The following is a 139,455-nucleotide window of genomic DNA, read 5'->3' on the forward strand; positions in this document are numbered from 1 at the left end:
TTTCTTTTAAAAACGGCACTACACCTGTCCATAACAAGTAAGTGGTATTGCAAATGAGCTTCATTCACTTTAGGGGAGCTGCGCTGTTATACCAGACAAAACCCATACACATACAAGCAGAAATGTTTTCCAATCTTGAACAACCCCTTTAACAATTTGTAAGTCCCATGTAACCTGCTTAAAAAAAACATAAACAAAATATATCTATGATATATCTCTTTTTCTATTAATTTTCAGGACAGATTAGATGGCACAAGTGAGAAAAAATAATGCACTATAGAAATATTTTTTATTTTATTTTTACTTATCAAAAATCTAACAAATTGTAACACCAAGGTAAAGGAACTCTTCACATCGTGACTTGTTCAGTCACACAGACATGTCTGAATAGTGTGAGATGAAGACTATAAGTAGAGATGAGCAATAAAAAATGTAGTGCAGGGTTTAGGCATAGTAGGTTATGTAGAATAGGCCCAGTCTAAACCCCCGACCCACATACAGGAGTTGCTTTGAATTTAATCAATATTAATAATCTGATCAGTGACTGATTACCACAAACTCGCTAGGAAGTTATAGGCTAGCTCTCATAAGCATTGGTCTTGCCTCTAGCTTGGTGCTTTCCTACTAGGCATTGATAACAGAAAAAGCAGCAATAGCACAGTGAAGTGGCTTAAAATCATACTCGTTCATCAGCACCCCTAATGACTAGGCACAGTGGGGCAGATTGACAACTGTTGGCACCATGACCGAAAGTTGGCCACATTCTAGTTCTGGCTGGAATGTGGATGAATAATCATATGTTAGATCACTCATATAAACCAAACGACCTTTGAACATTCTACACTACACAGACCAGGGAGATGGTTTAAAAAAATATAAATCAGCAGAGTTGGCTTGCAGAAATTGGCAAGTGATTAAGCATAATCAGCCAATCATACCATACATATTTAGTTTCAGTTGATAACAACTGAAAAAAGTAAACCTGGCAAAATCAAATTTTAAACAGACAGTAGTCTACTGTTGGCCATCGTAAACAATCCTTCATTTATCATTTTTAAGCATTGGCCAGCCACAGTGGTTAAAATCATCCAACTTGTATATTATGTGTATGAGTTTATAGGTGTTCTTTAGTTGGTTGGAAAACTGCTCCCACCCGCCCCCCCCCCCCCCCCCCCCCCAATAAATGTGTAATAATATATTTGCAGACAAACCTCAACCAAAGAATACAAACAAATAAGGTTCTTGTATTGAAAATATTGAAAATCAGAAAAAAGGCTAAAAGGAGAATAACATTAACGAGCTATGCAAAAGACCAGCTTAAGCATAAAGCATAAAATCTAATTTCACTATAAAAGAAGAAAAAATAGAAGGTACCCTAAAGGGATTGTTCCACCATAACAATGTATCCCTTAGCCACAGGATAGGTAATAAGTATCTGATTGGTGGGGGTCTGATCTCTGGGACCCCCACTGATCACAAGAATGAAGTGATGGAGTTCTGGAATGGAACGGGAGTCACACGTGTACTACTTTAGCGCTGTACTCGCTTCTTTTCAGCAGTCCCATAGAGATGAATGAAGCAGCAGCAGGCACACCTAAACACTGTTCCATTCCGGGGACTCCGGCGCCTCATTCTTGTGATTGGAGGTGGGGCGGCCCACCAGTTGGACCTCCACCAAAACCAGATACTTTTCAGCTAGTCTGTAGATAGGTGATAAGTTCTTATGGTGGGATATCCTCTCTAAATATGCACAGGAATTCGGTTTTATAGCATACAAAAAATCTACACATGACACATTAAAGTGTTTGCTATAATACAACACATATGATCATCTTAAAAAAGAAAACACTAAGTTTAATAACACTGGTCTTGAGCAACATTCTGAGCGTTCTCTACAAAACCACAGGAGAAAGAACTGGAAATAGTCGCTGATATGCACATTGTATAATGCAATAAAAAGTCATCCAAATATGTGCAGAAACATTTGGTATATAAATAGTTTCACAAGTCTTGAAGGGAAATGGCAAACCACAATTTGTCGCAGGTAACTAGGTTTCTCCTTAGGACCTATGACCTTAGGGCTACCTGCACACATTATGGATTACGCACAATTTTTCTGAAGCGTAATACAGTACCAGCAAACTGTATGAGATTACGGATGGTATCTGATGAAATAAATCATACTTACCTGCTCCTCGCCACTCCATTCCAGCACCTGGCTCCTTTTTGGTGATCTTCTAGGCCCTGACCTGTTCACTTCTGGCTGGGGTAGGATGGCATCATGTGTTGCAGTGCAGCCAATGACTGGCCTCAGTTGTGACATGACCTCAAGTGGCACGTCATGTGCTTGGGGACATTTTACTGCTGAGGCCAGTTGGTTACAGCGGTGCGTGTGACCCTGTCCTTACCCAGGCAGGGAGTGAACAGGCCAGGGACCGGAAAATCACAGAATGGAGCCAGGGTGCTGGAATGTAGTGGTGAGGAGCAGGTAAGTATGATTTTTTCCTTAGGTACCACACACTGCAGGGGCTAGTTAATACTGGAACCCCCTTTTAATTCCAATGTACATTTATTAGCAAAGAATTGGAAGAAATCCCTTTCAGTCTATAAAGTCAACACACTGCCAAGGACACAAAAAAAATGTTAAAATCCTACTTGTGTTCTAAAATTATATTTTGTGCGGTTTTCTGCCCTCCTTCTACAATGTGCAGTTAAAGTTTTCCAGCAATTACCCAGAATGGAAGCATCACTTTTGTTTGTTCTGCCAATATTACTAAAGTGACAAGCAATATTCATAAGCAGGATCCTGGTCCAAATGAATTTTTAAACAGTAATTTATATGTAACTATAAATTACTCTGTTTACATTCATGAATTATTTGTATACATTAAGTTACCTGTAAAGTGTTATATGGATATTCTGGGCTTCCTCAATGCACATTGACATCCATTGCTTTAGCTTTTAGTACAGCTCAGACCTTTTCACTATGTTTTGCAGATTGGTAAGGATCCCAGGGGTTAGACCCTCACTGATCATACACTGATGGCCTAGCATATGGATGAAAAAAAAACTGTAACATATAATCATCACACCTTGTATGCACCATAACATGTGTGAGACGCCATGTGGAATTGGAAAGAGTCTTGTAGTTTAGTTGTAGAATGCTTGATCATTGTTCATAATCAAGTCACTTTTAGTTCTTTTTTTCCCCCCAATTTATGGCAGAGGACAAATACAGCCGGCATAAGCAGTGTTAGACTGAAGTTCCTTGTGCCCACCAGAGGAAATGAGCCTAAGAACCCACCCTCATATATGCAAAGGACTGGGCAAAAAAAGTATGTTGGCCTCTTTTATGTAACAGCGAGTTTTTGATAGCGAGGCACTTCTCATAGACCTCCTTCAAGTCAAGTTATTTAATGATGTTCCAACTTCTCTTGCAGATTGTAATCCACCAGCTATGGCAATAGTTAAATTCTTTAACATGCAAATACATTAACATTGGTGTTTTCTTAGTATGGTGGTGGGTGAAGTGGACCTTTTATCCTATTGGGCCCCTGTGCAGCTCTACAGGTTGTTCATCTTGTATGTGCACCCCTGATCTCATTCAAAGGTCAGCTTCAAATAAAATTTTCTTCTGCTAGACTTTAGGTGCCTTGTTTTATTAGGGGTTCTTTATTGTGTCGGAGAACTGGTGCGCCAGTCCAACCCTGAGAATAAGACTGAATGCTACCATATTAAGGCTATTTTCACATCTGCGGCAAAGCCAGTTCTCTGGATCCGGCATTGCTGGATACTGTTGCCTGCCCGCCGGATCCCATTGACTATAATCTACCTGCTACCTGGCAAATATCCCAATTATCGGCAAGACAAAAACCACTGCATCCAGCCGATTCCTTCCATTCTCTGCCAGAACAGCCGGCCGCAGATGTGAAGGTAGCCTAAGCTGGTTAGAGGGTGTAAAAGACAAATGAAAAAAGATGACAGTGAAAGGATGAGAAAGGTCTAAATTAGACGTTTACCCACTGTCACATAAATGTAGAAGAGATGGGATGGGAAAGAGAAAGGGGGAAAGGAAGAGTAAGTGGACGGGTGTAGTGCCAATCTCTAAATGATCAGTGGTCCCGTGATGATAGTAACAGGAAATGACAAGAGGTGAAAATTACACCGTGAGTGCCCAGTCAGTTGGACAATTATATATAAACCTATAGGGGCAAATCCCCAAATTGCATGCATATACAAAAACAAGATGAGATAGATACACAGTGAAAAGGTAGTCGCTTCTGCTTAGAAGAGCATCAAGGGAATTAGAGATGGTGGTCGCTTTGTTGGTCCCTTTTTGGGATGGTGGAAGCTTAGAAAAACAAGAAGGTCTCAAAAAATAAAAAGCAATAAATAAGTGAATAAAATAAATATAAATATCAACTCACTTCACTGGGGGGTTGTCTCCAAGAAAAAGCTCTAGACACCTGGGACGTTAAACCCCCATCCCCCCCCCCCCCCGGCCAGGAGTGCATGTAGCATGGTAGAGATTCACGGCAGCACACACATCCAGGGCTTCTGGTGACACTCTTTTATTCGATAATATGTGGCTCAAAGCATTTCGAGGGCTACTTGTAGTAATACCACCTTCCTCAGGAGCAGCTAATATAAAAAAAAAAATATATTATCTGCTCCTGAGGAAGGGGGCATTACTACAAGGAGACCCCGAAATGCGTTGAGCCACATATTATCGAATAAAAGAGTGTCACCAGAAGCCCTGGTTCTGTGTGCTGCTGTGACTCTCCACCATGCTACATGCGATCCTGGCCAGGGGGATTTAACGTCCCAGGTGTCTTGAGCTTTATCCTGGAGACAAGTGAAGTGAGTTGATATTTATTTTATTTACTTATGTATTGCTTTTTATTTCTTTGAGACCGTCTTGTTTTTATAAGCTTCCGCCATCCCAAAAAGGAACCAACGAAGGAACCACCATCTCTAATTCCCTTGATGCTTCTCTAAGCAGAAGTGCCTACCTTTTCACTGTGTGTATCTATCTCATCTTGTTTTTGTATATGCGTGCAATTTGGGGATTTGTCCCTATAGGTTTATATATAATTGTCCATCTGACTGGGCACTCACGGTGTAATTTTCACCTCTTGTCATTTCCCGTTACTATCATCACGGGACCACTGATTATTTAGGGATTGGCGCTACACCCATCCTCCACTTACTCTTCCTTTCCCCCTTTCTCTTTCCCATCCCATCTCCCCTACATATATGTGACAGTGGGTAAAAGTCTAATTTAGACCTTTCTCACCCTTTCACTGTCATCTTTTTTCGCCTCTTTTACATCCTGATGATTAAGTGTTAAGTTTACGCTAACACAATTTTTTAGCTGCCTTCCCTTTTAATTGGTGACCCCCCTTTTTTTTTTTTTTTCTTGACTTTTTGGCTTTCATTTACTACCACTCCTTGATTTAGTCCATCACTGTAGGCGCCCTAGGTTGCGCAACTTCTCCAAGGTTCTTCTTAATCCCTGGAACTTTTGTGTCACCGCCTCCTCTCTTTTTTTTCTCCTATACGTTTCTAAGCTGGTTAGAGCCATCCTTCACGAAAATCTGAAACTCACTACCCATTTTAGTCTTGTTAAACTAAAGCATCAATCCTGATTTGTGAAGGGTTCACTAAAATAAGTATAAATAACGCCCTCATTGGAACTACTCTACATTAATAACATATTGTAGATATCTCCTTAGGGCAGGGTTTATACATATGTACACACAAACACAGCCACACGCCGACCTAACCCTGGTTAACATCTCATGTAGTGGCTTTACACGTGGTTTTTAGCTTTTCATTCATATTTATGTTGTACCCATACAACATGTCTAACATACTAATACACATTACTATAATACAAACACTCACTGACTTGTATGACACAGTCAGCTCAGTGCAAATCAAAGAACAAACTCTAAAAATATGTTTGCCATCAGGAAATTAGAACTGATTAATAAGAATCCATGGAATGAAAGTCCCCAGCATGTGCCAGTAAAGAATTGTTAGTGGTATGTATTTCAGAGACTGGAAATATTCCTAGTTATACAGTATATTGGTGAGCTTAAGCCCTTGTACATCGTCAAGTCAGTATTTTCTACTTCATCCATCTGGTCTTTAAGGTTGTCCTTTGCTTAGCAAACAATCGTCTCCAGCTTTGCTGGTGCAGTCATTTATTGCAGAAGACAGTAGTCTCACTTGATATCAGTCCAGTGAACTGAAGCATACAGTTCAGCAGGAGTCAGCCTTAGCATACAGTGGTTTGATTGATTGCTACTATCATTCAGTGGTTGCCTCATTCTTAGTAGATGAAGTGCTGTCCCGGACAGGAAGAAGGTCATAGTGACATGGAATGTGACTGTTCTTTGGAAGGTCATAGAGATCTTGGCCGGCTTTACAGTTGCTGTTGAATCCTCCTTGAGCAAGACTCACAGTGGGCTCTAAAAAAATAAAATATAGTGCTGTCATTAATTAACATGTCTCCAACCTGTGTTGGAATTATGTATTCCTCGTTTCTCCAAATTTCTTCAGAGGGTTTAAATTTTTTTTTTTATACTATTGTAAATACAGTAATTCCCTAGTACTTGTTTATGTAAGTATACTTTTTCTAGTATGTTAGTAACTTCCAGCATGAGAAACACAATAGGACAATGTTTTCCATCCAGTGGCTTAGGAGCCATATGTGGCTCTAAGGCTCTAACATGTGGTTTCCCAGCTGTTGGCTGCTGCAGGCACTAATGTGCGTGTGGCCTGGGCTACAGTGTGACTTTTTGTAGCACTATAAGGGCTCGTTCACACAAACGTTTTTTGCGTTCTGTATATGGACCGTTTTTTGCGTTCTGTATATGGTCCATATACGGAACCACTCATTTCAATGGTTCCGCAAAAAAAAACTGAATGTACTCCGTATGCATTCCATTTCCGTATTTCCGTTTTTCCGTTGAAAGACAGAACATGTCCTATTATTGCCTGTAAATCACGTTCCGTGGCTCAATTCAATTCATTGGGTCCGCAAAAAAAAACCAGAACAGATACGGAAATGCATCCGTATGTCTTCCGCATCCGTTACGTTTTTGCGGAACCATCTATTAAAAATGTTATGCCCAGCCCAATTTTTTTAATGTAATTACTGTATACTGTATATGCCATACGGAAAAACAGAACGGAAAAATGGAGCAGAAATGGAAACACAACGGAAACAAAAAAACGGAACAACAGATCTGTGAAAAACGGCCCGCAAAACACTGAAAAACACTGAGTGACATATGCTGTCTACCAGACTGGATACAACCTGATGTATTCAGCAGCTGTGGCTCGATAGTTAAACTCAATCTGTGGAGCCTAGCTTTTTGCCCCTTTCACATGAGCGAGTTTTCCACGCGGGTGCAATGCGTGAGGTGAACGCATTGCACCCGCACTGAATCCGGACCCATTCATTTCTATGGGGCTGTGCACATGAGCGGTGATTTTCACGCATCACTTGTGCGTTGTGTGAAAATCACAGCATGCTCTATATTGTGCGTTTTTGACGCAACGCAGGCCCCATAGAAGTGAATGAGGCTGCGTGAAAATCGCAAGCGTCCGCAAGCAAGTGCGGATGCGGTGCGATTTTCACGCATGGTTGCTAGGTGACGATCGGGATGGGGACCCGATCTTTATTATTTTCCCTTATAACATGGTTAAAAGGTAAAATAATAGCATTCTTAATACAGAATGCTAAGTAAATTAGGGATGGAGGGGTTAATTTTTTTAAATAAATAATTAAACTCACCTCATCCACTTATTCGCGCGGCCCGGCTTCTCTTCTTTCTTCTTCTTTGATAACCTGGGAGAAAAGGACCTTTGGTGACGTCACTGTGCTCATTACATGGTCCATCACATGATCCATCACCATGGTGATGGACCATGTGACGGACCATTTGATGAGCACAGTGAGGTCACCAAAGGTCCTTTTCTCCCAGGTCATCAAAGAAGAAGAAAGAAGGCAAGCCGGGCTGCGCAAACAAGTGGATGAGGTGAGTTTAATAATTTGTATTTTTTTTTAACCCCTTTATCCCTAATTTACTTAGCATTCTGTATTAAGAATGCTATTATTTTTCCTTATAACGAGGTGTCTCATTTGAATCATGGATAGGTGTGCTAGAGCCATGTGCTAGAGCCATTACTCCTCCCCAGCCTCTTCCTTGGCCCGCCGTCATCCACAGCCCTGGCCAAGATACGTGTGCGCAGTGCACCGCCGGCCTGGGCATTGCGATGCCCATTGTGGGCACGGCATCGCTACATGTAGTGCGCATGTGTCAGCAAACGGCGCAAAATCAGTGACTAGGGGGTGGACCAGAATCAAACAGGAGGACTGGAGGCCAGCACATGTGCACTACATGTAGTGATGCCGTGCCCATGGTGGGCATCACAGTGCTCATGCTCGGGCCGGGGGTGCACTGTGCACACGCGGGATCTCGGCCGGTCCTGTGGATGACACAGGGGACTTGCAGGACGGGCCAAGGAAGAGGCTGGGGAGGAGTAATGTAAAAGGAAGGCAGAGCAGCCTGGGCACCTACACACAGAACGCCGCCCTTGGGCACTTGCGAGCCCTCATTTGCATAACATCATATTTTGGTGACAGACTCCCTTTAAACTAAGTACTAAGGTAAACCATATTACTGGTAGTCAACATTTGGTTATATCTTTAATACCATTTTTTCCAATTTGTAATGCCTAGTGTGGCTTACCACGTGTCATATTTGAAACCGTCTAGTATTGGTGATGTTTTCCTATAAGTTATGCTTTATCAAATGATTTCTGCGAATTAAAGGGATTGTCCAAGTTATATTTATTGATGACCTATCCACACTTGTATAGGAGCGATCCGTCCCATTGAAATGAATAGGACGGCTTGGCTGTAATTACACCTGCTCAACGCTGCGGATGCGGCAAGCAGGTAAACAATGAAGATGAGGCAGCGCTGGCACGGCGTGTGTCTTCTCTTCAAACAGCTGATCAGTAGAGGTGCTGGATGTTGGACCCCCACCAATCTGATATTGGTAACCTATCTTGAGGATAGGTCATCAATAAATATAACTTGGACAACCCCTTTAAGTATTGAGAGGTCTAGAGGTCTGGTGTGAATGGATAAAATGAATAAAATACAATTTTCTCATCAATGGGGCAACATACTGTCATAATCAGGGTAACGTTTTTATCATCATGATCAACCCTACCAGGTTGTATCACTGGTTTAATAGCATTGATCAGGCTGATAAAGACTCTTTAAAAATTAGGTACACCAGTGTAAGTAGAGAACCCAGTGGCTTGCATCTAGTGATGTGTTTTGTGAAATAAAAGAAGATAACAAGCATTATCCCAAAAAATCCAGATAATCATACATGCAGGCGAAGGAGTGTCATCCAAAAGTGCCTTACCACTTGGCCTTGAAAAAATTGTGCTGCAATAAAAAGCAACAACAATGTAACTATCTAAAACAGGGCTGGCCAACCTGCGGCTCTCCAGCTGTTGTAAAACTACAACTCCAAGATGAAGGTTGCTGAAAACATCAGAAGTTAATAATCCCATGAATATCACTATCTCAGTGCAGCTCGTTTGTAAATTCTAGTTGTGACCACTAAGTAGAACTTATGAAACAGGTAATGAATCTGGTGTCCCATGTGATAGACTCAGACAAAAGGTCAATTCACCTGAGTGTACAAAGAAGGCAAAATTGCCACTGGCCTATTTTGTTAGGAGAGGATAAAGGATACATTACTTGTTGTATTCCCAAACGAAAAGCCATTTTTCTCCCAAAATTGGACTATTGATTGAAATCCAACAATTAATGGGAACATGACCTATTTAACTGTAGGGACAATCTATCTCTGACTCTAAAGCCTCGTTCACACGTCAGTGTTTGGTCAGTGATAGCCATCAGTGATTTTGAGCCAGATCTTCCCCTTATACCTTATGTCTGTGGAGGCTCCACTACTGGTTTTGGATCACAATCACTGATGGAAATCACCGTGTGAATGAGGCAAAAATGTGCAATCGGTTTAAATTCAGGCCCTTGGTCTGAAGATAAAATAATAACGTTCATTATATTCATATTTTTAGAAAACAAATGTCCTTATTCCTTCCATGTGAAAGCATATAGAAGTATTGGAAGGAAAATAAAAGAATGAAAGGAGCACTTACCGACTTCATACACATTCTTGGTGGCCAGGCTGATATTACTTATCTCTGCATAGGCAGAGTCTCTGCGTGCTGGTGACTTCATCTCCACATATCCACACTCGGTGTGTTTCGGAAGAAGAACTGGTGGATCCTTGATGGTTGCATAGGGGTTTTCAGTACTGCTCAGTGAACAGCTGCTAATGCTATATGCAGAACTTTTCAGGAGACCTGGAAAAAACATAAACCGTAAATAATGTGTTACACTGTAAAAGTATCTGGTTCTTTTAATGAAAGCAAATTATCCTGGAAATAGCATGTACTCATGTTTCATAAGGCTAACGTGTTATTTCAACTTACTGCCACATTTTGAAGACACATTACTATATTCCATTTAATGTAGTTTTTTGGGGTAGTTTACACAAGCAAGAATGTTAGGTTCAAATAAGTTATCGAAAATTCTGACTTTTCCTCCTAGATTAAGTAGGATTTAAAGTGGTAACCAGAGGGCAGCCATCAGCAGCAGAAAACCTTGTTTTCTATTAAAGGGGTATTCCCATCTGAGACAATGGGGGCATATCGCTAATCAAGGCTCGTCCCCTTTGCGGCCTGTTATAGGCTGTCCCCCCGTCGCCGGATGTTTTGATCTGCGCGACGGGGAGATCTTGCAGCGGCCGTGCGGGGAGCAGGAACAACGTGGGTGCTGGGGAGCAAGGTAAATACAATATGTGTGAGGGGCCCGGGCATTAGAGGGGGCATTATAAGGTTTGGATAACCCCTTTAATGTAAGTCAATGGCCCCTATAAACAGCAGTATCGATTTGTTTCTTGGTGCCCTGTAGTGTAAAGTAAAATGGCAGGGACTATTCTATTTCTGGCAAATCTGAATTTCCAGTTCTGAGGGGAGTTAAATTTTAAATATATAGTAAAGTAAATACACCATATAAAGCTATTTTTCCATTTTTATATTACAGCCTATTTGTTGAATACATAGTATTACCATGCTCAGGCATATATCCTCCTTGCTTCCAGTCTGCTGGCAGAGTTCCTGTGTAATCAATAGTGTGTGATCTCTTCCCAGGATCCAAACTCTTGAGATTTACAAAAAGCTGGCTGCTTTTTGACTGAACAAAAAAAAAAATAAAGAAAATGCAAAAACAAGGTGTTATTACAAATCAATTGCAATGTCCTAGTATTACTTCATCCACTAATATGAAAGCACAGGACCACGGGCGGTCACTCTACCAAATAGTCAATAGAATATGATGATCAATCATCAGTCAAAAAACATCAATAATTTATATTTTTGTTGAAATCTACTTAGCATTATTACTTTAGCCTGAAGTACTTGTAAAGGACTTAATTAAAAGACCAGAGAGAAATGTTAAATAATTGATTGGCGTTATTGATTTATTGATAGAAAATTCCTTTGAGGATAGTCTCATCTACCCCTATTAATATATAAATGGCCAATCATGACAGTCCTTTATAGAGTTATAGTGTTAAAGTGTTTTTTTTTTTTCTTTTAAATACGCCATGTCACTATAAAAAAAAATCTGGATTTTTTTTGTGGCATATAGTTCCAATACCGTGGAAAATAAACTGTCACTTATCAGGTAGTATAGGAGGTCCACCTCCTTTTTGGGAAGGAGCCAAGGGCTTCAAGTTACACCTCAAAAGTCAGCTGAGAATTTGAAGGCCTTTTTAGCAAAAAAGGACGGTAAATTTGGGGTGCCATATGGGTTAGGTAAGAGAAGGTGTAGCCAGGTAATCATTCAAGAGAAAAATAGTGGGGTTTATGTAGCCCCAAACACTACTGCCATAGTAAATCTAAACTACAGAAATGTTATAATTGTGACCTTTTGCTCTCAAAGCACCCTAACGGCAGATCAATAAGACAATGGACAGTCTAGAAAATGCAGTCAGGAGATGGCCACTGAGCTAGTGAGCAGAATTTCTGGAAACCCTCGAGTGGGTGATTTAATGTGCCCTTAAGACATTATTCACATGTGTATCACCCTTTATAGCATTTTTAGAATTTTCCTATGCTTTCAGGATGAAATAATTGAACACATTTGGAGAAGATAAGGTTGGAAATAGATGTAGATAGATAAAGTAATACACGGTAGAAATACAGAAATGCACACAATAGAAATAGTTTAAAAAGAAAATCTGACCTAATGGTAGTTGTAAAATAACCATGAAAATTCAAGTGATGCCTTACCTTAGAAATAGCCATTCTGTCCAAGTTGTTGAGATGAGGTCCCGTTGTGCACTGACTCAGTGTGTGGTAACTTGGGTTAGAGAAGTACTGGCTGTTAGGATTTCCACCATTATTGTGTGGGAGAGTATCTGTATAAAAGAAATATTTGTATAATTACCAATCAGAATTTTCAAACTGAAGCCAGTCTTGCTCCGATGCGCTCCCTTGCCCTGCGCTGGATAGCGCAGGGCAAGGGCTCTTTTATTTACAATAACACACTGACGGGCGGAAGCTTCTGCCCGGCAGTGTGTTCGGTGACGTCACTGGCTCAGATGGGCGTGCTTTAGCACTGCCCTACCCGTTTTACTGGCTAGGGCAGCGCTAAAGCCCACCCATCAGTGCCGGTGACGTCACCGGGCTTCCTGGCAGCCCCATGGAGAGCCCGGTTTGTCACTGGAACTCTTGAAAATGCCTTTGCCCTGCACGATTTAGCGCAGGGCAAAGGAGAGCATCGGAGCATGAACTGCCTGGGTGAAAATGGAGGTATGTCCGGGTTCAGCTCTGAACCTGGACAACCCCTTTAACTTTATGCATTGCCTCTTCTCAGTCTTGTGGTTGATCATCTGAACATATAGTCACCTTGTCTATTCACCATAATTTAATTAAATTTTCTATGTTTTACATATGTTTGTGCTGTTTTGTGGATGCAATGCTTATGTATATGGGTCATCTATGGTGGCATGCCAGAGTCTATGGAACCATAAGCACTCCGACTACTGCTGTATGGTGCCTCTGTAAAACACAGTATTTTGGAAATATTCTGAATACCAATTTTCTTTATGTGACATTCTACATGAATCCGTCAAAATGAAATCAGAGGTATTCTGAGGTATAACATGGCTTCATAGACGGCTATTGCTGGGTCAATACATGTCACAGTGCATCATTGATACTATCTTAACCCCTTTGAGCTCCCTGACGTAATAGTATGTCAACGGGGAACAAAAGGTGTATAAAGAGGGGTCATCAGCTGATCCTGCTCTATATGCAGTGGGTGCCAGCTGGCACCTGGTCACAATGGCCGGGATTGGAGATAATTCCAACCCTGGTTATTTATCCCCTTAGATGCCATGGTCGATAGTGACTATGGCATCTATAGAGTTAGATGGGGAAGGAAGCTCCCTCTGGAAGTCCCCGTGGCTAAATCATGCGGCTCTGGTCAGTTGCTATGACATCCCATTGCTGTCATGAAGGCTCCCATGGCTGTCATAGCGAGTGTGCTCGAGGCATGACCTGACAGGCAACCTGTGAAAATACAATGGACTGCAATCGTATTCTACCGATGAATCCTGTAACTGAAAAAAAATTCTGATTTGCCATTTTTGGTCACCCTGCCCCTCCCTAACTGAATAAAAAGTGATCAAAAAGCCATATGTGCCCCAAAATGAAACCAACTACAGCTCTGGAGACGTTAAAATAAAATAAAAAGTTATGGATGGTAGAATATGGCAATGCAAACGTTATAAAATAAAAAATATATAAATTTGGTATTACCGTAATCATACTGACTCACAGAATAAGCATTGTGTTATTTTTAGGTTAAATCAAAACCCCCCAAAAAGTGGCAGAAATGTTTTTTTTATTTTATTTCAACAGACAAAGAATTTTTTCTGGGTTTTCAATACAAGATATGGTGAATTAAACGGTGACCTTAAAATACAACTTATCCCGCAAAAAGAAAAAAGGCTTAATATGGCTATGTCAACCGAAAAGTACTAAAGTTATGGGTCTCGGTAGGCAACAAGGAAAAAATAAAAACGCATAAACATTGGCCCTGCGTTTAATGGGTTAATCACAAGTCAATTCAATACAACATTCAGTTAGAGGGCCAAAGAAAGTCTGTCAATGAATATTATGCAAGGCACACATAGAATGTAAGCTGTTACCTGCAATGGTATAGTCTGTGCTGAGGACTCGGACAGTGGGGCTGTAGGTTACAGATGGCATCGCTGTCTCTTTGCCCTTCTGTTTTTGTCTATAGATGATAAAGAGGGCTAGCAGGAAGAGGACAACCAGGACAAGGATAATGATGCCAGCAATGGCACCGATCTGGTAAGAATCAGCAGGGATGGCAGCACTTGTGCGGGTCAGGCTGTTCAGGTTTCCTACAATTATCATTACAGCTAGAAGGGAACAGCAGCAAGAAAGAAAATAAATTAGCACATACAGATGGGTGGGGGTGAAATATGTAAGAGAGGACATTCGTGGAGAAAATGAAGTAAATGATCATAACATCAACTCCTCTCAGTACAGATAATTACATTTCCTACATGTATTATGTCCATTGTTATTAAAGGGTGCCTCGTTTAATCCAGTAAAATACAGTTTTACAGTTACTAAAAATAATGAAATTTGAAGAGGTTCATTTCATAAATTTGAGGGCATATCGCTAGGATATGTCCCCAGTGTCTGATAGGTCTGGCTCCCACTTCTGAGACCTGCATCCATCTCTAGAAGGGAGCCTGCAAAGTGAAGGAGAGTGGACCGTACATGCGCAGCTGCCCTCCGTTCATTTCTATGGGACATCATCAGCCCCATAAAAGTGAATGGAGCGGTGGCTGCACTTGCGCGGAGCATTTCCCAATCATTTCAGTGGTACTTCCGAAAAAAGATGAGCGTGTTGCTCGGCTATTCTCCACACTCCCATAAAAATGAATGGAGGATGACCACGCACGGACAGTCCGCTCTACTTTACTTTGCAGGCTCTGTTCTAGAGATAGGTGTGGATCCCACTAATATATGCCCTTAATGTATGAGATGGGTCAAACCCCTTTAAATACAATTTTAAATTTGTCTTACTAAACTAAATAGTTTGGCTTGCATATAATGTCACATATCTGACACTGCCCAGCCATAGTATTATCTATTAGACGACTGCAGCATGGCTCCTGCATCTCCAAAGACCTCACCACATTGCAAAATCTCACCTTGGTCACACCTTGTACCTTTCCAGCCTGGACTGCAGTAACAGGTCCCAGTAATGTGGTCGCATGTGGAGTTGTTAACACAGTCACAAACCTGTCGGCATCCGTATCCGTATGAACCTACCAGGCATTCTAACAGGAAGTATAAAATGGACATGAGTATAAACAGATCGATGCAGCTTGATATTACAGATCAGCCCTAAGAATAATAGTCAAGAATACAGATATTAGGACTTACTCTGTTCGCAGTGTTTTCCCATGAATCCCGTGCGACATGTACACTGCCCAGTAATGTGGTCACAGTCTGCACCATTCTGACACTGGCACACTCGAGAACACTCCTTTCCAAAGAAACCTAGTGGGCATCCTATGGGTATGATTATAAAATCAATATTTTTTTTTTACCAAACAAATATAAGTTCAGAAGTACTATATAATTATTTGAAGAGGAGCTGTCACCTCTCCTGACATGTCTGTATTAGTAATTCTCCATGTAATAACAATTCTGGAGCATCTTTTCATATAATTCTATGTTTTGTCATTCCTCTACTGTTCCTGCTAGAAGTTTATGATGAATTGCCAGCACCCTGTAATAAAGTTCCAACTGGGTGTTACCAGTTAGGGATGTGTCCCTGCGCAGTTTGCCACTAGCAGCACCGATTGGCTAGTGTCGGACTGTGCTGGGACACACCCGGAGATTTTTTTAGCCCATGAGATGCTCCGATGCTAACATCAGGGGTTTTGACTGGGTGAAATTATGGGTATGTCAGGGTTCAGCTCTAAACCCGGACAACCCCTTCAATGGGGGCTTTAATTCTGTCATCAATCCAGAAACTGATGGGGGGAGATACCTATAGCTAGGCACAAGGATCCCCCCTAGCACGGTCTCATTTGTAATCAGGCTTTATAGATGTATGGTGTTATTTAGGGAAGGGGAAAAGAGCCTATTCTTGTGTAAGCAAATCTGGAAATTCCATGTCTAGGATAGATTTGGCCTTAATAAATTAAAACTATCTTATATATATAAAGTGGATGAATTACGAAGCCAGGGCTCTATCGGACTATGCACCATTCACTTTGGAAGTATCCATGGCAGATAATAAATATCAGTCAAGACCCCAATTTAGACTAAATCCCCATTGGATCTCCCTAATGGATAACCATAAAATTATGAAACAAGAGATTGTCCATTTTGGGGATATTAATTATTACTGGTGTGGGATGCCCTTAAGACCTTCATGAGGGGCCTATTCGTTAGTAATATTTCTAATTTGAGAAAGGGCTATGGTATGAGAGAAAGGGAACTAAAAGACTTAGGCCTCTTTTACACGGGCGTTGCGGGAAAATGTGCGGGTGCGTTGCGGGAACACGCACGATTTTACCGCACGAGTGTAAAACATTGTAATGCGTTTTGCACTCGCGGGAGAAAAATTGCGCATGTTTGGTACCCAAATGGGATCGGTGTTCTGTAGATTGTATTATTTTCCCTTATAACATGGTTATAAGGGAAAATAATAGCATTCTGAATACAGAATGCATAGTAAAATAGCGCTGGAGGGGTTAAAATTTTTTTTTTAACTCACCTTAATCCACTTGATTGCGCAGCCGGCATCTCCTTCTGTCTTCATCTTAGCTGTGTGAAGGAACAGGACTTGTGGGGACGTCACTCCGGTCATCACATGATCCATCACATGATCTTTTACCATGGTGATGGATCATGTGATGACCGGAGTGACGTCACCACAGGTCCTGTTCCTCCACACAGTTAAGATGAAGACAGAAGGAGATGCCGGCTGCGCGAACAAGTGGATTAAGGTGAGTTAAATTATTATTTATTTATTTTTTAACCCCTCCAGCGCTATTTTACTATGCATTCTGTATACAGAATGCTATTATTTTCCCTTATAACCATGTTATAAGGGATGATTTTCACGCAACGCATAAGTGATGCGTGAAAATCACCGCTCATATGAACAGCCCATAGAAATGAATGGGTCGGGATTCAGTGCGGGTGCAATGCGTTCACCTCGGAATACTCGCCCGTGTGAAAGGGGCCTTAGCTGTAGTTGCTATGAAGGAATTTCCAGGAATAAAACTGAAAAAAATAGGGATTTTATGGAGGCCTAATTTGCAAATCTGACATCTCTCTATTTATGTGGTAATAACTTTGTAATGCTTTTACTTATCCAAGCCATTCAGAGATTGTTTTCTCATGGCACATTGTACTTCATGCTAGTCATAAATTTGAGTCAATATATTTCACATTTATTTATGAAAAAAAAAAACATTTACAATAAATTTAGAAAATTTCGCAATTTTCAAAAATTCAATTTCTCTGCTTTTAAAACAGAAAGTGATACCTCATAAAATATATATTACTTAACATTCCCCATATGTCTACTTTATGTTGGCAGAATTTTGGAAATGTCATTTTATTTTTTTAGGATGTTAGAAGGCTTGGAAGTTTAGAAGAAATTCTAAAGTTTTTTAAGAAAATTGCAAAAACCCACTTTTTAAGGACCAGTTCAGGTCTGAAGTCACTTTGTGGGGCCTACATAGTGGATACCACCATAAATGACCACATTGTAGAAACTACACCCCTCAAGTTACTTAAAACTGATTTTACAAACTTTGTTAACCCTTTAGGAGTTCCCCAAGAATTAAAGGAAAATGGAGATCACATTTTAAAATTTCACTTTTTTGGCAGATTTTCCATTTTAATCCATTTTTTTCTTTAACACATCGAGGGTTAACAGCCAATATTTATTACCCAGATTCTGCGGTTTACAGAAACACCCCACATGTGGTCATAAACTGCTGTATGGTCACATGGCAGGGCGTAGAAGAAAAGGAGCGCCACATGGTTTTTAGATGCCATGTCCCATTTGAAGCTCCCTATGATGCACCCTTACAGTAGAAACTCCCAAGAAGTGACCCCATTTTGGAAACTAGAGGATAAGATACCAGTTTTATTGGTACTATTTTTGGGTACATATGATTTTTGATCATTCATTATAACACTTTATGGGGCAAGGTGACAAAAAATTGGTTGTTTTAGCACAGTTTTTATTTATTTATTTTTACAGCGTTCACCTAAGGGGTTCGGTCAAGTGCCATTTTTATAGAGCAGATCGTTACGGACGTGGCGATACCTAATATGTATACTTTTTCTTATTTATTTAAGTTTTACACATTAGTAGCATTTTTGAAACAAAAAAATTATGTTTTAATGTGTCCATGTTCTGAGAGTTATATATTTTAATTTTTTTAGCTATTTTCTTATGTAGGGCTCATTCTTTGCGGGATAAAGTGACGTTTTATTGGTACCATTTTGTGGGACATATGCCTTTTTGATCACTTAGTGTTGCACTTTTTGTGATGTAAGGTGACAAAAATTGGGGGACATTTAACTTCACTTATTAAATTTTTTTTCACTGTTGATCTCCTGTAACTGGGGCTGACATAGTAGCCCCAGTTACAGGAGAAATAAACCCCCCAGAGAGGCTGTACAGCGCAATACAGCGCTGTGCAGCCTCAGTGCAGGGCTGATCGAGGTCTCTGAAAGACCTCACAGCTCCTGCACTCTCCGGGCCCCGGCAGTCACATGACTGCCGGGCCGGAACATGAAGCACATAGCACTTCCTGCTGTATATACACAGCGCTCAGGGAGCGTTGTGTATACATCGATCTAGAAGGCAGGACGCCTGGGCACTGTCTTCTCTAAGGGTTTCCCTGCTGTCTTCTCTAAGGGTTGCCCTGCTGTCACTGACAACAGGCAACGCGATCTACAGCTGCACGATTAGCGTGCAGCTGCAGTCTCTGAATGGACGTTCAGGAACGTCCAGTCAGAGATAGATAACCACCTCCCGGACGTTTTTAGTCTATGGGCGGATGATTAAGCTTTTGTATAAGTCTCCCAAGGCTAGGTTGAATATTAATGGGGGCTTGACAGACAGCATTCTATTGAATAGAGACACCCGTCAAGGATGCCCACTTTCCTCATTATTATTCGATATATATATCAAGGCTCTTGCGGCCAGGATAAGGCAAGATTCTGGGATTGAAGGGTTTGGAATACTGGGAAGGGAGGATCGTATTTCTTTATATGCAGATGAAGTATTATTTTTTTATACAGAATACTAATACTACACTCCCAAGAATTATTCAAATAGTTAATTCCTTTGGTGAAGTATCAGGTCTGGATATTAATTGGTCAAAAACCACTATTATGCCCTTAGAAAGTCTTCAATTTTTCAATGAGGGGCTCTTGAATATTTTGAAGATTTCTGACTCATTTGAATATTTGGGTATGTTGATATCTCCTAGGATTGAAGATTATTTGCTCCTTAATCTGATTCCACTGATAACTAAAACGAGAGCCAAAAAAAGACTTCCTCTACCTAGAGCCGATAGAATATCCCTTATTAAGATGGTGATTCTACCCCTGTGTATATTCTGAGGAACTCCCCAATATGGATTGAGGATAAATTCTTTAAATTAACCAAGATAATTATTAATGATCTAATTTGAGGCAGAAAGCATGTAAGACTTAAAATGGAACATTTTTATAAACCGATAGAAAACAGAGGGTTGAACCTTCCATACTTTAAGGGTTACTTTATATCCCCACAGTTATGGTTATTTTGTCAATGGAAGGAAAGTCCATTGTGCAGGACCCTGGTGAGCAAATCTTCCTTCAATAGCATGTTTACCTTACTGGAATCCAGCAAATTATCTGTTATACAAGAGTATTATAGAGAGGCTGGGAAACTGTTAAGTAAGTTCTGGTGTACTATTAGACGCTGGTTGAGAATAAAGGGATCTTTGGGTTGTATGCCCTTTTGGCATAATCATTGCTTACAGGTTCTAGAGGAATTGGCAGGGGATCAGTACTGGCAGAAAAAATATATTTTCACAGGTAGTGAGGAATGGGGGAAATACTTTTATTTTTGGAGTTAGTGCAAAGAGAGTATTTAATTAATGTATCTTGGTTTGGGTATTTTCAGTTACGATCAGCACTGTACAGTGTCAAAGAAAAAATTGTGTTATAGGTAGATACTTCTACACCTTTAAATGAGTTAACAGGATTTGTAGGTCACAAGCTTAAGATTGCTCAATTTTTTAAATTACTAGTTAAAGCACTTTTTAATAACACATCTTCTCCTGGACAAAGGGCTTGGGGAGCTGAATGCTCAATTATGCAATTAGCTGACTGGCAGAACATATTGTCTAATTTGAGACTAGTGTCCCACAATTTTAATCACGTTGTAGTTAAATTTAATATTTTACACAGAATATATGTTACGCCACTGTGGCTTAATAAAGGTGGGATAAGAAACATATTCAATTGTGTCCATGGTGTGATTCAACAGGTGCTGATTTCCCACACATTTTTTAGTATTGCTCAGAATTAAAAGAATATTGGGGTGCAATTGATGACTTTATTACTCATAAATTGAAGGTAGTGATTCCTTATAGGGTGGAATGCTGGATATTGGGTGATCTCTCCAGAGTAAGTTGTCATAAATACAAAATGACTATTTTGATAAAGGTAATGTTTTTGGCCAGACTTTTGATTACATGGGTTTGGTACTCACCGGATGTTCCAAATGTGACCATATGGCTTAATTTAGTCAACAATATTAAAAATTATAAAAAGGTTCTCTATAAACTAAGAAATATAGAGTAAAAATGGATCAGCATATGAGGTAAGAGGACTCCTCCTCATCCAGAGTGACGCACCGCTGTGGGAGGGAGGGTAGGGAGGGTATTAAAGGGTGGCTTTAAAAAGGGATTAAAAGTAATAATGACGTAGGTCTGAATTTGTATGTAAAATTTTGTTTGATTCTTAATAAAATGTTTGTAAAATTAAAAATCACACATCACATGACCCAACCCCGATACCATCCAACCTTAGAAACAAATACACCTTTAATCCCTTAGAGAGCAGAGGCCCCCACATCGAGAGCTTCTAGATGGTTCTAGAGGATCTGAAAGCCATGTTTATCCCTGAACAAATAAAAACCTTTCCAACTACCCCCAATAACTTAAGCCCTACAGAGAGGAAAACTCTGAATAGTCTTAAAAACAAGGGATTGTCATCAAGAATGCTGACAAAGGGGAAGGGATCGTTATTATGGACTATTATATAACAGAATCGAATACAATACTATCTGACCTCGAATACTATAGGATTCTTGAAAATTACCCCACTTGGCCTTTCAGGAAATCCTTGTCAGAACTCATGGATTTTTGGGTTCAAATCTGGGGTTATAGAAAAGGAAAATAAGTTTCTCATAATACCTCACCCATCTGTGTCTCGATTTTATTTTTTACCCAAAATCCATAAATCCATTGAAAAACCCCCAGGGAGACCTATAATCTCTGGTATTGGCTCCCTCACATCTAACCTCTCCCTGCTATGTGGATAATTTTCTCCAGAAATATGTTATGCAGCTTCCCTCCTACCTGAGGGATACCGCCCTTTGTTTAAACGGAGGGAAGGTTATATATGGGTTACCTTAGACGGATTCTCCCTATACAGGAACATTAAACATGATTTAGGACTTTTAGCCGTGAAAAACTTCTTCGGATCAGACCCCACTATACCAGAGCTCCACAAATAATTCATCCTGAGAGCTATCGAGTTTATACTATATCATAACTACTTTACTTTTAATGAGGTTTTTTACATTCAAGAGAAGGGGACCATAATAGGGACTAAGTTTGCCCCCTCATATGCAAACCTCTTTATGGGGTCCTTTGAGGACCAATTTGGTATACTCTCCCATTCAAATATCAGGTTCTTTCATCATTATATTGATTGATATGATATTGACATTATCTTCATCTGAGAGGGCAGCGTAGAGAAACTTCTATTGTTCATAGAAAAACTAAACACCATTGACTGGGGACTCACTTTTAGCTTCTAATACAGTTACACAGAAGCTATCTTCTTGGATATCCATCTTATTTCATTATTGGATAAAATCACCACCAAAACCCTCTTCAAAAAAGTAGATGCCAACAGCTATTTGGACTGCACTAGTTGCCACCATCTGAAGTGGAAAAGGGAAATTCTCTTCAGTCAAATGAAAAGAATCAGGAGGAATTGTTCTGATGATCACATCATAAAACAACAACTCCAAACCCTCCAATATCGGTTCAAAGAGAAAGGCTATCCTAAAAAACGTATAAATGAGTCCATCAAGAGAAAAGAAAACCAAAAGGAAGCCTTACAACCAAAACACACATAGAAAAAAAACTACAATGGAAAGCCTCCAAAGACTCCCAATTGAACCTCATTATGAGTTACAATGCAAAACATATGGCGATCAGACAAATATTAACTAAACATTGGGGAGTACTTCAAAAAGATCCCATGCTAAAAGATATACTACCTCGTCTTCCCACCATTACTTATAGAAGAGCGCAAACCTTGAAAAATATCATTGCACCATCTTGCCCCAAAATCCAAAAGGACAAAACATAATTATACCCCTTTGTAACAACGGGCCACCCCACTACAAAAGGGGCTTTCAGATGTAAAATCAAGAGATGCAGTGTTGTGATATGATTACTCATAACAGAAAAGAAATCAACATCTCCTCTTCAAATGAAACATTCATTCTAAAACATGACATGAGCTGTGGGATGAACAATGTAATTTACCTCTTACAATGCCCATGTAATTTACAATATGTAGATAGAACCACTCAAACTCTCAGTGAGAGAATGAATAAACATCGTTCAAATATCAAGCGAAAAATACTGGCACATAGCGTCTCTTGACATTTTTCTATCATGAAAGTGACCCCTCCTTCCTCAAAGTCACTCAATCCTATCAATTACTGTGTAGAAAAGAGATGTACTGGATTTACCATCTTAACACCCTATTTCCCTTCAGACTAAACAAATCCTTGGAATATGTAAATTATTAGTCCCACAAGATATTTCATCATTAGTCCTGGATGTCGAACATGAGAAATTTGGACACACCTTCTCATTCAAAGAGTTTTCTTTATTTTCATGACTATGAAAATTGTAGATTCACACTGAAGGCATCAAAACTATGAATTAACACATGTGGAATTATATACATAACAAAAAAGTGTGAAACAACTGAAAATATGTCATATTCTAGGTTCTTCAAAGTAGCCACCTTTTGCTTTGATTACTGCTTTGCACACTCTTAGCATTCTCTTGATGAGCTTCAAGAGGTAGTCACCTGAAATGTTTTTCACTTCACAGGTGTGCCCTGTCAGGTTTAATAAGTGGGATTCCTTGCCTTATAAATGGGGTTGGGACCATCAGTTGCATTGTGGAGAAGTCAGGTGGATACACAGCTGATAGTCCTACTCAATAGACTGTTAGAATTTGTATTATGGCAAGAAAAAAGCAGCTAAGTAAAGAAAAACGAGTGGCCATCATTACTTTAAGAAATGAAGGTCAGTCCGAAAAATTGGGAAAACTTAGTGTCCCCAAGTGCAGTCACAAAAATCATCAAGCACTACAAAGAAACTGGCTCACATGCGGGCCGCCCCAGGAAAGGAAGACCAAGAGTCACCTCTGCTGCAGAGGATAAGTTCATCCGAGTCACCAGCCTCAGAAATCGCAGGTTAACAGCAGCTCAGATTAGAGACCAGGTCAATGCCACACAGAGTTCTAGCAGCAAACACATCTCTAGAACAACTGTTAAGAGGAGACTGTGTGAATCAGGCCTTCATGGTAGAATATATGCTAGGAAACCACTGCTAAGGACAGGCAACAAGCAGAAGAGACTTATTTGGGCTAAAGAACACAAGGAATGGACATTAGACCAGTGGAAATCTGTGCTTTGGTCTGATGAGTCCAAATTTGAGATCTTTGGTTCCAACCACCGTGTCTTTGTGCGACGCAGAAAAGGTGAACGGATGGACTCTACATGCCTGGTTCCCACCGTGAAGCATGGAGGAGGAGGTGTGATGGTGTGGGGGTGCTTTGCTGGTGACACTGTTGGGGATTTATTCAAAATTAAAGGCATACTGAACCAGCATGGCTACCACAGCATCTTGCAGCGGCATGCTATTCCATCTGGTTTGCATTTAGTTGGACCATCATTTATTTTTCAACAGGACAATGACCCCAAACACACCTCCAGGCTGTGTAAAGGCTATTTGACCATGAAGGAGAGTGATGGGGTGCTGTGCCAGATGACCTGGCTTCCACAGTCACCAGACCTGAACCCAATCGAGATGGTTTGGGGTGAGCTGGACCGCAGAGTGAAGGCAAAAGGGCTAACAAGTGCTAAGCATCTCTGGGAACTCCTTATAGACTGTTGGAAGACCATTTCAGGTGACTACCTCTTGAAGCTCATCAAGAGAATGCCAAGAGTGTGCAAAGAAGTAATCAAAGCAAAAGGTGGCTACTTTAAAGAACCTAGAATATGACATATTCACACTATTTCACACTTTTTTGTTATGTATATAATTCCACATGTGTTAATTCATAGTTTTGATGCCTTCAGTGTGAATCTACAATTTTCATAGTCATGAAAATAAAGACAACTCTTTGAATGAGAAGGTGTGTCCAAACTTTTGGTCTGTACTGTATATATATATATATATATATATATTTTTTTTTTTTATTCTTGGAATATAATACCTAATACTTAACATTGTACCCTCTGTTATAATCTAATGGGCTATTTCTACCAAACGATAATCTATCTATTTATTTTGTCATTTATTTATTTATTGATTACAATCAAATGGACTGTTTTAATGGGTTATCCCCATTGACTGATACTCTTATTAATTAATCTAATTAATTAATCTATTTATTTGTTCATATATATATATATATATATATATATATATATATATATATGAACAAGTTTGTCCTTAGTATCAGATTTTATGATCGTTGTTTGTGATAGTCTTTTTTGTGATGATCAATTTCTCTTTGTTCTGATGGTTTTCTTTTTATGATTGTCTTTTATGATTGCTTTTTAATTCCTTTTACTCCATAACATCCAATCATGTGAAGGTCATATATACATTAATCAATTAATAATATCATCATCGCCATTTCCATCTTTACGAGATATCCATCAAGCTCCACGTCACACTAATTTTATTCATTTTATTAATTTATGCATTTTTCCCGTCATCCATTTTTCCTATTATATAATTAATCACCCTATAGAAATGTCACCCACACATCCATCATAATAGTAAGATTTTTCCATCCCTGCTATATATATATATACTACAGAAGTGACATTTGGTATCCTATACCCTTATGCGCTTCACTTCTGCATTCCACCTTGAACCAGAAGTCTAAGCGCGCTCATGCTTTCCACTTGTGCATTCCACAGAGGCGGAAGCTGAGGCGCCCTCATGCGTTCATGTACAATCATGCAATTAAGCATGGATAATCCACAGGTGCAGATAATATTGGCACATGGATGATCGGAATCCTGTGTACTAGCATATGGGAAGTAGCAACCGAGTGAGTAAGCAGCCCACCATAAGACTGCATCCCATATTACAATAACAAAGGGACTACCGATCATACATGAACCTCACATCAGCAAGGAAAACATAATAGTATATACACTTGCAAGGATTCAGTATGGGTAATATAATAAATAGGATCACTAAGTATCACTATAAAACCCCCCCACAACTAGTATTGTGGATCTAGTGTGGATGCCAGCTGGAACCAAAACGTGAGTACGCCCTGTGATATACTACTAAGCGAAAACTGTACCTGAGGACATGGTGACCATGATTGTGAGCCCCTAGAGCGCAAACCTCGACGCGCGTTTCGTCCTGACGAAGCCGCTCAGGCGAAACGCGCGTCGAGGTTTGCGCTCTAGGGGCTCACAATCATGGTCACCATGTCCTCAGGTACAGTTTTCGCTTAGTAGTATATCACAGGGCGTACTCACGTTTTGGTTCCAGCTGGCATCCACACTAGATCCACAATACTAGTTGTGGGGGGGTTTTATAGTGATACTTAGTGATCCTATTTATTATATTACCCATACTGAATCCTTGCAAGTGTATATACTATTATGTTTTCCTTGCTGATGTGAGGTTCATGTATGATCGGTAGTCCCTTTGTTATTGTAATATGGGATGCAGTCTTATGGTGGGCTGCTTACTCACTCGGTTGCTACTTCCCATATGCTAGTACACAGGATTCCGATCATCCATGTGCCAATATTATCTGCACCTGTGGATTATCCATGCTTAATTGCATGATTGTACATGATTCCATTTTTGTGTACGTCCCTATGGCTCTCTGAATACTGTTTTCCATCCTGTCTTTTCCCGTAATTATTATTTGAGAATAAAGTGATATTTTGATATATATACCCCTTCCACTTGAATTTTTTTGCTTATAGATTGGATGATATCAAGTGATGTGTTCTGTTTAGACTAGACAGAGAGGTTTTTCTTTTGTAGGTTTAATAGTATTCTGCCCTCATGCGTTCCACTGAAGTAAAACCGGAAGTAATGTCTCTTCCGGTTTTGCTCTCACCCAGGAGGACTCTATAACCCTGCCCTGCTTTTATATTTGCTTTCTTCTTATTTATATACACTATATACACATACTTCTATGGGAAATATTGTTTCTATTATTACACATCAGAAATAATATACATGCGTTCCACCGTGGAACGCAAATCCAGAAACCAGAAGTGACTTTTTTGCCTCCCTATGGACTGAATAGGTGGGAAAATAGGTTCCCACTATATAAAAAAGCCAACACACAATATGTATTTTAAGGATTTCATGGTTTTATTATTATTTTTATATACAAATTGTGATTGCTCCTCATGAAGGGGGTATGAGGTAAAACCCCCGAAATGCGTTAAGCCTACCTGCGATATCAATAAAAGAATTTGCCAGAAGTACCACCTTGGGACTGCCGTTCTTCCTAAGATACTACAAGCGATCCAGGCGAGGGAGGCTGAGTTTGTGTCTTGAGCTTATCCCACAAACCACCTCCCTGGTGAAGTGAGTTATCTGTTCACAATTTCAGTTTTTACGACAATGATTTTACCTTCTGAATTATTCTATTTACTCTAGGTGGGAATATATATTTTATGAATATACTTATGCACATACTTTTACTTCTCTTCCCAATTTCATTTATGAATCACAGTGACCAATAGTGGGTTGGCTCCTCTTCTTGTTGCTGTTTATTCTTTTGGGTTTATTTTTATTTTACTGGGACACACCCGCCACTTGTAACACCCAGCTGGACCTTTATTGCAGACTGCTGGCAATTCATTCAGAAACTTGCAGCGGGAATAACAGAGGCATGACAAAACATGGAGTTATTTGAAAACATGCTCCAGAATTGTTTTTATATGAGGGGTGCAAGTAGTTACTAAAACTGACATGTTAGGAGTGTTGAGAGGTTTTCTTTAAAGTAGTCTTCCACTACCAATGTTCCTGACTTATAGATAACTGGGGGCCTCATTGATGATACCATTGCCAGTCACTAGAACAAGGGACCACAGTGAGAAGTACATGTGTGGGCAGCAGTCAGGCATGTACACTGCTGCTATGTATGGGAGGCACAGAATTAGTCACATTGCTGTGTCCATGCCCCCCTTTGAGTTGTATGGGGGACTAATAACAACAACAATATCTTCAGAATAGGTCATCAGTACCTGATCGGTGGGGGACCGACACCCAGGACCTCCGCTAATCAGCTGTTTTAGAAGGCACCGCCGCTCACAGTAATGCTGCGGCCTTCTCTCGGCTTTCCCTAGGCTAAGTGACACACGTTCATTGGTCACGTGGACTAGGAGCAGCTTAGCTCCATAAAAGTGAATAGGGCTGAGTGCGATACCAAGCACAGCAGCTATACAATGTACAGTGCTGTGCTTGGTGAGCTGGGAGAAAGCTGCGGTGCTCAAAGGAGCACCAATGCCTTCTCAAAGAGCTGATTGGCGGGGGTCCTGAGTGTCGGACCCCCACTGATCAGATACTGATTATACCTATCCTAAGGATAGGTCATCAGTTATCAATTCCTGGAAAACCCTTTTAACACGGTAAAATGATGTGCAAATGTGACATTTTAATGCAATTCATAGATCAGTTTGCTGGTCTATAGATCTTACTTTGCGTGCAGTACAGTCCAGTCCATCCAGGAGAACACTTGCACTCTCCATCGTATGCACTGCAGAAGGCTCCATTATGGCAGTTACAGGTGTGAATACAGTTGGGACCCCAGTGACCAGGAGGACATGCTGGAATAAAACAGAAGTTTGCCAAACTTCAATTCAACATTTTCTACATTTTCCTCAATTCTGAATCAAGTTTTTATTTTACTGAATTTGGAAATTATATAATTTTCCATATATGTCTATAAATCTGTATTGATGCAGATGCATACATTCCCAATTGTTACCTTGTGTTACTCTGGTGTCCCGTATGTACTGTTATCCCGCTTTCGGCAGGCATGGGTGTCCCTGTGTGTATTGGGACTAGTGCTCAGTTAATTTCTCTTCACGGATGCTAGAGTGAATCCTTCCCACTTGCTCTCTGTTCAGCTGCTGACAAAGGTACTGATCAGCCTTCCTATTTAGCTGGGCTGGTTGCTCCACCTCATTGCCTTAGCTTTGTGTATTCTAGTGTTTGCTACCCCTAATGAAGGTGTGCTTCTTCTGCTTGTACGCCTGTGTTTGAAACCTGCTTTTTCTTACCGTCTACCCTGACTTAGAATTTTCTTGGATACTTATAAACACTGCCTGCCCTGACCTGAGATTGCTTTCTCGTATACGCTAGTACACTGCCTGCCCCAACCTCAGCCTTTCTCTTGACTTTGTATATTGCCTGACTCCTTGGTGCCTTGTACTGCTGTCTCTAAACCATGTGGGTCAGCTGCCAACTACACTAGGGCTACTCCAAAAGGTAGCAGCCTGATCGGTTCCCTGCAGTAAAGTTCCCTGGTTGGTTGACAAAATGGGTCCACACTCACTGTCTGTTACACCTTGGGACGTGATCAAAAGAGTTTTCCTGTGACTAGCTACCAAGCCATGGGCGGTCATAAAACTGTCTGAAGTCTGAATTTGGGCTAGCATGGTAGCTATTATGTTTGTCTGATGCTGTATGAGAACACTTCTACTTGTTAATAGAGTAATTCTGATAATAAAATAATTGGTGTTTATGCTACTTCTTAGGGGGTTATCCAGGTTATTTTTTGTTCTTTGTATGTTTCTAACTAAGCAAATGTAAGGGTTTTCAATTCACACACTTCATCTCCAGTGGCCCAAATTCTCCTAATTAGCTGAGGGTCATATGACCTGTGATGTCAGCTTCTTTCCCTGCTCTGATGATGTTCAGTTCACAATCCTGAGGGAGCAGGTCTGCCTCTGTGCACGTAATGTCAATATGGGCTGTGCTGGTTGGACCAACAAGCCAAGTTCTCCTGCACTGCCGATCCGCTGGCTTAGTTTTCTGCCCTGTGTCTCCTCTCCCACTGGATTCTTAGCAAAGTTTAAAGGCTATGTACACCTTCATAAGCATTCTTTTTACAATTGCATTCTACTCATTTTAGGCTAAAAATAATTTTTACAATTTTTTAAATTAAAAATATTGAGCCGTTCTGTCAGAAAGGGTTAACTGTTTTTCTAGCTGTGTGAATGGTACTTTAACTTTTTACTAAGAGGTCATAAACACTTATTTAAGCCACATTCTTAACAGTAAGACAAGAACTGAGCAATAAGTGTTTATAAGGTCAAAGAACATAGACCAGGAGTTCGTCAGGTGAGCTGGCTGATGGAAGAGAGTAAATTTAGATCCTGCTACTAGAGCATCTCAGCTATGTACAGAAAAAAGCTCCATATTTTTAATAAAAACTAATTTTAAAAATGATTTTTTAGCTCAAAATGAGTACAATGTCATAATAATAATAATATTACAAAAAATGCACCCAAAGGTGTACATGGCCTTTAACACCTTCTACCATAAGCAGCACAGACTCAGGGTTTGAGGCTCTGCCTCAGGTATTGAGCAGCTGCAGGGCATCCTCTTTTCCAGGCACTGAAGAGACAAATGCAGTGCACAGGATCTTCCATCCCCACCATACACAACCACAGCTATTAAAACTGTTGGATAGGGTGGTCTCTGGCAACATATTCCCTTTAAAGTAATGGTTTGTATAGACCAGGGATGTTAGCTGTTGCTAAACTACAACTCCCACCATGCCCTGCTGTAGGCTGATAGCTGTAGGTTGTCCGAGCATGCTGGGAGTTGTAGTTTTGCAACAGCTGGGGGGCCGCAGGTTGGGCTTCCCTGTTATAGACCCTTCAGAAGATGTTCTGCATCCACAAGTAAGGAAATAAATATTTCTGGGCATTTTACAGACACTGATCATAGAAATATAAAATAAGACTGTACTAGACAATCCTTTATGTCCCATATTGTCATAACATCTATTAATACTGAATAAAATAGATTTTTTACTGATGTGTAATTCATCCTGTTTTATGTAATCTCTTGAGCCCAGAGATACTTTGAATGTCTGTGCAGCATTTTAGTTCATGTCCTCTTATGTGACTAAAAACCATAGCTTATATTATTAGAGACTTTTTTTTCCGCATGAATTGAATCATTTTACACGGAGTGCTTTGTCTGCACATCCCTCCTGTTAGTTCCTGCTATTAACTGGGTGTCATAACTCTTTCAGCTCATGTCGGCTTCCTTCCTTGTGGGCAGAAAGTCTTACTATTGAGTCTGCTAGAATCTTCTGCTTCTTATGTGGCCTCAACAGAAGTTTCAGATGTGTAAAATATAAAGAATTGGCTAAATTTTTGGTGTTCTACTTTCCCTTCCCTGCTAATTGATCATAATTCATTACTGTCTCCACTGATCTTTTTTTTTTTTGTTTAATGATGTTTCAGCTTGTAACTAAAGCAACATAACGCAAACATTGTGTACTGATGATCTAAACCTTCTTGGAAAAAAAAACATTTAGAAACATAAATACTGTAGAACATGTCAACACATAAAATTGCGTTGCTCCACTAAGCAAATAAACAAAATGGACTTACACTGGGAGCAATCGCTGCCAATCCACCCAGGATAACATTGGCAAGATCCATCGATGGGGTTACAAGTCCCGTTGTTGGTACATGTACAGATGCCAGCGCAGTTCTTTCCATAGCGACCGCTGGGACAAACTAATAAGGAAGAAAGTACAAGAGTAGTTGTTTAAAAGAACATATCTGACGTGGGGACATTATCTATCATGCTGGTCACTACTCGTGCCAATTCTCATATTGCATTGGTTAAAGGGGTTATCCCATGATTAACCCTTTCAGGACCAAGCCATTTTTCATCTTTCTGGCCAGGCCATTTTTAGCAAATCTGACATGTGCCATTTTTACGTGGTAATAACTTTAAAAATACTTTTACTTATCCAGGCCATTCTGAGACTGTTTTCTCATCACACACAGTGGTAAAATTGAGTCAAAATATTTCATTTTTATGTATAATTTTTTTTCTAAATTTACAAAAAAAATTGAAACATTTGCAAATTAGCTAATTTAAATTTCTCTACTTTTATGATAGATAGTAATAATAACTCCAAAAATAGCTATTACTTTACATTCGCCATATGTTTACTTCATGTTTGGATCATTTTGTGAATGCCATTTTATTTTTTGGGGACGTTAGAAGGCTTAGAAGTTTAGAAGCAAATCTTGAAATTTTTCCGAAAATTCCCAAAACCCACTTTTTAAGGACCAGTTCAGGTCTGAAGTCACTTTATGAGGCTTACATAATAGAAACCACCCAGAAATTACCCCATTTTAGAAACTATCCCCCTCAAGGTATTCAAAACTGATTTTAAAAACTTTGTTAACCCTTTAGGTGTTCCACAAGAATTAAAGGAAAATGGAAATTAAATGAAAAAATTTCCCTTTTTTGGCAGATTTTCCATTTTAATGAATTTTTTCCAGTAACAAAGCAAGGGTTAACAGCCATTGCCCTGATTCTGTAGTTTATAGATGTGGTCATAAACTGCTGTACGGGCACACAGCAGGGCGCAGTAGGAAAGGAACGCCATATGGTTTTTGGAAAGCAGATTTCACTGGGATAATTTTAAGCTGTCATGTCACATTTGAAGACCCCCTGATGCACCCCTAGAGTAGAAACTCCCAAAAAAGACCCCCTTTTGGAAACTACAGCATAAGGTGGCAGTTTTTTTGGTACTATTTTAGGGTACATATGATTTTTGGTTGCTCTATATTACACTTTTTGTGAGGCAAGGTAACAAAAAATAGCTGTTTTGGCACTGTTTTTATTTTTTGTTATTTGCAATGTTCATCTGACCAATTAGATCATGTGGTATTTTTATAGAGCAAGTTGTTACGGACATGACAATACCAAATATGACAACTTTTTTGGGTAGTTTGTTTCAGTTTTACATAATAAAGAATTTTTGAAAAAAATGATTTTTTTAGTGCCTCCGTACTCTTAAAAGGCATAGTTTTTTATTTTTGGGGCGATTCTCTTATGTAGGGGCTCATTTTTTCAGTATGAGATAGCGGTTTGATTGGCACTATTTTGGGGGGCATATGACTTTTTGATCACTTGCTATTACACTTTTTGTGATGTAAGGTGACAAAAAATGGCTTTTTTGACTCCATTTTTATTTAACATTTTTTTACGGTGTCCACCTGAGGGGTTAGGTCATGTGGTATTTTTATAGAGCAAGTTGTCCCTGATGCGGCTAGACCTAATATGTATACTTTTTTTTTTTTTTTTTTTTACATTTAACACAATAATATCATTAAAAAAAAAAAATAATTCATGTTTTATTGTCTCCATAGTCCGAGAGACATATTATTTTTTGGGCGATTTTCTTAGGTAGGTCCTCATTTTTTGTGAGATGAGGTGATGGTTAGAATGGTACTATTTTGGGGGCATACACCTTTTTGCTCGTTTAGTGTTGCACTTTTAGTGATGTAAGGTGACAAAAAAAAAGTTTTTTTTAGCACCGTTTTTATTTTTTTATTTTTTGACGATGTTCACCTGAGGGGTTAGGTCATGTGATATTTTTATAGAGACGGTCGATACGGACGCGGCAATACCTAATATGTCTACTTTTCTTTTTTTTCCCCTATTTTTTACAATTTGTTTTACTTTATTTTGGGAAAAGGACGCTTTTTTTTTACTTGAAACTTTTAATTTTTTTGTAAAACTTTAAACTTTTTGTAAAACTTTTTTTTTACTTTTTTTTCACTTTATTTTTTTGTACCACTCTGGGACTTTAACTTTTGGGGGTCTGATGTCCCCTTTACAATGCATGCTTATGTATTGTCATGCATTGGCTGTAAGTGTATTACACACTTTCATACACTTACAGCTTCCTGCCTGTGAGATCCAGGGGGTTGGATCTCACAGGCTCTCCTGGATGGCAGCCACTATGCCTAAGGAAGGCAGCGCGGTGACCCGATGGCCACCCCGCACACTTCTGAAGCCCGCAAGTGCCCCGGTCAGCGCTGACCGCTGACGTGCAAGGGTTAATGCACCGGCATCGGTGATTTCACCGATGCTGGCGCATACAGCAGGTGTCCGGCTATCAGTGACTGCCGGACCCCTGCCACTGATCGGGCACCCGCCAGATCACCATGAATTACATGTACGTCACTGGGCTTTAAGTCATGTCCATATATGATGTACATGTATGTAATCGGCATTAAGGGGTTAATGTAAGCAATAAAAATTAGACATCATACAGTACATGACAATCTCTTTCTAACAAAGCTAGCAACTCAGTGGCCCTGTCCTAGCTCAGGGGGCATGTCCTTTCTTCAGCAGCTGGATGGAACTGAGCATGTGTGTCCACCTCAGCGAGGTGGACATTGAAATAAGAAAAAGAATAAAGAGCAGATGGCGCTATACAGACAAATGTTATTGAAGAACTCAGTGGCTATACTAAATTTCTAATTATTCAAATCTCTATGCTGGTTTGAAAACTACAGAATATTTTTCATGGGACAACCCCTTTAAAATAAAAAATAACACTCAGAAAAGGTGTAAAGCCCTTACCTTCATTGCACAAAGAGCCCATGAACCCAGCTAGGCAGTCACACATGCCTGTCACATGGTGGCAGGGACCATTGCTGTGGACACATTGTGGACAAGCTTGGCTACAACGATGTCCAAAAAATCCTGGGGAACAAACTGCAGGCACATAAAGCGGGTGTATAAGTAAATACGTAAACAATCTATAATGATAGCAGCGCATACACCTCAGCGGACATGCATAGAAGACAAGGCGATACTCACTCCTTTGGCATGTGGTCCCTCTGTATCCAGGGGCACATTCACAGATCCCCTCATCCGGTGAGCAGGAGGCCCCATTCATGCAGTTACAAGACTTTGAGCAGTTTGGTCCCCATTGTCCTCCAGGACAGACACTGTCACAGTGCATACCTGGTAAAAAAGAAAATCAAGGAAAATATAAGAAGATGCGTATCCTTATCCAAGAATACACCTTTCATGATGTCAAGGTGAACCACCTTTCCTGGTTTTGAAACTTCATCCTGGCTCAAACCATGAAGTCGTACTATAAAGCATAGTTTTCTGATATTACAAAAACTGACCCTAAGGGCCAAATCTTACATTAGCTTCACCAGAAACATGGATGGTCCTATCTATCACTAGTTTCAGAGGCACCAAGACCTTGATACATGGGGGGAAGGGGGACAATGCATCATAATAAGATATCACTACTATAAATTGGATGTGATGCTTGTAAAGAATGTGGTACCATTTTTTTTTTTTGGGGGGGGGGGGGGGATTCCAAATTATGCCACTGATCATGTGACATCAATCGGAAGAGCATAAATAATAGTTTAATGAGTTAGTAAAATAAATTAGGAAATTATTTTTACATTGACTTATGAAAAGACATTAAATGCCAAAAGCAAAATTATAAAACACAAAGATCTTATTGTGATAGCGAAGTTCAGACCAACTACAATACCTTGAATTAAAATTTTAAGTCCGGACATAACCGAGGGGTTAATTTCTAATGAGCCCTGAGCAGATGACCATTAATCCTGTAGCAAATGATAGAGGCCACAAAGGAAATCACGTCATTTGACCGCTACAGAAGGCTGCACTGAGAAGCTTATTCATGTTAAAACTTTGTGTTATAAAACTGCACGGAAGAAAATCCTTGACCGAGCCACTAATCCCTGGCCAAGAACAGACCTATAACAAGAACTCCTAATTATGGCTTAGACCTGCTTTAATGGATGCTCAAGGAGGAGCATGAAGTAAAATGGGTTTTTTGAGGAGGAGTAACAAATTCTTCTGTGTGCAGATTACATGCCAAGCAAGCGTCTCAAATCGAATTGTGTCTGCTCCGCGTTAACAATCAAAGCTGCCTGACAACCGAATAGATGATTTTTCACCTTTGTATAAAAAAAAGTTGACAAATATTCACCTTCTTTAAGTTACAGAAACTTGGCAAACGTACAAAGTGTGTGACGGCTCTTGTGTCACGCATGGGAAATGACCTGTACGGTGTGAAGGAGACTGGAGGCTTTGGATGTTATCTACAATAAGTTGTAAGTGTGTCTTCTACAGCAAAACTGGTTTTCTGACAGATTTCAGTCTGTTTTGATGTCGATACGGAGATTTGTGGAGGAATGTTTTTTTTTTTTTTTTTGCCAGGGCTCTGGACAAAGAGGTCTTTGATGGTCTGCACAAGTTGCTAGGCAATTACTGAAGGCTCATGATAAAACTTCACCCAATTGTTCAGAAGTGCTCATGTCTTTATGCTTGCTGCACTATTGTAACTGTCTTGTGTAATCAACATTCCCTCTCGAGCCGCAGCTCTAATAAAGCTTGTATCCAACAGAGCGTAATGTAAACCCTCTGCCCAAGAAAGGAGATATTCCCATCTTCTACTGTATTTTACTGCCACTTATTTCTTTCTCAGGACAGAAGTCTTGGTTTTGGGATGCAGCACCAACTAACGCAATAAACCTACAAGTTGTCCACAGTTTATTAGAAAGCTCATCGATTCAAGAAGGCATGAAGTGGTCTCTTTGTACTGTGAGATTGTAAAATATGTACACTAGACATAGTAAAAATGGTAAATAAAGGAACTTTTATCGAATTTGTGATTGATCACTTTTGATGTAATAAATCTTAAATTACATAATAGGCCTCTTTCATCACATTCAGGGTGGAAATGCCCCCTTTTGCTAATAAATATGCAAAGTTGAACAGGTAGTATGGACATGACCACCTTTTTTTTTTTTATTGAATGGGTCTGAGCTTTAATACCGCACTCAACAAAAGAACACAAGAGTGTTCACAAGTACACGAGTACACAGGAGAGTGCACAAGACGAGTAGCTCCGTTTTTGAAAGAAAAGTCATAAAAATTAAGGGCTCATGCACACAACTGTATTTTCAGTCCTCATCACTCGTTTCAATGTGGCCACCACATGTCTGTCCGCATCCATATGTCTGTTCCGCAGCCCCGCAAAAAAAGATAGATCATGTCCTATTCTTGTCTGTTTTGTGGACAAAGATAGAACATTTTTGGGGGAGTTTGAAAAAAAATGTTGTTATGCACACAGCCAGAATCTGTGTTTTGCGGATCTGCGATTTGTAGACAGTAAAACGGATAAAGTCGTGTGCATGAACACTAAAGGGAAACTCACTTACTTTCACTTTATTTAACTAATGCCAATGCACTATATCTCTTTGTACCTTCATTAAAACTATACTATTGCATAGCCTCAAAGTGCCCACTGGGGAGTAAATACAGTTTCAGGAGCCAAAGTCGCCTCCTCCAAGTCCTGAAGCCCGCCTTTTGCAAAAGCCCAAGCCTGCCTCTTCACTTGTTCCGAGTGCCTTCCAGTCTGCCCCCTACTCTGCAACATCACGTCCGTCTGGTCAGTGTATCCCTCTATGAAATCTCACACAAGCACAGAAGAGGATACTGCCTGTGCAATGACTTCCCTGCAGTGGGCATCAGGCTTACTGTAGGTACAAAGCATGATTGGGCACTTGGAAGGGGCAGACTTGGGCTCCTGGAACAGTTAATCACGCTCCGCAGGGGCACTTTGAGGCTCACAAGCATACCAAAGCGGTACACGGAAATACAATGCATTGGCATTAGTTAAGTACAGTGGAAGTAGATGACAGATTCCCTTTAAAGGGGTTATCTTAGACAATGGGTGCATATCGCTAGGGTATGCCCCCATTGTCTGATAGGTGCGGGTCCCACCTCTGGGACCCGCACCTACAAAGAGAACGGAGTGAAGAAGGTTGAGGAGGGCGCACCGCGCATTCATTTCTATGGAGCCGCCGAATATTTCCATTGGCCCCATAGAAATGAATGGGAGCGGTGGCCGCGCATGCGCGGTGCGCTCCCATTCACCTCAATAGGAGAGGCGGGGAGCTGCGCCTGGTGGTGGACGGACCCCGGAAAACCCGGGGTCCTCCAGCCACAACTTTCCTCGGCTCCGTTCTCCTTGTAGGTGCAGTTCCCAGAGGTGGGACCCGCACCTATCAGACAATGGGGGCATATCCTAGCGATGGGATAACCCCTTTAATGTTAACAATCTGAATGATTTTTAATTATAATAATTAAGGTAACGTTATGATGCAACTTATGTATCATTTACTTTGTGTTCAACTAAGAAAAGTACATGTGGGGTAATGCAAACACATAATATATGCCACAATATGAACGATTATCATTTATTATGTGATAACTATATATTTTAGCTGAGCGTTCTGGTTGTAAAAACCTTGGTGCTCCTATAGCATGTCATGGAAAAACAAACTTATATATTGAATTACATTCTTTTATATTGTAAGTTCTTTTCTCCAATCTGGTTGGAAATGTTAATACTTTTGTTTTATAGCTATTATTTCATAATAATCCAAATTTTTCTGACATTACAGATAAGTAAAGATAAGGCTTTGTGCTAGCTAGACATGAGTAGAGAGATGAAGTATGACTACCTGGGCTACTTGTACGCCAAGGGTTCTTTTCCATCACTTGAAAATTGGGGAAGGGGGGGTGTTATCCAAACTAGTGTAAACGAAAACTGTTTTTCATTCTATAGTATATAGGAGAGCTGAGTGCTATCTCTGCCGCTCCCACAGAAAATGGACCTGCCGCTCCATCAGAACAGAGGAACAAGACCCCCGTTCTCCTGATCAGTGGAGGTCCCAGTGGTCGGACCCCCAGCAATCAGTTAGTTATCCCATATCCTGTTTTAAAGACCCCTTTAAAGGGTTATTTCCATGTGGACATGTATAACATATCCCTGGTTTATCAATATTGCCAGCTGGTAACAGTTTTATGTGTCTGCAAACATGTAACTTACCTGCCCAGCCTGCTAAACAGCGGCAGTACCCAGTGGCTGGGTGGCAACCATCAGCATGACTGCAGTCACAGCGTTCAGTGCAATTCATTCCATAGGTGCCGTCCTTCAAATAAATAAAACAACATCTACAGTTGTATAAATGTAAAAAAGACAATGGACTTTCCAGTGATAGTTAAAGTGTTACTTCAAGTGTTTTTACACATCTGGTTTGGAGGCTTCAAAGAGAGCAGTCAGAAAAGTCCTGCATTCAGAAGAACTCTCCCCCCCCTGAACTGGGACTCCGGAACAGTTAGTGGGGTCTGTTCAACTCCATTTGGGTCAACTATGTGCCAAATCTGGCATTTCTATTTTCTTTGTTCTGCTCCTCTAACAGAGCAAACAAAGGAAATGATGGGGGCTGGTGTGAATAAGCCCTAACAATGCTACATCAATGTGTTTCAAATGATATCCATACAACCAATGTTATCATAATGTGGCCTTTAAAATATCACAACCTTGTTTTTACTTTGCGTTTTCTCATCTGGCTGATTCTTACAAGATGTTATAAATACTCTGGGCAGCTTTTTTTGCAGTTCAGCTTTCAAGACACGTTTGATAACACAGTCTCCGAGGAACTCCTCAGTGAAGACTTACTGCAGTTATTGTGAAGGGTAGAAATCGTTATTTATTACTGGCGCCTCTTAGTACTTTGCTGCATTGGAGTATGTGGCTTAGTGACTGCTATTTTCTGCATTTTCTTGTATATTATTACAAGCTTCTATTTGCATATTAATCATATAGAGTAACTGGATATTGGCTAAGCTAATAATAAAAATAAATGTGCCTTTACCTGGCATGGAAGTTCACAGTTCACCCCCCTCCAACCAGGGGGACAGGTGCATGTTCCAGTCAATGCATTACAGGCTCCTCCATTTTGACACTGGCAGGTAACATTGCATCCTAAACCCCAGGATCCTCGAGGGCAGTTAATAGAGCAGTCCACGCCATACCAACCTGAGAAAAATAAATAATACATGTTTCAAAAGTATAGCCTAGTAATACAAAATGATATAATGTGATAAAAATGCAATAAATATACCCTGAAGAAACACACAGAATGTCTAAGGTTTACATACATTCTAAAACACACACAAAATGTAAGAAGCTTCCAACGTGCCCATATGTTCCCATAGGACATAAGCCGCTTGCAGACATGTCTGGTGGTGACTTATTCTCCTCTCCATATTGAAATAACCATACATGTACATGCTCAGCCAAGCCATACATACTTTTGAAGAAAAGTAGTCAACTTAAAGTGTAACTGTCATATTTTTTTTTACTTTTGTAATGTATAGAGGCAATGATACTGACCATTTTTGTAATATACTTTAATTACTGAAATCGTACATTTCTATTAGAAAAATAGCTGCAAAGTGGCCCATTTTGAGCCTTAGCAACGCTCCTCAGTCTTCTGTTTACACAACACAGTCAGTGTTGAGCAAGTCTCCACAGTTATGTAAACAGAAGAAAGACTAGTGTTGCTAAGGCTCAAAATGGGACACTTTAGAGCTATTTTTCTAATAGAAGTGTACAATTTCAGTAATTAAAGTATATTACAAAAATGGTCAGTATCACTTCTCCTAAACATTAAACATTTTTTAAAAAGAATAACAGTTACACTTTAAGGAGAGAAGGATCAAAATCGTAAGTAATGAGCTATCTATATCCTTGAAGGAAATTTTGGGAGAGCCTCTGAGTAGACCAATAGAGAAAATACTTTCATTTGAGAGTATCCATGGTGATGGGGAGTTCATAGGCTGGCTGTTGACATTTTTTAATCAACACCATTATTTCAGGTTGACTTGAACAGATCTCCAGGTTTAATGATTCAACATTTTGGTATTTGGTGCCCTTTACGTCGTTAACAAAACATTAAGTAATCCTACCTGCTTTACATGTGCAGGAACCATCGACTGAGGAGCACACGGCATTATTTTTACACATACAAGCAGAGGAGCAGTTACTCCCATATGTGCCGGCTGGACAAGCTATGGAGCAATCCACGCCCTAGAACAGCAACATTACATGATAAGATCATTAACACTATCATTTAACGACACATTGGGAGTTGTTAAAAGACTATTTACACAAACACAGAAATAAAAACACTTAAAGGTTAATTCAATCATGTTCCTAGTACAATCTGGTTTTGTGCAATGAGTAAAAGAAATATGGCCTTATCAGTTAAAGTGTAACGCCTGCCATACATGTGAGATTACTGTCAGCCAATTGATTGTTCAGCTGACAACATTCTCTCCTGTGCAACCTCATATCATTTGGCTGACCGCTATCTCTCCAAACTCTTTTTCAACTTTCCCATACACATCCATGTTTTATGTGTATTCAATGGTGAGAGAGTAGAAAGATACACTGACGAGCCAAAGAGTACCAATTTTTTGATCTTTTGACTTTCAGGCTATAAATCTCATCATCCACTAGCGTCAAATGTGAGTCTACCATCATTTTATAGACAATCATCTTGGCTATCTCATACAGAAATTGGACTTGCAACTATTTATCATATGATTAGTTATGCTGTTTCTTGTCATGTAAATGCATTGTTACTGTTTTGTATACTACAACTTACAATCTGTTCTAACATTCCCTAATAGCTCAGTGTGTTATTAGGTTGATTCCCAAGCGAAAGGTCACTAGTTCGGATCCAGAAGCAGCCGTGAAGAAGACTTCCCAATAAAAGAGAAACCGCATTATCCAGTTCATCAAGAGCGTTATCTCGGCCAAGAAAACTGCCAAACTGCATTATGTGAGTGCCATGACAGTTGGAAGAATATGAAATGTAGTCCATCCATGCATTCCAAAGCCAAGAGGTGGATGTCCAGGCAAAATATCGGAGTCAACAAGTCGGCTCATCACAAGGTCTATCAGTTCTGGCGCAACAAACACGGCAGTAGAGGTGGTTCGTATGCTTCCTAATAGTGAGATCACAGATGTCCATGCAAGCACTGCACGATGCGCATTACGCAAGTCTTGAATGGTGGCCCGAAAAAAGGGAAAGAAGCCTTGACTACAATATTGTCATAAGAAGCGTTAGCTCGAGTTTGCAAGAAAGTAGATTGGAAATGGGTGATTTTGAGTGATGAGATGAAAGTCAATAGAATGGGCTCTGGAAGAAACAAGGGAAAAGGATCGCGAAATTGAAGGAACTGTCAGGTTCGGTGGAGGAAGCTTGATGATATGGGGTTGTTTCACAGCCAAAGGTTTTGGATACTTGAACAGGATTGATGGTGGTGTCAATACTGATCTATATGTGAGTATCCTATTCTGTACACTTAAGTACTATGAGTATGAAAAGGAAAACATATTGTTCCAGCAGGACAACAAGCCAAAGCATTTGTCAAGATTGGTGAAGAAATGGTTCAATGTCAATGAAGTAGAGGTGCTGGCTTGGCCCCCAGAGTCCCCAGACCTCAACCCACTTATGGGTAGAGTTAAAGAGAAAGCTGTAGTCGTACCCAAGTGAGTCGACCAGTATGCACCAACATTGAGAACGTGTAGAAGAGACCTGGGAAAGGATTTGGGTCGAGACATGCTTGAATCTGAACGAGAGCATGCCCAAAAGGATTCAGGCAGTGTTGAAAGCCAAAGGTGGATTTACAAAATACTAACTAATAATGAAAATTAAAATTTAGAATTTTAGGAGCAAAACAGTAACAAGGCATGTAAATGACAACAATCTGCATAACTAATCATACGCTAAATAGTTGCAAGTGCTATATATGTATAAGATAGCCAAGATGATGGTAGTCTCACTTTCGCAGCTGTAGTGGATGGTGAGATATGGAGCCTGAAAGTCAAAAGTTCAAGAAAATTGTTACCCTTTTACTCGTTAGTGTGTATGCACAGAATGTGGTATAAGTGAATGCAATACACATGTATTACCAATATGTCATTTTCCTTATGCTTTCTGTAGCAGCTGCTGACATGTCCTACTACTAGTAGGAACTATGGATTGAGGTATGACTGATCTCTTCACTTTCTGTATTCTGCCTATACGGGCGTGCAGGTAATTCTAAGATCACTAACTCCTGGACTACAGTGCTCGTGACATAGACATTGTTGACTGATGTCTCCTAGTTATTTTCTGTGTGAGTGGGGTCTAAAATCACTCCAAGAATGAAGGGGGGGTCTCCGAGTCTCTTGTGTCACAGATGTGCACCATCACCCCATTCACTTTTATTGGACTAACCAATTCTGTACTCCAGCAGTCCTGTAGAGCTGAATAGAGCAGTGGTCATGCATGCACGCAGGAGACTCAGAGAACTCTGTACTCAAGATCGCTGGGGTTCCCAATGGTTGGCCCCTCAATGATCACACATTTGCTCCTCTGCCAAAGGATTCACAGAGGCTTCTGGATTACCAAACAGTTCCACGCTAGAGTTAAATTCAAAGCAATCAGGATATCTAGAGTATTAGATCCCAGGTTAAATGAATTTCACTGCAGTCTTAAACATTGTGTGTACCAGGGGCGTAATTACCATAGCGGCAGACCCTGCGACTGCTATGGGGCCCAGGGCAAGAGGGGGCTCAGTCTTAGTTGGGATTATATTCTGTTCTACTGAAGATGAAAACTTGTTCAGGACTTGGTCAGGAACAACTTTTAGCAAATGAGGCAGTGGAAAAATTGCCCGAAGGTCATTGAAAAGGTTTAGGCAGAAACCCTTCTGTCCTGTGTGGGGGGCCTGGTTTGATCCTTGCTATGGGGCCCTTACTTCTCTATGTACGCCACTGGTATGTACCTTGTTTCTCTATTATGAAACATCTTTTGCAATATCATATGATTCTCATTAACCACCCTATAGTCATTTCCATCCCTCAGAATTTAAGTTTTACTCTCTCAAAACATACAAGAGCAGGAAATATAGCAGCTTAAGTTCTGATTTACCGTAAAACCTGGAGCACAGATGCATTTCCCAGTGACGCTATCACAGTCTGCCCCATTTTGGCAGCTGCAGATCTGCTGACATGATTCGCCGTAGAAGCCGGGAGAACAAGTCTCATTGCAGTAGAGTCCAGACCAGCCAGGCTTACAGGAACATTCTCCAGACATAGGATGACAGCTGAAAGGACAAGGATGAAAGAGACAAGTCAACAAATGATTCGCAAGCTGAATATGACACCAAGGGCAGAATCTACCCCTGTTTTCCCCCAACATCCTTTTTTGACCAATGTTTTTAACTCAAACATTTCTGATGTAAAAAATGTTTTACCTTCACTTTATTCTGTCTTAATGTTACAGACAATTGTTTCAAGATTTAAAAAATACAATGTAAGTTATAACAACTTGGGCCCACCGGAGGATCCTCTGGTAATCTGGTGGACCAGTCTGACCTTGTGCTGTGTACACACAAAATCCTCCTTTGGTCAGTAAGTGTTTATAAGTCATCATATGGTGGCACTGTGTCTATTTCATTCCCCTTGGAGTATCTATAATTGCAACTCTGTTATCCCATTCCTATATTATTCCTGCTAGAAGTTATGAACTTAAAGGGGTTGTCCGAGTTCAGAGCTGAACCTTCTTCACTCAGGCAGCCCCTCTGAGATGAGCATTGGAGCATTTCATGCTCCGATGCTCTTCCTTGCCGTGTTGTCACGGACATTCCCGTGACAGGTGGCAGGAGATCGATGACTGGCAACACGTGGTTTGATCTGACATGTTTTTTGTTTGGATTAAATGACGTCTGTGTTGTTTCTGGTGCTTGCCACGCCTTCTTTCCCCTGGTGTGGCTAGTAGGGTCATTTAACCTTCTCTATTTATAGTTGCTTCTCCCACAATGCTGTGCAGTTTCTAGCTTCTGTTTGGACCTTGGGATAGATTGTGGTTGGATCTTGGCTGAGTTCCTGGTGCTTCCAGTAGTTAAGTCTTTCCTTTCCCTTATGTATTTTGTTTTATGTTCTGTGTGTTGCATTTCCCTATTGTTTGTATTAGGCCTGAAGGAGACTCTTGTTCGTCCTTCCTTTTGAAGGAACAGGTAGTCCCTGCCATTAGTACCAGGGTCCTATAGGGCTTGATTGGACTCTAGGTATTCCTGCGTATGAACTCACCTACCTTTGGGGTCTGTTCATACTGGTAGTTTTCACTAGGAGGTGTCCATTTTCCTTCCCTAATTCTTAAGCCCTTTTCCCTTTCCCCTCCTTCCCTTGTATGCTCGGTGTGGTGTTTCCCTCCCACACTGAAGCATGACACCTCGTGCAAGGCAAGGGCTTTTTTGTTTACATTTTAAACTGCTAGGTGGAGGCTTCCGCTTAGCAGTGTTGCCAGTAACGTCACAGGCACTAATGGGCGGGCGTTAGAGCTGCCCATGCCTGTTTTACACCAGATCTGCAGAAAAAGCCCTTGCCCTGGGTGATTCAGCGCAGGGTAAGGGAGAGCATCAAAGCATGAAATGCTCTGATGGTTATCTCAGAGGGGCTGTCTGGGTGAAGAAGGGGATATGTCCCTTTAGTCATCATTTCTGGATAGTGGATTGTGCTGTGATCTGCTGCCCAGAAACAATAAATCTGCATGAGAATGAACGATAGCAGTAGCCATTACTCGTCCCCATACAGTGGAGGTGATCGCTGCCTGTAAATGCAGCTCTTCACCTCCACTGACAAGCAGGCAATTATTGGAAAAGAGCAGTGCCTTCCTGATAATTGCCTGCTCAGTTGGTGCGTGTAAATGCACTTTTATTCTCTTAAGCTGCCTAGTGTTAGCAAGTGGCCCTTTTGTGGCAAACTGTTTTTTATGTCTAGACACTATCAGTAATATTTACGGGCATCAGTAGGTATGTCATCCAATAAAATGGCACCATATGTTAATAATTATTCCATATGCAGCGAGCACTTAATGCATACACCAGTCCCTGTGACTGTGTAATCATGGGAATTAATTTGTAGTGTCTTGTGCACGTATTATTTCATCTACCCTTGAGCACACGGCAAGGAAACAAATTGCTGCACTGACCTTTGCTTTTACAGGCTCCAGCCATACATCCATTACCTGGCTGGAAGACCATCTGTCTCTACCTGAAACAGCAGCCCCATTGAGCCTACAGTTAATGGCAGCTGCTGCTACATAACAAACTGACAAGTCAGCTGTGTAATAAGCAGCAGTACAATAGGGGGCTTGTGCCACCTTCTCTGGTGCAGTCCTCCTGCTCACTCCAGGGGCAGCTCTAAGAACCAAATCAAATGTCTTGTCAACGTAAAGATTGTTTTATGAGGATCCTCAGACTGTAAGTCTCCTCTGGGCGTCTGTGGAATTAATATGCTGAAGGGGAAGGGAAGCAATGAAAACCCAACCACATGAATGATTGCACTGGGAGCTTGCAGTTATTGCCACCCAAAATATGCCATTTCTTATGAGAAATATTGATATACTGACATACAACTATAAATCACCCTAAATCACAGGTTACAATAGTCAGTCGTACATTGTTCTTAATGAAACAGATCTTACACAATGCAGACACGAGGAGCCTGGATTTTTACAATGTGAAACTATGTGACTTCTGCAGAACTTTCAGGATTTGCAGATGCACTGAAATCTGCTTTTTTGTCATGAGATTCGTTCTTTGAAAATGAGGAAACAGCTTCTTGCACAATTTAGCGAACAGCATGGTTCCTTATTTTCTGCTAATATTAAATTGTCTGTTACAAGTGATATCGCAGTTTTGGTTCAAGGGGCACTGCAACGAGTTTCTGACATTTAAGATCCCACATACAGTCGAAGGCCTCTTTCACACGACCGAGTTTTGCGCCAGGTTGCCATGTGTGAAGCAAACGCATAGCATCCGGAAAAGTATTCCTGTCTCTATCATTCTTAAATTTCCCTTTCTATTTCTCTGGACCAGGACACTCCATGGACGTCTTAAAGGTTTTAATTCTCAAAGGGAATTTTAAGAATGATAGAGACAGGAAAACTTAGGAATTTAAAATAATGACTACATTAAGTGATGGACTGAATCTCACCCCTGGTTTTATGACCCACTATTTAGACAAAATCCCCCCCCCCTCCCCCCCATGTGCATGTTTTGCTGTAACATCCTATAAGCGTTGTGCCTGTTTCTCAGTCTTTCATTTGTAATCCTGCCTGAAGAAGGAGCCTTTGTGCTCTGAAAGCTTGCAATAAGATTTTTTTTCTGGTTAGCCTTAATACTTTTGTATTCAACATCACATCGTTTTTTCTGGCTAACATGGTACTATGCAAGTCTTGACACACACCATCTGTGTCCACGAAATGGAGGAATATCCGATAATTTTCATTCTCACATGAAACTATTCATGTGAAGATATATGAAGATGATGGAGATAATATAATCTGATATGTGAATGAGGGTGTTTATTAGATGTCATTCTATATGGCTGGTTTTAGAACTCCTCTGTGCACACGTACACATCTATATGCTGTGAAATTCCTTTAGTTTTTTTTTTGTTTGTTTTTATGACTACAGTTGTAAAACAGAAGCAGGAAACTGATACTTTGACTAGCAAATGTTAAAAACCTTTTGCTTATGGTAATTCCGGTGGAAGTGTTATAATTATAAGTCATAGTATGGGAAGTCTTTGGCTGCATGTGTGGACTTGATGGTGTGGCCTTCTATAAAGAGCAACGTCACACGTTTGACCTAAAGAAAGCAGGTGACATTACTATTTTGGACATAGGCTATTAGGAGATCTGCATATTTGATCTGAAAGTGACAATAAAGTTACACATTGTATTCTCTTTTTCTAACATAAATGTAACATTTCAGTTAAAGGGAACCTGTCATCAACTTTAAGCTGCCCATACTAACGGCAGAATAAAGTAGAGACAGATGAGTTGATTTCAGCGGTCTGTCCTTTATAAGTTGAAAGTAAGTGGTTGCCAAGAACCAACATCACAATCATTTCAGACTGGGCCTGAAAAAGAGTCACGGCCACCTCAGAAGAGTCATGGTTATTCATGAATTCCTGCTCTCCTGCCCACCTGCTGATGACTGACAGTCTTCTACCTAGTTTTTTCCCTTTTTCTTTAGGAGAAAACTGCCAATCATCAGCAGATGGGCGGGAGAGCAGGAGATTATGTATAACCAGGACTCTTCTCAGGTAGATTTGACTCTTTTCCAGGCCTGGGCTGCAGTGATTATGATGCTGGTTCTCAGCAACCACTTACTTTTAACTTATAAATGACAGACCACTAAAAATCAACTCACCTGTCTATACTTTATTCTGCCATTAGTATGGGCAGCATAAAGTTGATGACAGGTTCCCTTTAAAGGATAAGCCTCACCACTCTCTGTGTCTATGAGATGGTGAGGCCTGTGTATCAATTTTCTACGACACAAACGTAGTATAGACACTTATTGTAACATTTCATTCCCTCTATGTATGGTTGTCTATATGTTAATAGAATTTGAACTAGAAACATAGGGGGTCTAAAACGCCTGTCTTAATAAGCCCTTTAGCAGGCAGAGGATCGCCGAAGTTATGAAGAGGCGCTGGTCTCTACCTAACTTCTGCTTATCCACCACTGGTCTAAATGTAAGCCTCCTTCCTAGCTGGCTTAAATGTACCCCATTGTCTATGCCTAAAACAGGGGTAAATTTGTGACTTTTCCCCGCTCACACCACGTCTAAAAAAGTGGGTGTGACGTGGGTGGGGAAAAGTCGCAGATTGCAGCTCAAATTATCTTTGTGCTGCAATCTGTGCCATACATACGCCTGATATAGGCGTATTTCTGATAGTAAATGACCCCCATACAGCATATATACGATCAATAGGCACATTGAGCATATATTCTAGACCATGCGTATGAGTTGTAAAATTGTTTCATAATACATCAGACCAATGTTACTGTCATGCTACAAGAAAAATTGGAAGGAAAAAAAAAAAAATTTCAACCCAATTCCCTAAAAGTCAAATAGGGGGAATATCCCAACAGAAAGAGGATCTACGTGTTTTGTGATAAGTTTAGTTTAGCATGAGTAATATTCAGGCATCTTGTTTTTTTTAGATTGTGTCTGAGCCAGGTCTGCTTGAGGGTATGTGTCTAGAATGAGTAGTCAAAATCATTCATAGCCAAGATGAGCCGGCAAAGAATCAACTATTGTCTTAATGCTGATTAATCACATCACCTAAAGTCAATAGATGAAATTGCTTTCACTAATGGGGACTGTTGATTATGCTGTTTTCCTCTTCTACACACCAATACAATCCGGGAAAAGCTGACTACACTGTATATTACATAAACTAATGTGAATCCAGTTCATTATAGAAATATAAACATTTCAACTTTTCTCCAATCCTTCTCAGAATGATACACTCCTAATAAAAATAAACTGCTTTACTGGCCAACCTTACACTTATTGTGGTCACCTGAATACACCAAGTATGACAATATATTCAATACAACACACCGTATATTCTTATGGATCTAACATTACTCCTACCGATGCTGAGAGTCCTTTGAAAACAAAGAGGTTGTCCATATGATGTATATTTTTTCATTTATAAAACGGGCAGAAAGGCATAATATTATTAAAAAAGTGAGACTCACCCCACCGATCCCCAGCTGCTCTTGTTTCTTCACTTCCTGGATCCCTGCTGGTCTCTGCTTCCTGGTTCCTCTCGACACACTTAGGACATGCCCGCTCTGCCACTTAATGGCTGCAGCAGTCACCCGCCTCAGCTAGTGATTAGAGTAGTGACGTTTCCAGTGTGTTGAGAGGAAACAGAAAGCAGAGCCCAGCGGGGACCTGGTAAGGAGATTTTTGTTTTGCCAGAAAATTATCGGCTGGACTAACCATTTAAGACCTCTCTCGTCTGGACTATCATTGACATAAAAATTTGTACAGCTTAAATATTAGAAGCTAGATGGGCTTGGGATTATAAAACATGCAAAATCTTAAAGTGGTTGTCCAGGATTTTGATATTGATGGCCTATCCTCAGGGTAGGTCATTAATATCTGATTGTGGGGTGTGACTGTGGTCACCCCTGCCGATCAGCTGTTAGGAGAGGCCTGCTGTGCTCAGATGATCTCTGTTCTTGGTATGATGTGAGGAGGCTCACCGAAGTACCACCAATGAGATATTAATGACCTACTGTGGGAATAGTCCATCAATATCAAAATCCTGGAAAATCCTTTAACTTCAATGTGCAATACAATATCTTCTAATCTTTCCTATAAGTTTATTCCACCACTGGGAGTTCATACTACTCTTTTACGATGTCAGTGCCTATATTGCCTGACAGATTACATACGTATATCAGAAAACTGGCATAAGTTGATTCTCTGACGTGTCCTAGCTGGTGTACATTTCAGGTTCTGGCACACTGATCTCCCGTGATGCAGCAAAATTATTTAAAGGTGTTTACCGCTTAATAATTTTGCAGCATCTTTTGTCAGCGAACTTTATACTGATACCAGCGTATGAAATGTCAGTCCTAAGGCCCCTCAATTGAGCAGACAATTGTTGGGAAGAAAGTGTTACTTCCCAAGAATCTCCTGCTCGTCAGTGCTCTCCTTCAAATTATGTGGAGGAGCGATCGCTAATGCCATCTCTTATCCCCATACATAATCAGTGTTTGCAAGCAGCAGAGGCTATTTAGATGTCATTTAGGTGTTATTTAGGTGTCTGTTTGAATTGTTAATCGGGTATTCGGCGGCACCTTTACACCGGCAGATCATTGTTAACGAGTGCTCCTATGAACGCTCATTGGCAATAATCTGCCTGAACATCGTGCAGTCTAAAGAGCCTTTAAGTAAATTTCCCCTATTAACTTAATTATTGTATTGATAGGGCGTGAGACTTGTGACAATGCAAATTAGAACCATGAAGACCATAAAGTCCATATGTCAATGGAATGTCAGGAACCTCATGGTCCTGGCAACAGTGGGTATATCACAGTGTAACACAGATGACTGTATAGGTTGTGGAACTGGCGCACATTACATGTATACATGCATTCCTACATATACAATAACCCTCCTGGAATTTTTCATGCCTGGTGCACTGTAATGTATCAAGAGGAAGGAAAGTCCAGCACTTGAGTAGAATCCAGACTTAAAAATATCAACATATCAAATAACCCACTAACAGAAGCCAGGCAGCGGGTCAGTGCGTTTCGGACAAGTGTCCACTATGATGTATGTTATAGACCATTTGACAAGCTCTGATTTTTTCAGATTGTCTTTTAAAACAGCAAAAATTGTCAGATTACCTTTGTGTGTTCTTTCCATGGCATGGGCACTTTTTATCACACTTCATCCCATAGAGGCCCTCTGAGCACAGCGTCTTTTCACAGTGTTTCCCAGTGTAACCGGGCTCGCAAAGACAAGCTCCACTGATGTGGTAACATTTTCCACCATTACGACATTGGCAGGTCTCAGCGCACTTCATTCCATACAATCCAACAGGGCATTCTTCCTGGCATCTGAATACATTTAAAAAGAAAATGTTGCTAGAAGTGTGATACACTAGGATTAGCAAGCTGCAGAAATGTAGTTATTTCTAAATGGCAGCTCTAGGTAGACTATAGATGGGACAGGTAGTTTGTTCAAATAAAATTCTTTATAATGGAAGATACTTTATAATAAATTCTAAAACTAATGTAATTCACACATCAGCTATTGAAAAAAAAAAGAAAATACCAACTCCCGCCATCATCCTAAATTTCAATTCTTTAAAACTACAAGTCAGGTCTAGCATGATATTGTAGACTCACCACAAAAGTCTAAATATTCTAACTATCTCATTCTCACCGTTCTCCATTGTATCCAGGGCTGCAGTGACATTGACCTGTAACAGAGTCACATGTACCGCCATTGTGACATTGGCACTCTTGAGTACAGTTTCTGCCATATCGACCCTCAGGGCAAGGTTGGCCACAGACTGTGCCCTAAATTGAAACAGAAGGTTATCATGCAGCGACAAAAGATGATCAACACACTGTGACTGCAGATAATTAAAATAAGCACCTGACCCCATCAATTGTAGGCAACTGCCCTAAGGCAAAATAATATAGAGTCTTATAGTTCACACCATGACATGTCATGTTCTACAGCACAATATTGTCTGAGATCAAGAAAAAGATTACATTTACTCAATTTGTATGGATAAATATTAAAGGGGTTCTCCGGGAATTATTAAAATAAAATTACTGAAAATTGACTTTATTATAAATATATTCCCAAATATTGTTTATTACTTATAATGGCTTGTTTGGTATAGGAAAATAAAATGTTGTCCTATTAGTACACAAAAAAACTGTCCTAATCACACAGGAGGGCAAGTTACTTCACCACAATGAGCTAAAGAGCTGCCTCCTCCTCCTCTCTACTCTACTTGTCAGGGATTATGATCCTGAATACAGATGATAAAATCTTTAGCAGAATCTCTGTAGGAATGTAGTTCATTAGGAGACATAAAGTACAGAGAGGATAGTGGGGGTGTAGATAATGAGCAGCACCTCTTGTATGAAGTCTCCATTATCACAGCCCCACATTACATGTCCTGTCCGTCCTCTTTGTACTTCATGTCTCCTCATGAACTCCATTCCTACAGAGATTCAGCTGAAGATCTAATCATCTGTATTCAGGATCATAATTCCTGACAAGTAGAAAAGAGAGGAGGATGAGGCAGCTCTTTAGCTCAGTGTTGTGAAGTAACTTGTACTGTTGTGTGATTAGGACAGGTTTTGTGTGTACTAATAGGACGGCGGCCATTTTATTTCTCCTAATGATTGCTTCCTAGACAAAACAAGCCATTATAACTAATGAAAGGTATTTGGGAATATATTTATAATAAAGTAATATCTAATAAAAAAAAAAAAAATCCTGGAGAACTTCTTTAAAGTTCTTGGGTAGAGAAGAGAGAACTGATTCGGACCAATGATTCATCTCACGAGCAGTGCTTCTTCAGCCCTGACAATTTACTATCTGTGCAACAGCCCTGATTAGTAGAGCAAGGGTACAGACTTTGCTTCGGCATACAAAATCTGAACAAGTACTGACAGCCTAAAAACAAGAAAAGGACAGCGCATGTGATATGAATCAGCGAGACATTCACAACCTATGCCAAATTACACTTTTATGGATATTGATCTCATTTATATCATATTGTCATATGGCCAAAATTTGTATGGAAAGACTACTACTCACCGCATGCCATTGCAAAAAATGTTGCCCACAGCACAGCCCTAGACCCCAATGCATGTTTTGGTTGCTTGTTGACAGTATGGTATTACTTTGATGTAATTTGGTATAATGTTTTAGTCATAGTGGTTGCATGCACCGTCCTCTTGTTGTTTGTGTGGGTGTTTTTTTAATTCAATAAAATATTTTCTGATATATTGTAACAACATTTGGTTGTATTTGCTGACGTAATATGAGTTACTGTAGTCAAGTATCAATTTGGAAGAAATAGATGAAACATACTGGACATGCCAAAATATTGCATATCATATACACTCAGAGGTCTTATGACATTAAAGCACATACTCTATTCAGTTGCAATGCTGGATACAATAGATAGGTCAGTGTATAGACTCTAGAGCAGTATTTCCCAACCAGTGCGCCTCCAGTTGTTGCAAAACTACAACTCCCAGCATGCCTGCACACCTTTGGCTGTGCAGGCATGCTGGGAGTTGTAGTTTTGCAACAGCTGGAGGCACACTGGTTGGGAAACACTGCTCTAGAGGGATAGACAGGAACAGTAGGTCAGGTAAAAAAAAAATTATTCAGGAGTACAATATTGATGACCTATCCTCAACTTCTGGCACCTCTGAAGATCTGCTGTTTGAATAGGCCACAGTGCTCTGAAACACTGTGGCCTCTTCCTAGGCCAGTGACATCACATTCATTGATCACATGGCCTAGGCACAGCTCAGTCCCTTTCAAGTGAATGTAGCTAGGCTGCAATACCTAGCAGAGCCACTATACAATATATGGCGCTGTACTTAGTATTCTGTGAGGCGTCCACAGCCTTTTCAAACAGCTGATCAAATGGGGGGGGGGGGGGGGTGAATAGGTAATCAAAATTGAGAGTGGGTCAACAAAATTGTACTCCTGGCAAATCCCTTTAGTTTTTATAATAAGATCTCCACCATTCATCAAGCCTGTAGTGATCATGTTAATAATCGCAAGCTCAGAGTACTCCTGGTGTGCCCAGGTACACCCTAATGATTTTTTGCTGCCAATGAGGAGCGGTGCAGCCTGATGACAATTGCAAATTGCAACAGGCTTAATTCTTTTACGGTGTCTGTGCTATATGCATGCATCTGGTACCGTATCTGTGCAATAAGCTCATCTCTGCATCACTCTAATTGTCCATGTATTTAGGGTAATAATATATCTAACAGAAGCATACTTGAGCAATTCTGAAAAGCTTAAATAAAATTTTACACACTGGTCCAAATGTTAGTGAAAACTCTCAGTTTAAATAATGTACTAAGGCTACTTTCACACTAGCGTTCGGCTGTCCGCTTGTGAGCTCCGTTTGAAGGGGCTCACGAGCGGACCCGAACGCTTCCGTCCAGCCCTGATGCAGTCTGAATGGATGCGGATCCGCTCAGACTGCATCAGTCTGGTGGCGTTCAGCCTCCGCTCCGCTCAGCAGGCGGACACTTGAACGCTGCTTGCAGCGTTCGGGTGTCCGCCTGGCCGTGCGGAGGCGTGCGGATCCGTCCAGACTTACAATGTAAGTCAATGGGAACGGATCCGTTTGAAGATGCTACAATATGGCTCAATCTTCAAGCGGATCCGTCCCCCATTGACTTTCAATGTAAAAGTCTGGACGGATCCGCTCAGGCTAATTTCACACTTAGCTTTTTTTTGCCAATTTAATGCAGACGGATCCGTTCTGAACGGAGCCTCCGTCTGCATTAATATGATCGGATCCGTTCAGAACGGATCCGATCGAACGCTAGTGTGAAAGTAGCCTAAATGATGAGCCAATGTTCAGGGTATATTCAGGGTATATTCTAGTTAAGAATAATGAGACCAAGCTAAGCAGCAGGTCCAGTATTACCAGTATGTGGTTTTGTGTAGTGTTACGATGCTCATTTATTTACTTTCATAGTAGTGGTGAGAGTGGATCGTTCTTGAGCAAATAAATAAATCAACTTAGACTAGCTTTTAAATGTAATTATCTGACTTGCATCATATTATAATGGACTCGCGCTCCTCCGGGCCGTAGAGAGTTTAAGAAAGCATTCTGTTGCATTGTGTCACTTAATTAATTACTATTTTTACCAAAGGTCATTCAGCATGATAGAAAAAGGTTTATTGACTGAATTAGTTAATTATTTTTCATTGATTGCATTGCATAGTTAAAGCTAGCCAAATCTGAGTAGAATAATGAGTTCATGTGACGTACCATCCACCCCGCAGGGCAACTGCATTCTCCAGTGACATGGTGGCAAATTCCACCGTTCTGACATGGACATCTTTCCTCGCATTGGGGGCCATGTTTACCAGGCGGGCAGAGATCTTCGCAGCTAAAATAGCGAAGAAATAATATACTTAATAAGTGCTGTATCATAAGAGTATATAATTTTTCAGAGATATTCCGATCTTAATCAATTTTTGCATATACACAGGATATACCATAAATGCCTGATAGTTGCATAGTTAAAGATCATCCGTCATCATGATCAAGCCTACTAAACCAGACAGACAGCCTGGTAGAGTTGATCATGCTGATACAAATGATATCCTTAGTATGACTAGCTGTGAGCCTTTGGATGAGAAAAATGCATTTTTATTTATATGCAACTGATTTAACTGGAGCACCATTGGGCCAGCCAGAGCCCTTGGAGCACCAATTTGTTACACCCCTTCAGCTCCTTCCCCTCTTTTTCTGGATTGACAGAGCTAGACATCTTGTTTAGCCCTGTCTTTTTGTGCCTGTTGTTCTCCAAGCACAGAGACCTGTCATCTCATGGCTGCACTGTATCTTCCGGTCTTGGTGCTTGCTCAGTTGGAATCTATGCTTCTTAGAGAGCAGCAGGAGATACACTGAGCAAGCGCCAAGTCTGGAAGATACAGCGCAGGCATGAGATGACAAGTCTCGGCACTTGGAGAGCAACAGGCAAAAGACGAGATGTCTAGCCCTGTCAATCTAGGGGAAGGAGGGAGAGACTGAAGCTGAAGGGGTAACAAACTGGTGCTCTAAGGGATCTGGTCAGCTACTCAGTGCTCCACTTTGGTAATTTGCATATTAATAAAAATACATTTTTCTCAAGAACAGGACCACAGATAGTCCTAATAAGGGTATCGTTTTTATCATGTTGTTGATCATTGTGTTGATCATGCTGACAAATGCTCTTTAAGCTCAGTGTGGTCACCTCTCCATTCTACAGAAAAGAGAGTGAGGTGAACAAATATAGGCAACTGGAGTTCACTAAACACTGTTTATTAGATAGGTGAGGGTCCCAGCAGTGAGACCTGCATCTCTAATGTATTCAAGACATTCTTAATTATAGTGAACATGTAATTTATACGTATCATTTTCTAAGCAAGTCTAAGCAAAAACTCAAATGAATTTTCCATGAGCTAGTAATATAATTGACTCTCCATTATTCAGTGAACTTAAACATCAGGTAATGTCTTAGGAGATGTGTGGGCTACATTTTCATAAATGTTAAACAGTATGAAAATGTAAGGAAAAAGAAAACATGAAAGACTATACACACTTGAATTCCTGCATTTTTTTACATTAAAGGGAGTCTACCAGCAATTTTTATTATGCTACACTGCTGACAACATTTGGTAGGAAGCAGGGAGAATAATGCTATATGCGTTTTGTGAAGGTTTTAGTATAAGGAGCAGTAAGAATATGAACTTTTATTCTGTGAGGTTCTGCTTCTGCAAGTGGCCAGGAGGTGGAGCTTCACTGTGAAGTGCACACTGACTTGAGCTGCTTCCCAACTTGTCCCTCTGCTCTGAGTGTCAGCTGTAATGGTCTCCTGGTTGGATGCTACAGCTGATACTCAGAGCAAGGTGGCGGGGGGGGGGGGGGGCTGTCAAACAGCTCAATGCGGAGAGCAGAGGGCATTTGCCAGGGAAGCTCCACTTCCAATGCCCTTGCAGGAGCAGAACCTGGAAGAATAAAAGTTCATATTTACACTCCTAATAATAATAAGTTCCACAAAAGGTATGTTTGTCCTGCTCTCCCCAGCCCCCACCTAGTGCTGTCAACAGTTTAGCGTGGTCAAAACTGCTGACAGGCTCCATTTAATTAAAGTTATTCATAAACATTTAAACTTAGGAACTAGAACATATTACTGCTGACCCTTGGAACAGCCTAGGACAATTAAACAATAGCATTTATTCATATCTGTGTGCACAGTGTATTGTCATAGAATAATATAAAAGACAATACGTTCACATATCAGATCATGGAATTACACCAAAATATGTCCTATAGATACACTAGAACAAGACATTTGTGAAGTTCTGTGAGTCAAAATCTCTACTGGGTTCCAAATGTCTCATGCAACACTGTTGATACAGTTGCAGTCATTACAGTCGAGATCTGCTGACCCCACTGTTGATCTATCACAAATACTTACAATGCTCCAGTATAGCCAGGGGTACACTTGCACTCTCCAGTTACATGATCACACGTCGCTCCATTCTGGCATTGGCATTTTTGGTGGCAGTCATTTCCATATGTCCCTGGGTCACATCGTTCTTCACAACGCCAGCCCTTGAAGCCAGCAGCACAGTGACATGCTCCAGTAATGGGATTGCAAAGTGCTCCATTTTTGCACTGGCATCTGCTGCTACAGTGTGGCCCCCAATGATTAATATCACAAGCTGACAAAAAAAAAGATGCGGAAATTTTGTTTTAGACAAAGAACCAATATTGACATCTGGTAATGATGAACAAGAAAACAGGTTTCATATATGGGTTGAACAGGGTACAAAAACAGAGTAATGACATATTAAACATTATAGTAACAAAGTATGTTGGAGTCACAGTGTCAAGTCTAACAATGAATGCATGTTGCTAATAACCTATTTTTTGAAGAATAAGAAAAATAATGAGACATCAGATGTCCTACATCTTTCAACAGTATAAATGAGCGGATAGCAGAAAGCATTAGATCAGGAGAGTTTAGGCGCACATATAATGTTATGAAGCTAGTTCTTGCAAAGCCAACATTGCACACACCACCCAACCAAGGAAAAGATTACTGTAATGTCCTGGAATGCCAACTTCAACTTGAGCTCCTAATTATTCCAGGATATGGTGATGAAAACAAAAGTTGCAGAACAAATTCTATGAGCAGTTCTCAGCTATGTTATAATGGAAATGTTTTAAACTTAAAACATTTTGCTAAATTAAATTGTTATTTTTAATAACAATATAGTTATATTGTGGTCAGCAGGACTAGTCATATTGGGTCTCATGCTCACATTAGCATAATGGCTTTCATTTATAATGGAGCAAAGAGCTTCATTCATTTAATGGGGTCCCATTGGGGTTTCTGTCATTTGTACGTCAGAATAGTGCTGCAAACTGTGATATTCATGCCATCCAAAGTCATAGAAAATCAAACAAAACCTCAAGAGAAGGCTCGAAAATAGGGGTGCACAAACTTTTGTGGTCAGGCGACCATATACCTTGACTGAACCAATCCCAAGAGCTGCAATGAAAATTAGAGGTATTACCTCTCTGGGACATTTATGGCCTATCAGTAATACAATTATTGACAAAAAATAATGCAACAAGAAGGAGTTGTTGGAAGTGAATGAAACTTTCTATGTGTGAATGTAATAATGATATATGTAAGTGATTACAATATTAGGCCTCATGCACATGACAGTTTTTTTTTAAGGTCCGCAAAAACGGGGTCCGTAGGTCCGTGATCCCTGACCGTTTTTTCGTCCGTGGGTCTTCCTTGATTTTTGGAGGATCCACGGACATGAAGAATGAAAAAAAAAAATCTAAGTCAAGTTTGCCATTGAAATGATAGGAAAAAACGGACACGGATCACGGACACGGATGAAAATCTTGTGTGCATCCGTGATTTTTCACGGACCCATCAGTGTTCAATTTGCAATAAATGTGGTGACTAGACAGGCTTAGGAAGTGTTCAACCCTTGCTGTGTGTCGGCACGATTATCCTGCTGAAAAATTACAGTTGGAGGCCCTGCCATGACAATGACATTTCTATCTTGGTGAATTATTATTATTATTTTTTACAGTGAGTGTATATATCTGATAGGTTCCTGTTCTACTTTGAGGATTTCCACTTATTTGAACAATGGAGGTCCTCCTTCTCACCATTTACAATCCAAGAAAGGAAGAAATTATGCATGTATGCAGCTCTCTCCATTGCAGTTTATGTGTGTTTTAATGCTACCATAAAAAAGTGAAGAGCCACAAGCATGCATGGCTACTCCTTCATCTCATCTACTGTGCCACATATAAGTCAGGAAAACCTTATTCTGTCAAAATATGGGGATCCCAGAGATGACCACACCATTAGTACACCACATTATATGCCATTCCTCTTCTCTTTGAAATGGGAAGTACATACGAACAGTCACCAGTGGCAGACAAGTCTGCGACCAGAGCACATGGTGGAATGGCATAGTGGTCCACCCTTACACTAAAAGATAATGTAAGTATTAATCATAACTTTGTGGTTACTAAAATGTGTGGTTTCAAAAATAGTTGCCAATCCTCTTCAGTCTGCAATCTCTAATTATTTATTCATCTTCAGGACCCCCACCGATATTTAATCTGCAACCTGCTCCTAGTTTCAGTCCTTTCTCATGTGACTCTCAGTGATACTGACTCTCAGTGATGATGCTGGATCTGTGTGTGTCCAGGATGCTGCTGTGTTATCCTGCAAACTTCCTTGTGTGGACTCAATATCTACAGTCTGTGTGAATTTGTTTTGACCTCTCTATACATCTGCCATGTATAACCTCCTTCCCCAACTTCTGCTGTCTCTAACACTAAGAGAAAGGAGGGGGAGAGCACAGAGAACCACCAGAAACAAAAATAGAAAGAGTTAGACACACTCTGTAGAAGCAATATGGTAGGACATTTTTAATGAATGCTGTGTAGAAAGTTGACTTCAGCTATATTCAATATCAAATGTAAATTGTAAAATTTGTTACAGTTATACAGGAATTGTAAAAACAATATGATTACCGTATGTATCCATCCCAAAAGACTAGAAACAAATAGAAGCTTATGTCGACAAAAACTCATTCTGAAACCAACTAAATCAATGCAGTAATTCATACAAAATCACTGCAAAGCTGCTTTAGTTGGGTTTGCGATAAATGAACATTCCTTTAGTCCATGGACTTTACACCTCCTGTAAATATCTCATCCTGGAATTTCAATATGAGCACAAATAGCAGTGACAGACTTAAGACACAGGAAATGTCTGGGCTCGGCCCAGCCCGAGGCCTGAAAATGACCGCCAGGCAGGATAGCAAGTTCAGCTGTTCCAAATAAAATATCCAAACTACCAGTGGGCAGAGATGACTCAGTTATGGTTGAGCTCTTCGCTAAGCACCAGTGTGGGTGTGGTATTTATTGGCATTGCATACCTCTCAAATTTCCTAATCATTTCATTACTACTGTGTTTTGCAAAGGGTTTCTAAATGTATTTCAGAAATTTCTTCTATGATACAAGACAAAGTAAGTATAGGAAGATTGTAACTGATCAACTAATAATTCTTGTTTGCTTTAAATTATTTATTTTTTAATGTTTGATATTCTACAGATTTTAGCAAAGAGAGCAATTGAAATGGGAACCAGAATTCTATTTTGCACAAATAATAATCAAAATACAGGTATATGCACTTCCCCTGGCAAGATTGGATGTTTACCAGTGCCAGTTATCTCTACATACCCCTTAGAAGCCAGTTTGCAAACCTGTTATGTTTAGAATCCTAGGATCCGGGGCAGATTAAAAGCAGTTCGGTTGTATGGATCACACATTCTTGATGATTGATTCACAGCAGTATTCGCCCAATGTTATAAAGAGAGGCTAAAACGACCGACACACATTTTGTTTATCCTCATCATTACAGCTACTGCTAATCATAACTACTAATGATTTGTTGTACGGCCATTTGTTAAAAACTAATGCATAAAACCTAATTATCACAAATATGTTGAGTGATAGCAGTCTATAATGGCTGGTAAGTAACATAAGGAGCACAGCTGTTTATCTGAGATAAAGATATTTGGGTTACAAGTCGTCATATGGAATTCAAGCTAATATGGGGCCATGGTCTGCTCTTTAACTTCAAGGTCAACCTCATAACCAATTGTCTCTGTGTTCCTCTTATTTTCTAGCTAAGAGCTCCATTATGGTAAGGTCATTTATCCTCTTGGTGACACTGTATCCCCTGTAGGTACCTCCTACCACCCTGCACTGACGAGTCTTATTTCATAAGGTCTTACTCCATTACACTTATATATTTTCTTTGGCAGTAGAGCAGACCTTGGAAAGTAGTCTACATTTATGATCTCTTAAGGAATATAAATGTAATTTGCACATTTCCGCTTATGTGTCTTCCAATTCTATCCAAATTTCCAGCTATACTTGTCCAAGTTCCTCTAAAACGGAAGCTCTGTTCTAGGCTCTATTCACATGGAAACAGAAATATTGTATTATTTTTTTCCTGGGATACATAAATTCATGTTGTCCTTTCCATGATAATTCACTGTAGGTTAGCTAAAGATATGTCATAAGCATTTGCATTCTTAATGTTCCACTGGCAGATATTAAAAGGGTTGTCCCACGAAATAGTCTACATTTTGCAAACCAGCACCTGGATCTGAATACTTTTGCAATTGCATGTAATCAAAAATTTTGTACAGCCACTGAGTTATTCACAGAAATCTAGCTGTATAGCGCCACCTGCTGTTTGCTCTTTTTTATCTCTGTCCTGCTCACTGAGATGGAAGCACATGCTCAGGTCCATCCTTCAAATGCCACCAGCTGCAGTAGAAAGGACACGCTCCCTTAGAAAGTGCAAGCTGCCAACCCTAAATTAATCTAGCAGAATAATTAGAACAATTAATGGGGATATCTCTGATATCGGATTTTCATTTTTTACATTAATATGCATTATGAGCCCTCTGCAGTATCCCAAACAACATTTTAGGGCTTTGCACGGACATGGAGATAAACATGTTGTCACCCATGTGCTGCTATTTCATGCTAAGTATGAGTGTGAATCACAATATATAATTCTTAGAGTCCTCATAAACTCTTTTAGTGGAGAAGTAACAGATTTGAGTTTACGCAACCGATCCTACTGCATCTTTAAATCCAAAATATGGACAGTTAAAAGTGAAATACACAGTATATTTTCACAGGAACAATACTTATCCTCTATCAGGATGGGTGATGTGTCTAATAAGTGGTGGCTCAACCACTGGCACCTCCACTGATCATGAGAACAGGAGTGCCCTGTTTGAATGGAGCTGCAGTAACGTTGTCCATACACATTCAATAGCTGTCGGCGAACAATAATTTGGCTATTCCTCCCAGCTTTCTCAACTCTCTCATACACATGCAAGTTCAGTTAGGCAGAACGTATATGTGTATTCAATGGTGAAAGTGGAGAAAGCCTCTGCCAGACACCTCTTATATCGCGGAAAAACAAAGGGAAGGGGTGAAAATATTAATCTTGCCCGATCCTTCAATACCCCATATACATTAAACTGTCAGCCGACCTCCCCATCCTCGTCATGTTCGACCAACAATACACTATTGTGTATCAGGGCTACAGATGAGCGAAGTTTTGAAAAACTTCATTCGGCTTTGCCGAAGTTCCCCAAGAAATTTGATTTGTTACGAATTAACTTGTCATGAATCGCTATAAATCAGGTATACCCAGGACGCTCTGCCTTAGGGTATGGCCACACGGAGCAGACGTGCAGCGTCCGAAATTAGCGGCCAATTAGCCCACAGCTGCCTTTCATCTAATAATTAAAGGGATTCTGTCAGCTAGTTTGAGCCTATAGAGCTGAGGACATGTGCTGCTAGATCGCCACTAGCACGTCCACAATATACATTTTCCATAGCTCTGAGTTCTTTTATTCAATAAAAAAAAAAAATTCATAAATATGCAAATGAGGCAAGTAAGGAGCCCAAGGGGCTGTTACCAAAGTTTCAGGAGCCCAGCCACGCTCGCCCACTGTGAAGGAGCCCAGCACTGCCCGCATCCTCAGAATCTCCTCCTTGCTCCCCCAACATCAGAGAGTTGAAGCGCTGTAATCTCGTGCATGTGCAAGTATGCCGCATGTGAGTGCCGGCATAGTGTTCCTTCCCTGTGCTGGCATCAGCCTCAGGGAATGAACTGCGCATCCGCGAGATTACGGAGCTTCAACTATATGACTTCAGGGGAGCAAGGAGGAGATTCAGAGGATGTGGGCAGTGCTGGGCTCCTTCACAGTGCTGGGCTCCTGAAACATTGGTAACAGCCCCTTGGGCCAGTGGCATAGCATGAGGGGGGCCGTTTCCCCAGGCGCAAAACTGGGGGGCGCCAGCAGGGCCACACCGCTAATTAGGCGAGGCGATTGCCTCAGGCAACATGGCCCTGGTGACAAGTGGGGGTGGCAGCAGCTCTCAAACTAGCTGACAGAATCCCTTTAAGGCATTTTTAATGGCCGCGCTGCACCTTTAATGCACCTTTAAACAGGGGCTATTGCTGATATGGGGTTTGGTTGGTTAGTTGGGGGCACAATATGCTGGCATACCTACTTCTCCAACCCCAGCGCTCCCCTGCCCTAGAGGTGGGAGCCCTTCTCCTGCCATCTGCTTTTCATCTAATATCGATGAGAATATGTAATCAGGAACACCCAGCTCCTCCTTGGGATGAGGGTTTTATAGGGCTGTGACATCACAGGGGATGGCTATCTGCAGATTAGCTGGCTCCACGGCATTATGGGTGATCCACCATTTTAGGAAAACCTGATTTGTTACCACGAAGTGTGAGGAAATTCGGATTCATTGCGCATCGAAGTTTTCCTAAACTTCATATCGAATTCTGCTTTGAATGGTTCGCTTCACTGAGCACTAATCGGGGCCTTTATGCATGTCCAGTGGTACATCATTCGACCGGCAGTCCCATAGAGTTGAATGGAACACAGGCGGACATGCTCGACTGCAGTTCTATTCAAACAGGGGAAGACATGACCCCCAGACATTTATCTTGTGGGTAGAGTATAAGTTCGCAGGAAAACACTTCCAAAGTGTGATCCTGGTTGTAGGTCCAGTACTTTGGTTCCAGGCTGCACTGGACAACTTTTATTCCCCGAGAGGACTGTGATGTAGTTTAAGGTGCGGGATGCGGAGATGACAGAAGTGCAGCTGATGTATAATGTTCAAAGAACCCGGTAAATCCAAGCTCTAGACTCAATACTGACCAGGTAGCAGAATGCTGTAAGATCTAGAACAAGAGCATGAAAATCAATCCAGTCTCTAAGGTGCTCTACATAAAAGCAATGGCTGCTTTGAAACTCAAGACAACAATATCAAAATGTGGATTTTATTTCAAACCTTTTGTTTCTCTGGGATTCATTTACTGCACTCTGGGTTTTCTACCCCTGTGGCAACTGTGCCCTCATGCAGTGTGCTGTTTTGTAAGGAAAGATTTCTATGGAGGAATCTAGGCCAGTTTGTCATTTTGTCAATGCTTTCTGAGCCATGAAGAACGTACACAAAAGAAATGTGCAGTTTTGTTTTTTTTCTCTTTGAAGATTTGCAGTTGGTTTTCTTTAGCATACTCTCCAAACCCATTTCCTGAGGTAACATTTTATTACTCACTTGTGCATGTATTGTTATACATTTCATGAGCATTGTATTACTGAGGAGGTCGAGCAGACCACACCATCAATGTAAAGCTATGAGTATGGTATGTATAGCTAATAAAACTGAAGTCAAATAAGCAAGAAAAACTAATCAGACATTTCAAGATTTTATTATTTTAAAGAGTGTTCTCAAGTTAAAGGGGGTTGTCTCACCATGACAACCTCTTCTCAGAATTAAGTCAAAGTGATGACCACATGCTTGTTTTCTGAATCCCCAGCCATATCATTGCCTTGTAGCAGCTGCTGCAGATGAACTGTAGTATTAGGTGGTGACCACTGGCCGTCCTTGTAGGGTATGGATCTGCCAGGTCCAGGAAAGCAACAATAGGACCTAAAAGGACATACTGTATGTTCTGCAATTGTCCTGATGGCACATTCCCTTTAAATCCTTTTATTATACCCCAACATAACCTATAACCCCTTAATGACACAGTAAATGTTTTCATTTTTGCCTCTCTGCATTTCAGCAGCCATAACTTATTTTCTAATTGACATGGCTGTAAAAAAGCCTAGTTTTATGTGGGAAAAAAAAATATATCATATTTTTACTGTGCTGTTTGGAGGACCATGTAAATTACTGTCTAATTGTTTTGCATTGCAGATTTGGGAGAAATACTGCAGAATTTGATGTCTCCAATGCAGTTCTTTATTTATTCACCAAGAATGCAACGTTTCGACTACAATGAGTCTTTTTCAAGCAGAGTGAAAAAGACTCATTGTAGTCGAAACATCACATTCTTGGTAAATAAATTAGAAATTGCATTAAAGACATCGAGGGCTGTAGTATTTCTCACAAATCCTTGATTATCAGTGGCCTGCTGGGCTAAGGCCTAACACTGTTTGCACCGCCACTTCATGGAATGTCCAATTTGGAGCTAACAGTAGCGCTGCTTAATTTTGGATATTACCTGTTTTGCATTGCAGATACGTTTACTTTCATGCAAAATAACCTAATAAATTATTTATTTTGATTATTGTGTTCAAGCAGATACCTACGGTAATAATACTTGCAAATATTTTTTTTATAATGGCACTGACATGAGCTCTTGTTAGCAACACTTAAATGGGTATTCTGGTTTCATGACACTGATGACTTAGCCTCAGGATAGGCCATCAATTTTGGAGGTCCAACTTTTGGCACCCCCGCTGATCAGCTGTAATAAGGAACTACATTACTTGTGCGAGAGCTGCATCATCTTCATGTTTACCTGAACGACATCTACAGAGGGTAATTACAGCTTCCTCTACCATTCAAGTGAATGGGGCAAACAAATATAATGACACTGTACCACCACTACAATGTGGAGAGTGTGCAGGTAAACACTGAATAGAATGCAGCTCTTACACTAGTGCCACGGCCCCTTCAAACAGCTGATCAGATGGGTAGCCGACAGTTGGACCTCCACTAATTTGAAATGGATGACCTATAGGATAGTTCATCAATTTTATGAAAACAAATACTCTTTTGAGGACTCTTTACATGGACCAATAATTGAGGCAATTATTGGGAAAAATAGTTCCTATAAATGCTCGTTCCCAGCGATTGTTTAAAGGTGTCATCGATCACTCGATGAATGGGCAAAATGTTTGTTCATCGGGTAAAAACATTGTTGCTGCAGACACCAAAATCATTGTTTCTGGGCAGCAGATTGTCCTGTGTAAACAGGGATCTTCTACCCAGAAATAAGGAGTCTGTATATAGTTGAGATTGTGAAGGGCCCTTTAGTGTGCCCTAACACCAAAGTGAGTATAAACACATCCCTGGGGTCTTTAATAGGTTACCAAGCCTGATTGCACAGAGGTTCCCTAGTCCTTAATCATATCAACAGGAAACCTGGTTATGTGATCAAAGGAGGGAGCCCCCTTTGATCATGGCATATTCACTCTTGACCACGGTGATCAAAGGGTTAAATTACTAAAACTGGAGGTTCCGTCAGTCCTGACAGCTGAGGAACTGTTTTAGGAGAAAGGACCGCCTCTGCCATGAGGCAAGATGAGAATCTTGTCTCAGGCGGTGGGCTCATATTGTCTTAGAGGGGCAGAATCGGTGTAGCAGTTAAGAAACACTGGCTGGCCAATGCCTCTGAGTTACATCTTGTATTATACTCCACAGCTGTACTCACTATTCTGCTGGTGGGGGTCACTGTGTACATACATTACATTACTTATCCTCCACAGATGAAAGGCAGCATGGCATCATTAGTATTTCCACCTCTCTGCCCTCCTTCCAAGACCACAGCGCTGACTCTAGCAGTCAACTGATCTCTGATCCAATCACAGGTTAGCTGCAGTAATAGCACTGTGTAGTGTGCACTGCCGCCATGCTGTGTGTCTCCCCAATGTGTGCGGCTGCAGCAGGCACCACTCTGACAAAGAGCAGCCTCCTCCTCTGTAATCTGAACTGGACCGCTCTGTGTGAGGGTGGCAGGCATTGCTCTGGCTGAGTGCCACCTCCCTGTTTGCTGGCTGCTCCCTCCCTAACTGCCTGCCTCCACATTCCATGGGCAGCATGTGGAATGGTAGGCAGGGACTAAGGGGTTTATGGCACAATGAGACAGGGCTGGGGCAGGGCCAAAGGCATAGGTGCTGGGAGGCCTGGAGGACAGGGTAGCATTATATATACTGCCACTAATAGAGGGACAGGGGAGCATTACATATACTAGCATGTATGCTGGCACTACAGGGGACATGGGGAAGCTATATATATATATATATATATATATATCTATATACTGGCACTACAGGGGGAGAGTTACATATACTGGCACTAGAAACCTAGAATCGGCCCTGGACAGGAGACCTATGCAGCACTTATTTTAAACCACCATAAAACACAATGTTGTAAAAAAAAAAAAAAAAAGCCCCTTTATGACCACTGTAAATAGGTGTTTTTGCAGTCATTAAGGGGTCAAGGTTCACTGAGAATAGAAATCCCATGTAAGATTAGGTCCTTGAGCAGGGGCGTAACTAAAAAAAAAGGTCCAGGCCAACCGGATAGCAAATAGGACAGGAGGAAGAGTCAAAAGTTTTCTTTATACTATGCCACCTGGGACCTGTAGGCCTCCTTAGCGCCTCACATAGCAGTCATGCCAGTAAATTAATATTGAGGTACATTTAAAAAATGGAAACGTAATTTTAACATCTGTGAAATGACTGCTTGTGTATATTATATGGCAGTAACAAGAACAATATCATGAGATTCTTTATGCTGTAAATGAAGTCAGATGCCACCATTCATGTCATGTGTTGTATTAATAGCTATGATCTGTGTGTGGTACTGTTGAGAACAGGTGGGAAATGTGGTCACAGCACATCAAAGCCAGCAGGAGCAGTTCCAAAATGAGTATTTGGCAGAATACATGTCTCATGCAGGTGTGGCCTAATTATAACACTGTACATTATTAAAACACAATACATTATTCCTCCAGGGCAATGTAAAATCTGGAGATGTGTTCTTCCTCTTGCCAGAAGGCCAGGTATGGAAAGATTGAGAGGAAGATCTAATAACAGTGTGAGATGAAGTTCTAATAACAGTATGGGGCCATTCATTGTGGAATAAATACTCTACATACTAATTATACATGTCCTATTAGCTTCTCATGCCATGGGAAACCCACAATATTGTATTGCTGCACCCAGCTTTATATTTACAGGTCAAGATAGACATGGTTGGCAGCTGCCAGATAGACTTTTCGCAATGAATAAAAGATCGTAAACAAAAACTTCAATTGGACAGACATTCATCCCATCTTAATGGACATATATAATATTTTACAATGTTTCCCATATTTACAATATTTTTTCTGGTTTGTAGTTGCTCATATTTGTTACAATCCAAAGACATACTGATTGGGACCTTAGATTGTGGACCCCATTGGGAACAGTTGGGTGCTAATGTTCTGTAAAGCGCTGCGGAATATAGTAGCGCTAAAATAAATAAATAATAATCAACTTATTTCTAGGTCTAATAAATAAATAATAATCAACTTATTTCTAGGTCTTCTTCATGGAGCTAGGATTGGTAATCTGGTAAATGAAGGTTTGGCATGCCTGAATACATAAACAAAGAACCTTGAAGAGGACCTGTCACCTCTCCTGACATGTCTCATTCAGTAACTACTTGCATACCCCATGTAATAACAATTCTGTAGCATCTATTCCTATAACTATATATTGTGCCATTCTTCTATTATTCCTAATTGACGTTTAAAATTGAATTGCCAACAGGTCCAACTGGGTGTTACCAGTTGGGGTGTGTGTTCCTAGATAATCTGACACTGGTAACACTGATAGAATAGTGTCAGGTAAAACCCAGATGAACCTTTATTGCAGACTGCTGACAATTGATTCATAAAATGTCAACTAGCAATAACAGAGGAATAACAAAACATAGCATCATTGAAAGAGATGCCCCAGAATTGTTATTACATTGGAAATGCGAGAACTTACTAAAACTGACATGTCAGGAGAGGTGACAGGTCCTCATTAAAACAGACACATACTTCATCTTAATTTGCGGTTCTGTATAGGGGCAGCATATTATAGCTACAAGGCTGCACAACTAATTGCCAAAAGGCACAAATAATGTTGTGCTGTTTGTTTACTAGGCTAAAATATACTTTAGACGCATAGGGAATAATTTATTAAAGCCTGTATGCCAGTTATATGGGGTTCAAAAGATGCAAGTGGTATTTTGCACAAAAAATATTAGACTATATGAAAAATACTGTAATATCTGAAGCCAGTTCGAAATCTTTAGTCTCCATTAGATCCCTATAAGCTTCTGATTAGTTTACAAATCTAAGGGGAAATTAGAAACCACTTTGTGCACAAGAACACAATGTAGCAGGCTTTGTTAATTCCTCTGCTTTTTATTCATTTGTGACCAAACCAGCAGAGTGAACAAATCGATGCGAGAGCCTTGAAAGTTCAAGAATAGCATTTTCAAAGTGATCCTGATCATGTCTGATGGATGGCTTGATTGCGTAGCTCCAAGGGATGAGTTAAACACGTCTGCTATCTGGACAGATTACACTGACTGCTCTATTGTGTTTGCTCAATAAATGTTTATTAGACTAATTTCACACACATGTATGTCAATGTGTGGATTTGTGTTAGCATATTGCGATGAAAGCCTTATTATTCACTTATTATTACAAAGATGCTGTTTTGTCATGTTTTACTGCTGAGTACACCTTTTAGCATTTATACCACAGGGATGCTGAAGTAGTTCAGGAGGAACTGACAAATAAAAACCGGTGGAGTCACAGACAGAGCTGAGTTTATCAAAGACATTTATCACAAACTGCAGTATGGTAAAGAGGACCTGTCTGTCACCACATAGTGCAGTGCAATCCACAGGCAGCATGTTATAGAGCAGGAGGAGCTGACCAGATTGGTATATTGTTTTGTGGGAAAAGATTAAGTATAACTTGTAATTTAATTCTCTGCCATTCCTGACTTTATTGTACACAGGGAAGGTGTTATCAATGACTGAAAGCTATGTCTGCATACACACTTACACAGAGAATGCTATCAATCACTGATAACACCTCCACGTGTACAGCTATCAGTGACTGACAGCTATTTCTGTATACACACTTAGGGTCCATTCACACGTCCGTTGTTTCTTTCCTGATCTGTTCCGTTTTTTTGCGGAACAGATCTGGACCAGATCTGGACCCATTCATTTTCAATGGGTCCTGAAAAAAATCGGACAGCACAATGTCTGATTTTTTTTCAGGACCCATTGAAAATGAATGGGTCCAGATCTGGTCCGCAAAAAACGGAACAGATCAGGAAAGAAACAACGGACGTGTGAATGGACCCTAACACAGAGAATGCTACCAATCACTGATAACACCTCCACATGTAAAGCTATTAGTGAGTGACAGCTATGTCTGTATACACACTTACACAGAGAATGCCATCATCACTGATAACACCTCCCTTGTGTACAACTATCAGTGACTGACAGCTATCTATGTATACACACTTACACAGAGAATGCCATCAATCACTGATAACACCTCCCCTGTGTACAACTATCAGTGACTGACAGCTATCTCTGTATACACACTTACACAGAGAATGCTATCAATCACTGATAAGACCTCCCCAGTGTACAACTATTAGCGACTGACAGCTATCTATGTATACACACTTACACAGAGAATGCTACCAATCACTGATAACACCTCCACATGTACAGCTATTAGTGAGTGACAGCTATGTCTGTATACACACTTACACAGAGAATGCCATCAATCACTGATAACACCTCCCCGGGGTACAACTATCAGTGACTGACAGCTATGCCTGTATACACATTTACACAGAGTATGGTATCAATCACTGATTACACCTCCCCTGTGTACAGCTATCAGTGACTGACGGCTATCTGTGTATACACATTTACACAGAGAATGGCATCAATCACTGATAACGCCTCCCCTGTGTACAGCTATCAGTGACTGACAACTGTCTGTATATACACTTACACAGAGAATGCTATCAATCACATGGACATAATATTACAGGAAATAAGAAGCTGCATGGACATAGTCATGTGACTACAGCCCAGAATGGAAGTTAGGAGCAATAACGATAAAATAAATGCATTATAAAATTACAGCTACCTTTATAAATCATTATTTTACAGAATATTGATGCAAATTGGAAAACCCTTAAAAGGCTCCCATAAACATTAACCTATTGTCGCCATTTTCATGGGGACTTGTTGACACTCTTACTCTCCCCTGTTCGATGATGTCAGGGGAGAAAAGGATTGGCCGTGTTGAATTTCAACGTCCCCTCCTTTTGTTCTCTTGGGAGTTATGCCAACGCCAGAATTGTCTGGCAGTGGTTTTCTCCTCTCTCCCCTTTAAAACAGTAAGACGTTGAGTTGAGCCAAGCATGTATGTTTATGGTGGATCCGGGAGGCGGGAGACATAACTCTTGGCAAAACAAGTGATTGGCCGAAAGCTACTGAAGGTGTTTGAGCACCTTAATATACTACTTGACCTGTAAAACTTTAACTATATTCCATCTACACAGGCAATGAAACTTACATGGATCTTATACGCTATAACTGAATGGCCTGTGCTTTATCACTGTAATATAACACTTACTTCTGTGAGACATTCCAGACAAGTCCACAGGAGTAGAACATTAACACCGTAAACCCAAATTAGGAGCCTCCTTTGTCTAGTTGCTAGTCATGTTACTGCTGCATAACATGGAGAGATTAGAAAAAACTCAAGTCAATGAAACAAGATCTGAATTTGTATGTCTGTGTGACCACTGGAATCTTTCCAAACCAACGTCTCAAAGTCTGATTCAGCACCCAGTGAGCAGTTTGCTCATTTCTTTATAATCCTCTCCTGAATGACAAGATGTCAATGCAGGACACAGTCTGGAATGCAGACACATTATGGAGGTGCCACCGAGTCCCCATGGCTCAGGAGAGACACTTTATGTTAGAACTGGATATATTCCTGGTTTATTTAAAGAAAAAGGACCCATATTGTCAATAAAGTAGAGGATTCAGTAAGGAGTTATCTTCTTATGTAACATGGTATCACTTTAAACGCAACTTACTGTTAAAAAAATGCTAAATTGTTATCTGTATTAGACGTGTTTACTTATTTGCCGACTATCAAATACTCATATATCACACATATCCTTGACTTGTATTGACCAAGGCAAAATTATTACTAAAGTAGCTTACAGCAAAGGCACACGACAAAGAAAGATGCTCTTTAACAACAATCATTGCAAACATGGTACCAAAAGAATTGGACATGATTGAGTGAAATGCAATTTTTGGAAAATGGAAATATTATTATTATTATTATTATTATTATTATTATTATTATTATTTGGTTCTATAAGATAAATCAATTAATTACATAGTAACATAGTACATAAAGAAAAAAATCAACTAGGACAAACAGAACACGAACATGGTGCCCTCCTTTTCCTCTGCTGAAGTGCTGATTTCCAGGCTTCTCTTCTGTCCTCCAATATGGCTGCCACCCTTCTCAGACTATCTGTTGCACGCTGTCCATCGGTAGCCCAAGACACTTCCTGCTTGTCAAGCCCTGCTCTTGGACCGGCCAGCACTGTTCATGTGAGCAGTGCTGGACAATCTGAGGGCAGCAGGGAGTGTCTGTGACTACCAAGAGCACAATGTATCTCAAATAGTTTGAGATGCAGAACAGCCATTTTGGATGACAGTAGTAGAGCCCAGGAATTGGTGGATCTGCAGCTGAAAAGATGAAGAGCAGATCACCATGTAAATGTTCTGTTCATTCCCATTAACGTGATTTTTTTTTCCCTTAAATCAGGTCTTTATTTATTCATTGGATTTGCCTAATTTTTATATACATTGGACAGGGATCAGCAACCTCCGACACCCAGCTGTTCAGAAACTACAACTCCCAGAATGCTTAATTTACTTCTGTGGGAGTTAGAAGAACAGCTAAGCATGTTTGCATGCTGGGAGTTGTAGTTTCACCCTCCCTAGACAGCTCTGCAAGTTGAGCCAACCAATCCTTCTCACATTGTAGGACAGGCGCCCATTTGAAATAATTCCCTGAAGAACCCTTTTAATTAGCAACATCATCACAAAATACATCTCTAGATACAATGGAAACAAAACTAATAGTGAAAGATTCTACAACAATTTGAGGCTGATATCACACGAGCCAGCAATTTAATGAAATGCAGTAATAACAAAAGCCGCACCAAGATAATAATAGGTAATAAGCAAACTTCACACCAATTATTCAATCTGCATCTACATAAATAATAATGTGCGCAGTGCCAATGAGTTGTGTCAGGACTCAACAAGTCTGAAGGTAATCCGACACACCACCTATAGGGCTCTTTCACAGGCACGTGTTTTTCAGCATTTTACTGTAAACTGTTTGTAAAAAAAAATCCCATGCTTTTCGAGCACTTTTAAATGGTGTTTTTTACAAGTGGTTTTGGTGCCATGTTTTTATTTTGTGACATTTATACTCGTGTTTCTTCAGGCATTTCCAAATTCCTATAGAGAAGCTTATAGATAATAAGAGGAAAATACCAAAAAAAAACGTATTTTTTAAATGTCATTCACCCAAGAATGCAACATAAATCTTCTTCCCCATTCTGCAGAGAGAACCTGCAGCGTAAACGGATTTGTGTAGTGGGTTTTTAATCCACAGTATGTCAATTTATGCTGCGCTTTTCAGGCCGTTTTTGGGTCTCTGGTTTTACTCTCGGCCCTCAGTGAGGCAAACACTCAATAACTGCTTTCATCTACCCAATAGACAAACCCTCACAATCAGGGGCATAGCTAAAGGATCATGGGCCCTGGTGCAAGAGTTCAGCTTGGGCCCCCCTTCCTTCAGTGATTTATGGCCAGGGGCAGGGAAGCACATTGTCTTCGTGCTGCCTAAGGCAAACATTGAAACGGCACCCCCCTGTACAAATTCTTGACATTACCCCTTTCCCTCCAGCCAGAGGTGTAACTTGAACAGCATGCACTTTCTATAATACTGGTGTCTTCTTATGTGGCACAAGGGTCTTTGGGCCCCTCAGGCTCCTGGGCCCGGTAGCGACTGCTACCTCTGCACCCCCTATAGCTACGCCCCTGCTCACAATGCAATGCCCCTAAAATTACAGCACCTACATGTATGCTGAATACAAAGGTGTACATTTCTTGAAATTCGATTCTGATTTGATTTGGCTGAATCGATCGGCTTGAATAAGGTCGACCTAAACTGATAAAGCTTCAATAGCCCTGAAAAGCTGTGGATGACCTTCATGGGTCTCCTAGGACTGTATGCAACTCATTTCAAGCTATTTAATGCACGCCAGCCTTAGTATATATACACTACATATATATATATATATATATATATATAAATATATATATATATTTATATATACATATATATATATATATATATATAATTTGGCTATGGATAAACCGCATGGATGTTGGTGGTAACAAAGTCTCTTTAAAGCTGTACTGTAAGATTTTTGCATAAAAAAAAAATAATGGCCTGAAAAATAAAACACCGCTGGGGGTGCATGTGATCCTCCTTCTTCATCTTTCCTGTGTTGTGTGTGAAAAATGTCTGACACCATTCTTATTTGCCTAAATCGAATTACCAAAATTGTGAATTTGGGTTTTACTCAATTTTTGGGAAAATTCAGGTTGAACTCAATTTGTTTAGAATCGATTTGCTAATTTCTAATGCTGAACTTATTAAATGACCGTGTCTTAAATAAATTTTCATGCAGGTGTGTTAATATCTGTGCAAACTTACAATGTTGCTCCATGACTTGTATGTAAAGCTATTCTTGATAACTCTAAACTATAAATGGGATTAACAGATTATTAGCCCACAGAGGAATAGCTTTGGACGGTACATGACTTATTGGCTGTATATAGCCAGTAGCTGTAAAATCCTGTAGTATGGAGTAAATCATTGCTACTGGAAAACAGAGTATTCCCAGAGAGAGGAGCAGAGACATTCGGAGACAGGCAGCAGCAGCTGTGTACTTACCACTGGAGCAGTTGGGTCCTCCCCATCCCGGCTCACACTGACAGGTGTTAGGAGCTATGCAGCGGCCGTGAACACATTTATCAGCACAGTGAGCTGTCACATCAAAAGAAAGAGAAGGGTAAACCAAACAGCAGCAAATGCACCAGAAGATCAGGATTTAACAACATTCAATTATCTTTATTTTTTATTTTGTACTAATGGGTTTATCTTTATTTTCTATGTAATTTACATACAACCATGCAGATTGAAAGCCAAAATATACAATATAGTTTGAATTATGTATTCCTTATGTATTTCTGGAAGTCCCATTTTTAAAATGATGGATTTTTTAAGAATTTTTGATATTTTTAATTTGCCATGTCTTTATTTGGAATTTAAAAAAAAATCTTAACCTCCTGCATTCTTTGCAGTGGCCACTAAACAACATACCGGTAATAATAATAATAATAATAAAAGGTACAGATCATTTAACTGCAGTTATCTGCTTATCAGTAAAGGCAGGATTGAAATGCCAGATATCGCCAATATACTGTACACAAATAACACAGGGTCCACTATTCACAATAGATGATATCCCAGCTTATCAGCTCCCTCCTGACCTCTGCACAGGTTACAGAGCATGCCTAGAAAACTCTCCAATAGAAATCAATAGGGTCAACTCCTGTCCTGTCTATGGCCCATGGGGCTGCTCTAAGGCAAAACTCTAAATGGTGTTAACAACAGCTCAGGCAAGATGGCAGGCCCCATAATCATGTTCAGAAAATAAAATAAAAAGTCTACAAATAAAAACTGATTATAAAAAAATTATCAGGCACCAAAATGATAGGTGATTTATTCCTTTTATGTTACTCCTCTAAACCTTCCCCAGTCACATGTTTGACTGTCAACACTGTCATCTTTAGCTTTAAGGACTCAGGGTGAAGCTGAAAACAGGAACGATCCGTAAAACAGGTATGGTCGTGTGTATGAGACCTTAGGACTGTATATATTACAGTTTGTATTCTATAGCCCTTGAGCGCCAAGTTTTGAGGTGGCACGGTGGTATATTAATGGATGCATATTATTAGGATGTGCCAGCATGTTAGGATCAGTTGTTGTTCGACCTCTGGGATCTCCACAATCCTGAGAACGGAGGAACAGCAGAGCTAATTTACAGCTTCATGCCCTTCACTGAAAAACGTTGAAGAGGAAACAACACTAAAGCAATGCTGCAGACCCTTAGGGGGCATCAGAGCCCAGATCCACCCCATCATAAAGTGATGGCATATCCTTACAGTATGCTATTACTTTATAAGATGGGAATTGTCCTATAATATTCTAAAAGTTACTTTTTATAGATGACGTTAAATATGCTATTCTTCTGTACATTGTAATATCTTCAGCCAGTGACCACTTTGTAACTTCCTCTCTTTCTTCAGCTTCATGATTAGGGCCCTAATACAGCATGAAGCGTTATGTTTGAACAGCTGCTAATACAATAATATTCACAATGCCAAGTTCAGATTGGGGAAACTTTTACTAGGAATTCTCTCTGAAATTTGAGCTGAAATATGTGATCCTTATAATAGAGGCAGTTAGAGTTGGTAGCCTCTCTCCAGTTCTAAAGGGTTAATGCCGTTCTTCCCGCACGCTATGAGTTAGCTTATTATTTGAGTTTGGCACACTTAACTGGCTCTCTGCCATCCAGAGTCACCAACTGAGGGGAAAGCTTGGGCACAGCAGCTGGCAGTCGGCGCTAGGATAGTGTTTATGTAGTATTACATTCGCCCAAGGCTGGAGAAAGGGCATATTTTGTTACATACACCAGGATTAATCTAGTTGATTAAAATGGGACACAAACTTGAGCTTGGCTCTAAAATATGTGTAACAAAAATGTGTATTTTTACAAAAATCCAACTCTCCTACACAATCTATAGAGGACTTGCAAGATAGATTACATGTTATGCTATACTCTCCCTGACTGTCCTGAACACACAGCCTTCCACATTCCTATCTCCCAAGGAAGAGAACAACCTCGCTAGCACCACCTCTTGGAAGTGGCTCCCTATGAGTTAAAATCCAACTTTCCAGCAAGCCTTGGGATTTGACAAGGAAATATAGCCAAGTGAGATATCCATCCGTAAACAACTGTTTAGGGTGATTGCCCCTTGTCAGTACAGAGTAGTATTCTAGCTGGCTGCTGAGAGCCACTTCCAAGAGCTTGCACTGGCGAGATCGTTCTCTTTCTTGGGAGATACCTCTTTGCCTATTTGTTTCCCATAAAGCATTGCCAATAAGTCTCCATACTATGGAATACTTCCAATAAGTCGCCATTCATGACTGGTCTCTTTAAGAAGATTCAGCACCCCGCCTAAGCTGCATTTAAAGCATCATACCCAGCCAGCCAGGATCCTACTCTGTACTGACGAGGGGAAAGCACCCCAAAACAGCTGTCTACTGATGGATATCTGGCCTGGCTATATTCGCTTGTCAAATCCCAAGGCTTCTTGAAAAGTCGGATTTTGACTCATAGGGAGCCACTGCCAAGAGGTGGTGCTCGCGAGATGGTAAACACCCTTTGGCTGTTCGTTTCCCATGGAGCATTGCTAATAAGTCTCCATGCTAGACCCTGCCTAAGCTCCCCAGCTCTAGCTTGAAGAGAGATAATGGAAGATAATTGTCAAAGGAATGACAAAGTATTTTCCTACTTATATATGATACACGGCAACAAATAAGACACAAAGCAGGTCATGTACTAACATTTTGCACTAGTTTTTGGCATAGAATATTCAAAAAAATATGTGTGACTTTTTTGCCGTTTCCAACACCTTCGCTACTTTTACAAAAGGCGGGCTGTGGGTGGGAGCTCCGCAACCCCAACCATTTACCAACATGTGACCAGAAAACTGATCCACATTACACCAGAAATCTACTCCAGTTCTTGGCTGCTGTAGGTTTCTGGAGCACGCACAGCAGAAGACGCAACATATTTATTAAGAGGTGTCTTCTGCGTGTGAAATGCTGATCTGACTACCTCTGGGAACATTTCTCATTGCTTCTACAGCAAACCGTAGGGTTGTGACTTTTTAAGCACCATATGTTCAAAAATTTTAGGTGGACACTTGGCAGTTTAGGGGAAATCTATCATCTTTATCATCCCCCTATGCCAGTTTTCTTGCATAAGAAAGTCTCAAAGACAAGGTTTGCACCTTTCTAAACACCATTGCAACTAACAATTAGTGTTTTATGCCACCCTCACCACTTTCTGGAAAGGGACTGCCAGAGGAGACATTACATTTATGCATCTTCCGTAGGTGCAGGGGATATCACGCCGGTCTTGGTAAATCTGCTGTATGTTTTATTATAGTCTGCTTGACTGCTTTAATGCTTAGTTTTTCCTTTTAATAACTACATTTTGTAGATGATATGGTCTTTTCACACTGTGGCAAAGCTACCACTGACTAAACGGACCTTTAGGGCCCAATTTACTTGACAGAGGTAAAATGAGTATTGCTTTGTCTGCCATTGGGCAGGTATTCATCAGGAACATCTTTTTTACTGTGTTATATACAGAAGCATCCCAAAAAAAATGAGTGAATCAGTGGGCATTTGTCAGACTTCAGATGGCTACTGCAGACAGTGTGGGAAAAGAGCCCTACACATGGTAAAGCAGAGTATACTGTATATAACGATATACCCTGTAATGATGCATCTGAGCTCTCCTATACTTGTGCATGAATACATGACTATGTAAAACTTATAAAAGAAGACTTTCTGAACATATCTGCTCTGAGAACTGTATGCTTTCACAACTAGTAGACAGTCTATAAAGAACTCTTGGGACAATGCTGTCTAGACATTTGCTCGTGTCAATCACTGTGGAGTGTCATAAAACATCAAGTCTAAAGGAAATTTTGACTTTTTCCATTTCAATGCTCTACAGATTAGAATGGATCTAGTCACCCTCACAAATGTCAGTTATATCTGTCACCCACTCTTTCTGTCGCAGTAAATCATTGCAGTGCCTCAATACTGGACAGAAAGATTACGAAATTGTAGATATAGACATGAAGTAAATGTAGTATTTACCCATTTAATAAATATAACAGCATGCCTTAACTCCCATATTTTACTTAAGCCATGTCTATATATCCTGTTAGGGCACATATTTTTATTTTATTTTTTTACAGTGGGTTCCTCTGCTCTGGAACCCCTTTCTATCAACCAAAACCACTCTGTATGTGCAGCTCCCACTATAGGGGATCTAGCAAACCCATGGCTAGCCTGGGCAGCCATTCACTGTAGGAAAATGTATAGCCAGAAGCAAGTTGATAACAGCGGATAGCTGGGAGGAGATGGACCTAAGACTACCATTCTGCAAAGAATTAATTTCATGGGACAACCCCTTTAAAGGGAATTGTCTCATCTCAGACAATGGGGGCATATCGCTAGGATATGCCCTTATTGTCTGATAGGTGTGGGTCCCACCGCTAACTCCAGCCTGGCCACCACCAAACATGCTCCCTATATAAGTGAAAGGGAGCGCACCGCTCATGACTGGCCACCGCTGCCATTCACTTCTATGGCCACGAAGGAAATAGACGAGCCAGCGCTCATCTATTTTCAGCGGCCTCATAATAAAAAGAACGGAGGGCAGCTGGGCATGCTCAGTGCACTCTCCACCACTTTTGGGGCTCCATTCTCGATATAGATGCCTGTCCCATCGGTGGAACTCACACCTATAAGACAATTGGGGCATAGCCTAGCGATATGCCCCCATTTGAGGCAACCCTTTTAATTCAAGTATTATTTTTAACATATATGTTCAAAAAGGTACTACATTCTATGTATTATAATGTCACCGGTATTTACTAACCTTCACAATACTTTGTACTTGTAGTTTATGCTCATAATAACTAGAAATGTGACCATGCCCTTGTACATAGTTGGATGTCATCCACTGGATTAAGAAGAATTTGCCATTTGCGTATGAGAAATAAATGAAGTGTCTATTAAGTGGCCTCAGTAAGGGAAGTGGAAAGTCTATGTCTTCTATCTGGCATGATGTGAAAAATGCTTCATGGTCAGGAATGACCACATTCATAATAGATGCCATCAATAAAACCTCACAACCCACAAAAATCATCACTCTATCATGGTAGCAACCATTATGTGCCATAAGTGGTAAGTAGTCCTATTACGTGGTCAATCTATCACACCAAATGAGACAAGTCAAGGCAATTATTAGGCTACTGCACTAAAACTCTATTCATTTTGTATGACAGACATATGTACAAAAAACGTACAACTTTACTGTATTTAGACGTTCTGAATAATACTTACGCACGCACATGTCCTTGCTTTCATAAAACCCAGGGCAACACTGCGATTTACGCCTATACATGGTTTTTTCTCCACGTCTATATGCAGTGCGGTAACTAATTCTGTCGAAAACACAAAATAAAATATAATTATAGATCTAAGTCTAACAATAATAATACTCTTCATATACATAGTGCCAGTGCTCGCAAGAGCTTACAATCTATGAGGTAACACAAGACCTAAAAGTGTTGGCTTTGCACAATAGTCCAGCCATCATTTATACTAAATAGGGCAGTACATATAGACACATGTGTCTGATACCAGCCAGCATCTGTGAATGCACAGACATGAAATGCATTAGGGTTCAAGGAGTATGAAGGAATGAGGTTCTGAGGATAATGGTGATAAAAGAACAGGAGTCAATGTATGAAATTTGGTAAGTCTGCCTAAAAAGATGTGCTATTGAGGCAAGCCTAATACAGTTAATATCAAGAATGAATGTGATTTCTCAGGGTAGTCCATTCTAGAGAAAGGTGCAGCATGAGAAGAGTCTTGGAGAGGGGAGTGGGAGGCTTGGATTATAGAGAAGGTTAGTCTTAAATTGTTGGTAAAATGTAGAGGTCAGGTAGGGTGGTAGGCAGAGATAACGGAAGAGACATGGTGCAGTGTACAGCTTTTAGAGTGAGAGTGATACGTTTAAAGGGATTTTCAAAGACAACCATCTGATTGGTGGGGTCCGACACTCCAGGCCCCCTGCCGATCAGCTCTTTGGGAAGGCACCAGTGCTCCTGTGAGCACCATGGCCTTCTTCCTGCTGACTAAGCACAGCACTGTACATTGTTTAGCGGCTGTGCTTAGTATCGCAGCTCAGCCCCATCTACTTCTATACGGCACTCCCATAGAAATGAATGGAGGCCAGCTTCGCAAGCATGGCGCTTCCTCCTTCACTTTACAGGCCTGGTTATAAAGATAGGTGTGGGTCCTGCACCTATCAGACATTGGGGGCATATCCTAGCGAAATGCCCCCAATGTATGAGATGGGACAACCCTTTTAATTCTTAATTTGTATCTGTTCCTTTAATGCTTCACTATGCTGCAATGGTGAAGGGAGAGTGAACATAGGGCAGCTACACACATGATTTTGCTCTGCCATTTTTTTTTCTTTTGTTCACTCAAAAAGTGCAATAGATACCACTTACTTTCTTTTCAATACAACATGCAGTATTTATGGTGTTTTTTAATGGCTTTTTAAAAGCTACTGTGTGAACCGCTTTTGTTTTATTTTTGCAGTTTGTTTTCCATATAGAGAAGATGTCAAAACACAAAAAAAAATGCCAAACGTTAATGTGCTGCGTCTTTTAAAAAATGACAAACACCAAAAAACACCACTTTTTTATAACAAAAATGACAGTAACAAATAAACTCGTGTCTTCTGCATTTCATATTTCCCATACACTTTCAGCTATTATCTGGATTTGGAAAAACACCACTAAAAGCACAAAAGTGCAGGAAAACATCACAAAAAAATTAACGTGTGAACCTACCCTAAAGGTATGCCCACATGGTCGGGTTTATGCAGTTTGTGAAGCCAAAATCAGGAGTGGATCATAAAAAGAGATAAAGTATACTGGACAGGTACGACTTCTCCTCTTTTTTGAATTCACTCCTGGTTTTGGCTTCCAAAACTACATGCAGAAATCTGACCATGTGGCCGTACATTAACTGCCCATAAACTGCCCATATTTCAAACAAAGCTCTTCCACTTACCCTCCATTTCATAAGAGTGCAGGGCAAATTGCATTTACCATGTGCCCAAGAACAGGTACTGAATAGGGAAATTCTAGTGTTACATATATAGTACATGGATGATGACTTAAAAGGGTTGTCTGGGTTCAGAGTCAAACCCGGACATACCCTTATTTTTACCCAGGCAGCACCCCTGATGTTGACATCGGAGCATATCATGCTCCGATGCGCTCCCTTGCCCTACATCGCACAGGGCAAAGGCTTTTTTGTTTACAATAACACACTGGGCGGAAGCTTTGGTGACATCACTGGCTCAGATGGGCGTGCTTTAGCTGCCCTAGCAGTTTTACTGCCTAGGGCAGCGCTAAAGCCCGCCCATCAGTGCCGGTGACATCATCGGGCTTCCTGGCAGCCCCATGGAGAGCCCGGTATGTCACCGGAACTCTTGAAAATGCCTTTGCCCTGCGCGATTTAGCGCAGGGCAAAGGAGAGCATCGGAGCATGAACTCAGGGGGGCTGCATGGGTGAAAATGGAGGTATGTCCTGGTTCAGCTCTAAATCCGGACAACCCCTTTAATGCATAAAATAATATATAGTACGTAGATGATATACGGTATATGTTAGGCAGGATTGAATCTTTTATACAGTAAATGGAGGTCACATCAATGAATGACTTACCTGTGTCTTGTGCATTTAAACCAATTCAATATGTCTGTGCAGCTGGTGTAATAGACTTGGTCATATGGATGTGCATACGATTCCTGAACCGTTACAGAATAACTGTGAAAAGATGTACAGCAAATAGAATATATTTAGCGCCTTGTTAGTGGCATAAAATCCTCCATACCCCCATATGTGCATGTGTCCCAGGGTTGGCATCCCAAATTCAACAATGATAGGAAAAGACCGGCACTCTGTAGCTTGTAAAGTTGCTTTTTTATTGTCACATATCTCTGGTACTGTGATGCGTTTCGGCAATAAATATGCCTAGGCCAACCCTGGGACCTGTGCACCGACCAGCAGGTATATCGCAGTGCCGACTGACTTTTGTCACAGAATCAACTTAATTCCCAGTCTGTATATTCAGTCAATGGAAACGATAGCAATGAATCACAATGTAGACATATCAAATAAACTTCTCCAAGTCATCATCAGTGTAGGCCACTGGGTAGTAAAAATTACAGTTGAAATAGCCAGAAACCCGTTCCCTTAAACTGGGAAAACTGATATTCTCTACTGGGAATTTGTCTTACGTTATATGCTTTGCAAAGTCTTACTACTCCTTTATTTACATAGAGAGAAATGAACCTTTTAAATTCATGTTATTGCTGCTGAAGTGATTCTGATTAATGCTATCTACATCCTATAAATATTCATAAACCATTGAGAATAATGACACTAAATAATAATGCATAGACCAAGTAAATTACTATGGAAGTACCTATAAAAAGTGCTTCCAAGTCTGGGAAGCCCCTAGCTCGTGAAAGCTTGGGGTAGGGGCATTGAAAGCTATGCTAACATCTACATCAGAAGCTATGTTTGGATCAAACTTTTCCTTGAAAATGGCAGACACCACCACAGACCCCATTGATGTCCAGAGATTCCACTGGGGTGTCACTGGTATCTATCATACTGCATTGTGGTTTCCTTTATTAACAAATCAGTTTGACATCAGTTTTGCCCATTAGATACAGACTTACCTTTCCCAGTGGCTACACACATTTGGATCCTCGAGATTGAGAGAGAATGACACTCCAAGCGATTGGTAGAAAACTAATCCAAACAGCCCATAGCAGTGACCTATCGAAAACATCTTCTTGCATGAAACGACCTGTGGAGACATTACCCATGGTAATATGTAACAAAGCAAGAATGAGAACCTATCAACTACTTAGCATTACATTCAACCAATGGTCACCTGTGAGGGCACGGATCAAGTCATGGAAGGATTTGCCATCTGTTAATTAGAACAACATATGAAAACTTATAGACAGCTACAGTGAGGCATCATGGTCAGACAGTATAGGTCATCTTTTAACTTGTTCCCCTTGTAAAATATGGACCAAGAAGAAAGCTGTGTTGGGTTTGGTGGGATAACAAGGGAAGTATTTGAACAGTTGTTAAAGATATCTCCACCATCTCTCCCCAATTTAAATGCTGACACTTCACTATAACTCTATAACATAAAAGCCACACATAGAGCGTATTTCTGTAAAACTTTTCAAACCCATCTGTTAGTTTTGATGGAAAAACACCTATTAATTAATGGGGATGAGTGGTTTGGAGGACAACTCCTAATGTTGCAAGTCCCTGCAAAGGAACTTTTAGCTACTTATATCTATATCAATCATACATTAGCTGTGGGTAAACACTAATGTTATTGCCCACAAAGCATGGCAGGATGCCAATTTACATGGATGCCAAGCATGTCTAATGTTCTTAGTGAGAGTCAAGTAGACTGCAATTGCAGAAGCTATCAAGCAGAGGGGTCTTCTATATAATCATGTCATAACCAGGGGTGTACCTGGGGGGCATATGCCACATGTGCTGGTTGATGGGGGACACAAACCCTTTGCTTAGGACAGGATATTTTCCCCCTATCTACAGCTCTCCATACGGAGCTGTTCTTGAGACCACATAGTTGAAGAAGAAAGATCTTTTTTGATTGAGCTCAGTACCTTTAATAGTATTTAATATAGTAAATTAAGACCCATTTTAAATTCCTTCCTAACAGAAATATAGTCAAAATGTCTATCTACTGTATAAGGTCTTATGTACACAGCCAAATTACGGATGAGACATTGTATTTAGGCAACCGTATGGTGCATTACAGAGGCACATATGGCGCCACAGTGTTATATGGAACTATTGGCTCCACTTACGTGGCTTTGCTATTTTTTCAGCCCTTATGGTGATTAAGACTACATGCACAAGACCGTATCCGTTTTTCTATTTTGTGGTCTGTAAACCACGGATCCAAAAATGTGGATACTGTCTATATGCATCCCACACTTTTCACAGGCCCCATTGTCAAAATGCCTACTCTTGTCCGTCCACAACATGGATGCAGACAGCACACAAATGACATCCATGTGCTGTATGCACTTTTTGTGGCCCGATAGAAATGAATGGGTCCACGTACGATCCCTAAAAAAATGTGGACAGAAAATACAGTTGTAATAATGAGGCCTAACTGGAAGTATCACCAGCATGAATGATTGTTTCACGTACACAGTATAAATCTCATGAAGCCGAAGCCGTTTCATGGCCGTGTTGTCTGTCATTATGTTTACCGCTGGGTAAAATTACAGATCACGTTCCCGCATGCTGCCATCATACTACAAACAGCTCAAATTGGAAACATCTCAGAACTTCTTTTCATTTTATTCAAAGCCGCAGCAAAATCTAACAAAACATCTGCTCACTAGAATTGAATGCACCTTTTTATCATGCACAGGATTATGTAGGCTATACTGTGGGAAATAACGTGGTAGCAATAAAACCCTTATTAGAAGCATATTTACAGTTACCCATCAAAGCAGGGGTACCAATAGGGGTTCTAGAGCAATTGGGATCTCACATGATATATTGCAGAGTTTTGTTGACTTAAAGGGAGTCTGTAAAGTTAACCAAGCCCTATTAAAGGGGTTGTCTAGGTTCAGAGCTTAACCCGGACTTATCCCCATTTTCCCCCCTGACATGAGCATCCATTTTATGCTCCAATGCTCTCCCTTGCCCTGTGCTGTACAGCGCAGGGCAAGGGCTTGTTTGCTTACATTTTTACACTGCTAGGCAGAGGCTTCCGCCTAGCAGTGTTGCCACTGACGGGCGGGCTTCAGCGTGGCCCTAGTCATTTTACAGGCTCATTAGTGGAGGAGACATAATCAGGCTTACTGCTAGATGGAAGCCTCCACTTAGCAGTCCCCATGGAAAGCCCGGTACGTCACCAAAAAAAGCATTTGCCCCGCGTGATTCAGCTCATATCAGGGGTGCTGCCTGGGTGAAAATTAGGATATGTCTGGGTTCAGCTCTGATCCCAGACAACCCCTTTAAGTATATAACATATAGACATAGATAATACTGCTGCTGCTGGCCTCAGCCAATTTCGATGTCCATATTCACCCCTGTTCCCCGACAGCCCTGGAATTTATTGAGAGGACTCATCAGTCACCCTCAGTCTTGGCAGTCACCCTCCCAATGTATTCCACATGGGGAAATGGAAATTAATATGGACATCCAAATTGGTGAGCCCAGCAGCAGCAGTATTATCTGTGTAGTGCTCTATTTAATAGACACTTTTTTTCTCCACCTGGACCACCCATTTAATTTATCTTCCTTTAACCATGGGATGTAAAATAAGTATATTTTAATCTGCTGAAATTATTTTTCTATTCATATTTTTTTTTATTTATTCAAAGAGTTATTCTCATTGTTTCCATCACGATATGTAAATGATGAACTCAGCCTGGGATGACAGTTTAATTACGAGTACATGTCTGCTTCATGTCCCCGTGGTAGGAGCTGTAAGGGACCTACGGGACCACCATCTAAATAAAAACCAACAACTGGTGTTAACACTTAGTGGTGATTGACTTCAATGTATGTCACACTCACAGCTAACAAAGGACTCTCTGTGGGACATAGTGAAGCTTTGACTGATGGGACAAATGCCCGTATAGTAACAGGTTTATTGTTTCTAGTGCTTCTTATAAAGTCTTATATGGTGTATAAGATGTAGAGTTAAATGATGACATTCTACCCAACAGCTTGCCCCCACTGTGTGCATGAGCCTGATTTTGGCAGAAGGAATAGTTTATACCGCAGCTAAAATTCACACCCACGCTGTAATGTCAAAAGCAGCTTACACTCTTTCCCAGCAGAGCTGCCCTGTACAAGCAAGTCCTCAGTGAAAATGCCCAGCACTGAGCAAGAACTGTCTGGAGACCCGATTTACTTAAAATAAAACGTATAGATTTATAGCCGGGTGACTACATTATTATGTTATATTAGGCTATCCATCAGGCACCCATAAAGGGTTAAAGACAGCCCCGTGAACCAGAGTTGGGGGTGCTGAACGTCACTTCTATCGTCCTTCTGAAAGGGATGCAAAGCCTGCTGACTGATAGGACTCCTCTCTGCCAAGTGCTCTTGCGCTCACTGCTTTAACCCTTTATTGGCATCTTATAAAAGTTGACCTTGAAAATGCATATTCTGCGAATAGTAAGTCTTGAACGGCGCTCTTCTTTGGCAGATTTGCTTACATTTGCAGAGTGTAAAGAAAGAGACATTTCACACAATCACTATAAAAAATAATGACGTCACACACCGCTGACTTCAATTATTGGCTGCAGTGGAGCATGCGATCATGCCTATGCAGCATCGGACAGTGCAAGGGCCTGAAGAGGGAGATATCGGAGGCAAGGGGTAGGACTGGGGCGGCGGGGAGCAGGTATGAATCCTCAGCTTAGTGGGGCAGGCTGCTGGCACTTGGTAAAATGGCATTATTTCCAGAGAACCCCTTTAAATGTTGAGATAGGAATAACCCTTTAAAATGCAAGTTCTTGAAATCAGATGCATCTTAAAGGGCATGTTTGGGATTACTATGGCTTTTTTTTATAGATCTGCTCATGTAGTTGCTTACCTCATGTACATCTTCCCTATGCTTTTTTTTTCAGTTTGGACTCTCATGACCTGTTTTCATCATGTACACAAATCACTCTGGTTTGTTTCCTTCCTGTATGTAGCACTTCCTGTTCCTGTATCCAACCAAACCCATGATGCAGACTTCCTCTACTACAGCCCCGCCCCTAACAACGCCCAGCTAGTTTACAGCTCCTCCCACCCAGCTATTTACATGGACACTCCCCTATCACCGCCCCTGTTGCTGCTTTGACATGCCCATGGACATAAAAACATCACAGGAAATAAGACATCGAGGCATGGACATGGTCATGTGATCACAGCCCAGATTGGAAGATAGGGGCAATAAAAATAAAATACATTACACAATTACAGTTACCTTCAATAAGGATTATTTTAAAAGGTGGAAAACACCAGTGACAGACTGCTGAAATAAACCTGCCACTAATTTATACTGTACTCAGAGAGGGCAGCAGAAACGTTAATGGTAAATTAAATGGGGCCTATACAATATGTCCTTCAAAAAATGTGTGGACAAAAAAAAAAAAGGTAGAAAGGAAAGAACAAAATAAAAAGCAAAAACAAAAATTGTACCTGTCACATTGGACTGTCATCAGTAGCAACTTTAAGGCAACTTCTTGTCGCTAAAAAATCGTGGAACATTTTTTATAATCAAGTCAATTGTGTCCGCACTGCGACATGCTGCAACTACGACACGACAGTCGCAAAACATCCATCCGAATTGGATTTTTCTGCGACTGTCTCAGTCGCAGCATGTCGCATGTTTGAGTGCGACGCCACTGACTGTCATTACAAAAGCCATGCCTAAACCATGGATGTGTTGTAAGACTGATCAGTTTGGCTGGGTTCCCACGTTCAGGTTCTCTGGTGCAGCTTTAGAAGGCCAAACCAGGTGTGGATCATAAAGGGAGAGTATGTAAAGGACACATAGTACCGCACCTCTTTTTTAAATCCACTCCTGGTTTTGGCTTCAAAAGCTGCATCAGAAAACCTGAATATGTAAACCTTGCCCTCATGTTTTCCTATGTTTTCAAACAATTCTAAGATCTAAGAAGATCTAGGACACCTGGACTTTGTAGTTGCACAAAGCTGTCCAACATCAAACACAGGTGACACTGCTCATTCTTTTACATGATCTGTGCAGGTGGAGAAAAGACGACAAAAAGACACACACAACTTCTAGGGACAATGAAGACAAGTCTGTTTCTAGACTCCCACGTGCTCCGAGTGGTCTGTGACATACATTGTTTCACTCAACAGGGACACCATAAGGGCTCATGCACACAAACAAATTTTATTTCCGTTCTGCTTTTTTTCAGACCGTATGCGGAACCATTCACTTCAATGGGCCCGCAAAAAAAACTGAAGTTTCTCCGTGTGCATTCCGTTTCCGTATGTCTGTTCCGCAAAAAAATAGAACATGTCCTATTATTGTCCACATTACGGACAAGGATAGTACTGTTCTATGAAGGGCCAGCTGTTCTGTTCCGCAAAATACGGAATGCACACGGATGTCATCCGTATTTTGTGCAGATCAGTCGTGTGCATGAGCTCTAAACCAGTAGAATTAAACAGGACTATGACTATAATGGGAGGAATTGCACAGTACATTTATTAGTAAGGCTCAACTCAGACAGGAGGGTCTGATATTCACTTACATACTCTGATTTATGTATGTACTTTGCCTACCTCTTCTCTAGTGTTGAGTACTGGCCCCTGCATTACGTTGCGGTATAAACACATCCGTACACATACATGTTCATGTCCGTATAGTGGACAAGTACTTATTTGGGCTATCTCTATTTCGCTTTCTTCCTCCTCCATAAACGTACATTCAGGGACAGGGGAATAAACCAGTGCCAATGGAGAAATTCACAATGTCTGATTCTTCACTCACTCAAGTTTTGGGACTATCAAGAGGCCCCCATACACATCAGTTGGCTGATCATAAAAGAATCGTCAAGTTTGGACAACTTTTCTAAAGCAAAAAACACTATTGCTAACTCTTTCAATGTGCCTGTGATACTATGAGTATAACCTATATGAAGCTGCTGTAGAGTATAGGATGACCATACCAGGTATTACATTGGTGCCATAAGGACCCATTTCAAAAGGTAATACAATTTACTTTTTTCCAGTTTCCTATTATCTATATTAGGCCTCATGCACACGACAGTTTATTTTCACAGTCCGCAAAAACGGGGTTCGTAGGTCCGTGATCCGTGACCGTTTTTTCGTCCGTGGGTCTTCCTTGATTTTTGGAGGATCCACGAACATGAAAAAAAAGTCGTTTTGGTGTCCGCCTGGCCGTGCGGAGCCAAACGGATCCGTCCTGAATTACAATGCAAGTCAATGGGGACGGATCCGTTTGACGTTGACACAATATGGTGCAATTGCAAACGGATCCGTCCCCATTGACTTTCAATGTAAAGTCAGGAGTCCCTTTACTATCTCACTTGCGTTCATATAATGCAGACGGTGGCTCCGTTCAGAGCGGATCCGTCTGCATTATATTGTTAAAACATTTCTAAGTGTGAAAGTAGCCTCAGACGGATCCGTCCAGACTTTACATTGAAAGTCAATGGGGGACGGATCCATTTGAAAATTGAGCCACAGTGTGTCATCTTCAAACGGATCCGTCCCCATTGACTTACATTATAAGTCTGGACGGATCCGCACGCCTCCGCACGGCCAGGCGGACACCCGAACATAACTTGAAGCGTCCCCATCACCATGGGAACGCCTCTATGTTAGAATATACTGTCGGATATGAGCTACATCGTGAAACTCATTTCCGACAGTATATTCTAACACAGAGGCGTTCCCATGGTGATGGGGACGCTTCTAGTTAGAATATACTACAAACTGTGTACATGACTGCCCCCTGCTGCCTGGCAGCACCCGATCTCTTACAGGGGGCCGTGATCAGCACAATTAACTCCTCAGGTGCCGCACCTGAAGGGGTTAATTGTACTATCATATCCCCCTGTAAGAGATCAGGGCTGCCAGGCAGCAGTGGGCAGACCCCCCCCCTCCCCAGTTTGAATATCGTTGGTGGCACAGTGTGCGCCCATCATCGGGCCCCCCCCTCCCTCCCTCTATTGTAATAAATCGTTGGTGGCACAGTGTGCGCCCACCATCGCACCCCCCCCCTTCCTCTATTGTAATAAATCGTTGGTGGCACAGTGTGCGCCCACCATCGCCCCCCCTCCCTCCCTCTATTGTAATAAATCGTTGGTGGCACAGTGTGCGCCCACCATCGCCCCCCCCCTCCCTCTATAGCAGTAACAACATTGGTGGCAGTGTGCGGCCTCCCATCTCCCCCCCCCCCCCCGATCATTGGTGGCAGCGTAGTTCCGATCGGAGTCCCAGTTTAATCGCTGGGGCTCCGATCGGTAACCATGGCAACTAGGAAGCTACTGCAGCCCTGGTTGCCATGGTTACTTAGCAATAGTACAATTGTAGAAGATTCATACTTACCTGCTTGCTGCTGCGATGTCTGTGACCGGCCGGGAGCTCCTCCTACTGGTAAGTGACAGTTCTTTAGCAATGCGCCGCACAGACCTGTCACTTACCAGTAGGTGGAGCTCCCGGCCGGACACAGACATCGCAGCAGCAAGAAGGTAACTATGAATCTTCTACTATTGTACTATTGCTAAGTAACCATGGCAACCAGGAATGCAGTAGCGTCCTGGTTGCCATGATTACCGATCGGAGCCCCAGCGATTAAACTGGGACTCCGATCGGAACCACGCTGCCACCAATGATCGGGGGGGGGGGGAGATGGGAGGCCGCACACTGCCACCAATGTTGTTACTGCTATAGAGAGAGGGGGGGCCGATGGTAGGCGCACACTGTGCCACCAACGATTTATTACAATAGAGGGGGGAAGGGGGGGCGATGGGGGGCGCACACTGTGCCACCAACGATTTATTACAGTAGAGGGAGGGGGGGGCGATGGTGGGCGCACACTGTGCCACCAACGATTTCTAACAATAGAGGGAGGAAGGGGGGGCCCAATGGGGGGCGCACACTGTGCCACCAACGATATTCAAACTGGGGAGGGGGGGGGGTCTGCCCCCTGCTGCCTGGCAGCCCTAATCTCTTACAGGGGAATATGATAGTACAATTAACCCCTTCAGGTGCCGCACCTGAGGGGTTAATTGTGCTATCATATCCCCCTGTAAGAGATCGGGTGCTGCCAGGCAGCAGGGGGCAGTCTTGTACAAAGTTTGTAGTGTATTCTAACTAGAAGCGTCCCCATCACCATGGGAACGCTTCTGTGTTAGAATATACTGTCGGATATGAGTTTTCACGAAGTGAAAACTTAGATCTGAAAAAGCTTTTATGCAGACGGATCTTCGGATCCGTCTGTATGAAAGCAACCTACGATCACGGACATGGATGCCAATCTTGTGTGCATCGGTGTTCTTTCACGGACCCATTCACTTGAATGGGTCCGTGAACCGTTGTCCGTCAAAAAAATAGGACAGGTCATATTTTTTGGACGGACAGGATACACGGATCACGGCCTCGGCTGCAAAACGGTGCATTTTCCGATTTTTCCACGGACCCATTGAAAGTCAATGGGTCCGCGAAAAAAAACGGAAAACGGCACAACGGCCACGGATGCACACAACGGTCGTGTGCATGAGGCCTTATTCATATTTTAAGATCAACTGATCGGCAGCAAATAGTCCATGAAAAGTCAGGAGCTTGATGTTTTGTAAGATGGATATTAATATAGCAGCATAGCACAGAGGGTATAGGGAGAGGGGTCCATATGCCCTTTGGCCACATAAAACAGCAGCATTATAAAAAGACTTAATGATTGATCAGTATATGTTACCATAGAATACTTCAATATTATACTGTGTATTGATCCTACAAACTGTGGTGGTTAAAAGGAACCCTGGTATAGATTTTGACTCAGGGCTCACGAGTAAGCGGCAGATTATAAAAGGTGGTTTTATTGTGGTTTCTTTGTTTTTCCCCGCAAATTGCTGCATCTTTATTTGTTTAGGGGTTTAATCTGTGGTATGTATTTAATCCTGGGCCTGTATTTATTCAGGGGTCTGGGGTCTGAGGCTACTTTCACATTAGCGTTAGCAGGGTCCGATAGGCTGTTTTGGCAGGACATAATGAATGGGGCCAGAGCGGACTTCCGGCAGGGCACACATGGGCTAGCGTTAGTAAGGATCTGACAGGCTGTTCCCCTGCTGGACCCTGCTAACACTATGTGAAAGTAGCCTTATTTGTGTTGCTGTAGAGGTTGAAAATGACTGTAGAAGCGAGGAGCCAAGGATGTCTTAGCATAAACTCTGCTGTCATCTGGACAAATCGGCATGGTGGTCTGGGTCAGATCAAGAAGAAAAGGAAAGAAGATCTCACCTGTGAGTCACTGGATTTATAGATCAGTTGTTCCCCCTTCTGACATGTCAGTTAAACTAACTGATTACATTCCGCTCAAAGGTTGCGTGTATTCCAGGCTTAATTCACAACTGGGCATCGCTACTCCCTTCAGTGCGCATGGACACAGCGCTTTGACAAGGGGAATTTGACCCAGTTGTCAATGCTAGCACAGAACCTAATCTGCCACTGCTTAGGAGCTGCAGGGCATGCCTCTGAATGAATAGATTCTCTTTTGGCACTATACTCTATACATGTAACAAAGTCAGATGTAGCAGGGCTGAGTTTGTTATTTGGCACAATGATGCAAGTAAATGAAATGAATTATTTTTACCCTACAAGCTTATACATAGCAGAAGCTGGATTTGAGCTACATATGCACTTTGACGTCTTAATGTAATTGATTTGCTTTTTATTCCCATGAAACACGACATCAATAAATACATAGTATAGTATCACCGTTATTAAAGTCATGAAATAAAGCTGATGTTTGCTTTGTCTCCATTGATCCCCCTTCATGTTTGTTTCATCCCGGTAACTGGAATGTGTACCAGCAATTTCTTAAAAGCCTGACTCACAGTCGGCTTGAAATACATAAAGAGCTTCTCTAAACCAATGCAAAACCAGGCAATTCAAAGGCTGCAGGTGTCTTTGAAGAATGACAGATCACAGCTAATGCCTCCAAAGCCTCTTCAAATCAGAAGCGCATTCTCTCTGGCTCAACTGCATCTTCCTACAGTACAGGCCATACGACAAAGGAGTCCACACAATGATTCTCCATTCAAGACATGAAAATATCACCCATGTCTATCTTCTGTGGCTTCTTATGAATCAGTCTGTTTCTGGGGCATCCTCCCATTCACTGACAGAAGGTCTGTCCAACCACATCAAACTATCTATGTATATAGTGTAGTGTGCTCAAATCTCTTCAGAGATGATATAGGTAATGGCTTTGCTTCTGGCCATAAAACATTTCCAGTGGTTGATAGCTTCCACTTAATGTGATGAGTGGCTGGAGAAGCAGAAGTAGACATCAAGCCTCCACTCTAATAAACTGTGCTGGATGTCTGTTGAAAGCTCTAGTAGTTTAGGGTTTGGCAACCCCCTCCCCACTTATCAGGACATATAAGGCTCCATTCACACGTCCACAATTCTGTGGAATGGAATTGCAGAACCATTCATTTCTATGGGGCCGCATGATGTGCTGCCCGGATCCGGAAATGCAGCTCCGCATTTCTGGGTCCGCAATTCCGTTCCCGAAAAAAATAGAACATGTCCTATTCTTGTCCGCAATTGTGGACAAGATTAGGCATTTTCTATTTAGTGCCGGCGATGCGGAACGCACATTGCCGGTGTCCATGCTTTGCGGATCCGTGGATCCGCAAAACACATACGGATGTGTGAATGGACCCTTAAGGAAAGCTTACTTACCTGCTTCCCAGCACTGGCTCCCTGGTTCTTCTCCTCCTGGCCTGTGATGCTTCAGCAAACGGTCAAATAAAGCAAGAGGATCCAGTCACCGCTGTGACCACTGATTGGCTGCAGGCGGCGCCAAACCAGATGTTTTCAGTAGCGATGAGCGAAGTATTAAAATTTGATTCGGCTGCTTCATCGGGTACACTGTACAGTGTTAGCATCCATCTAGTACATCTTTGAAGGGGTATTCTAGGAGCTTAAAGGGATTTTCCTGGTTACAGATATCCATGTCATCAATATCTGATCGGTAGGGGTCACCTGCCACCCCCACCAATCAGCTGTCACTTGCAGTTGCAGTTCCAGCTAATGTCATGAAAAAAAGGATCAAAGTCAGACATATTGGATTTGAACTGCCCGATCCTTTTAGAGGTACCACAGTATTATTACTATTTATTTATTTATTTATTTGAAGTGTCATTGATTCCAGTACAGAGCAATAGGCATTCACTTTGCTAGAACTTGAAAGTCCATGGCAGACGCACAGTCAGATGTACAGAAATCCCACTCCAGATATCCAGTATGGAAGGGGGGTGTAAATGACAGCTTCCATACAGAAGAACGTAACTCATCTTTATTGGCGCTTTCAAAACGTACAGTATCCATTCAATCTGCACAAGGGATTTAGTCAAACATACTGGACAAGGCCCCTTTTGTGGGTCAAAATGTAGCTGTATGTATTGGAAGTGCCCATAAAGATATGAATAATGTCCTCCAGCATAGATGCAGTCACTTAAACTCTTCTTTCCGTATGGCTGCTACATACAGAATGTCAGAGCGCTGGAAGCCATGTAGATGGCACTCATCATCCAGGCTGATGCATGGCGGCACACATTAATAGTATAGCATTCACCTGCCTGTTAGTAGTAATACATGAATACTATAGTGAATATTAATTAAAGTTCTAGAAAAGGCAGTATAGTTTAACCCAGTGTCTACACATTAGACATGCATGTATGAATTGGGCAGTATCTGAAGGCATCTCACTAGTAGTAGTGAAGTACTACAGTTTGCTGTAGGTGAAGATCTCGCGGGGTGCCCATAGAGATGGTGAATGGGAAAATGCAGGCATGTGTAATGGTGAAATACATAACCATTACTTATATCAGAGACTGGCTCATTATATCTGTTCTTTATTATTATTATTAACCATTACTTATATAGAGACTGGCTCATTATATTAGCACTCATTAAATCTGTTCTTTTTTATTATTATTATTATTATTATTATCTGGCTGCGTTTTACATTCTCAATTGAATTCTTAATTAAATGCTGCAGTTGTAAACCCTAGCACAATATTAATTATTGTTACTAGCTGTATGCATTATTAAAGAGTTTTCCCAGAGCTATAATATGGATAGTCTGCCCATGGGATATCAGATTGGTAGGGATCTGAATCACGCACCCCTGCTCATCTGCTGGTTGAGCTGCAGTACCAGACACAACCACTACTAATAGTATGGCGCTGTGCCTTGTAAACAATGAGGAGGACACTGCGATGACTGGACCGCAGTGGCCCCTTCAGTGACCTGATTAGCAGTGGTACCTGGAGTTGGACCCCCACTGAGTCAAGGCCATGAGTACTGTAGTCCCAGAAAGTCCCTTTACCAGAGTGCCATCATATTTCACACCACTGTAAAATAAATTAGTTCTTGTCACCAGCGGCACTTATTATGTAATGTCCCTAAGCTAAGAACCATTTAATGGTCGGCCAATCAGTCGATTACTGGCAGAAAACCACAGTATCCTTAGAAAACCAACGTAAACTCAGGGAGACCATGCATACTCCATGTTATTGTGGCCCTGGGCAAATTCAAATCCCAGACCCCAGAATCCAAAACAATGATTCACTTCGTTGTTCAGTTCCTGTATCTGAACTGACTTTTTGCTCCCCCCAGGTGCCCACCACACATGCCTATCAGCCTCCCCTCCAGTTCTGCTCCATCCAAAGAAGTAAAATGCTTCCACTGTGTTTTGGGAAGGCCCACATACACTTGGCACTGCCCGGCTCATATTAAGCTGTGCCACATTTGTTCTCTGTCAGTAGAAGGGTTGTATTAGTCACACACTGAAGTGTTTGCTTGAAAGTCCGAATATCTACTTAATACGTAGAACACAGCAGACTGGAACAGTTGCCATTTACAAACTATGTCTGAGAAAAACAGAAAAGATTAAACGATCAGATTTCCCTTTATTTCCTAACAAGCTGCACAACAGCTGCCCCTTCTGCACCGCAGCAACTGTTACTTCCACGTACAACAAACTTTCTGTGTTCATAGGTCAACTGCATGTGCTATGGATTAAACCAGTAGCAAAGGGCTATTGTGGACCAGGACTCATTACTTGCTGCTTGTTGTAATAGGTTTCACCGCAGCCATCAATTTCTAGTAGTTATAATGATCAAATATATAGCTGTAGCATAGCGGGATCTGCAATTTGACATTTTGTAGATAGCCTTGTGCATTGTGATTAGTGTTGAGCGAAGCACGTGCTGTAAGGAGATCCATTTCCGTACAGCATTTAAATGTATGGGCTGCGCCGAGGTGAAATTCGCTAAGTCTATAGGTCAGAACTTCGGGCTTTGATTATACAACTTTAAAACCATTTTAAAACAGCAATCCAAAGTCGGCTTCGGTACCGAGATACCAGTCGGTAACAAAGCAGACTACGGATTGCTGATTTAAAATGGTTTTAAAGTTGTATAATCAAAGCCCGAAGTTCTTAAGAAATTTCACATCGGCTCGGTTCTCCGTACAGCCTTCAAATTAAGTTTTGAACAAAGCGACTTCGGATCTCGAACCCAAAGCGCGCTTCGCTCAACACTAATTGTGGTAGGTAGTCAGTTGTTCCACTGTCAGACATACCCACTCCCCAATAGCTCATCATAAATAACCCTCTTACTGTATGTCTCTCTAATAATCCACAATTTACTATGAGCCATGAAACTTATTAGATAGTAGAAGCTGCTTTTAAGGTGGCAGTGGGCACCCCTTACCACTTGCACATGCGGTTTGTCTACCGCTGAGGTTACCTACAATCCCATGTAAAACCTCAGCTCAGATACATTTTACAATCTGCTTAAAGGGATTGTCCCATGAAAAATATTTTACATTTTGCAAACCAGCACCTAGGTCTAAATACTTTTGTAATTGCATGTAATTAAAAATGTAGTATAGCCCCTGAGTTATTCACTGAATTGTATCTGTATAGTGCCACCTGCTGTTTGCTCTTCTTTTAAAATTCTACGTCCAGGTCACTGAGATGGAAGCACATGTTCAGTTCCATCCTTCAACTGGCACCAGCTGCAGCAGAAAGGACAAACCCCTTGAGTTGCCGCCTTGAAATAAATCTAGCAGAGCAGTTGGAGCAATGAATGGGGAGATCTCTAGATCCATGTGAGGTACAGGGCTGGTTCTAAGCTTGTTACATGGTAGCTATCCGATAAGTCAATGTTCGCCCAATGTACTATATGATATCTGATTTTCATTGTTTACATTGTTCTTGTGATAGTAAAGAGTTTTTGCTTTGTTTAATGCTATATTTGCTTAGTTTTCATTTAAATGGATTTGGGGCCCATAAACTGACCATTCAAGAAAAGTCATAGAGATAATAACTCTAATAACTTAGGTAAGAACTAATGACTTTATGGCCATGCTGCCTTTACAAAGTGAAGAAACAAACTTCTTACTGTTTACAAACAAAACATTCTCTTTTGGGTTCGAGGTTAAGAGAGGTTCTGGAACTTGTTCCCATTGTAGAGACCCAGCTGGTGTATGGAGACTTACTTTTAGGTAATGCTCCATGAGAAAAGGTATGCTGTACAGTCCCACAGGTCTAGAGGTACCCTGGTCCACAGATCCTGGACAGGTCTAAGGTTTCATAGTCCCAGAGCTTCGTGGGTGAACACAGTTATACAGCTCCACCATCTTACATTACAGATAAACAACTCGAAGCGCCTGGGTCCCATAGCAAGAGGTATGTGAAACAAAATGGATCCGGGATGGCCCATAATGCAAGTCAATGGGACGGATCCGTTTTCTCTCATTACTATTTTAAAGATAATACAACTGGATCTGTTCATAACGGATGCATCTGGTTGTATTATCTAGACGGAAGCGTGTTTTCTGATGACAGTAGTCTTATACATCCTTAGTCATTCATGCCCACCGCTCCACAGTGCCATAGATGTATACACAGATGTATGTCTCTACAGTGTACAAGTTTAATTGGTGCACATGTCCACAGCTGAAATTATAGCTGCAAAGCTTAAAGCGTAAAACTTTGCTTTAAAATATTCAAAATAGTCTAAAAATGTATTTTGTAATATACATTATTAATCAGTCATACAGATTTCCTGCTCGAATAGGCAACCAAAGTCCTGAGTGCCTATCGTGTCTTAAAATCATTATTCTTGTACTGGTGTACGGATTTCACAGGGGGCCTCTATAGCACATTGCTACTCCTGTACTGATATGCTATAGAGAGCCTTGAGCTAAGTAGTAGAGCAGGGTTAGGCAGGAGCCCGCTCCATTCAGCTAAATCCTGGCATAGCACACTTATACAGGGTACCCATGTGTTGTGCCAGAATTTAGCTAAGGCTACTTTTACACTAGCGGCAGGACAGATCCGACAGGCTGTTCACCCTGTCCGATCTGTCCTGCCGCTATTGCGCCATGCCGCCGGACTGCCGCTCCGTCCTCATTGACTATAATGGGGACGGGGGGCGGAGCTCCGGCGCAGCACGGCAGTGCACGGCGAGAGGCCGCCGGACTAAAAGTACTGCATGTCCGACTTTTTAGTCCGGCGGCCTCTCGCCGTGCACTGCCGTGCTGCGCGGTGGCCCGCCCCTGTACCCATTATAGTCATTGGGGACGGAGCGGTAGTCCGGCAGCACGGCTAAATAGCGGCAGGACGGATCCGACAGGGTAAACAGCCTGTAGGATCCGTCCTGCCACTAGTGTAAATGTAGCCTAAGTCTGAGGGGAGCAGCGATCTGTGATCTGGCCTGTGCAGCATTCCCTGCGACCCCCAGTGAGATCCGTACTCCAGACGGGCCAACGCTGTACTAAAATAATGATTGTAAGACGCAATAGGCACCCAGGACTTTGGATGTCTATTTGAGCAGGAAATCTGTATTACTGATTGATAAAGTACATTACAAAAAACATTTTTAGGCTATTTATGATTTAAAGGAAAGTTTAAAAAAAGTTGAGTTACTCCTTAGTAGTTGTGGTGGACACACTGGGGAATATGTCCACACCTTACAAGTCTTCTGCTCAAAGCTCCACAAGACTCCCTTAGGCCTCGTTCACACTTCAGTGTTTAGTCAGTGATTCCCATCAGTGATTTGTGAGCCAAAACCAGGTACAACTCTAAACACAGAACAGGAGCAGATCTTTCCCTTCTACCTCATGTCTGTGGAGGCTCCACTTCTGGTTTTGGCTCACAAATCTCTGATGGAAATCACTGACCAAACACTGAAGTGTGAACGAGGCCTTACTTCACAACCATTCTTAGGCCTCATGCACACGCCCATGTCGGTATTGCAGCCCACAAACCATGGGTGCTCTGCATTTTGACTATAACCGTCTGCAACACGGACAAGAATACTGCATGTTCTATAAACCGCTGTCTTTTTTTTTTGCAAACCTCTAAAAATGAATGAGTCCGTGTGCTGTCCTCAAAAATATCGGATCAGATGTGGAGGCTGAATATGATTGTGTACATGAGGCCTTCCTAAAGTAATTGTCTGGCATATGGCAGTTTTTCTTTTTGGTAAAGAGAACGAAGCACTCTCAGGAGCAGGAACAACCACACAACTATGGCTGCCAGTGTTGCGTCCACAGAGGTTGTCCGCCTAGCTCCAAAGAGAAAATACATTCTAACTAGCCAAAGCTTTTGTCAGTGCCTCATTGACACAGCATGGAAAAGCTGTAAGTATGATTATTTTCCCAATAAAAATAACAATGTTTATAGTTTTACAATTATATGGATAATTAAAATCCACTGCAGCAATAATTGTACTCATCGGCCTAATGAGCATTCCTCTCCCGCGGAGATCTCCCAGGAATTATTTGCATCATGAGCTGAATACAGAGGGAGCGTTCTCCTTCCACACAGTGCGGCGCGGCTCAGGAACAAGCTGTTTATAAGAAATGATGGAGAAAGCGCAGCCTTTTTCTTACAGAGAACTGAATGGTGGCTCTCATCACACTCCAGTCCTGCTAAAATTGTTACTCTGCACATTTCGCAAGCAAGCTTTGGTGATATGCAGCTCCATCTGTAATACATCAGCGCTCATGCATGGTACTTTATGTCCTTGATATAAGTGGATACCAGACCCCGGTGGAATGCATGGGAATTATAGGAATATCCAGTGCTGAGATGAATAAAAGTCTTTAATCTTTAAAGGGCTTCTGTCACCCCCCAAAACTCATTTTTCATTTTTGGGCATATTAAAATCCTTATTGGACGACTATTCCCTATATAGGGCACTTACCTTGTTCTGTGGCTTGGTTTCACTAAAAATCGATCTTTTAAAATATGCAAATGACTTCACTACCAGCAAGTAGGGCGTCTACTTGCTGGTAGCTGCCGCATCCTCCTTTAAAAAAAACGCCCCCTCCTCCTGCTGATTGACAGGGCCAGGGAGTGCTCTCCTCCTCCGACTGGCCCTGTCTGCAATTCAAATCCCACGCCTTCACCTCATTTGGCGCAGGCGCTCTGAGAGAAGGACGCTCGCTTCCTCAGCACTCCCTCAGTGTGCCTGCGCCGATGACGTCACCTCTGAACCCGAAAGAGAAGACGTCATGGGTGCACGCGCACTGAGGAAGTGCTGAGGAAGCGAGCGTCCTTCTCTCAGAGCGCCTGCGCCGAATGAGGTGATTTGAAATGCTGACAGGGCCAGCCGGAGGAGGAGAGCTCTCCCTGGCCCTGTCAATCAGCAGGAGGAGGAGGCGTTTTTTTGAAAGGAGGATGCGGCAGCTACCAGCAAGTAGATGCCCTACTTGCTGGTAGTGAAGTGATTTGCATATTTTAAAAGCTCAATTTTTAGTTAAACCAAGCCACAGAACAAGGTAAGTTGCCTATATAGGGAATAGTCGTCCAATAAGGATTTTAATATGCCCAAAAATGAAAAATTAGTTTTGGGGGGTGACAGGAGCCCTTTAAGTCATAAATCTAAAAGAATATAATTCTTCACATGGACAGCGGTAACGCGTTTCGATCTAGCAGATCTTAATCATGGTATGAGTTGAATGCAAGTATAGTGCTCTTATATGCCTGGGTAAGTAATAGCTGCACCAACCAGTTTGGAGTTACCATTGCCAAACAGGTGATTATAATATCAGCCATTCCTTGCATTTAACCCTTGCTGCTCACATATACTTGTAGGTAAAAACAAAACATCTGACAACCAATTCAATATTTTTAAGCAAGTCCATAAATCTATAAACCCAATGTAGAAGGGAAATAAAACCCTTCATGCAAGGGGGTATCACATAAGCAGACATAGATTCAAAAACTAACCCAATTCTTTTCAATCTGATAGAGCCTACTCGGGCGCATAGATGCACTAAAGGCCACTATATTACATTACATGATATTTTGTTAATTCAACTATAGCGATTAAACTATACCCCATGCGTTTTCACAGCGTACATTCCAATATTGTGTTCAAACTGCTGACGCCAAGCTCGAGGATTGGTCTGCGGCACTGGACCGCTGCCGCAGCACAATCCATGCTTATGTATACTACAGACGTTAGGTTGTCTATCCTTAGGTAGGGATGAGATGTCAGGGAGAGGGTGCTTGAGCGACACAATGTATGTCATATGATATAACAAATGACCACGAATGTTATAAATATTATATTTGCAAAGGCTAAGTGGACTAGTAGTGATACATTAGCTCACGCTTGGTATTTAAACCGTTTGGAGCTATTGTATTACATTGGAATATCCAATATGCCTCCCTGTTATGCAACAGGTCTTTGACATTGCCTCCCATAAACGTTTATTTTTTCCATACCAATCACTTTCAGCCCCATTAGTGAGCCTTTATGTACCGGTAAAAATTTTTGGGATACACTTGATATATTCCTATTTATTTTTGGATTAGAGATATCATTAAGATGTTCTAAAATACAGATTTTTAGTTTTCGTGACATACAGCCGATATATTTTATATTGCAAAGAGAATACAGAATCATGTAAATGACATACGTAGTATTACAATTGATGTAATTCCTGGTTGTAAAGAATACAGTATCCTCTGCATTCGAAAACTGTTTACTTAATACTACATGACCACACGTGCGGCAAGGATGTGAGCCACATCTGTAGAAGCCAATACTTTGTAGCCAAGTAGTCTTATGTGTTGTTATGGACTGGAATAAACTTGGTGATAAAATCTGTCCTATCGATGGGAGTCTCCTATATATGACATCACATCCCTGTCGTATCCCTTTACCCTGGCATCGTCTTCCAATATAGGCAAGTACTTGTAAACAATATCTTTAATTTGATTAAACTGATTGCTATACTGCAGTAAAAGCATTGGTTTACTTTTATATCGTGCTGTTTCCGACTTCGCCTTTTTGTTGATATTTTTATTGACAAGACTGATACGTTTTTTTTTAGAGACTAACTGGCATAACGTAGGGACTAATTTGTATAGCCACAAATTTTTAACCGCTGAGACAATATGTCTGCCTCCTTCTCATATTGTTCAGGATCAGTGCAGTTGCGCTTAGCGAGTGTCAATTCACCTATGGGGATTGCTTTAATGGTGTGTTTCGGGTGTGAGCTGGAAGCATGTAAGATTGTGTTTCCTGCCGTGGCCTTTCTGTGAGTTGATGTAGTAATTAATTCCTCCCCCATCCCACACAGTGTTAAATCCAAAAAGGAAACAGTGTGTGGATCTTGATGGTGAGTGAACCTCAAATTGTAGTCATTTCTATTTAAATGATCCATAAGGCCATCACCAGGTTTGCCAGCGAAGGCGGGTATTTTGTCCCCATTGATACACCCGATCTGCTAAATCGAAACTCGTTGGTGGCGTTACCGCCGTCCATGTGAAGAAGTGTATTCTTTTAGATTTATGAAATAAAGATTGAAGACTTTTATTCATCTCAGCGCTGGACATCTCTCGTTGTTTTCCTGGATTAGTTACGGACTGGACCGGGTCCTTGCACAAGAGGTAATATAGGGAGTGCTGGCTCACTCTTTTGACTTTTATGGGAATTTTAGGCATGGAGAATGGTGGGAAAGTAGACAAGATTACATGACGAAAATACATCTAACAAAAAAAAATGCTAGAAAAAAGTAAACCATAAGCAAATAACCAAACAAAACTGCATCAGGGGTGCACCTAGCCTTTCTGCTGCCTAAGGCGAAAACTAAAACGGCGCCCCCTTCCCCAATGCCAATTTCTTAACCTAACCTCTTTGGCACATTACCCATGGCCCTTCTGCTGCCCACCTCTTGCCCGTACCTGGTGCTGTCGATCGCCTCACCTGGCCTCATTGGTGGTGCACCCCTGGCCATCACATACCTAGCCATATGTATGTATACCATATACACAGTGTGATGCAAATGTCAATATCCTGTCCCACCATTATTTTTCTATGTGAAGTTATATAAAGAGGCTGTCCAATGAAAAATATTCTGCAGCATCTGGATCTGAATACTTTAGTAATTGCATGTAATAAAAAATGTTGTATAGCCACTGAGTTATTTAATAAAATGTATGATGCCACCTGTTTCTTTTTTTTTCATTTCTCTGTCCACCTCGATGAGGTGGACGCACATGCTCAGTTCCTTCAACTGCCTCCTGACCTGTGATAGAGAGAGAGCTGCTGCAGAAAGGACACGCCTTCTGAGCTGCAGCAGATGTATATATAAATCTAGCAGAAGAATTGAAGCCACCAAAGGGGGAGATCTTTGGATCCATGTACTGTAAGTTACAGAGCTAGTTCTAGCTCAGTTAGAAAGAGATTGCCATGTACGAGATGATATCTTTAAATAGTGCAGATTTTTTATTATAAAAGAGTAACATAATATATAAGGTTACCTGTCTTAAAGAGGTTTTCTGGAAGTCCAATAATAAAGACCTATCTTCAGGATGGGTCATCAGTATCAGAACGGTAGGGTCTGACTCTCTGTACCCCTGATGATTATCTTTTTGAAAGGGACACAACGCTTCACAGCATAACAAACACAACACCGTACATTGTATAGAGGCTGTGCTCTGTATTGTAGGCCAGGCCCATTTGCTTGAATTGGATTGAGCAGCACATAGTGTGAGCCATATCACTGATGAAGATGACATCATTGGCCTAGAAGAGGCCACAGTGCTCACCTGACCACTGCAGCCTCTTCAAACAGCTGCTTGGCAGAAGTGCCGTAGTCGGACCCACACGGATTTGATATTGATGTCCTATCCTGAGGACAATTAAGACAATTCCCATCTGTGTGTTTTAATAGGGAATATGAAAGTCAGAGAGGGAGTCCCTCAAAGAACCTAACTCTACGAGTCAGTAATTAACCATGGCTTCTGCTCCAGCACCAGCTTGTCAGTGTATTACATGACCAGCTATTCATTTCAATAGTTGGCATTTAATATTATAGTTCCCCTGCAGTAACATCTATGTCTTTCTCATATAATAACAGCTTATCATTTATAATTTTCAAAGGAGCAACCACATAATTGCCAAACCAGCTTCACTAGAAAAAGAGATTGTCTTCATGAGACGACCCTTTTAATTATCTTACAAAGATGTGGTTGGTTTTTGACTCAACCTATATAAACTATGGGGGTTGTTTACTATACTGAAATATGCCTAAATTAGGCGTATTTCAGGCACAGATGCAACTTCGCCCCACTCACGCCAGGTCTAAAATTGCGGCCGTGGAAGGGGACTGGCCGGCAGGCCCCTCTCATTCATCATGTTCTACGCCTGTTTTAGGTGTAGAAAAATTTCTAAATGTAGGACAGCTAGATAGCGGGCTTATATTTAGAACTGGAGCTGGATGCGCCAAAGTTATGGAGAGACCTGCACTTCTTCATGGATCCAACGTCAGCTATGGAGCTTTATTAAGTCTAAAACGCCGGTCTTAATAAATGTTCCCCTATGTGCTTAGTTGATATATAATAATCTAGTATATAATCTGGCCTATACTAATATAGGCCAAAATAAGCTTACCCATACAACAGTTAATACACGTTTGTTAACCAAGCAGTACTTTACAGATTCAGTGTAATACGCCAGAAAGCAGTCACGTGCCATGAAATACAGTAAGCATGACCGTGAAATCATGATCCTATGCCAACCTGCAATTGGCACACACTTGCAATTTTTTGGGGTAGCATTTACATAAACCTAATTTCTAGTGCTCAGCAAGCTAGAGAAAATACTGTGTACACCTATAGATGTGTACTATTAGCATATTCATAACAGTTAAAGGTGTTTTCTGGCTATTTTTATATTGATACCCCATGCCTAGGATAGGCTGTCAATATCAGAACGTCAAGTATCCAACACCCCAATAGCCCTCTGTAGTGGCTGGAGCTGGTTATTACATCAAGTGAATGAGAGCAACCCTGCTCCATCCACTAGACAATGGACGGGGCTGTGTAGTTCTGGTTCCTATTTCAGGTATTAGCTAGTTGGCAGGGGACCACCACCAATATCACATTGATAGGCTTCCCTGAGGATGGTGTCACAGGGCGCCAAAGGCGCACTCGGTCTCCCATCAGCCGCAGACCTGCTGCTTAGCTTCGGGACCGAGGATCTGTGTTTGGCCTCATTCCCAGGGCGGCTTTGCTAGCTGGGAGGCTCCCTGCTCCTAGGTCTGCCTTGAGCGCCGAGCTGATCACTCGGTGCTCGACTTGTCTGTCTGCCACGTCACATGACTCTCACTCCCCTTTATAAATACAGGCAGCCTGCTGGCCACAGGTTGCCTGCTAATTTTTAGGTTCCTGGCGTTTGTTGGATACCTGTATACTTACCAGATTTTTTCCCTGACGATCCTTTGCCTGCTCCTCCTGTACTGTGCATTCATCCTGGTATTTTGACCTCGGCTTTCACCTGACTATTCTTTGCGGACTCCTTTGGTACTTCTCGACTCTCCTGGTATTTTTGACCCCGGCTTCTCCTGACTATTATTTGCTTATCCCTCTGTATTGCTTTGTCCTCTTGGTTTTGACCTGGTCCGTTCACTATCCGTTATTTGTCTTGTCTGTCCTTCCCGCACGTATCCTAAGTCCTGCTGTCCAGTTGTCCCCTATCATTAGGACTCGTGAGGCAAGTAAGCAGGGCCCGGGGCGAGGGTGGAGCGCAGTGGTCACTATCCTCCCCCCTGTGTGTGTGTGTGTGTATGTGACCGTTACAGATAGGGCATCGATATAAAATCCTGGAAATCTCCATTATATATATATATATATATATATATATATATACACTTGATTTAAAAGAAGTGGAGAATCGTTAATACCCAATAAAACAGAAGACGAGCAAATTACACCGGTCATGTGTCCACACTGACCTATATACTACAACACCACAGAAAACCTTCTAGAAACATCAAGCCGAGTTCAACAACACATTGTATAGGCACTGTAACCGGTCAGCCAGTAGTGATGTTTCTATTGTCCGACTGTCACTTAAATGCTATTGCACATCTTTTGTTAGCGGACCTGGCTGCATTGAGGGCTTTTAGGAATCAAGGAGTGTTCAACATGGTCATTCAATGATCTATAGTTACTATCATGTACTGGAAAAACACATATCTACAGTCTTTATTTTCTATTTTTTTTTTCATTAGTCAAATGTATAAAAAGTAAACATTGATGACAAATTAGTGATTTTCCAATGTAAGGACTCCACATCTGTATTACAGACCCATAATACTCCAACCACATAACTGTAAGGGATGTTCTGTGCCTTACTATACTTTTCATCTTTCATGAACTCATTACCTTATTACAGAGATATTCTTCCTTACATGCACTGTTTCTAGAGATGAATACAGTGGTGTCTGGAGGCATCTACAGCACCGTGATATGAAACTGTAGGGACTCTTGTGCCTCTGTATAGGTTTCATACACATATCCTTAGCATCTGTATGAGATCTTAAGGAAGCAATCCTACAAAAATATCTATCCTTTGGTCAGTTAGTAAGGCAAAGGCATGGCTATAGGGGGGGGGGGGGGGGCAGAGGTAGCATTGGCTATAGGGCCCGGGAGCTATAAGGGACCTAAAGAACACATAAGAAAACATCATTATTATTCAAAGTACAGATGGGAGTCACTTTTGGAGATTTTGCACTGGGGCCCAGGATCTTCAAGTTATGCCTCTGCAGTAAAGTACTGGATACAAACAGGAGCCCCCCAAAATCTATAAATATATATAAAGAAGGACGTATATATGCATGTATGTATGTTCTGCGATCACTCAAAAACGCAACCATCGATTTTACCGAAACTTGGTATACACACCCCTTGCTACCTGGAAAGAAATCTTGTGGGGGTCTCAGCTCTCTAAGATGCACCATTCCTGAGATATTCCCAAAAAATTACCTGCATTAGCCAATACAAGCCTGCAAGTCTTTCTCTTTATATCCCAACTGCCATACACACGGTCACATGTCCCTTATCAGCCAATAGACGCTTGCAGGCCCTTAGTCTCCACATACACACAGTTTTACTCCAGGTTTCCATAACAACCCAGACATTTTTCTTCACTGCTGTAGGTCAGCTTTTGCCTAGGGCTAGATGACGACATGTGTCGCGTGACAATAAGTCGCACCACACATAGGGCACAACTACACTGCTACATGTGTCACATGATATTGATGTCGCACTAATGTCGCGTGACAATTTTTATAATGATAGTCTATGGTGTTGCACTGCGACATGTGACATGCTGCGATGCGACAGTGGCAGAAAAATCCATCTGTCATGTCGCAGTCGCAGCATGTCACATGTCGCTGTGTGAAGTCACTGTTAAAGGGGCGGGCACTGTGTAGGTCACTGTAAACGGGGAAGGGGCCACTATTAAAGGGGCAAATGCTGTGGAGGTCACTGTTAAGGGGGCGGGCCTCTGAGGAGGTCACTGTCAAGGGAGTGGGGTGCTGTGAAACTCACTGTTAAAGGGGCGGGCTGCTGTGAAGGTCAAAGTTAAGCCTTTTAAAGGCTTCCGTTTTGCATTCCGTCATAATACAAGTCTATGGGCAGAAGAACGGATCCGTCCTTCCGTCTTATGGATTCCGTTATTTTCCGTTATAACCATGTTATAACGGAAAGCCATAACGGAATCCCTAACGCTAGTGTAAACCCACCCTTAACGACACACACAAACATAGAAAATATACCCGTGCAAAGCCGGGTCCTTCTGCTAGTCTATTAAATAAATATTGGTGGCTTTATCCATCACTTATGAGCTCCATTTAGGTTCTCTGCTGTACCAAGAGATTAACACTGACCCACCAAATTTTACATGGTCCTATGTGTGGACTGGAAGTTATTTTATCTACTGTATGCTCCATCCGAGTCTCATAGAATGCATACAGAAAGTGACTTCCACTCCACAGACAAGATTCTGTAAGCTACGGCAAGTCAGAGTGCCCCTCACATGGAATAGCGGAGGGCCAGCACAGAGTCAACTGTAAGCAGATTATCTGCACACCTATTTGAATGATGTACCCCACTGACCAAAAGATAATGCTATGCTTTGTGGCACTGCTTCTTCAAAGAGATTGCGAGCTGTAATGATACCAATGACCTATCCTTAGGATAGGTCATCAATAGTGTTGAGCGAATCGAAGCCCACGAATTTCAGGCAAATCAAAATGTCCTTGTACTTCGTGGTAGCGAAATCGATTTTCCCTGAATGGCGGTAAAAAGTAAAAAATAAATCATACTTGCCACATCCGTTTGAGGACGAAGACCTGGCCACTGCCATCTTGAAGATCACGCACAAAATCCCATGTGCAATGACGTATGACATCACCGCGCCCACCCTGATGACGCCGAAGTGATGACATGTGATCATGGGCCGCACGAGATTTTACACAAGATCTTCAATGCATATGGTGACGCCGGCTCTTCAAAATCAAATGGATGAGGTATGTATGATTTAATTTTTTTATTTTACACTTTAATATTAATGTCAGATGCTGGGATCAGCTATGAACGCGGCATCTGAGGGGTAAAATGATGGGGAGCGGCGCAATCACTGTTCCCTTTCATTGCACCCAATACTTACAAAGAAATTTGCTACGTGACAATGTAATTCTTTACAAACCAAATTTTTGGGGAAAAATTTGGCCAAGCAGACGAATTGAATTTTTCAATACTTCCCTCATCTCTAGTCATCAATATCAGATCGGCGGAGGTCTGACTCCCGGCAACCCCATGGATCATCAGTTTGATGGCATTGCTGTTGTACTTACACTGCACCACCACCGCCAGAGGGTTCATACAAACACATATTCATTCAGACTTCAAAGTGCAGGAAACATTTGGAAATGTCAGCAAATTGTATGTTGCAAGTGTTCCTTATATGTAATAGGAGCATATATGAGCATATTTGGGAATAAGAATTGGCCTGCGAACTGCGGACAGCTATGACTGCTTCAAGTGCCTTTATCCAACACTGGATATGGCAATTTTGGCATCTGGCACCCTTCCAGGCTCTTCCTCAGGATGAGGGACACTGCATAGCAATACACAGACACCAGAATGGCGGTCCTAATGTTTTCTTGCTATAAGACACATTATCTTCGGTCATACGAATGAAGCCATGCTACTGGTATGAGTCTCTTTGGGGGCTTATGTTTTTAGCTCATAATCCAGAAATCCATAGCTCTTAAATAGTGTGTGTCTTGTCTCTACAAAATGTAATCAAAATGGGAATCACTGCACATCATTTGTTCTCGCCCTCTTCTCATCAGCAACAGTAAGGCCCCTTTCACACGGACGAGTTTTCCGCTCGGGTGCAATGCGTGAGGTGAACGCATTGCACCAGCACTGAATCCCGACCCATTCATTTCTATGGGGCTGTGCACATGAGCAGTGATTTTCACGCATCACTTGTGCGTTGCGTGAAAATTGCAGCATGCTCCTCTTTGTGCGTTTTTCACGTAACACAGGCCCCATAGAAATTAATGGGGTTGCGTGAAAACCGCAAGCATCCGCAAGCAAGTGCGGATGCGGTGCGATTTTCACGCACGGTTGCTAGGTGACGATCGGGATGGAGACCCGATCATTATTATTTTCTCTTATAACATAGTTATAAGGGAAAATAATAGCATTCTGAATACAGAATGCATAGTAAAATAGTGCTGGAGGGGTTAAAAAAAAAAATAACAATTTAACTCACCTTAATCCACTTGTTTGCGCAGCCGGTATCTCTTCTGTGAGGAAAAGGACCTTTGATGACGTCACTACGCTCATCACATGATCCATCACCATGGTGATGGATCATGTGAATGACCATGTGATGAGCGTAGTGACGTCATCAAAGGTCCTTTTCCTCACAGATTAAGACAGAAGAGATGCCGGCTGCGCGAACAAGTGGATTAAGGTGAGTTAAAATATTTACTATGCATTCTGTATTCAGAATGCTATTATTTTCCCTTATAACTATGTTAAAAGGTAAAATAATACAATCTACACAACCTTGAACCCAAACCTGAACTTCTGTGAAGTTCGGGTCTGGGTACCACAGTCGGTTTTTTATCACGCACGTGCAAAACACGTTGCACCCGCGCGATAAAAACTGAACAACGGAACGCAATCGCAGTCAAAACTGACTGCAATTGGGTACCTACTCGCGTGGGTTTGCCGCAATGCACCGGGACGAATCCGGACCTTATCCGGACACGCTCGTGTGAAAGAGGCCTAAAGCCTCATTCACAAAGTCAGTGTTTTGGTCAGTGATTTCCATCAGTGATTGTGAGCCAAAACCAGGAGTGGAGCCTCCACAGACATAAGGTATAAGGGGAAGATCTGCACCTGTGCTGCGTTTAGAACTGCATCAGGTTTTGGCTCAAAATCACTGATGGAAATCACTGACCGAACACTGATGTGTGGATGAGGCATAAGACTTTGTATATTTAGCAGTCTTCATGTTTAAAAGTTGATTTTGTTCAAAATGACCTCTGACAAAGCAACTTTAAGGTCCCTCAAATCATGTCCATACACGGTGTCGGGATTCGCTCTGGTATTTAGGATAAGCAGGTGCAGTACAGAGGCAAAATACAAGTTCGTAATTCAAACTTCAGTGTTTATTCACACATGATGCCAAAAACAAACGTCACTTTTGCAGTGTTGGTGTTACTTCACACCCAAAGGCAAGTTAACATAACAAAAGTCACCTTGGTGGCAGCTCTGCCTCAGAAAGTTCAAACACAGGCTTTAGGTGGTCTGTTCCCCTGACACACGGGTCTTCTCTCTCCAGCCCAGCACAGGCCTCAGATCCCAGCACACAGACCTCCTGAGCTCCACTGTCAGACGGAGGTAATCCTCTCCACATGGCAGTGCTGGCTGGTTTTATGCCTGGCAAAACCCGGCCTGGAACGTGGGAAGTAGTCACCCACCCAGCACTTAGACTACTCCCAGTAAGAGCCGTCCAGGATCAGCTATACAGCCATGCTAAGTACCAAGGTGTCAAACAGCAACTGCTGCTGACACATAAAAAACGGCTCTTACTCCACTAAGGCCAGGAACCTCGGTGACGCCTACCTATCATCCACGATGATTCCTTGTACCTTCTTACTACTGCTGCTTTTAAATCACGTTTTCATAGAAATCAAGACTAATTTACTGGTAAAGTGATCCGGATGGAGGAAGGATGATAGACGCTCCAATTATGAAATTCCATTATTTTGAAAAATGACATTCTTTTACAATTACATGCTAAGTAAATCTTATCCTACGATTTCTCTGTGTCAGTAGCTGGCAACATCTGAAAGTGATTTTCAGGAAAACATTCAATTTCTCCTGTACAGAAAGTTCAGGTTTCTCTATGGAGGATGTGGTCTCGGGTGTGACACGGTGGCAAAAAGGATATTGGGGCGAGTGCAGGTTGATCCAGGGATTTATTGGGAAGGAATTTTTCTTTTATTTGGGCCAATTGGCATCCATTTCATAGGGGTTTATGGCCTTCTTCTGGATCAACACGGTAGTATTATAGGTTGGACTTGATGGGACTGTGTCTTTTTTGTAATCTTATCCAGTACATTACTATGTAACTTGCATTTCAACTTAATTTAGAAGATTCTGTAAGTTTTTTTCATTCTCTACAGATGTTAAACAACTGACCTGTGTTCCTTGCATTGTGCTCTTCCCTATTTCTGCAATTGACCAAATGGATCCAGTAAGAGAAAGAGATCTGACAGGCGCATACTACTTGAGGTTTCCACTTCTGAGCTTGGAATAATAATTCGTTCTCACCATTATACGAATGATAAATGATCACTGTTCTGTGATATGATTCTCTGATGCCAGTGGCTCTTATATAACATCCTCATCAATTTATATGTGAGTAGTTTAGGTAAAAATCATTATGTTCATCAAATCACATTTCATATTGAAAAACTAATTTACGTGATCAATGATCAGCAACACCATTGTGCCCATTCAAATGTTTATATTGAGTTCAATTTATTTCCTCAGTGGCTCTATAAAAAGTGCTCATTTATGTATGAATGAATACTAAAGCTATTATTATACATGCACAATTGCTGTTCCGTTTCTAATGTTCATGGCGTACTATATATTAAGTGTGTTTGTTATTTATACTATGCTGGTGAGGCTATCTAATCCTGTCTTCATAATCACAAGAAAATCTAAGCAGGGTTCTTTAGCTTTGTGTGGAGCGCGATTTCTCTACATACTGGTTTAGACTATGAGTAACATTTACGTGTACATATAGCATCTCCTAATCAGCTGTGCACATGAAGCAGAGGGGGGCTCTCATGAAAGAAACCGAAGACCTTTGCTGCTGACTGATGCCTTCATAACCTTCAGTAATGGAAAATGTGGGATCAGCGCTCGTTGGTTGTCACACATCTCCAATACTTTATAGGACACCGCAGAAAACACATTACAGAAGGCTGGTGCTCGCTACAGTGACCTCAAGTAGCCACACCAGTCCGTGTTTACTTGCCTATTTCAGTTGTGCTTGCATAGGCTTAACCAGGGATGCCCAACCCGCGGCCCTCCAGCTGTTGCAAAACTACAATTCCCAGCATGCCTACAGCTATTAGGGCATGCTAGGAGTTGTAGTTTTGAAACAGCTGGATGGCCACAGGTTGAGCATCCCTGGGCTAAACTATATGAGCTAGTTTTTAGACTACAGTCAGAGGGTTGGTTTAGCTTGAAGACATTGCTCAGCTGACTTTGGATTCCAGATCCTAGTTCCTAGGATGTCTGTTTTACACTAAATGTACTCTGACAAGTTTTCTTGCACATAACACAGTTCAACAAGAACAGTAGACCCCCCCCCAAGACCCCTAAGCTTATTTTTCTCCAATATATAGTAATATTAAATCACATAGGACAGGAGGATGACATGAACCGTTGATGCTATGATTGTGGCGGTCTGGAGTTAAAGGAAACCTGTCACCATGATTTTGCGCATAGAGCTGGGGACATGGGCTGCTAGATGGCCACTAGAACATCTGCAGTACCCAGGTCCCATAGCTCTCTGCGCTTTTATTGTGTTAAAAAAGCGTTTTGAGTGATATGCAAATTACCTGATATGTGTCCTGTAGCCGGAGATGAGTCAAGCGGAAAGGAGCCCAGCACCACCCCGCGTCCTCCGAATCTCCTCCTTGCTGGCTGACGTCACAGAGCTGGAGCGCCGAAATCTCGCGATGCGCGAGCTAGCGCATGCGTAGTTCGTTCCCTGTGCTGATGCCAGCACAGAGAATGAACATGATGCCGACACTGCGCATGCGCTAGCTTGCGCATGGCGAGATTTCGGCGCTCCAGCTCTGTGACGTCAGCCAGCAAGGAGGAGATTCGGAGGACACAGGGCGGTGCTGGGCTCCTTTCCGCTTGACTCATCTCCGGCTACAGAACTCATATCAGGTAATTTGCATATCACTCAAAACTTTTTTTAACACAATAAAAGCGCAGAGAGCTATGGGACCTGGGTACTGCAGATGTGCTAGTAGCCATCTAGCAGCCCATGTCCCCAGCTCTATGCGCAAAATCATGGTGACAGGTTTCCTTTAATACTAAAAGTGGTGGGTCAACATGAGTTGTAGTATTCAGGTTTTTAATTTGGAGTCGAATTGTTAGAGCTTGTAGCCAAGTCACCTTATGGAAAAGGAGGATCTTTTTGTCCCCGAGTGGTATGTGCGGCTCCACCATTCACGAAAGGTGGAAGGAATCAGGTGGACACAGTTCTAAATCCAACAAACGGGCCACTGTGTTTTTGCAGTTTTTGAGCAAAGGCAGGAGTGGATCCAGCACAAAGAGTGTTAAACTTACTTATACAGTATATTCCAATTCCATGAACTAGCCACTTGAGTACCCTTTTAAGGTCCATCTGTTTTTTATGATATTGATGGCATATGCTTGGGATAGACCACAAATATCAAAATCCTGGAAAACCCCATTTAAAGGTATGTTATATTGTTGCCTAAGAGGACGCCTCTTATTTTGACGATGCTGGGTCAATAACGAGCACTGATACAAAATATATAAGTTGATTGGTTCTTATTTAAAGTACCTTTCTCATAATTCACTGCAAAGTGAAGGACGCTGCCAGAAAGAAGATCATCATTTTCTCAATTAACTGCTATGGGACTCCCAAAAATAGCCAAGCAAGCATGCGACCATCCCTCCATTGACAACTATGGGAGGTCCCATAGCGGTAAACAGAGAAAGCTGTGCATGTTCTTGATATAGGGGCGAGTCCCAGAGGTGGGACGTGCACCTACTGGACATTAAAAGGGTAACTGTCATGTTTTTATCAAAAAATCTATTTTAGCATATGTTACTGCTGCAGGAGCATTATGCACAAAGCAATCTTTAATTTCTTCACATACCACTGTTTTCCTTGAGTTTTTCCCTTAGTTATGACTGTTTAAACATTTATAATATGAGGACCTTCTCAAGATGGCTCCTCTGACAGTTCTCTGAGGCCAAAACTGTCTTCCCTCATTTCCCATACACACTTGCTGTAGCCAGCAGCTCCCTGCCAGCCAATCAGATTGTCTTACTGAGAGACACGCCTCCTCACTATGAAGCCTAATGCAGCCATGCAGTGTGAAGGACCGCCCCTCTTCTCCTATCTTCTTAGCCAGAGACAGAAAAGCCATAGCAACTGTCTTTTAAGGGAGCAGTGGACAGGGACAGAGGACATAAATGAAAGCTGTTATTATAAGGTAATAAACTAGCAAATAAAAAAAATATATGACAGTTACCCTTTAAGTTATATCCTATCGATATGCCATAAATGTCCAAACGGGACAACCCCTTTAAGAGCTGCATAATCCGATTACAAGAAAACCGTACTGTATACAAGATTCTCATGATCAATTCTCTTTTTACTCTGGAAAAACCAATTAAGCTATACAGTAGGCGTAGACAGAGGAAAGGGCCCCCTTCTAGTTCTTCTTTATGTTGAAACAACCCTCAGTCTTGGAACAGGATAACCTAAAGCATGTCCTCCACTTATCCTCACTGCTTCTCCATTTCCTTGTTTGCTAAAATTGTGGTGCCTCCAGGGAAGAGCATCTACCAACTGGCATGGGGAAGAGCCAAGCACTTCTAACTAGACTCAATCCAGAGGACAACATGGAAGTGTAATCTGCTACTGGTGTTAAACAGAATTTATATGAAATAATACAGTATTACAGACGAGCAATAATACACATCATAAACATCAAATAAACACATTATAAACATAAACACATAATAAAAAAATCACATTTCTATATTAACATACACATGCTAGCCATATATATCCATATAATGAGATTTTCTTCAAACCCCAAACACACATGCCAAAAACAAAGTAGAAGGCATTCTGTGACAGTTCCCAGACATCAGAGTAAGCAAATTTAGCCACAAAGCACCGCTCCCTGTCAACTGCAAATTACTTACAGCAGTTAAAATGGAAGCCATCAAATGAACAGATCCCCATGGAAAATAAGATCAATGATTGGCATACAGCAGTAACATCATTTTGCAGCAGTTGCCATGGGTGCATATTCCCTCAAAGCTGGATAAACCAGAACAAAAAGGATGCCATCGGAAGTTATTTATTGAGTTGGCCTCTTCACAGAATTAAGCCACGCAGCAGGATCATCATAGGACCAGCTTCTGTAGCTCATGCCATGGGAAGCTACATGCGGTAAATGCAATATTACATGACCTACATTCATATCATAGGTGGTCAAGTAATTGGTGGTTCCATTAAGTACACTAGGATGCTTCTATTGTCTCTCCACTCTGAGAGGGGAAGGGGGACTCTCTATGACATCTATATACCTAATAGGGCATATAGGATAGTGTCCAGAAGGTACGATCAATTTGATCATTTAAAACTGCTCATAAATATTGGGTGAATTATGGAAATGTGAATGTGAAGGCCCTTGACTTTTTTAGCTGGATGTTGTTTGGATTCTTTGCAGTCTCACTAGCCTAGGAAGAGTTTAAAAAGATGATCGGTTGGGGTGCCTGGAGGACCCCAACTAATCAGATACTGATGACCTATCCTGAGCACAGGTCATCAATATTGTACTCTCAGAAAACCCCTTTAATGGTTAAACATGTCTACAGCTGGCTTCTTAAAACTGTACTTTCTAAATAGGACACTGGCGTGCGTAACGTAATCATACAGTATGTGGGTACAGTATTTCATTACCAAGCATCATTACATAATTATGTTCTGTGCCAATGAAATAACCACAGTGATAGAAGACCATGGACTTTGGGCTTGTTTACTTCCTCTCCAGCATGGACATGGTCACCGGCTCTACAGCAGACTATGACTGGCTTTAACGGTAACGTGTCCACAATAGACACACCACTGCTGAAACCTGTGGTTGGCCACAGTGACCATGCCCATGCCCAGGAGGAAATAAACAAGCCGGGGACCAGAAGATGGACATGTGGAAGTCAGCCAATAGTGGAGGCAGGCAGCAGGCATTAGTTGAACGTTAGATATTCCTGGACAAACACTTTAAGGTCTGCAGCAAGTTGTGAGACTGCAGGATTTTTTTTTTCTCACAGCACCTTTGCTAATTTGGAGAGTCCTTGGTAAAAATAAAATAGTTCAGGGTAGGTTAACATATGCATTCAGAAATCCATTTGCCTGATCCAGCAAAGTAACAGGCTACCAGATTTCACCATAACCGGCAGAGCCGGATACGGCCGTTCACTACCAGATAACCATTTACTATTATGGGATGTGAAGGGGATCCAGTCAAGTTGTGGCGAAATGCCAGCATTTATGCTGGATAGCGGCCAGATCCCTGTTTGATCCCATTGTAGTCAATGGGGTCCAGCGGTGTCCTGTGTGTCTAGTAATGCCAAATCCGGTGAACTCCGGCAGGCTGTTCCTCTGCTGGAACAACCTGCCAGATTTCAGAATGCTACAGTGAACATAGCCTAAACTGGGTATTGTGATTTGCTGCGCAGATTTGCAGTAGTGTATTTCCATAACTGACCCTTACTGAGTTCGGGTACTAAAATATACATATTTTTTATTTAGTACCTACCAGTCATCTACTATTGTTCTGATTAGAAAACTAGCGAGGCCTAATGCCTTTTACACCTGCTTCCACACAGCGGGTGTTTCTAATTAACTTTCCATGCCTTGCTCAAGACACATCATGTTTTTGCCAAAAAAAAAAAACTGTTTCCACAGCTTACTGGGCAGGCAGTGGGCTGTGGCTGGAGTGTTGTGCTCCGGTGACGGAATCTACAGCTGTCGTCCAGCAGGTGACAACACAAACAAGTCAAGATGCTCCATCTCACATGGATAGTATCCCTGTGTAGTATCTCACATGGACAGTATCCTTGTATAGTATCTCGCATGGAAAGTATCCTTGTGTAGTATCTGACATGGACAGTATCCTTGTGTAGTATCTGACATGGACAAAATCCTTGTGTAGAATCTGACATGGACAGTATCCTTGTGTAGTATCTGACATGGACAGTATCCTTGTGTAGTATCTGACATGGACAGCATCCTTGTGTAGTATCTGACATGGACAGCATCCTTGTATAATATCTGACATGGACAGTATCCTTGTGTAGTATCTGACATGGACAGTATCCTTGTGTAGTATCTGACATGGACAGTATCCTTGTGTAGTATCTGACATGGACAGTATCCTTGTGTAGTATCTGACATGGACAGCATCCTTGTATAATATCTGACATGGACAGTATCCTTGTGTAGTATCTCACATGGACAGTATCCTTGTGTAGTATCTCACATGGACAGTATCCTTGTGTAGTATCTCACATGGACAGCATACTTGTGTGGTATCTCACATGGACAGTATCCTTGTGTAGTATCTCACATGGACAGCATACTTGTGTGGTATCTCACATGGACAGTATCCTTGTGTAGTATCTCACATGGACAGTATCCTTGTGTAGTATCTCACATGGACAGTATCCTTGTGTAGTATCTCACATGGACAGTATCCTTGTGTAGTATCTTACATGGACAGTATCCTTGTGTAGTATCTCACATGGACAGTATCCTTGTGTAGTATCTCACATGGGCAGTATCCTTGTGTAGTATCTCACATGGACAGCATCCTTGTGTAGTATCTCACATGGACAGCATCCTTGTGTAGTATCTCACATGGACAGTATCCTTGTGTAGTATCTCACATGGACAGTATCCTTGTGTAGTATCTCACATGGACAGTATCCTTGTGTAGTATCTCACATGGACAGTATCCTTGTGTAGTATCTCACATGGACAGTATCCTTGTGTAGTATCTCACATGGGCAGTATCCTTGTGTAGTATCTCACATGGACAGTATCCTTGTGTAGTATCTCACATGGACAGCATCCTTGTGTAGTATTTCACATGGACAGTATCCTTGTGTAGTATCTCACATGGACAGTATCCTTGTGTAGTATCTCACATGGACAGTATCCTTGTGTAGTATCTCACATGGACAGTATCCTATCATAAACTGTGTTCTATCAATGCATCAAGTATTCAGGAAATTACATTTATAAAAACTTTCTAGCAAGGTGCAAAAAGTTTGCAAAACATATACTAACTCTGGCATTTTCGTATGTATGTACAAAAACAAATCAGATTATAGAAATTGCAACGCTGGAGAAAAAAAAAACACGGCCTCTTTGGTGAACCTCGTGGTTTAACTACAGTCAGCGATGGGGTTGTTGTGTGATGCAATCCCTAAATACTTTGCGCGATGGGTGGGGGGATGTTTAAATTAAACAAAACTGTCCAGAGTATAGATCTGTAATAAGAGTTATAGCAGATCGCTGACGGTAGTGTCATTTATCACTTTTACAACAATCAATGCATCATGTTAGCAGAAGATATATGTCAGCAGGAATCGAGGCTGCCCCTATAACATCACTAGTTAGATTTTGCATATGGTGAACATGAACTCATAAGCAAAATACACAAGGGATTTATTTGGGCAAAAGTTTGGCTTTGCATTTAAAAAAAAGTGATATACGGTATATATTAGTTACAGGCAAGCACATTGACCCATGGATTTGCCAAATGATCATTCTGCCATCTCATATAATACAATAGGTGTATCAAACTGGTGATTATAAAAGTGTACAACAAACACGCCTACTCAATTTGCCCCATTTCTCCTAATAGTGGATTGATTTAGATGCCCCCGGTCGAGGGTATTAAATTAGCTCAATAGGAAGTGAAAAGTTAGTACAAATTCATATTTATCACATAAGTGAGAGAAGTGGGGAATGAAGCTTATCCCAGCATGCAGAGTATACTTCAATGTCCTTACCTCAGTTACTGACTGGGATGCAAGTCCTCAAACTTCTCTGGATCATTGAGATCCTCCTGGAACTTTTTGAATTTTCATGAACTCTTCACCATAAGAACAAAAATAAGTAAAAGATGAAATATGAAGCCACACGATGAAAGTTCTGGAGAGGGAAAGCTCCTGCTGGTCCTAAGATGTGAAGATCTGTGTACTGTGAAGCAGCCTCCAGACCTCAGTGCATTGCTCAGAGCTCAGTGCCTGTTGTCACTGTTCTTCACAATCCCATTCAGAGAGGCTGTGGGGTTGAGGAGGGGGCGGGAGGGACAGGCAGTATTCACAGGCTGCTTCATATAGACCTATTGTTGTATCTGCTGAGAAAAGTACCAAAGGGTTTTCCTTGGAGTTTCAGGGCTCCATCATAGTTTCTAAAAAGCAGACCAATAAGAAATGCTGCAGTCATGGAAAATTATGTAGCTCGGCTAAATTGGTTATTCACAATTAATCTTTTGTAGTGGACTATGGACCTTTACAAGTTTACATTCTGAAAGAATTGATAGAACTCTCCCCCTCTCTCCCTCTCTTTATGTATCGTTATGCAGTTCATGTAAAAATGACATCATGAAGTTTAAACATAATCCAGATTATCATAGATTTTGGAAATATAGTTAAAGGAGTTGTCTCACTTCAATAAATGGCATTTATCATGTAGATAAGTTAATACAAGGCACTTACTAATGTGATTGTCCATATTGCCTCCTTTGCTGCCTGGATTTATTTTTCCATCATATTATACACTGCTCATATCCGGGGGTTATGGCCACCGCTACAGTGCAGATATGAGGTGGCCAGCTGCTCCCACAAACCCGGCCACTGACTGGCACTTTTTCCTATAATGTGCAAACACGACCACCACTGCTGGATTACAGGGTAGTCGTAACCCCTGGAAATGAGCCGTGTATAATGTGATGGAAAAAGGAATCTAGCCAGCAAAGGAAGCAATATGGACAATCACAATACATTAGTAAGTACCTTGTATTAACGTCCTCTACATGATAAATGCCATTTCCTGAAGGAGACAACACCTTTAAAGGTAGAATGTGTATTGCTCCAATTCAGCTATATAACTTTGGCCCTAAATGCTGTTCTCGATTGGCCATGACTTTTCTATGGGGACATGGCATGTTTGGGTTATTATGAGCAATAAATACTCCAATGAAACAGATATATCAATAATTGCTGGGGCATTTCTAGCAAGGTAAAGCATTGCTATAATAGTGCACCCCCATTAATACAATATGGGGGTAATTTATGAAGAAATATACGCCACTTTTTGGCATATTTTAGGCGCAGATTTTGTTGCAAAGGGGTTTTGTGGCAAAATGTGTGCCTTTTCCCTGCTCAAACCACCTTTCCGAGGTGGTGGAAGAGGGTGGGCCAGCCAACCTGTCTCATTTACCATTTTCTACGCCACTTTACGGAGTGGAGAATGTTTTTAAACTATGCCAGCAAGGTGCATCTGCTGCCAGCGCAGGGCTATGAAATCGCCAGTCTTAATAAATGACCCCCTATGAGCATAAGAATAACACTGATGGCACTATACATTGATCTGCCTAATATTGCGTAGAGCTTTAACCCATTGAGCTTTAACATACTCCATAAGACGTCTGAAGGAGTCCATTAGCATCTGGCACCAAGAGTTTGCTTTGCACCAACACCCTTTAAAATAATCATTGATGAAAGTAACTGTAATCTTGCTCATATCTTCCGTTCTGGGATGTGGTCACATAACTGTGCGCTTCTATCTTATTTCCTGTGATGTTACGTTCATGGGTTTGTCAGTGATAGGGGAGTGTCTACGTAACTAGCTGGGTGGGAGGAGCTATAAAGTAGCAGGTCATTGTTAGGGGCGGTGCCAAAAATGTGGCAGAGATAGGAGAAGTGCATCATGGGTTCGGTTGGATACAGGAACAGGAAGTGCTACATACAGGATGGAAACAAACCAGAGTGATTTGTTTACATGGCGAAAACGGGTCAGGAGCAGTGATGGCCAGTTCGCGGGCTGCCATCTTTTTTCACAAGTCTGGTGAGGCGCAGGTAAGTCCTTACCTGTGCCTGTGCGCGAGCCGGTCTGAAAACAGGTGCGGTCAGCCGGAGCAGGCAGTTCCGAGAACAGCCACCGGGGGCCTTTATCGGGCTGTTTTCGGAACTGCCTGCTCCCGGTGACTGCATTTGTTTTCGGACCGGCTCGCGGCACAGGCACAGGTAAGGGCTTACCTGCGCCTTGCCGGACTTGTGAAAAAATATGGCAGCCCACATATGTTCGCGGGTGAACAATGCAAACTGACCATCACTGGTCAGGAGAGTCCAAATTGAAAAAAACATGGGGAAGATAAGTTAAGCAACTTCATGAGCATATCTGTTAGACACCTTAGTAATCTCAGAAAACCCTTTTAAGTCCTGTTAATCCTTAGGTGGGGCATCCATGGATTGGACTTCCAGCACATCACAAAGGCAATAGATTGGACTGAGATCTAGGGAATTTGGAAACCAAGTCAATACCTTGAATACGTTGTCATGTTCTTCAAACCATTTTTGATCATTTTTTTCAGTTGCCCTTTGTGTTCCGTGCCACCTCCTTACTTGTTATTTGTCTTCCGGGGCTGTGTCTGATGATGAGCCCCAGAGGCACACACTGCTAGAGGCCAATCTCTGGATGGTGCTGGGAGGCTTCTCTGGTACCTGGGAGATTTGCCAACTCTTCCAGGAGTTGGGGAGGAATCTCACCTATTTCCGGTAGCTTTCTGGACATTCTGGGAGAGTTGGCAAGATGGTGTGTGGTTATAAATTATATAGATCTTGCCAACAGTTTACAAGCACCTTTTTTTATCTATCTTTCCCCTCGTTTCTCCTCTGCCTCTTTCCTCTGCCAATCCCTTCACTGACTCCCCATTGCCTAGCCCATTCAGTTCAAAATATTAACAACTACATATAAGGCCGGCTACAATCTGCCTCTTCCTTACATCTCTGACCTTCTTTTCCTGATACATCCCTTGTAATATCAGGCCCTCACAAGACCTCCCCTTTTGCTCTCCACTCGTCTATTCCTCACACAATTGTCAACAGGATTTCTTACATGCATGCCCCCTACTCTGGAGCTCACTACCCCAGCACATCAGAATCTCCCCAAGATCCAAACCTTCAAAAGCAACCTAAAAACCCTTCTTTTTAGGAAATCCTACTACCTACAATAAGCATGCTGCCACCACACAGCCAGATGAGCATCTTTCATCCTCACCTACTGTCTCCTTCCTTTTCCCTTATAGCTTGTAAGCCCTTGCGGGCAAGTCATCTCTCCCCCTGTACCAGTCTGCTAATAAGTTCATGCTTATTGTACTTGATTTTATGCTCATTTTGTTTTATATTATGTATGTATACCCCCTTTTAGATGTGCAGCACTGTGGAATTAATGGAACTTGAAAATTATTATTATTAATAATAATAATAATAATAATAATAATAATAATAATAATACACATGTAGGACATTTAAGTGAACATATTTTCAATTCCCCTATAATACTATGTGTATTGGCCTCTTCTTTGAGATGACACCCCTTTAAAAGGCTATTTTTAAAGCAATTTTTCAGTGATTGTCTCAAAGATTTTCCACAGTATATGTAATGGCTAGGAGGAAGATAGACACTAAGGGTCTCAAAATTCATAATGGTTTACAACCAACAACAAATAAAGCCTTCATATTCCCAGACTGAAGCCTGGAGTGACAGCCACCAAATATATCTTTGGCTGACAGCTGACACTAGAACTACTCCTGACCAAACACTTACCTGTAGGTGGTCCCATGATTTGGTTGTTTAGCTGCTGTTGGAAAGTCTATAGTGTTAGGACAGGAGAAGAAGAAGATCATCCCATCCATACTGTTGATGCCACAGATTAATAATCAGACCATCAACATAGATACTATCATTAGTTGTGGAGATCAGGTTCAGGCAGTTACAGATAAAATGGTACAGACCACAGGTAGGCCAGTTAAGCTGGGTATACACATAGGATTCCTGTCTGCAGAACGCTCGTTCGGTTGACAACTTTTCCTCTTGACCACCTCCATACACATGCTTACTCAGCTTAGATGTGTTCTCAGTAGGCAATGGAAAATGAAGGTCCCTTTGCATGGGAAAGCTTCCTTCTCGACAATAAGCTGATCGCTAGCGGAGCAGACTGATGCATTTACATGTACCGATCTCCTCTAGTCCCTCCTCCAGTATGAGGAGGAGCGATCGCTAAAGTAATGCAATATTTAAACAGCACGATCTGCCACTGGGAAGCAATGATCTTTTGTGCTGCACAAAAAATACAATTACCCGATGAATGAGCATTTCGCTATTTCATGGGGTAATCGGCGGTGTGTTCACACTGCCAGATCACGCTGGTTAGAGATGATCTGTTCAATTGTCAGCCCATTTGAAGGGATGTTTAGCTGTTGCTGGACAGCAGTGGCTTATCTGACTTGAAAACAAATAGCTCAGACATGTAGAGATCCAGAGATCCTTCATTACCCTGTCTGCCACTGGAGAAGAGTCAGGGCAAACCCATACATATTAGATGCATGGGAATTGAAGTGAAGGAAAAGTTGACCGATACATTATCATGCTCTGTAGGAGACTAGACGAGGTTTGCACTATTAATTTACGGTACATGTTTTAGGATCCCGCACAACCCCTTTAAGGCTGGAACTACAAGGCAATCTTGGCTGCGACACCGGTAGTGAGATTACGGTGGAAAGAAATCTTGTGGGGGTCTCAGCTCTCTAGGACGTACCGTTCCGGAGATATTCCCCAAAAATGACCTGCATTAGCCAATACAAGCCTGCAAGTCTTTCTCTTCAAATCCCAACAGCCATACACACAGCTTTAGGGTCCATTCACACGTCCGTGGTGTATTGCGGATACGCAATACACCCGGCTGGCACCCCCCATAGAACTGCCTATTCTTGTCCGCAATTGCAATTTTTTTGCAGAGCCGTGGCCCGGAAGTTCGGGGCAGCGCTCTGGAAATGCGGATGCAGAGAGCACATAGTGTGCTCTCCGCATCCATTCCTGCCCCATTGAGAATGAATGGGTGCGCACGCGTTCCCAATATTGCGTAACGGATGCGGACCCATTTGCGGACGTGTGAATGGACCCTAACTCCATGTTTCCATAACAACCCAGCCATTTTTATTCACTGCTGTAGGTCAGCTTTGGGCTAGGGCTACAGGACCACAATAAGACACATAGGCACAACTATGCTGCTACATGCATCCATCTTGGATTTTTGGCGACTGTCACATTGCAGCATATCACATGTCGCAGTGCGACACCATAGCCTATCATTATAAAAATTGTTGAGACAAAATGTTGCGCGACACATGTCGTTGTGTAGCCCTAGCATTAAAAGGGCAGGGCGCTGTGGAGGTCACTGTTAAGAGGATGGGCTGCTATGGAGGTCCCATTTTAAAGTGGTGGGGCACTGTGGGGGGGTCAGTGATCGGGCGGGGTGCTGCAGAGGTCGCTGTTATGGGGGATGCTGTCGATATCTTTTAAGGACACACACAAACATTAAATGAAATAGATAAAATATACTCGAGCAAAGCCGGGTCCTTCTGCTAGTGTTTTAATAAAGCATGACTATTACATTTTTGTAAAAAACTTTATATTGGAACTCTACGGTTTGGTTAGAAAAGATGAATATTCCTTATCATATACTCCGCCCCTGCTAATATTACTATATAGAACTTTATAATGGATATACAGATGGGAACATTAACCCCTTGAGGGTGGTATCCCTCAGTATCTGCTGGTTGCTTCATATGCCGATTGCCCAGTGATGTAAGCATGAAGTAGGAGCGATTACCCAGCTGAGGGAATGATGGAGGAGCAGTAATGTGTAGGAATATATAGTGTTGTCCTATCATTTATTACGTAGGAGGAGGGACATTTATCTTCGTATCTGAACCACTTATCATCCTGATGACAACAGCTATTAATCATACCACCGTCCATGATATTCTAGACCTTATGTAAGGCCTTACAGACATATGAAGAATTACTCTGCCACGCACTAAACAGTAAGACGGAAATCTGTTTTTGGCGTTTTTTATTCTTCTTTAGGATAGTAGAGCAGTCTCTTAATTAATATGATTCAGACACGATAAAAGACCTCTGCTGACACACATACGGATACATTGTTGTACTGCAACGTACAGATCCCTTCTTAGCTATGGGCTTATGAAACCACAATTTAAAGGGGTTTTCTAACACAACAAAAATTTGTGGCAGTGGGTTCAGGGAGGGCTTAGTACCATAAATGAACAGATGCCCACCCGCACCGATTCCTTACCAAGTTCTGCGAATCAACGCTTCAGCTTATATTAAAAAAGTGGTGTCTTCATTAGATAACCCTAAGTAATAAGTATTAGAATATTAGTATAACATCATTTCATGTGTTATATGTCGCTTTGTGTGACTAGTGGTTAGAAATCATTGGGTTTAGCAGAAATTAATTGACAGATAAAACTTAAGGCCTCTTTCACACGGGCGTCATGGTTTTGGGCCGGATAAGATGCAGGTGCGTCGCGGGAAAATGCGCGATTTTTCCGCGCGAGTGCAAAACATTGTAATGCTTTTTGCACGCGCGTGAGAAAAATCGGCATGTTTGGTACCCAAACCTGGACTTCTTCACAGAAGTTCAGGTTTGGGATTGGTGTTGTGTAGATTGTATTATTTTCCCTTATAACATGGTCATAAGGAAGAATAATAGCATTCTGAATACAGAATGCATAGTACAATAGCGCTGTAGGGGTTAAAAAAAATAAAAAATGATTTAACTCACCTTAATCCACTTGTTCGCGCTGCCCGGCTTCTCTTCTGTCTTCTTCTTTGAGGAATAGGACCTTTGATGACGTTACTGCGCTCATCACATGGTCCATTACATGATCCATCGTGTTACAAATGCATTGAAATGCCGGATCAGTCTTTCCGGTATCATCTGGAAAAATGGATCCGGCATTTATTTTTTTCACCTTTTTTTTCTGTGATAGCATACCCATGACAGCTGACAGTGTAAATGCACTTACTACTTGTGATGTTTTTTGGTTTACTGTTGAACAGGAAAAGTATAAAACTGATCAGTTATTTTCCGGTATAGAGCCCCTAGGACGGAACTCTATGGGTACATTCACACTTGCGTTTTTCTTTTCCGGCGCTGAGTTCCGTCGTCGGGGCGCTATACCGGAAAATAACTGATCAGTTTTATCCCCATGCATTCTGAATGGAGAGTAATCCGTTCAGGATGCATCAGGATGTCTTCAGTTCAGTCATTTTGACTGATCGGGACAGAGATAATACCGCAGCATGCTACGGTTTTATCTCTGGCCAACAAAAACTGAAGACTTGCCTGAATGCCGGCATTTTTTTTCCATAGGAATGTATTAGTGCCTGATACGGCATTCAAAATACCGGAATGCCGGATATCGTCCTTCTGGTCTGTGCATGACCGAAAAAAAAGGTGAAAAAAATAAAATGCTGGATCCGTTTTTCCGGATGGCACCGGAAAGATGGATCTGGCATTTCAATGCATTTGTAAGACGGATCAGGCATTTTTCAGACTGATCAGGATCCTGATCAGTCTTACTAATGCCATCAGTTGGCATACGTTTTGCCGGATTTCTGGCGACGGAACTGCTTGCCGAATCACTCTGCCACAAGTGTGAAAGTAGCCTATGCTGGAAAAGAAAAACGCAAATGTGAAAGTACCCTTAGAAAGAGATTGTCATGTACTATATGATGTCTGATTTTCATTTTTTACATCAGTCAAGGCGTAACCACTTTAACGATTCATCTTTAAGTAGCTAAAGGCATTTCCCATTTTATAAATTGATGTCATGGGGCAATTTGTGGCTACCCACTGGACAAAATTACCGTCGAGTTGCATCCATCATGCCCTTTTGACTGTAAAATAGAGATAGATAGATGGTAAAAATTCCACAGCACTCCCATAGGTTGTAGTTATAAAATGTGTTCTTTAATCACCAACGCAACGTTTCAGTCCTCTCACTGGGACTTTTTTCACTGCTTGAAAAAAGTCCCAGTGAGAAGTGCCGTGAAATTTTTACCATATGTCTACTGTGGAGAAAGGATTGTCTCCATAGCCGCTGGCACACCATTTACTTTTGTCCTGCGGTCCGTTTTAACTTTTTGTAATTTGGTTTGGCAGGGCTCATTTCTGTGATAGCATACCCATGACAGCTGCCAGCGTAAATGCACTTACTACCTGTAATGTTTTTTGGTTTACTGTTGAACAGGAAAAGTATAAATGCCAAACTGGATGCTGTAGGCTCATTCATCAGCCCTAAGTCACAATGAAAACGTATTATGTGCTAGATATCATTTTCAGCCAAACTGCTCCCCCTGGTGTTCAAAGGGTTGAACTACAATGTGTACAATGGAATTTGACATCAATACCCAGCTGTATCAAGATCTGAGTTTTACATCTCCTCTTCAAAAAAACAACGCAGCAGCCAGATGTTACACACCAGCCAATAGAAAATTACAAAAATTACTACAAACACAGAAGCAGTGTTTTCTCACATTTACCAAGAGTTTTTGATCCCTTGGTGTTAATTTGAAATCTCAGCTCTGGGTGTGGGATTTTTTCAAATATTTCCCATTTGGAAAAATAAAAAGTCAGGAAAAAGTGTGACAAAAAATTGCCAGCCGCTAAGAAAACGCTTTTTATAAAACACCAGAAATTCATGGGATGTTTTTACGAGCAAAAAAAAAAAAAGATAAGGAAAAGATGTAGCTGCAGGGAAAAAAATAGGAGCATTCTGCAGAAGGGTTTCCCGATTTAAGAGCCTTCTTTGTGAAGGATAAAAGGTTTAGAGTATAAGGGGTTGTCCACTTATTATTAAGTGATAGGCTGTCACTAGCTGATCGGACGAGGCCCTGCACCCAGCACCCCCTCCGATCAGATGTTCAGCTACAGCTCCGACATTGGAGGCAGACAGCGCTGACTACTGTGTAGTGGACTGAGCTCGTCACTGCAGCGCTGCTCCTACTAAAGTCAAGGCTTATGGACACTGAAGCACACATTGATACTCAACGGCCAGACACAGATGAGCGAGTACAGTATGAGGAACTTGCAGTGTGTGTCAGTGTGAGGTCCCGTTCTTAACTCTGCTCCTCTAACAGGATACCACAGCATTAGGCCTCATGCACATGACCGTATTTTGTTTCCGTGTCCGATCCGTTTTTTTTTGCGGATAGGATGTGGACTCATTCATTTCAATGGGTCCGCAATAAACGCGGATAGTACACTGTGTGCTGTCCGCATCAGTATGTCCGTTCTGTTGCTCCGCCCAAAAAATGGTGCATGTCCTATTTTTTTCTAGTTTGCGGACAAGGATAGGCATTATTACAATGGATATGCAAAAAAAAAAACGGATGCCATACGGAACGTCATCCTTTTTTTTGCGGATCCGCAATTTGCGGACCGCAAAACACATACGGTCCTGTGCATGTAGCCTAATACTGATTTATAATGCTGTATGACCCTGAGAGACCTGGAATTTACTGAATTAGGGCTCATTCAGACGGCGTTCCGCTAAACACGCATACCAGCCGTGTGCGTTCTGTATTTTGCAGGAACACCTATGGCCTGCGCTACATATAAATGCCTACTGCAGGGCCACAGAGCGGAACTACAAATACAGACAGTACACAGTGTGCTATTCGCATCTTTTTCAGCCCTATTAAAATTAATGGGCCCACACTTGTTCCGCAAAATTGTGGAGAGGATGCGGATCCGTACATATGGCCAACTGAATGAGCCCTTACGATGACAGCATTGTGTGGATATTCTCTTTTCTCATCTCCATTCAGACCAGGCCATCATGACAATTTATTTCAGCCACATCTCATCTCTGTAGAGTTTACCACACAGACATAATAGAGTCCTCACTTTTCCATCCTCCTCCTCTTACCTATCCTGGTGCCACCTACAATACTGTGCCCGCTGTGTCCCCCAGCATTCCCCCCTGTAATCATGTCCCCCTCTTTACTGCCATGAGTAGTTCACCTGTATTATGTCCCCCAGCATTATTATAATGCCTCTTGCATTAGTATGTCCCCTACCAGTGCCCCTCTTCATCATTATAATACCCTCAGTAGTGCCCCCATGAATTAGTATAATGTCCACCAGTAGTGTTGGCCAGGAAAGAAAAAAAATACTAAGTACTTACCCCAGTAGTACTCCATGCCACCTATCCTGAGGGCCTAAGTTGCCTGTGTGCTGTAACAAAGGCGGACATGACAACATAATTGCGCCATCTTAGATCTGGCACAGGAGGGAGTGGTACGCGACCGCCTGCATCGGTATATTTCCTCATAGGCTTCAGGCCTAGTGGCAATGGTCAATTGGCACTGACTCATCTTTCAGGGTCCCTCCAGTGACAGAGGTTAGAAGATCTGAGAGACTAGCTGCACGTTAGGTCATCTGACAGCCTCTCTGTTTTCACTTGTTACAGTGTTGTTGTTGGTAATGACCACACCTCTTGTCTCAGGTGTAGCCTGTGGTCATTACTGCTCCTCTATTTAGTCTGGACTCACACTTCATACCATGCGGTTGATATTCTCTGCCTGGAGTTAGAAGAGCTGGTGTGTGGTCCTCATCCGAGTTCCTGCTCATCCATTTTCTATTGAAGATAAGTGTACTTCTCTTGGTATTTTGTTGCTCCCATTCGATCGTTGTTTATTAGGCCTCATGGAGATGCTGGTTCATTCATCTGGGAAGTAACCAGTAGTCTCAGACCCTGTCACTAATCCTAGGGATTTTCAGGGTTACTAGGGCCTAGGTTTACGGTGTATGAACATTCCCACCTTTAGGGTCTATTCATACTGACAGGAGTCAGGGCTAGGTTTAGGGTTTCCTTAGTTGGTCACCATTTCCCTTTTCCTAGCCCTGAGGCCTAGTTCCTGGTCATTTTACTTCTGTTGTCATTCTGGTGTTCCTCTCCTTCCACTGTGACACTCCCACACAATTCCTGTGACATCCACGGAAGATATCCACAAACATAAATTGACATGCTGTGGCTTTAAAATCCACATCGCATATCACGTTATGTGCAGATTCTGGATTTTTTTAAATCTCATCCACCTCATTACTACTGTAAATGCTGCAGATTTTTTTTGCATGCAATTCCACTGCAGAAAATCCACAGCAATAATGAAACATAGCAAGGAAAACCTCTGGTGATAAAAACGGAACCAACCGTGCCTAGTGGGTGAATAGACTGGGTACTTCTTATATCAATACGTGCCCGACATGTTACACTCTTTGTGTGACTATAGAGTGGTGGTGCATTATACACTCACCTAAAGAATTATTAGGAACACCATACTAATACGGTGTTGGACCCCCTTTTGCCTTCAGAACTGCCTTAGTTCTACGTGGCATTGATTCAACAAGGTGCTGATAGCCTTCTTTAGAAATGTTGGCCCATATTGATAGGATAGCATCTTGCAGTTGATGGCGATTTGAGGGATGCATATCCAGGGCACGAAGCTCCCGTTTCACCACATCCCAAAGATGCTCTATTGGATTGAGATCTGGTGACTGTGGGGGCCATTTTAGTACAGTGAACTCATTGTCATGTTCAAGAAACCAATTAAAATGATTTGAGCTTTGTGACATGGTGCATTATCCTGCTGGAAGTAGCCATCAGAGGATGGGTACATGGTGGTCATGAAGGGATGGACATGGTCAGAAACAATGCTCAGGTAGCTCGTGGCATTTAAACGATGGCCAATTGGCACTAAGGGGCCTAAAGTGTGCCCAGAAAACATCCCCCACACCATTACACCACCACCACCAGCCTGCACAGTGGTAACAAGGCATGATGGATACAGGTTCTCATTCTGTTTAAGCCAAATTCGGACTCTACCATTTGAATGTCTCAACAGAAATCGAGACTCATCAGACCAGGCAACATTTTTCCAGTCTTCAACAGTCCAATTTTGGTGAGCTTGTGCAAATTGTAGCCTCTTTTTCCTATTTGTAGTGGAGATGAGTGGTACCCGGTGGGGTCTTCTGCTGTTGTAGCCCACCTTTCTTTCCCATTCTGACATTCAGTTTGGAGTTCAGGAGATTGTCTTGACCAGGACCACAACCCTACATGCATTGAAGCAACTGCCATGTGATTGGTTGACTAGATAATCGCATTAATGAGAAATAGAACAGGTGTTCCTAATAATTCTTTAGGTGAGTGTATGTTAGAACTGCTATTACCTGGTCAGTTGACATTGCTGTTTTTTCCGAATTCACCCTGTTGTATCTGACTTTATTTCCATTGAGGGGCCATAGCTCGGGCATTATAACATATTGCCAGCTCCTGCTCAATCTGGCAGATTTTATTTTAATGTTTTGCAAGACCTTTTGGATTTTTGGTAGTACTTTTCCTTCTTTTAAATTTTTTCCCACTTAATGTATGGTATATTGAAGGGTCCTGGTATTAGGGGTATATGTATGTTTTGTTCCCTTTCAATTTCCTACCAAACCATTAAGATATGTGTCAATGGGGTCTATGCCTGTTTAAGTGAATGATGGATAAATGGATCTCCTAAACCCGTGTGAATGAAAGCATATACTGTATATGGTTACATATAATGGCATGTCACTGTCAGTAACCAGCAGTGAACATACCTTCATCAGGCTCAATACACACCATATACCATGCACGGCTGGCACCACCACACAGGGCAAAACAGATAAGGGGAGGCAGCGATAAACCGGTCCTGCTCTTCATTCTAAGGATCACAGAGGCCGGACCATGATACGTAATTTCTTTACAACTGGGAAGAACCCTATAAGGGCTCATGCTCACAAACGTAAGGGCTCCGTGCACAAGCTGCGGACTGCAAATAGCGGTCCGCAATGCCTGGGCACTGCTATGTGCAGTCCGTGATGCGGATGCGGACCCATTGACTTGAATGAGACTGCTATTCGCAAGAAATGGCCAAAAATAGGACATATCTTATCATTCACGGTGTCGAGGCGCGGACCCAAAATTGATCAGAAGTGCTTTGTAGTGTTTCAGTCAGCTTCCGATCCCGGCCTCCACTCCGCAAAAGATGGGTACATGTCGTATCTCCGGCTGTATCTTGCAGATCGCAGACCCATTCAAGTCAACTTTTGCGGCCCGCAAGATAGGCACGAAGCCCTTACATTCATGGGCATGAGCCCTAAAAGGTTGAATTTCATAGACATACATGGTCATTTACAAAGGCCAGTGTTTTACGCCAGCTTTTAATCTCCTCTGTGCTGCTGGAGAATGCGCCTTATTTATGATGATGATGAGGCGTGCGACTTGTCATTAATTAGGCACTCCTCTGGCAGTCCACGCACCTGGAGTAAAAACTACTCCGCCCCAGTCAGGCTAAGTTCATACTTAGGCTACGTTCACATCTCCGTTCGGTGATCCAGCAGGCTGTTCTGGCACAGTTGCTATGGGCAACTAAGCCAGTTCTACTTTACACCAGTTTGATAAATCTCCGATCTCTGAGTAGGCTTCACTACTGGTTTTGGCTCACAATAAGGCCTCTTGCACACGAACATTGTGTGCCCGTGGCCGTATTGCAGACCGCAATACACGGGCCCTTGTGTACTCCGCATCCCAGATACGGACCCATTTACTTGAATGGGTCCGCAATCACGGAGATGCAGAACGGAAGTACGTGTCGGAACCCCACGGAAGCACTATGGCCGTGTGCATGAGGCCTTATTGTAACTTCCACAGAATTGAAAGGAGGATTCTGGGAGTTGTAGTTTCAGAACAGCTGGAGAGCCGGAGGTTTAGTTTCAACCCAACATGGCACATGAGTACTGGGAAATGGGGAGCATGCCCCCGGTACAACTTTGATTAATCAGTAACACTTGGTGAAACTTTAAAGTCACTCCATTTTATATTCCTCATCATCAGGGCCGGCGCTACCATAGAGGCAAGGGGGGCAATTGCCCCCGGGCCCACGCTCGTTAGGGGGCCCCTAGCGCCGGCCCGGCCTATTATCTTATTGTCAGTTGTGTGAGTTGTCACACTCATTGACACTACACTCATGCTGCAGCCGGCAGTAATGTAATTAAAATACTGTCAATTTAACTAAGTTACTCACTACCCCAGACTCCAGTAGCGGCTAGTCTGCAGTGAGCAGCCAAGTGTTGAAGGGGCCCCCCGCTGGGAGCAGCTGTTGATTGGAGTGTCTCACTTACGACTGCAGTGTGGTCTGGAGGGAGGGGCCCCCGCTGGGCGCCTGTGGCTGCTGACTGTGCCTGCGTCGCTGCCGCTGCTTCTGTCTCTTTAAGAGATTCAAGCATGTCTGGAGCAGCAGCGGCATGCACGGCACAGGCCAGGCACGTCTGCCACAGGCTCCGCCCCCTCGCCCAGAGGCCAGAGCAGTACTTAAGGACAGGGGCACTGAGCAGTGCCAGGAGGCATTGGCAAGGAGGAACTAAAAAGCAAAGCAAGAAAGAAAATCAAGCAAGCGGATACAGATTGTTGGATACCATTGGCATTTGCCAGCCACAGCCCAGTGTGACAGCAGCGCCAGGGAAGGCCCGCCGCCCCTAGCCAAGTTCCAGTCTGGTAGGTTCATAATTCATTGGTTAGGGTACTTTCACACTTGCGGCAGGACGGATCCGGCAGGCTGGTCTCCCTGTCGGATCCGTCCTTTGGCTGTGAAGGGGGTCATGACGTGACATGGAGGGGGAGAAGGCTGTTTCGCCATATCGCTGCTCCGTCCCCATTGACTATAATGGGACGGGGGCTGAGCTCTGGCGCAGCACGGCGTTGCACGGCGAAAGCCGCCGGACTAAAAAGTCCTGCATGTCCGACTTTTTAGTCCGGCGGCTTTCGCCGTGCACCGCCGTGCTGCACCAGAGCTCAGCCCCCGTCCCCATTATAGTCAATAGGGACGGAGCAGCGAAACAGCGGAAGGACGGATCCGATAGTTAGACCAGCCTGCCGGATCCGTCCTGCTGCAAGTGTGAAAGTAGCCTTGTTTTCTTGTTGTTGTTAATGAATCCATGATCTATCCATCCATCCCCAGTGTTTCCCACTCACTGACTTTGTCCGGCACCATCTCACCCGTCCGGGCCGTCCCAGTGTACTACTAGCCCGGCCTGCGGCCCTGGTTCTGTTTGTGTTTGGAGTCAGTTGGACTGGAGAAATGTGCATTTGGGGGGGGGGGGGGGCAGTTACTGGCACTACCCGTAACTGCCCCCCCCTTCCCCCAAATGCACATTTCTCCAGTCCAACTGACTCCAAACAGAACCAGGGCGGGCTAGTACACTGGCACTGGGACGGGTGAGATGGTGCCTGGGATGGATCCGATCCAGTTTAATCAACCAACCTACTAGTAACTGTTTGGTTGATTAAACTGGATTGTGATCGATCCCAGTCTGGTAGGTTGGTTGATTAAACTGGATCGGATCCATCCCAGGCACCATCTCACCCGTCCCAGTGGTGTACTAGCCCGGTTCTGTTTGTGTTTGGAGTCAGTTGGACTGGAGAAATGTGCATTTGGGGGGCCGGGGGGTGGCAGTTACTGGTACTGCCAGTAACTGCCCCATCCAGCCCAAAATGCACAGTTCTCCAGTCCAACTGACTCCAAACAGAACCAGGGCGGGCTAGTATACTGGCACTGGGACGGGTGAGATGGTGCCTGGGATGGATCCGAGCCAGTTTAATCAACCAACCTACTAGTAACTGGTTGGTTGATTAAACTGGATTGTGATCGATCCCAGTCTGGTAGGTTGACATTGAGGCCCGGGGGGCATCATTGGGGGCACTTTTTACTGGCACATTATTAGGTTGCACTATGGGGGCACTTTTTTCTGGCACATTATTGGGGGGCATCTATGAGGGCACTTACTAATGGCACATTATTAGGTGGTACTATGGGGGCACTTCTTGCTGGCACATTATTGGTGGGCACTTTTGGGGCATCTACTGGGGCTACAAAGTGGTTATATGGAGGGCTCTGTACAGTGGCATTTTATACTGGGACACATGGTGGGTACTATGGGGAGAGGAATACTATGGGGTCATCTACGGAGGCCACTAAGAGGGTATTTTATGCTTGCAAAATTATTTATAGAGGACACTGAGGGCATCTACTGGAGCACTATATATGGGGCATTTAATACTGGTACATTATGGGGGGCACTAGGAGGAAGGGGGAGAGGAGCACTATGCAGCATTTACTGGGGGGACTATATAGGGGTATTTTATACTGGCACATTATGGGGGCATTATGGGAACATTAGCTCAACTGGGGGCATTACAAGAGGGTGTTTTTTGCACTGTCACATTATAAGTAGAGTTGAGCGAACACCTGGATGTTCGGGTTCGAGAAGTTCGGCCGAACATCCCGGAAATGTTCGGGTTCGGGATCCGAACCCGATCCGAACTTCGTCCCGAACCCGAACCCCATTGAAGTCAATGGGGACCCGAACTTTTCGGCACTAAAACGGCTGTAAAACAGCCCAGGAAAGGGCTAGAGGGCTGCAAAAGGCAGCAACATGTAGGTAAATCCCCTGCAAACAAATGTGGATAGGGAAATTAATTAAAATAAAAATTAAATAAATAAAAATTAACCAAAATCAATTGGAGAGAGGTTCCATAGCAGAGAATCTGGCTTCCCGTCACCCACCACTGGAACAGTCCATTCTCAGATATTTAGGCCCCGGCACCCAGGCAGAGGAGAGAGGTCCCGTAACAGACAATCTGGCTTCATGTCACCAGAGAATCAGTCTGCATGTCATAGCAGAGAATGAGGCTTCACGTCAGCCACCACTGCAACAATCCATTAGCATATATTTAGGCCTAGCACACAGGCAGAGGAGAGGTTCATTCAACTTTGGGTAGCCTTGCAATATAATGGTAAAATGAAAATAAAAATAGGATTGAATGAGGAAGTGCCCTGGAGTCCAATAATATATGGTTATGGGGAGGTAGTTAATGTCTAATCTGGACAAGGGACGGACAGGTCCTGTGGGATCCATGCCTGGTTCATTTTTATGAACGTCAGCTTGTCCACATTGGCTGTAGACAGGCGGCTGCGTTTGTCTGTAATGACGCCCCCTGCCGTGCTGAATACACGTTCAGACAAAACGCTGGCTGCCGGGCAGGCCAGCACCTCCAAGGCATAAAAGGCTAGCTCTGGCCACGTGGACAATTTAGAGACCCAGAAGTTGAATGGGGCCGAACCATCAGTCAGTACGTGGAGGGGTGTGCACACGTACTGTTCCACCATGTTAGTGAAATGTTGCCTCCTGCTAACACGTTGCGTATCAGGTGGTGGTGCAGTTAGCTGTGGCGTGTTGACAAAAGTTTTCCACATCTCTGCCATGCTAACCCTGCCCTCAGAGGAGCTGGCCGTGACACAGCTGCCTTGGCGACCTCTTGCTCCTCCTCTGCCTTGGCCTTGGGCTTCCACTTGTTCCCCTGTGACATTTGGGAATGCTCTCAGTAGCGCGTCTACCAACGTGCGCTTGTACTCGCGCATCTTCCTATCACGCTCCAGTGCAGGAAGTAAGGTGGGCACATTGTCTTTGTAGCGTGGATCCAGCAGGGTGGCAACCCAGTAGTCCGCACAGGTTAAAATGTGGGCAACTCTGCTGTCGTTGCGCAGGCACTGCAGCATGTAGTCGCTCATGTGTGCCAGGCTGCCCAGGGGTAAGGACAAGCTGTCCTCTGTGGGAGGCGTATCGTCATCGTCCTGCCTTTCCCCCCAGCCACGCACCAGTGATGGACCCGAGCTGCGTTGGGTGCCACCCCGCTGTGACCATGCTTCATCCTCATCCTCCTCCACCTCCTCCTCATCCTCGTCCTCCTCGTCCTCCAGTAGTGGGCCCTGGCTGGCCACATTTGTACCTGGCCTCTGCTGTTGCCAAAAACCTCCCTCTGAGTCACTTCGAAGAGACTGGCCTGAAAGTGCTAAAAATGACCCCTCTTCCTCCTCCTCCTCCTCCTCCTCCTCCTGGGCCACCTCCTCTTCCATCATCGCCCTAAGTGTTTTCTCAAGGAGACATAGAAGTGGTATTGATAACGGTGTCATCGCCACTGGCCATGTTGGTGGAGTACTCGAAACAGCGCAACAGGGCACACAGGTCTCGCATGGAGGCCCAGTCATTGGTGGTGAAGTGGTGCTGTTCTGTAGTGCGACTGACCCGTGCGTGCTGCAGCTGAAACTCCACTATGGCCTGCTGCTGCTCGCACAGTCTGTCCAGCATGTGCAAGGTGGAGTTCCACCTGGTGGGCACGTCGCATATGAGGCGGTGAGCGGGAAGGCCGAAGTTACGCTGTAGCGCAGACAGGCGAGCAGCGGCAGGATGTGAACGCCGGAAGCGCGAACAGACGGCCCGCACTTTATGCAGCAGCTCTGACATGTCGGGGTAGTTGTGAATGAACTTCTGCACCACCAAATTCAGCACATGCGCCAAGCAAGGGATGTGCGTCAAATTGGCTAGTCCCAGAGCTGCAACGAGATTTCGCCCATTATCACACACCACCAGGCCGGGCTTGAGGCTCACCGGCAGCAACCACTCGTCGGTCTGTTGTTCAATACCCCGCCACAACT

The 139,455-nt window shown here is 41.9% G+C and overlaps 1 protein-coding gene across 1 annotated transcript; it reads right to left on the bottom strand.

Moving 5' to 3' along the window:
• Nucleotides 1–5,323: 5,323 nt before the first annotated feature.
• Nucleotides 5,324–121,007, bottom strand: MEGF10 (multiple EGF like domains 10). Its single transcript, XM_044291028.1, has 24 exons — nucleotides 120,789–121,007; nucleotides 83,944–84,074; nucleotides 82,922–83,023; nucleotides 80,519–80,619; nucleotides 75,197–75,289; nucleotides 57,349–57,595; nucleotides 55,152–55,272; nucleotides 51,539–51,675; nucleotides 50,998–51,210; nucleotides 43,699–43,873; nucleotides 40,682–40,802; nucleotides 39,586–39,749; nucleotides 38,757–38,859; nucleotides 34,682–34,828; nucleotides 34,442–34,576; nucleotides 31,438–31,566; nucleotides 28,504–28,632; nucleotides 15,619–15,747; nucleotides 15,384–15,512; nucleotides 14,343–14,579; nucleotides 12,418–12,545; nucleotides 11,194–11,317; nucleotides 10,219–10,425; nucleotides 5,324–6,476 (listed from the first exon to the last, which is right to left on the bottom strand). The coding sequence occupies exons 2-24, from the start codon at nucleotides 84,054–84,056 to the stop codon at nucleotides 6,316–6,318; spliced, it is 3,345 nt and encodes a 1,114-aa protein (XP_044146963.1). The 5' UTR covers nucleotides 84,057–84,074; nucleotides 120,789–121,007; the 3' UTR covers nucleotides 5,324–6,315.
• Between the last annotated feature and the right edge of the window lie 18,448 nt (nucleotides 121,008–139,455).

Source organism: Bufo gargarizans, chromosome 1, assembly GCF_014858855.1.
Source record: "Bufo gargarizans isolate SCDJY-AF-19 chromosome 1, ASM1485885v1, whole genome shotgun sequence".
NCBI lineage: Eukaryota > Metazoa > Chordata > Amphibia > Anura > Bufonidae > Bufo > Bufo gargarizans.

Bases quoted from the DNA above. Each gene is read 5' to 3' on its own strand.
- MEGF10 (XM_044291028.1), bottom strand. From the start codon at position 84,056: ATGTTTTCGATAGGTCACTGCTATGGGCTGTTTGGATTAGTTTTCTAC. The intron at 31,567-34,441 runs GTAAGGGCTTTA...CTTCCTTATTAG, and splicing joins GGGCTCTTTGTGCAATGAAG to TTTGTCCCAGCGGTCGCTAT. The intron at 15,748-28,503 runs GTAAGATCTATA...TCATACCCATAG, and splicing joins TGGACTGTACTGCACGCAAA to GATGCCCACTAGGTTTCTTT.